This window comes from Megalobrama amblycephala, linkage group LG4 (genome assembly GCF_018812025.1).
Source record: "Megalobrama amblycephala isolate DHTTF-2021 linkage group LG4, ASM1881202v1, whole genome shotgun sequence".
Classification (NCBI taxonomy): domain Eukaryota; kingdom Metazoa; phylum Chordata; class Actinopteri; order Cypriniformes; family Xenocyprididae; genus Megalobrama; species Megalobrama amblycephala.
This window is the reverse complement of record NC_063047.1, coordinates 49487150-49631328: the sequence shown is the minus strand read 5'-3', so window position 1 is coordinate 49631328 and position 144179 is coordinate 49487150. Positions and strand designations below refer to the sequence as shown.

Here is a 144179-nt window from a genome sequence, read left to right as displayed (position 1 = left end):
TGCCGTATTTACGGTGTACATTTCAGGACATCTTCAGACCTCAGTCATACGAAAAGGCATCATGCCTCAGACTAAAAGTCTTCAGTCACTGGACAAAACGGCATTGTGCATCAGACCGAAAGGCTTCAGGTCTCAGGAAAAACAATGTCAGGTGTCAGGTCTCATTCAGTTAGGCATCAGATGAAACAGCCTCAGACTAAAAGGCTTCAGGTCTCAAAAAACAAAAAAAACAAAAAAAAAACACGACATCAGGTGCCAGGTCTCGTACAATTAGGTATCCGACAAAACAGCCTATATTGTATGACTGAGGTCTGAGGATGTCCTAAAATGTACACCGTACGTATTGCAAAATGACTACATCAGAAATGATTCAGTCATGCAACTTTGCCTTGAGAAAAACTTATTACATAAGTATTACATAAGTATATTATTATAACTAGTACAATAGATTTAAAGAGATTCATTATTAGGCAACAAATGTTAAAAAGAGGCGCTCTACCAACAACAAAAGAGGAGGTGCATGTGAATTGTGAAAAAGGTGCAACGCTCACTTTTAAAGAATTCCAACTGTATTGGTTAAAAAAAAGTGACGAACGGTCGAAACATTATGTTTTTTTAACAAATAAAGTTGGAGTTTTTGGGACATATGCTATGGCAGTGCACAGTTTTGATAAAATAAACTTTTTTTAATGCGCTAGAACTTTTTCGTACTTTGTCCATCCCATGTGATGATATCACTCAAAAAATAATTTAAGGTTTATGTATTTAAATTGCATATAAAATGGCGAATGGTGGTGGCCGCACAGATGAAGCAGCTCTGAGGAAAAAAAAATATTAAAAAATGTAATTCATATTTGCCAGTCATACTATATATAAATAAAACTGGGAAACAGGTAAAATTTCTGTAATGTGTTTTAAATGCACAATAACCAGGTTTATATTTATCATCAATAAATCCAATTTGTTTTAATCTCATACATTTGAACTAAGTGAATATAGTTTGTTCCAGCTAGACAAATTTCTGTTATGCACCATGTACCATGATGTCCAAAAAGGAAAAACTTTGTAGCACCATGTTTTTGTTTGGTTTTGTATTTTCATCAGTAACAAAGTGTAAAACAAAGAATGCAAATACAAGTACTGTACCATGGTACCATGTCCAAAAACAAGCTCTAACATCATTGCACTGAACTGTGTGTTCAGTGTCTGACCGGGTGCTTTCCTGCAGTCAAAACTCCTCTGAGTAATGACAAACACAGTCATCCTGTCAGGAGCTATAGCGGTGTGTGTGTGTGTGTGGAAAATATTACATCAGCAACCACAAACCTGACCCTGCCAGACAATTAAGGTCACCCCGAATGCCAGTCACCAAAATGGGAGGAAGAGGCAGCCTTTCAGTCTGTTCTCTTGTGTTTTATTCCTCTGAGTGAAGGCCTTCCTGACCTCTGCATGCAGGAACAAGTGGTAAGGAAGTAGCTACTGTATGAGCACTGTGCTGGTCTGCAGTGAAACACACACACATTCAACGTAGAACTGATGGCATATAGCTTCCTGACTACTTGTACATTTGCATACAGTAGATTCAGAAGGTTTTGGACACTTCAGTCACACTAAAACACGTATGAATGTCATTGTATTAGACAGAAAAATATCAAACCAAGAGGCATCAAATGAAGCCAGATCTTTCTCAGAAATAACTGCTGAGTCATTTTTGCAATGACTTTCCAAGGTCAAAGGTGATATTTAGTGCACAGTTCACACAGTAAACACATTACAAACAGTAAACACACAACGTAAGGCCTTAATGTTTATTGTGATGTCTTTTTAAAATATGCATCATATTTTCTGTTATGTACCGAAATAAATGAATAAATAACAAAACCCACAATCATTTCTGCAGTCAGTAAATCTATCCAGTATGTGTTCTGCACATCAACACTCTGGTGTCGAGTAAAATTAATATTTAAACAAAACTGTTTTTTTTTTTTTCTATAGTGAGTATTTGCTTTTAGACACACTGAACACAGCAGGTTTAAATTGGAAACCATTATTTTAGATTATACCAATAGAAAAATGCATATGCCTATAAATGCATATAAATAAATGACAGTCATTTCACTTTTTTACAGTGTGGATGAAGTCAGTTCCTGTCTAATTCACACACGTCCTCCACCAGAAAGTATCCAAAACCTTTTTTTCTCTCTTTAAAATTAATGCTACATGGTTTGACATTTTGTTTTCTAATTTTCTAATTTTGTTTATTAACTGTCCAAAGTCTTTTTAGGGCCCCTGTACCTACATCTGATTTGTTTGGATGTATTTTGGTTGGTCCAAAGAGTTTCCAGGTCACGGGCACACAATGTAATCTCAATGATTAATGAACAATAGTCAGAAAATACGTATGACTGCGCACATTCAATTTTTTATCAGGTCAGGGAGGTTATCTGAGCAATGATGGGAAAAAGTTAAAGGGCAAATCACACAGAACCAGACTGAGACTTAAAGAAGATCGAACAGAATGGCATACATAATGGCATCTATCTATCTATCTATGTATCTATCTATGTATCTATCTATCTATCTATCTATCTATCTACAGCTTAGCAGACTCAGGATTGTTTTGTTTGTTTTTTATTTGGTCATTTGGGTTTGTCAACTATTTATGCTATAGACGCTGCAAGTTTTCCTGTGTTGAAGTTACAAGTGTTACAAATCCCTGATTTTATGTGTTTATTTGCAGTGTAAGAAATAATAACTTATGAGAAAACATTAATGCACTTGCAAACCACTTCCTAAAGGCACAATATGTAAGTTTCGCCACTAGAGGGCGCTTATTCAAAACAAAGGTGTAGCTTGATGATGCCGTGAATAAGCGCAGAATCATGGGAATTGTCATCTTCATATCCACAGCCGATGGAAAGGAATCTGACAGGACTCGGACAAATCATATTCATGGATGATGTTATGGTGGTATGAAGCAGGATGAGTTGAGGCAGCTGGAGCGAATGCTAATGATAGACACCTGCAATGCACATGATCCAATATCTGCACCATGGACCACTTTGCAGCCATACAACTTTTATACCTTGAGCAGAAGGACTGCTCCCTTGAGGAACATTTGGAGGAATTCCTTAGCCTTGTGCCAGCTACATCTTTCCCGGACAACTGCCTCTACAGCTCTGTAGCTTCGCCATATACATAGAGTGGGTGCACCAGCCCCACTAGCTACCCAGTGCCTAGCCAATAACACCCAGACTGCAGGGATCGGCAGCCCAAGCCCACCGCAGGTAACGAGAGTGACTCCGCCACAACCTACAAGCCAGCGCATACAAGAGCGACTGAGCTAAATGTTGCCAGGCAGCCTGATCAACGCGCGCCTGACCAGGTGTGTGAGCCATCGCTATTGACACTGCTTTATTTTTTATTGGATTTTGTACTGCCCTCCAAGCTCCTCTCCAATCCCCAGCTAATCCTGCCACCCTATCATCACTACCTCGCATCAGTCCCTCAGCGCCTCCTCTCAGTGGCGAGACAACACCTTGGTCCCGCTGGAAGCAATCTCTTCCTGGTTGTGGGAAGCCTGTGGTTCCGCCTTCTGCCTCTTCACTCCTCCTCGACCAGTCTCCCTGGCTCCTGTGCCTGTGCTCCTTCCACCCTCCATGTCGGCAGTGACCATCTGCCGTTCAGCCTCGCCGGACTCCCTCAGTATGTCGGCTCCACCTGGGTCGGACATCATTACACTTACACTGTGGACTTGCGGGCCGGTCATTGCTCTCCGGCTCTCCACCCTTTCAGCTTCGGCCAGCTCCTCTCTCCCTCAGGCTCCACCCTCGGTCGCTCCAGCTCGACATCAGCCCTCTGGATCCCTACCACCATCTCAGGGTGTCGTCACTGCAGCTATGTCAGGGCCGCCTAGATTCCCATCGCTACATTGGCTCTTTTCAGCTGTGCGATGGGTTCCTTCCATCCATGTTATCGCCCCCATGGTGGCGTCAGTGACAACATTGCCATGGCTCCTCCCTCCTGCGATGCCGCCATGGAGCACAGTCTCAGCTGTGGCCTGGGTCAGCAACCATCTTCCTCTGCTCAAGGCTCCTCCATGGCTGTCACCACCATCTGCACCACCCTTGTGGTCCGCCTTCTCCCGGTCGGTCGTCTACCTCCAGAACTGCCTGCTGTATCATCTGCCTGTTTCGCCATCTCTTCATCATCCTCACCTCCTCTCTACTGCGCGAGGACGCACCTTCCAGGAGGGGGCTTTCTGTCACAGTCATGTTCGGTTTACCTTAGTTATCATGGACTTTCAGTTTGTTTTCTTCAAGCACGTGTTCCTTTGTTCTATTTTCCCGCAACAATCCATCATTGTGGTCACTGCACTAATCATCACAGGTGTTTGTCATTTGAGTTAATCATCTGTGTATTTAAGTTCAGTTCTGTTGGTGTGTCTTTGTCTGGTCTCATTTCGATTATGGTTGTGTTGGATTGCTTGCTTCTCTGTTGGATTGAATCTGTGTGGATTATTAAAGACAATCTGTTTATTCTCATCTTCATCTTTGTCTGTGTGTTTACAAAGTCAGTGTGTTACAATAACATTGTTCTAGTGGTTTTTGTATATTTTAATCTAAAAATATTACATATTGTGCCTTTAAATGCTAATAATTATTAGTTATCGGTAGTTTTTCCAAATAAAGGTGCAATAAATAGAAATAATAACTCAAGTTGTGACATTAGAAGAAAACAGAAGATGGGAAGTTTATAAAGTCTGATTTATTGAGATTGAGGGGAGATACTCATGGAAGATATCAATGATGTGTGTAGAGTCTTTATGTAAACATGCAAACTCTTAAATAGTGTAGTATGAAGGGTTATTATAGTTATTTTAGTATTTATTATAGTGTAGCCAATCATTTATTACTGCATGTTCATCAAAATGAAGGGGAAGTACCATGGTACCATGCAATATATCAGATGTAGTAACACATAATACCTTGGCATTGTGGTATATATTATGGTACTGAATTATTGTCATATTCATATAACATGATATTTACATTCCAAAAAACACCGAACTACCATGATACCATGCTCAAACATAGTAATACCATGGTAATTATTTTGTATACATTAGTACCATTAGTATCAACTTGCCAGTGTTTCAACTGTCCACTAGGTGTCACCCATTCACCATATAAAAAGCACTTGGCAGGGCGTTCAGTGTTATTTGAGAATGAAACTATAAAATTCTCACATACAGAACTAAAACTAGAATGAAAAGGTTTCTGTCAGTTAAACATGATGTACATGTGTGTGTGTGTCATATGCTGAAGAGGCCCATGAAGGTAGCGTGAGCTGTGAGGATGAGCTCTGCAGATTTGCGGGGAACAGAGAGCTGAAGGGAGGATCCAGACTCCAGGAAGTAAATTCCTATGACAGAAACACATACTTCATAATCAGACACAGAGTAAATATTCTGCAAACAGTAAACAGTACAAAATTTGTATTATTGTTTTTTTTGTTATTTTTGTTTTTTCAACTGCTTACATTTTCAAAACTTTCTCTTTTTTTCAAAACTTTACACACAAATTCAAGCATTGCACACACAAAATGCCTCAAATGAAGCACTGCATTCAAAATATCACAAACACATCTCAAAAGCAAACATTTGTCTGATGTTGCAAACACTTTTGCCATACTATTCTATTTTTGGATACATCATATACACACAGTTATTCAAAACCCAAAGCTCTTCTTTCATGTGCTCCTGTGTATATTTCTGTACAAGATTAAAAGTAATTGGCAGAGAGATGTTGAAAAATTCACAGTAAACACAAAAGCAAGATTGAAACATTTTTTTTACTGTAAGCTTCATTGGTTGTGAATACAGTATTACACAGTACGAAAGTAAAGAAATACATCAACCATGTGTAGTCGGGCCAAAAAAAAAAAAAAAAGGCAAGCAAAAAACTAGCATAATTTTGAAAAAGGTGACTATTCCAAAGGAATGGTGTGCATGTTGACTTTGTGGGGACATTTTTATAGTAAGTCCCTATGAGGAAACAAGCTTATACGTAGATCATAAAGAATGATGTTTTCTGAAAATCTAAAAGCATAATGTTTTCTGTCATGGGTAGGTCCAGTGGTAAGGTTAATGTAGAGGGATAGAATATACAGTTTGTAGTGTACAATATAAAAACCATTACGCTTATGGAATGCCCCCATAAAACATGGAAACCCAACATGTGTGTGTTGTGTTTGTTGGTGGGTGAGATGGTTGGGTGTATCTAGGCTCCATCTGTCCTCCTGGCTGGGTCCGGCAACAATACTTTATCCATGTCACATACTATGTTCTCTCGCTTATCCAACCTTGGATGGAGTGTCAGTGTCTCCACATGCCTCCCCCATCGCCTGGAGAAGTGTTACGTTGACAACAATCATGCACTTTCCAGCACCATGTGGAGAAAAATTCCTCAATAGTGTTTAGAAAAGATGAAAGCAAGCATGGAAGCAAGTAGACAACCGAAAAGTTGTTCAAAACCTAAAACTTGACCTTTGTAATATTTATAGGCCTATTCTAAATACATGATTGGTTGGTGTTAATTTAAAGCAATGAGTGTTTGCACATGTGAAGAGTTAGTGTAGGCGCTGATGAATTAGTGTGGCATTTTGATTGGTTGCATTTGAAAAAGGAAATCGAGATATACTTCCTGTTAGATTTTTGTGTGTTACAGATAATTGTACGGAGCCCCCAATCAAGTGAAATGATATCCTCGCTCCCTTTAGCGTCACTTCAAAGCGTCATCAGCTGCCCATATGTTGTTAAAAGTTTGGTTATTTAAAAAAAAATGCATGCGTCAGGTTTCTCGACGAGAAAGACTTCCGCAAAGGATACACCTGTGCATCCTCGCTCATGACTCCTCAGGAAGCCTCCTCACTCCTCATTCCTCACTTCCTCGCGGTGCAGTTAGAGAATTGAGATGTCCTTCAAGATGGCTGAGCTCGATCGTTTTCCGGGTCATAGGATGGAGGACTCTATGGCTGCGTCCGAAAACTGGAATATGCTGCCTTCTGAGGACACATTTCAAGGTAGGAAGGCATCAAGGCATGTCCGAATCCAATGTTAGCTTCACTTCCTGTCTCATGAGATACCTTCCTCAGATCGATTTTTGAAGGAAGCATGGATGTATCCTTCGCTGCCTTTGTTATCCCACAATCCTGTGCTCTCCATTCTGTGACTATAGAGTGCCACAGGGATGACGCATTTTTGTAGGCAAAACCCGGAAGCGAGTTAGCATTTTAGGACTTCCGGTTCCAACGCCGTAAAGTCTATGGGTTTTTTGAATGGGTTTTTGCTAAATCGCTTGAAATAAGGTCTGTGGTTAACAAAGCCTCTAAATACTTTCACGTTTTGATCTATGACAAAAAACCCACTTGTGATTTTTTTAAACTTTTAAAATCGGCGGTTGCTAACAAGTTGCTAAAAGGGAATACTTCCTTTGGCGGGGACTTTAGACGTCATCACTAAAAACGGGACATTTGGACAGCATTTCTCATGAAAAAATGGAAAAGTATTCATAACAGCACAGATCATAATCAGCAAGCATGTTTTTAAATAAAGTTGTTTTTTAAATACAGTTTGAGGAAGCTTGGTGGTGACGACGCTGATCCGCAACCATGGTGTGCTGTAGTCCGTTTATTGCCTGCTGTTAGCCTTTTATATCTGACGACTTTATTTAGGCTTCAAAATGTATAAATGTTGTGATAACTTGTAAAGATTATCTTGACAGACAAAACGTGTAAGTGTCATAACCCTTTGTTAAACACAGAGCTTATTTTCTGCGATTTTCCAAAAGTCTATGGGAAAAATGCATAGGCTTTCAACCGAGGGAACCCGTGTGCCGCTAACTTCCGGGTTGGCCTACAAAACACGTCATCCCTGGGGCACTCTGTTGAGCTAGAAAAATAAAGATGACCTCCAAAAGTTGTGTTTGCTGCTCAGTTTGTGTATAAATGTACGATTTTGAACAACATATTTCAATTTTGATATCATTTCTATCAAGAAATTACTACTGTAATAATTAAATATTTGTTTAGTTCTCAACAAAGCTCGCGCTATATTGCTGTAGATCATTAAGATGTTACGCTGCCTCAGAAGTCTGTCCGAAATCAATTTCGTGAGGTACCTTCATGCACAAATGCTGCCATACAAGTCATTCTCTTAGAAGACAGCGAGGCAGCAAGACAGCTACCTAGGTTTTTGGACGCAGCCTATGGCTCTGGGTCAGACTAACAGCCTGAGTCCCCCTGGTCCTCCTCCGGTAACAGTCTCACACCTGATGTGGGCGGAGTTAGCGACAAACTGTCATGATCATGAGTTGGAGTGCCCCATTTAGCCACCAGAGGGCACTCCAACATGGACTCTTGTTTTACTGTTTTGGACTTCATTACCCATACTCACCTCCTGGACTCATTATCCCATTCATTGCACCCAGCTGTTTTGTGTTTCCTCGTTAGTGTCTGTCTATTTATACTCAGTTGTTTCTGTCCTTTGTTGTGGTTTGTTATTTTGTTACGTGCACTTTTGTTTCTCTGGCTTTCTGTTATTGGACTGTTTGGTGGAGTTTAACCTTTGCCTGTGTTCTGGATTACGTGCTTGGAGTTTCCTGTAATAAACATCGCTGCAATTGGATCTTACCATCTTGTTTGTGTGCATACCGTGACAGAACAAACCACCATGTCTAGATCCAGCAGCGGAAGGATCCGGCCATCTGCTGGAGCTGAGGAGGGTCAGTCTTGTCTGACCAAGCTTTGTCAGAGGGGAATGGAGGTGAGGGCTTTCACCCAAAGGTTTTGGTCACGGGCTGAGAGGTTAAATCTCCCTGATGTGGTCCTCAAGGACATATTCAGTGGGTGTCTGGATAAACCTCTGCCGCAGTGGGAGATGGAACTGGTAAGGGGGTTAAACTTTTGGAATTTCTCCAATTACCTGCATCTGCGTGGGAATGGGCTGATTCGACTACCTCCAGTACCCGCTCCAGCCCGTGAGCCCACTCCAGCCCGTGTGTCCACTCCAGAGCCCGCTCCAGCCCGTGAGTCCGCTCCAGCCCGTGAGTCCGCTCCAGAGGCCACAGAGGAGGTGGGCACTGAGTCTCCTCTTCACATACGTAAAAGGAGGAAGAGGAGGAGGAAGGCTTCCATCCCTCAAGACCTGGAGGCCTCCCCAGAGTCCGCTCCAGCCAGTGAGTCCGCTCCAGCCAGTGAGTCCGCTCCAGCCAGTGAGTCCACTTCAGAGCCCGCTCCAGCCAGTGAGTCCACTTCAGAGCCCGCTCCAGCCAGTGAGTCCACTTCAGAGTCTGCTCCAGCCAGTGAGTCCGCTCCAGCCAGTGAGTCCGCTCCAGAGCAGCCTGCTTTCCTGGTCAGTCCTGTCTTGGCCCAGAGGGCTGTGCTCACTTTTTATGTTTTGGCTGTCCTGCGTGCGCTGAGGATGAACTCGAGCTCTATAGACTTTGGAGCAGTCTGCCAGCCCGAGGCCGCTGTCATCCCAGAGCAGCCCGAACAGCCTGCTGTCGTCCCAGAGCAGCCCGAGCAGCCTGCTGTCGTCCCAGAGCAGCCCGAGCAGCCTGCTGTCGTCCCAGAGCAGCCCGAGCAGCCTGCTGTCGTCCCAGAGCAGCCCGAGCAGCCTGCTGTCGTCCCAGAGCAGCCCGAGCAGCCTGCTGTCGTCCCAGAGCAGCCCGAGCAGCCTGCTGTCGTCCCAGAGCAGCCCGAGCAGCCTGCTGTCGTCCCAGAGCAGCCCGAGCAGCCTGCTGTCGTCCCAGAGCAGCCCGAGCAGCCCTGCTCTCCCTGATACGACCACGGAGCACCCTTGGCCAGCCCTGCCGCCAGCCCTGCCGCCGCCGCCGCCCAGGTCGCCTGCCCTGCTGACACTGTCCCGGCCGTCTGAACCGCTGGAACCCGCCTGGTCAGTTCCTCCAGCACCGCCCTGGCAATCAGCCAGGACTCCAGACCCTAGGGAACCCGCCTGGTCAGTTCCTCCAGTGCTGCCCTGGCATTCAGCCAGGACCCCGACCTTCTTAGAGCCCCCATGGTCTGTTCCTCCGGCTCCCCCCTGGTCTTCGGTTGGGGGCTTTTTGTTTTTTTTCATGGAGCGTCTGGTAGCCGCTCCGTAAGGGCATGAGTTGGAGTGCCCCATTTAGCCACCAGAGGGCACTCCAACATGGACTCTTGTTTTACTGTTTTGGACTTCATTACCCATACTCACCTCCTGGACTCATTATCCCATTCATTGCACCCAGCTGTTTTGTGTTTCCTCGTTAGTGTCTGTCTATTTATACTCAGTTGTTTCTGTCTTTTGTTGTGATTTGTTATTTTGTTACGTGCACTTTTGTTTCTCTGGCTTTCTGTTATTGGACTGTTTGGTGGAGTTTAACCTTTGCCTGTGTTCTGGATTACGTGCTTGGAGTTTCCAGTAATAAACATCGCTGCACTTGGATCTTACCATCTTGTTTGTGTGCATACCGTGACACAAACAAACAAACAATCATGGCGGAAGAAGAGAACACGGTAGTTTCCTGTTTATAGTTTCATGAGTATAACAATGAAAGCAGCCATATTTATATAAAAACAAAAACAAAACAAAAAAACACAAAGACAGGGTAAGTGTGGCATGTGTGGGATGGCTGGGGATGGGTATGGATTTTGTGACCCTGGGCCCCATAGCACCTCACCTTGATAGACCGTTGCAACATGACATTGGTGGGGGTCTATCCTATTGTCACGATCCGGCCGTCTAGGGCTCGGTCGGACCGGAGACAAAAATAAAAAAAACCACCTTAAAAAGCCTCAAGCGGGCAACGGTTCCTGGTCTCCTGTCCCAGCTCACAATAACCACAAATTTATCAAATCACAGTTCTTTTTATTATGATTATTTTGTATGAAACGATAATGTTTTCAGGGTTTCATCGGAAGGGGTTACAGGCCAAAACAACAAACAAAAAGAGAGCTAACTAAGGGTTTAGGAAATACTAACTTACCTGACCAAAGAAAACAACAAATAAAATACAAAGAATTTACCCTGGCTCCCTAACTAAACGTAAACAGGAGAAAACTAGATTGCACAAAGTAAAAGTGGCACTCCCCGACCGAAAGGTAACCAAATAATGAATAACAAAACTGCTTTTTCAGAACGGATTAAACAAAGGAAAAACAGCAGAAGGTCTCAACTCTTAAGTGATAAATTAAGTAAGTGATCTCCGTCACACAATAATTTAAGGAGATAATGCTTACGAAACTGACAATAACAACGCTGGTCACACAGCAGCACAATAACTCTTTTAGTTGTCTGGGGCAGGAAACAGGATATAAAACACGCGTGGAGCTTCACGACGCGGCAATGCGGCTCACTCCACCGTCCTTGTTTGCTGCCTTTAAGCGCTCCCGCTCTTCCACCTGACTCGCAACACCTGGTCCCAATCAAGCGGCGCTACCAGAGAGCGAGAGAGAGAGGGGAGAGAGAGAGAAAGAGAGAAAGACAAAGCAACAGCGTGCACAGTTACAAGATCACATTCTACATTACAATAGGCTAATGTATACACTTATACAGACGTAACACCCCCACCCTTAGTTACAAAAACTTATTTGTAACAACTTTAGTTAAGATACAACAACAGTTTAGTCATCACCAACATACGCCCTGGATAACGCATCGGCTACAATGTTTTCTGCACCCTTTTTGTACCGTATGTCTACGTTAAATTCTTGCAAGGTCAGCGCCCACCTCATTAATCGCTGATTGGAGTTTGACATACGAGACAGAAAGATAAGGGGATTATGATCGGTGTACACCATTACTCGATCACCAGAGTTTAGGTAGACTTCAAAGTGTTGAAGAGCTAATAGTAGTGCCAATGCTTCTTTTTCGATGGTACTATATTTCTGCTGACATCTGGTGAACTTCTTCGAGAAGTAACTGACGGGATGTTCAATACCAGCATCATCAGTTTGCAGCAGGACCGCACCGGCACCACGAGCACTTGCGTCAACCTGTACACTGAATGGCAAATCAAAGTTTGGGGCAGACAGGATTGGAGCGTTACACAGCAGATCTTTTGCAGAACAAAAAGCGGATTCACATTCATCACTCCATGTAAATTTTCGTTCCGTTCTTAAAAGATCAGTAAGCGGGGCGACCACCATGGCAAAGTTCTTACAGAACCCTCTGTAATATCCGGCCATTCCCAAAAAACGTCGTAATTCACGTTTATTGGTAGGCGCAGGAAATTCGACAATGGCTTCGATTTTTGCATTTATCGGCTTAACTTGCCCCCGCCCAACCAGTTTTCCAAGGTAAGTAACAACAGCCTTGGCGAATTCACATTTACTTAGGTTCAGCGTTAAAGACGCGTTAGCCAAACGTTGAAGGACAAGCTCAAGGGTATGTAAGTGGTCCTCCCACGACATGGAGTACACCATCACGTCATCAAGATACACTTCACAATTCTGTACTCCAGACAATACTGTTCGCATCAATCTTTGGAATGTGGCAGGTGCGTTGCGCATCCCGAAGGCCATTACCGAATATTGCATAAATGCATCAGGTGTCACAAAGGCAGAGATCTCAGATGCGCGCGGTGTCAACGGCACCTGCCAATATCCTTTCAGAAGATCTAGTTTGGTAACATAACGTGAAGAACCCACTCGGTCAACGCAATCTTCTATCCTAGGAAGCGGAAAGGAGTCAGGTTTAGTCAAACTATTTACCTTGCGAAAATCAGTACAGAATCGGAGCGAGCCGTCAGACTTGGGCACAAGTATACAGGGCGAACTCCATGGGCTCTGACTGTCTACAGCAAAACCGTTACGCACCAGATATTCAACTTCATCTTTCATAACTTGGCGTTTGTATGGGTTAACTCGATAAGCGTGCTGTTTAACGGGCGTGCTTTGACCTACATCGATGTCGTGTACCAGCACATTAGTTTGTGAGGGAACATCGTTGAATAATGCTGGGTATTTTCTGATCAGAGCAGTGATATCATCGCGTTGCTCCTCAGACAAGTATGAGAGATGAGACGACAGGGTGGACAGAATGGCAGAATTTAAAAGCCTTCCGCAAGATATTTGAACATCTTTGTCGATCACATCATCTTCAGACACATCACTAGAGGGCAGATTGACAGAAGTTACAACAGACACATCTTTGATCACAGAATTTCTGTTACACTCATCTCTGGCAAAGTATGCTTTGAGCATATTCACATGGCAAACTCTGCTTTTGCGCCGCCGATCAGGAGTTAAAACTGTGTAATTGGTCTCACTAAGTTTCTTTTCTATTTTATATGGACCAGAGAAGCGAGCTTGCAGAGGAGAGTTTGATACAGGCAGTAACAAGAGTACAGAGTCCCCAGGTTGAAAACTGCGAACGACACTCTTTTTATCATACCTAGTTTTCATTTTAGACTGGGAATCGGACAGATGCTGTTTAGCGATCTCCCAAGCTTTATGGAGATGCTCACGCAACGTACTCACATACTCAAATACTGGCATGCGGAGAGGATCTTTAGAAAGGAACTGTTCACTTAGTAGCTTCAAAGGACCTCGGACGGTATGCCCAAACACAAGTTCAGCAGGGCTGAACCCCAACGACTCCTGTACCGTACTCCTTATGGCCAACATTAATAGGGGTAAGCCATCTACCCAGTCTTTACCAGTTTCGACGCAGTAAGTGCGCAACATTGACTTCAGCGTCTGATGAAAACGCTCGAGTGCTCCCTGGGACTCGGGATGTGAGGCGCTTGATAACTGATGTTCAACTCGTAGTTCTTTCACAAGCTGTTCGAACAGATGCGATGTGAAATTTGTACCCCGATCCGTTTGAATCGTTTTTGGCAGACCGAACATGGAACAGAACTTTACTAGTTCTTTAACGATCACCTTCGTCGTGATAGAACGCAAGGGCACGGCTTCTGGGTAGCGTGTAGCTGCACACATTATAGTGAGAATATAATGATGACCCGATTTTGCCTTAGGCAAGGGACCTACACAATCGAGTATGAGTCTTTCAAAAGGCTCTCCCATCACTGGAATGGGTTGCAGTGGCGCTTGGGGAATCACCTGATTAGGTTTACCAGCAAGTTGGCAGATGTGACAAGATCGAATAAATGCAGACACGGAGGACTTCATGTTGGGCCAGAAAAAGTGTCTAGCGATACGGTCATAAGTTTTCGTAACACCAAGATGTCCCGAACAAATATGCTCGTGGGCCAGCTTCATTATTTGGGTTCTATAACCGGAGGGAAGAACGATCTGATAAACCCCATCAAGTTCAGAATCTAACGGTTTCCACCAGCGCATCAGCACACCCTCGTCCCAAAAATAACCTACCGTCACTTTTAAAACCTGTGCCTTGTCAACTGCAGCATTAATACACTTATTCAATGTTACGTCAAGTTTTTGCGCAGCAATTAATTGTTCTCGGCCTACTTTCAAGGAAGTTTCATTTTCAGCGTCATTTGAGTGTAGTTGCGGCTGAACAAGCAATTTACATTCGGTGTTCTCCGGTGACGACACCAGGAATGAACTAGAAAGATCAACAACATCTCTGAATTTCTTCTCTTGCGCGTGCGTCACAACGCATGACGGAAAAACAGAGGATAGATTTACAAGGGGGTCATTTTGGTCGTCAGCAGCAGGCTCTGCTGAGACAATCGGATACGGGAAAACTTTGGTTCCAGCCAGATCATTCCCTAAGATCAGACTCACACCTTCCACTGGCAATTGTGAATAAACACCAACGCTGACAGGACCAGAAATCAGTTCAGACTCCAGATAAATCGTGTGCAACGGCACTGAAGTACAGCCCATTCCCACACCACGGATGAGCACGTTAGTACCCGTATAAGACTTTGACGAGAACGGCAGCGTACCATCTAGAATCAATGATTGAGCAGACCCCGTGTCTCGTAACATTACGACCGGCTTAGGATTAGCATCATCAACAAGTGCTATTGTTCCCATTTGCAGGAACGATTTAAAAGGTGAATCATCGGATTTTAAATTCACACACTCAGAAACCGACGTAAGCGCTACTCCTTTTGACTTCGCTTTCTGCTGCCACGCTTTGCAATTTGAAATTAAGTGGCCAGGGTCAAGACAATAGAAACATACTCTCTTTTGATCGGACCGTTTTGGAGCGTTTCTAGACGCATTAGAAGACCGGGGAGAATGGTTATCTTTTTCCTTCCCTAAATCCGCGGCAGAGAATAATCTAGGCGCGCGTATGGGAGAAAATACGGTTTTGTGCGTGAGCACAAATTCGTCTGCTAGGATTGCAGCATCTGATAATTTGGAAACTTTTTGCTCATTCAAATGCACCACAATACCTTCCGGTAGCGAGTTCTTAAAATCTTCGAGCAAAATTAGTTCTTGCAATTCCTCAGACGTAGTAATTTTGGTAGAAAGACACCATTTTTCAAACAGCGCTCTCTTTTCACGCGCAAACTCCACGAACGTTTGCTTGGCTGTCTTTGAACAAGTCCTAAACCTTTGCCTATACGCCTCCGGTACTAATTCGTAAGCTCGCAAAACAGCCAATTTAACAATGTCATAATTCAATGAATCTTCCACTGGCAAAGCCGCACACACCTCCTGGGCTTTGCCAACGAGATTACATTGCAACAGTAATGCCCACATGTCTCTAGGCCATTTTAATTTAGCAGCGACGCGTTCAAAGGCTACGAAGTATGAGTCTACTTCGGTTTCACGAAAAGGAGGTACCAACTTAATGTACTTACCTACATCGAAGTCAGGTTGCCCAACCTCAGAAGTACTGGAAGGGGGTCTGACGCGCGGTGATGGAACTGGCTGGTTACGCAGCCTTTGGACCTCCAACTCCAGTTTACGTAATTTAACATCCCGATCAGTTTTTAATTCTAGCTCTTTCAGTCGGAGTATTTGCGTTTCGTGCTCCTGTTTTTTTAACGCAAGATCTAATTCCTTTAGACGAACAGTCACCACCGGATCGACAAACTGAGAAGACTTTCTATCACTTACCGAATCTGCACCATCAGACGCGACTTCACCCTCAGTTTCCGCCTCGGAACCTCCTGCTACACGTTCAGGCAAAATACCCATTTCGACTAACTTGGCATACAACTCGTCTTTTATGACATGCTTCCTTTGCTCTTTAGAAACCAAGATATTAAAAAACTCAGCTATCACGACCAAGTCTTTTTTTCTGCAGCGGTCGAATTCCTCTAGCGTGGGCGAAAGAGTAAAGTTTGAAGTCCCGGGTTCAAATCCCGGACGAGCCCCCAATTGTCACGATCCGGCCGTCTAGGGCTCGGTCGGACCGGAGACAAAAATAAAAAAAACCACCTTAAAAAGCCTCAAGCGGGCAACGGTTCCTTTTCTCCTGTCCCAGCTCACAATAACCACAAATTTATCAAATCACAGTTCTTTTTATTATGATTATTTTGTATGAAACGATAATGTTTTCAGGGTTTCATCGGAAGGGGTTACAGGCCAAAACAACAAACAAAAAGAGAGCTAACTAAGGGTTTAGGAAATACTAACTTACCTGACCAAAGAAAACAACAAATAAAATACAAAGAATTTACCCTGGCTCCCTAACTAAACGTAAACAGGAGAAAACTAGATTGCACAAAGTAAAAGTGGCACTCCCCGACCGAAACGTAACCAAATAATGAATAACAAAACTGCTTTTTCAGAACGGATTAAACAAAGGAAAAACAGCAGAAGGTCTCAACTCTTAAGTGATAAATTAAGTAAGTGATCTCCGTCACACAATAATTTAAGGAGATAATGCTTACGAAACTGACAATAACAACGCTGGTCACACAGCAGCACAATAACTCTTTTAGTTGTCTGGGGCAGGAAACATGATATAAAACACGCGTGGAGCTTCACGACGCGGCAATGCGGCTCACTCCACCGTCCTTGTTTGCTGCCTTTAAGCACTCCCGCTCTTCCACCTGACTCGCAACACCTGGTCCCAATCAAGCGGCGCTACCAGAGAGCGAGAGAGAGAGGGGAGAGAGAAAGAAAGAGAGAAAGACAAAGCAACAGCGTGCACAGTTACAAGATCACATTCTACATTACAATAGGCTAATGTATACACTTATACAGACGTAACATGAGGGGCCATGAGGGGTGTCAGAGGCAGCTTTATAATACCTTATTATTAATAGCTGTATCAATATTACCATTATTAATATTATTACTATTATTATTATTATTATTATTATTGTTATTATTATTATCATTGCTATTACAACTACTACTATTTCATTACTATCAATAGCTGTATCAATATTTTTATTATTATTATTATTATTGCTATTACTACTACTATTATTTTTATTTGTCCTCTTCCTGATCCTTTAACCTCCCCCTCATTCCAGATGAAATGAGTATATTTGTTAATATGTTTATCATTACTACTACTGCTAATACTATTATTACTATTTGTCATTTCTTATTAATTGGATTTATTATTATTATTATTAACATTGCTATTACTATTGCTATTGTCATCGATCTTCCTCACCTCCCATTCTCCAGTTTTTTTTTTTTTTTTTTTTTGTATGATACTATTATCTTCTTCATCATTATTATTGTCACTAAAATTCTTATTTATTTATTTTTTTCTCCTCTTTGAGATATAAATATATATATATATATATATATATATATATATATATATATATATATATTATTTTTATTTTTATTTATTTTATTTTTTTTACTCTGATTAAGTCTGTTGTACTTCCCTACATGCTCCTTTATTCATATTTTTACTCTCACACCCAGTTGCACACACACACACACACACACACACACACACACACACACACACACACACACACACACACACACACACACACCCAAATTGTACTGTTATGTATGTTTTGTTGGTCTTTGTATTTGTATTTGTATTTTGCATTTAATTTGTCTTCTGTAAATATGGTAATTGTCTGTTTGCATAATAATAATAATAATAAAAAAGTTTCCTGTTTATTTGTTGTGTATTTAATCAATTGTTAACACTTAATATGACTCAAATATTTTGTAAATGGGCTTCAAAGTCACTTTATCACGTCTTTTGATATTTTACAAATTGTCTCACGTTGCTTGCCTATGTGAAAAAATACTATAGTAATTTATAGTAAATACTATAGTGTTTTTGAACCATACTATAGTAAAGTACTTAAATTAATTTATTGTGGTAATTCTGTATTTGCTGTGGTAATATAACAACTATAGTAATATAAACAAATTACTTCACCCAATATTGTACTAAGTTTTCTACAACTTTAGTAGGGTATATTATACTACAGTTTACTGTAGTAAAAACTAAAGTATACTACAGTATTTATAACAGTTTATCAGTTCACTAAAGTTAATACTACAGTATTCTGTAGCATTCATTAACAAAGTGTTGTAAATATGATAATATATGCAGTATACTACAATTTACTATAGTATGGTTCAAAAATACTATAGTATTTATTTTTTCACCTAGGTTACATTTTCATGGTTTGTGATTTTACTTTGTTGTTGGTGCTGTATTTTATTTCATTGGTTACATTTTCCGATACTGACCAATGTTTTTGTGGATTTTTAGAGGCATATTAGTATTGGGCATTGCTCGGCTTTACTTCATTTACTGCAATGTAAAACATGCTGCAACAATTTCACTGCCCAGTGTTCTTAAACACTTAGGTAAAGTTGGTTCTATATTCGCACATTCGGACCTCTGCGTTTAAGAACGTTCTAATAATGTGCAATAAAATTAATGTTTGCAAATTCTAAACAGCAACATGACATTTACAACCAACCATTGTAACCCTACAACATTTTTCACAATCAAAATGGGCAAGTATTATTTTAATGGCATACTTACTTGCGAACGTCCACTGAATGTCCAATGTAGTGTACAAAGTTACTGTAGCCTATGCGGAAGTCTGAATGTGCGAATATAACCAAATTTACCCAAGTTTCTTAAACCGACCAGATTGCACAAGTTGAATGCAAACCTTCAAAATCAGAGGAGGTATGAACATTTCTTTTGTATTCTGAGTTTATAATGTTGTGTTTGCAATGCAGTCAGTGGTAATTTTGACTTTAGAACAACGAAACTTGTCTCTTTTATGCAGTTTTTATGGTTAAATATTTAAATTTTTCTGTTTTGATTTTTGCAATGCAGTAAATTGACAAGCAGAATCACCCCAGGACAATGGAAACTGATCAAAAACAAGGTTAGTTTCATAAGACTTTCATAAACACTTAAGCTACTGTACTTATATCTGTCAAATTTTTTCATGAATAACTTAATAATATTGTTTTGTTTTACAATGTTCTGTTGACCAGCTCTATTGACTGTGGGATCTTCATGTTAATGGTAAGAAAAAGAAGGGAAGTTTTTAAAAATGTATGAACTTCTCTTTTCATTAGAATGAAAAAACAAATATGAGGGCTTTTCATACTTGAAATAGTTAGCCCTGGGTGATTGTAAACCTCAGGTAAACAGAACCCTGGGTCATCTTGATTCACGTTTCACACTGATCATCATTTACCTGGGGCTAACAATTAATTCTGAGTATTCATACGCAGCGTTTCACACTGTACATTACTAAGCCCTGGTTAACATCCTTATTTGCAGTGTCAGTGTCACAGATTGGATTAACAAAGCACACAATAATTTTACATAAATGCTCAGGCATTGCACATCCTCATTACATATAGCCAACTTCACTATCAAGTTTATCCTGAATGGACATTTCAGACAATAAAAGAATTAAACAGTATTTTCTGCAATGCAATTCTTGCATTTTCTGTCAGCATTTGTTGTTTTTTTCTTTCCAATGATGAATTTTCTATTTATATACAATGTACAGTGTTTTTGTGACTGTCAAAAGCATGCAAATATACAAGCAATATGTGGAGCAGTGTGAAAAGCCATGTGAATTGCTTGCCTTTTTTTTTTTTAATTAAAACTGTACATGATTGATTAATTTCATTAGTGACAGGGTATGATTTATGTCTCCAATATATAACCATGAGAAAAACAGTATGTCAAAACTTTATTATACATGCTGTGCTGCATCCTGACTACAACACAAAGTATTGTTAAATACACTAATAACATTTCATCCCATTTGTTTGTACCCTTCTCTCATAAAGGAGCCACAGATCACAGGAGACCTCTGTGCTGCACAACAACCAAAAGTCTTCAGAGGTTTAGTGGAAGAGCCGCGCTTTCTGATATTGAAAGAGGAAGACCAGGAAAAAGCCCTTCTTCAACTTCCACAGGCTGAAAGGGATGATGACAGACAACTGGCCAAGAGCCTTTAATGTTTTGCTTCCAAATTAAGGATGATATGGACATTTTTCTTAATGAGTGTCTGGACAAAAAGAATCTTGGAATTAATTGCATGTTTATGCAGATTTGATTATTATTATTATTATTATTTTAAGATTTAATTTGTCATCATGTACCTGCTGTTTAATTTACAGTCTTTGGTTTTATTTTGTAATTTTTTAGAGCAAAGCACAACTAGTATATGATGCTTTTGCTACTTAGGGGAATTTTTATTAAAATTAAATAAATAACTTTTGTGTTTTGTTTTTGGGTTTGATGGATTTGCTTAATTCATGCAATCTAGTGTACAACCGTGTAATGTGTATTATATATTTCAGTGAGCTTATAATGCCGCATTTTATTGTCAGTACTGGTATTGTCAGTACTTGTAAAAAAATAAAAAAAGGCAAAAGTGGAAAAATTAGGTCTATTATTTCATAGAATCGCAATTTAAATATATTATTTCTATAGGTTATACAAACAAGACAAAATAAAAGGGCCGAATAAGCTGATCTACAGTAGCATGTTAAATGGTTGTGTGATAACTTGTCCCTCGAACAAGGAATAGCCTGGAGACATTATGCTGATTCAAACAACGCAGCAGGAAGGATTATTTCTCTCCCACATCACTGTAGTGCATATGTGTCACGCAGGACTTCTTTTTTTCAATTCACCTAAATGCATAGGAACATTAACTACTAAATAAACATTTCGTTTAAATGAAAACCAAAAATAATAATTCTATTGGAATATCATATTTTCAAATTACTACATTCTTTCCCCCCTTTAAAGATAACAACATCATCCATATTTCATATATATGATTATATATGTGAGATATATATGTGAGATATATATATATATATATATATATATATATATATATATATATATATATATATATATATATATATATATATATATATAACCTTTCCCCGTTACAACTTTTTTTTTCTTTTTTTTTTCTTTTTTTTTTACAACACAAAGTCTTCCAAGTGTTTGGGCCTTTTAACAGTCCTTTGGGACCTACGGACCTCTGCGACTGAACTTTGCCTTTCAACAGTCTCTGGTTGGTTCTGAGAGCCCAAATCATGGGCTCTGTCACAGTGTCTTCACAAACAGTGTCAGTCCCACTACATACTGATGTGTCCAAGGAAACATCCCCACACACATTCTCTCTTGACTCTGAACTTTCCACATCCTGAGAGAGAATTTGATCTACATGTCTACGCACTGTTTTACCATCTCCAAACATTACCTGGTACGAGAGAGGGCCCGTCACTTTGGTAATGAACCCCGGAATCCACTTGGAACATAACTGAAGTTCTGTGTCAAAACTGTATCACCAACTTGAAAACGTCTTCCTTGCCATTTGTTGCCATGATACTGCTTTTGTTTGATTTGTTTTTCTTGTACCTTCTGTTGCAAATCTGGATGCAATAGACCAAGAGTGGAATGCAGTTTACACCCCAACAGCATTTCTGCAAGACTCAACCCTGTAGTGGACTGTGCGGTGATCCTGTAGCTGAACAGTACACGTGCCACTTTGGTTGCCACACTCTCCTGCCTTTTTCATCATAGTTTTGAATGTCTGAACGGCTCGTTCAGCCAAGCCGTTTGATGAGGCGTGAAAAGGGGCAGAAGTGACATGTTTGATGCCATTTTTGTTCATGAAGTCCTTGAATTCAGTACTCACAAAGTAGGCAGCATTGTCAGAAACGTCTCAGGTTACGCATGTAACCATGGTTCACTGAGAACAGGGAACAAGACTCTGTGCTGAATTGCGCTATGGGGAACATCACTCGTGACCTGTGTTCGAAATGCCAAAAATCACAACACTCCAATCCTATTGGCCGGCGACAGCCTATCACGTCAAACGGCGCAAACCGTGACGTATAAAGGGAGCGCCTGGGGAAACAGCCAACATCTTTTCGTCTTTGAGTGACTGTTAAGCAGGCATCCCGAAGCATGGCAGGAAAGCGCAGAGTCTCGTTCCCTGTTCTCAGGGAACTATGGTTACATGCGTAACCTGAGACATTCCCTTTCGAAAGGGAACTTCAACTCTGTGCTGAATTGCGCTATGGGGAACGATATACCCACGCCACCATGCTAGAGGAGAATGCATGCCCAAAAATGTCTGGACAAACATCCGGCAACCGCTGTCAGGCTGTCAGTGACAGCATTCCCTACGGCCAACAGCCCAAGCTGAGCCTAAAAGAGACCTTCCGTAAAAGGTCTGCCAAGGCTGCTCAAGCATCTGGGACCAACAAACCAAAGAAAGTGATCCCTCTAAGGGAATGTGGCCAAGAGTCCAAAGGAACCTCGGCCAGTCACTAGGGGGAAAAAAGAATCACCCCCAACACCACCAAGGAGGCCTAGCTAAACTTAGCGAACGCCAAACCTAGCCTGGCCAACCTTGTCTGATATACAGAAACTCCAAGCGCAAACTCCAAAAAGGAGAGCAGGAAAGAGCGACTGCAAAAGGCAGTAAGCAACTCAAACCCACACACAGAGATGGGCATCCAGGAGAGCGGAACTCAGCTGAACGCTATTAACCCTCGTATGAGGGGAGTACAACCACTCATCCTAGGATCTACTCAGCTACTGACAAAGTGCTGAGGAGGCTGTGCGCTAAAGAAACCCTGATACAGGGGAGCACAAACCAGCCTGGGGCCAGTCTGAACGGGAGACTTCACAGAATGAAATATTTTAGAAACTTCGACATGTCATTTACATCATATTTGGATTAATGTCTGGAATTTCACACACAAGATTACTCGCATTGCTTCAACACTCTGGGATCCGCTCCGTCTCTCTCTCTTCTCTGTCTCCGTCGACATCACTTCAGGCTGACGCGTCGACTTCAAAAGCTCCACTTTCAGTGCACTCATTCACATTTCCAGTTAGATCAATGGATTTTCTGGAGAAACTGTCTGTTCTGTGCTGATCTGTTCTGAACTTCTGACTCTCTCTCATCTGCTCACTCTGAAAGCAGCGCCGGCGCGCCCAGTGGGTGGGACTTACGAATGCTACTATTGGCTCTTAGGGGTGTCTCTCACTGCAGCATGACCAGTGATTGGATGAATCTCTTTTTCTTCTAGAATTTTTTTTTCCCCTTTCTTACATGTTTTTCTCTTTACTGGTAGCCTGGGTTACCTGGGTTACATCAATTAATCTGGGCCAGAATCAGATCTGATTTCAACCTCTTTTTTGAGTCTTTTGGCTCAGTGTTACCATAATTGTTACAGCCACACCAGTTCATTTGTGTACGTGTGTAAACTTCTTACTTGCTGTTTTTTTTTCCTCGTAGCGGCTGAATTCTTGATTTTCTTGATATTTCACATTTGCAAAAACTTGCTCTGTTTTATTATTTACTAGTGTGGGGTGGATGTGTCTGTTTTGCACTCTTGATATTTTAGAGCATGACCCCTTCATTGCTGTGCACTTTTTTCTGCACAGTGGTTGATTTGTAGTTTGTACCACCAAAAGATTCTCAGAGTTTTTGTATGTTTTCCTATTTCCCATTAATTTCCTATGGCGTCCATTTTTAACCGCAAAGGAGCCAATTGTGACTTTTTTTTCCTGACCCTTTAACATATCTGAATCATGTCCATGATTTTTTTGTTCACATAGCTAATGCGACTAAAGTGTCATCCCACGTTAAAATGTTAATCTAATGAATTAGTTTTGTAATTAAAATGTTAATTTTGTAATTAATATATGTGCTTGAGTGTAGTTTATGTTTCATCTAAGATTGAAAGTCTATGATTATACATTATATGACTGTGATTGACAGGCGTAGGGCTCCACTTAGGACAAGATAAGAGCGAGTGATTAGTGAGGTACAGCCTTATACTGATTCACTATGTTTTATACACATCTTAAGAGATTTGGTCTATACATTCATAGGCCTATTAAATTTGCATTATTTTCCTGTATTTACATCATGAAAATCTGTAAGACTTTAGTTATATGTGGGACATATATGACATATAGGATTGAAAATACATAAATATTATGCAATTTGTATATGCGGTTTTTGCAGCATATATGTCCCTTATAATATTCTATTGGAACATATAAGAATCACATAAGTTTTTAACAAAACTTTTCCATATGGGTAACCGTACTGTGTGTAAACGTAACGTATTTTGTGAGCCAAGTTGCTAAATTCGGAAAATAAACTGCGTTGTTACGGTTTGTAAAAACGAAACTGAAAGTGTTAAACTGCCAATAGCCTACACAATCTACTGTCGAGGTATTTGCTTTCGAGTTTTGGCAACTTGAGTTCAGCTGCAGTGGTCAGTGGATAGCCTACTTGTATAGGTCTATTATGGAAAAATAAACGCCAGACGACGCTGTTAATAGTTACCAAAGTTCACAAACATAAGTAGTTTATGACGAGGAGTTTTTTGTTTGTTTGTTTGTTTTTTGTTTGATCGAACCATGTGACAAGCGACAAGCTAAAGGAGTAAAATAGAAAGTTTTGCAAATAGCCTGCATCTATCTTCGCTTCCTATTACACGACTGCAAGTAAGTTTTTGAAACTTCCTCGCTCATTTGGTAGAATAATAGGGATATCATTCATATAATCGTGATTTAACACTCTATGGTATGCTACCGTGTTGGCTCCAGGCAACATGGTCTATTTTAGTTGGTTTTTAATAAAATAAGACACAAATTTATTGATCAAACGTATCTCAGGACAGAATAACTCAAATAGCTACTAATCAATGATGGTGCAATAAAGACCAAAACATGACCCACATTTTGTGTCGTTTCAGCACGTGCACATGTTCACAGCTCTTCTCCAATGAAGAGTGCATTTTTCACTTATTTATATCCTTTTAATCACCCACAAAAATACGAGTCACATTCAGTGGCAAGTAAAGTATTTTCAAGAACTTTACATTATATATCATCAAATATTTTAGAGAAAATAATAAAAAACTGTGTATTGCCTCAAGGCAACATTGTACATAATGTAATCACATAAGGCCATACAGGCATAATAGGTTTGAATACAAAGTATCATATTTGTAAGGAAATGAGTTAGAATTATCTAAATATATTTGCATTTTCGGTAACACTTTAGAATACTGTATCGTACTTACTGCATAACTAATAAGGAATTACTGCAGAATTAATCGGTAGTTCTTCATTAACACTCAAGTAACTACTATTAACTACTAAGGAATATGTGTTAACTAATCAGTATGTCATAGCGTTTTTTAATTGTGTTAAGTAACTATTAGTTAATCAGTAACTAATCAATTCAGTCATGCCTCCTGAAGAACTACGATTAAGTAACTACTAATTCAGCTTCAGGAGGAATAACTATTAAGTAACTATTAATGAACTGTGAAACTCAGTATCAGGTTATGGCCTTTCTTCTTTACTACTAATGTTAGTTGATTTACTAATATATATATATCAGTATATATATATGCTCTGCAAATATTGTTAAACATTCGTTCATTTGCGCCACTGTATGTTTCTGTCGGTGGGTGCTATAATGTTGCACGTCTTGCATCACATGCAGGTCAAAGTTTGAGCGCACACATGTAATATCTGTGAGTTTTGTAATATCTCCCGTTTTGCAAGAGAAAAGGGACTGGGATTCCAACTGTCAGCGGAGAGGTACATCGCTCTCGCATTATAACAATGCGCTGGCGACACTTAAACTAAACACTGTAGATACCACATTAATGAACTGTAGAATTAGAAGAAAGTTGTTTATTCATTTATGTTTTTTAAACGAATGGTGAATTCTTCGTGTTTTTCCTCGTGCTCGACCATTTCCGTGGATGGCGCTTGAGAGTGTTAATTTTTTTATTCAAGTGTTGTCTGCAACCAGAAAATCAGGATGGATCCATGACCTGCCAATATGTTTATGGCCTTATATATATTTTGTGTCTGTTTTTACTCAAGATATTTCACATTACTATTATAAAGTGATGCCAAATGAGTTCTGTATTTAAGGCAATGATCATTACCACATCATGCTCAAAGAATTACTTCAAACCCACTGATAATTAATAAAGAATTACCACATCATTCTCAAGGAATTACTAAGAACCTGGAACAGTATTCTAAAGTGAAAACAATGGGAACCCATTGATAATTAATGAAGAATTACCACATCATTCTCAAGGAATTACTAAGAACCTGGAACAGTATTCTAAAGTGAAAACAATGGGAACCCATTGATAATTAATGAAGAATTACCACATCATTCTCAAGGAACTACTAAGAACCTGGAACAGTATTCTAAAGTGAAAACAATGGGAACCCATTGATAATTAATGAAGAATTACCACATCATTCTCAAGGAATTACTAAGAACCTGGAACAGTATTCTAAAGTGAAAACAATGGGAACCCATTGATAATTAATAAATAATTACCACAACATTCTCAAGGAATTATTAAGAACCTGGAACAGTATTCTAAAGTGAAAACAATGGGAACCCATTGATAATTAATAAATAATTACCACAACATTCTCAAGGAATTACTAAGAACCTGGAACAGTATTCTAAAGTGAAAACAATGGGAACCCATTGATAATTAATAAATAATTACCACAACATTCTCAAGGAATTACTAAGAACCTGGAACAGTATTCTAAAGTGAAAATATCCTTGTGCATAAGTAATAAAGCCTAAAGTAGTACTAACATAAAAAATGTAATTTTACTTTAAAAGATGACACATTTTAAGAACATTTACATTTATTGCAGTGTTAATAACATTTTCAAAAAAAAAAAAAAAAAATATTTCCATACTACAAAACAATGAAAAAAGTGAACACTAAAACAAGAAAACAATACCAAAATTTTACATCAGATTACTAGGAACTTACCAAATATAACAACAGAAGACAGCAAATATGTGTATGCCTAAACTTCAGCTTTCAGCCAATGGTTCTCTAATACATCTAATTCATGTTATTTTTTTCTGGCAAAGGTCAATCAGCATGCCATTCTTCTTTTTTTCCTCGATGATGCTTCGAAGTGGCTCCCTTGTGCACATTTCTTTGCACTGTTTGGCAAACTCTGACAGTTTCTGGCCTCTGTGGAACTTTTCACGCAATGTCTTGTAGGCTTCAGCATCACAATACTCCAGCTCTGCTATCGCTGCCGTATCCACAACCGTTTTTCGATCCACCCCACACTTGTATTACGACACATTGATGTCCTAAGACACGAAACGATCGGTTTTTGTGAGAAACCGAACGGTATTTATATCAATTTTTAACTCTAATACACCACTATGTCCAACTGCCTTCATCCTCCATGTTAATAAGGTCAAATTGCATTCTGGACGGAAGTGATGTCGCGCGCGTAGACTTCAACGTGTGCTAGAGATCACTTCCGTCATGGAATAAATGTAAATGTTCTTAAAATGTGTCATCTTTTAAAGTAAAATTACATTTTTTATGTTAGTACTACTTTAGGCTTTATTACTTATGCACAAGGATATTTTCACTTTAGAATACTGTTCCAGGTTCTTAGTAATTCCTTGAGAATGATGTGGTAATTCTTCATTAATTATCAATGGGTTCCCATTGTTTTCACTTTAGAATACTGTTCCAGGTTCTTAGTAATTCCTTGAGAATGATGTGGTAATTCTTCATTAATTATCAATGGGTTCCCATTGTTTTCACTTTAGAATACTGTTCCAGGTTCTTAGTAATTCCTTGAGAATGATGTGGTAATTCTTTATTAATTATCAGTGGGTTTGAAGTAATTCTTTGAGCATGATGTGGTAATGATCATTGCCTTAAATACAGAACTCATTTGGCATCACTTTATAATAGTAATGTGAAATATCTTGAGTAAAAACAGACACAAAATATATATAAGGCCATAAACATACCTGAGGTATTGGCAGGTCACGGATCCATCCTGATTTTCTGGTTGCAGACAACACTTGAATAAAAAAATTAACACTCTCAAGCGCCATCCACGGAAATGGTCGAGCACGAGGAAAAACACGAAGAATTCACCATTCGTTTAAAAAACATAAATGAATAAACAACTTTCTTCTAATTCTACAGTTCATTAATGTGGTATCTACAGTGTTTAGTTTAAGTGTCGCCAGCGCATTGTTATAATGCGAGAGCGATGTACCTCTCCGCTGACAGTTGGAATCCCAGTCCCTTTTCTCTTGCAAAACGGGAGATATTACAAAACTCACAGATATTACATGTGTGCGCTCAAACTTTGACCTGCATGTGATGCAAGACGTGCAACATTATAGCACCCACCGACAGAAACATACAGTGGCGCAAATGAACGAATGTTTAACAATATTTGCAGAGCATATATATATACTGATATATATATATATATATATATATATATATATATATATATATATCAGTACAGTAGGCATATATCTAAGTAAATCAACTAACATTAGTAGTAAAGAAGAAAGGGCCATAACCTGATACTGAGTTTCACAGTTCATTAATAGTTACTTAATAGTTATTCCTCCTGAAGCTGAATTAGTAGTTACTTAATCGTAGTTCTTCAGGAGGCATGACTGAATTGATTAGTTACTGATTAACTAATAGTTACTTAACACAATTAAAAAACGCTATGACATACTGATTAGTTAACACATATTCCTTAGTAGTTAATAGTAGTTACTTGAGTGTTAATGACGAACTACCGATTAATTCTGCAGTAATTCCTTATTAGTTATGCAGTAAGTACGATACAGTATTCTAAAGTGTTACCGCATTTTCACATGATTTTGATGATTTTGGAATAATACACATACTATATCTGCATATATTATGATCTGCACATTTTCACTTCAAAAAGGTAAAAAATACCGGTAGCACTGGCAGTTGATGAGGGTGAGGAAGAGGGGTCTTACTGTGATGAGGAAGATGAAGTCATAGTGACAATCTGTCAGGGAGAAAGTGAGGGTGAGAGAGAAGATGGAGAGGAGGATGAAGATGGATATGATAACTTGATATAATAATATGATGGTTTTGGTAATACTTGTGTTCCACATGTGGTACAGTGTTGCTATAAAATGTTACTTGGTATTAAATACTAAACTTTGAATACATTAAAAACTGGATACAATTGTTTGTTCAAGTGTCTAGTTAAAGAAATGTATCTTTTCAATATATATATATATATATATATATATATATATATATATATATATATATATATATATATTTTTTTTTTTTTTTACAAGAAAATGCCAAATGTTTCAATTTGTACATTGTGGTACAATGTAGTATGTCAGTCCGGCCACTAGGAACGTACTACAACCAAAGCCACTGCAAAGAGCGTAGAACCCAAGAGGCGACACTTTGATACTTTTTGGGCAATAGCCACTATAGATGGCGCTCTGGTAGCGCAGCTGCCATAGAACCTTCACATCTTACGCACCCAAAATTGGCGAATTTCACTGCCAAATCAGAAGCACAAAAGAATAGTTTTTTAAATTAAGTCACCAGTAAACTGTATGGCTCCTACAGCAAATGTTTTATTGTCTTATATATGTTTTATTTTACCAGTTGTGGAATCATTCAACCATTCAACCTTCTGAGGTAACGTAGTTGGCCGACTTTATTAGTATTAGTATTTCCATTTTATGCAACTTTACACATTTATTAATAGTAAATTAATAATGAATAAATTTAAGATCATCATGGTTGCAGCGAACAATATATTTTAGACCTAGTGGAGTAATAGTAATAATGTCTAGGTCTGAACTCAGGTCCGTAGCCAGCCTATTGAAGGGGGGGGGGGGTCTTTTTTTCAAAAAGTGGACCTTTTTGCAGTTTTTCTCCTCCTTTTGTATTTAATTACGAGGTTCAAATACTTCATTTTGGTGACCTTTTATGCACTAATTTGTGCTGGATTAGCTTGTTAACAAATTAACAAATTAATAAAAATATATAATCATAAGCTGACCAATAAATAAATAAGTAAACTAGGTGAGTATATAATTCAGCAGCAAAAAGTATTCTAGCCTAATTCTTTGGAAAGAAAAAAAAAAGAAAAAAAAAACTTTGCACAGTAATTTTATAAATCCAAATGTTAATAAAACGTTTAAAATGACTATTTGTATTCTTATGAAATGGAAAAAAACGATTTATATTAGATTTATATTTAAATAATTATTTGTATATTATTGTAAGATTAAAAGACGCTTATTTTAAATGTATTGTGCAGCTTTTTAATGGGGCAACAAGATATGATAGATACAACAGAACAAAATAGGCTATTAATAATATTTCAGTGTTCAAAACAATGATAATATGAAACGCTTCAAAACAGCAGAAAAAAAACAAACAAACAAACAAAAAAACGCTAATGCGCATCCCGGGAGCAGAATGATGTGCTTGAAGCAGTATCGAGTCAGAGCGTGCAGTTGCGCTGCACATTGAAAAGTTCACGGCACAAAGAGAATCCCTGTGTATATCTGACTGTATCTAACAGTTTATTAATCATATGTTTCTTCTCACTTTTTTAAATTCCAGTTATTGTGCATGTGACGCCAATTCATAGTCCTCGTGTTGTGCGATCTAACAGACATCCTGTAGCCAATATGATGACATCGTTCAGAAACAACTAGGCATGTGACCAGGCACGTGCACAGGTAGGGCTCAACCTGTGCAGATCACATGCCCTTTTTGTCCTTACACTCCGAAGTGCCCTTTTTTTGGAGGCGTTTTATTTTATTTATTCATTTTCTTCAATAAATCAATGCTATTGGTCACCCTTTAAGCATGTCTGACTGATTTACAAATATATTTAGCCTAATAAAAGGTATTAAAAAGAGCTTGTGACAAAATCGTTTTGGTTCCGCTCAAACTGTCAGCCAAACCTCTTAACTCCGCCCCCTGAGTGCCGCGAACTGAAGTTCCACAGCAGAGCAGCTGAACGTCTTGCAACGGTAAATAAATATCTTGTTGTTTGAATAATTAGGCTACAAGTCGTTGTCTTTACGAAAGAAACACTAGTATGTCTATAAAGTTTCATATTTTATGCATTTGAAGCCTGAGACCGGCGGCGGAGAGAGAGAAAGAGGGGGTTAGCATTTGCCATCTAAGATAGTCATAGCCAATAGCATACAAATAGCCTTAAATAGCCTGTGCATACAGTAGTATTACATCTTTTATAAATTGAGATTTTGGCCAAACGTATTTTACAACAGGAAAAACTGAGCGCTCATAACCTATTGATGATGACGTAGCCTAATGTGATGATGTTTTTGCACATTGCACATTTCCACACATATAACTGCATTTGACTTTGACACAAAGCGAGTGATCCTCGTCAACTAGGTAAAATATATTTCTAAGAAATTTCTTATTTGATTTATGATGGCTATCTGCTGATACACTTAATTCATTAACATTTAATCATATTATATATGGTCACACAGTATGGTTAATGTTTACGATGTTAAGTATTTGCTCGCTAGATATTTTTTTTAATCTTGTATTGTATACTACTCCCCGCTTGTCTTCACATGTATAAACATAGAAAAACATGGTTTTACTACAGTAATGTTGTAGTAACTAAAAAATATTACAGAATCATCAGGTCACTGTGCTTCTTTATATTTTATCATGCAGAATGTAGTCTGTGTATTAATGTGTGTTGAGAGGGACATCCCAGTGGATCACATTGAAGTCATAAACGTCTTCAAGCACATGGCTCACAGAAGATTGCTGTTGTAATTAGTTTTAAAGAAGCCCTGCAACCCTGTGTGTGTGTGTATATATATATATATATATATATATATATATATATATATATATATATATAAATAACTGTCATTAATAGTGAATAAATATAAAGCTTTTGATACTATTATTTTGTGTTATTTATTGGGGTTGGGGGGGGGGGGTGCCCTTTTTTAGTTTCGGCACATGCCCCTCAAAAGGTCTGTGCACGGCCCTGCATGTGACGGTATCAAATTTTCATGTTGCGATTAATTGATGAAGCTTTTATCACGGTATACGGTATTATCACGATGTTAACATTTTTGTCATAGTTTAACAGGTTTAAGAACTCTTTTTGGAATAAAACAAAAACAACTCTGACTGAAATTTTCAAACAGATTAAAATGCAAAAGAATTAGGCAATAAAGAACAGATAACACTTTACTCTATTTAATGCATTAACTAAGATTGAGCAATAGCTACATTTGTTACATAAAGTGTTATTTTTTGTTAATGTTAGTTTAGAAACACAACTGATCATTGTTAGTTTTATCTCAGGTCCATTAAATAAGTTATTTTGATTTTAGTAATGTTATTAAACAGTAACTAAGAAATTAACATTAATTAATAATAATTAATACTTTATAAGTATTTTTATTGTCAGTTTAGTGATAATGAATTAACATGTTAACTAATAAAGCCATATGTTGTCAAAGTTTTACTGAACAATAACAAATAATCAGAACATTTCTAATCATTAGGGCATGTTGTAGTCCTGATTAAAATATAAAAATGTTTAGGTTTGAAAATAAATATCCTTTTAAGTCTTTTTTAAGTATTCAGTATTTGGTGCTGTGATGAACAACACTGAGATTACAAAAAAATGAATGGCTGTTTGAAGCATTTTAAAAACGTCACTAGCGCAGTTACTTTGTTTGCACGGTTTCCGTGGTAACCGCTGCATGCTGCTGTTCCATCAGCGCCCTCTGCTGTCAGAGAGTAACGCGCACTTTCATTCAGCTCGACTCCTTCACTCGTTCCGCCATGTGCTTCTCGTGCACGTTGGGATTGTTTACATCTGAGCGCGTATCCTTTTGACGCAGAATACAGCGGTGTTGTGCATTTTATACGATTGATGGGTAAAGTATTCTTAATTGCCTTATAAAAAAATAATAATTGGTAATAAATTATTATTTACGGTATTCTGAAGTGCCCACGATTACAATATCGTTCATATTCATTATTGCGATTTATCGCTTTACCGAATATCGGCACAAGTCTAGAAACAACAATAAACTCCAGCAAGATAAAGTCATTTTATGCAAATCCACAGCCCTTTATCTACATATCAAGTATTATAATGGAAATATATCATATTGGAGAGTTTTACCGTGCTGACTGCCATTACCGAACGAGACGCGCTGTTTGAGTGCTGAATGATTGACAGCTGTAGCAGAGGGAGACGAGTTTCTGACCGTGAACTTAAAGGGTTACTTCAGGATTTAGCATTAAGCTTTGTATTAGTAGAATACCACCAGTATTTTCGAATTACCGTGCTTTCCCCCTTCATATCAGCCCGAGATGAGAGATTTATGCATTTTTATTCTGTAAAAAAGCCTCCGATGACGCAAAAATCGTCATTTTGCGTCATCGGAGGCATTTTTGGCCAGAGGCTTAAAACTACAGCCAGTAATAGCAAGTAGTTCGGCATTTTTTCGCCACGCCCATAACATATGCGCGTTTGAGGCATAGGTTTGAGGTTACTCACGGACATAGATCAAAGATTTTATCAAAAGTGGGTGTCACAGTTATATTTTTAAGCTTACAGTAACATTATTTTGTTATAGTCTGTACTACATCAGTGGTTCATCTCGCAAATTTATCGGTCTCTGCAGTCATCTCAACCAATACAGCAACAGACTTTTGTGGTAAGTTAGCATACATAGATAAATAGACTAACTCAGTTTTACAGAACAGTGGCTTTACTTTGATAACAGTCAACTTATATGCAACTTATATGTAATTGTCTAGCTAACGTTACTTTGCTAAGTTTGCAGTTTCACTGCTACCTACAACACTACATATAGGCTACTGTGTTATCAGTCTAGTATCAGCGAGTCTTACCTCTAGGCGAATACGCTTAGTACCAGATGCCCAGGCTGTTCGTCCTCTGGGAAAGTGAATATCGATGGTATCGCAATGTCCTTCAGAATGGTTCTCTTCATTGCAAGGATATTTGGTTCGTAGTCCTCGTGCTTGAAATGGAGACTACATATTCTGCGTTTTTTTAGGTTTTCTATAACGGTGTCATCTCCAAACTCCGGGTGTTTGATGGCCCGCAGCCACTGTTTACATCGCTCCAGATCTTTAACTTAATCGGAAAATGATGGAAACTTACTTGTCCTTTCCTGGTTTTGGGTGTACATCCAGGTACAAAGCAATTTAGCACCATTTCGCTGTAAATGTATGAACTAACTCACGATTTATAGAATTAATATGTAAAAAAGCAAGCCTAGTTGTTTGAATTTTCCTGGTAATTCCGCCTGTAACCGATAGGCGTGGTTTGGGCATGGCCTCGCAAGGGCAGCAAAACAAGTGCATTCTGGGAGTTGTTGTCTTTCATCCACATTAGTCAAAAATACATTTTCTGCCTTTTCTCAGTCTAGAAAGCTCCAAATTCAAAAATAATTTCACATTTCTACTACATAAATGACCAATTTTAAATACACATTCATCTTTCCAGGGGTGAAGTACCCCTTTAACGATGTTATTTACATATCCTTCTGTCCCTCACATGAAGCTATGGAATGGCTTCAGATGACTTTGAATATAGTGCATGAAAACTTAATTGCTTCTAGTCTACTTATTTTGCTCTATTCCCACTTTTGCCATATAAAAGAGCGCAATCAGACGGTAATTTAAATATTGCGACCTAATTTCCGTTTCATTTTGAGACTGTGGCGGGACAAATTAGGATGTGGCGGGCGGCCACATGATAGTCAATGTATGGGAAACACTGTATATATATATATATATATATATATATATATATATATATATATATATGTATATATATATATATATATATATATATATATATATATATATAACTCATCCCCCCATCATTCAGAGGCGATGCTTTTTCACCATTGCTTTGAAAAGTGTATTGCGAGAACATTCTGAACTGCACGCGCGGCACACACACACACACGTCCAGCTACAAATGTAGGCTATCATATTAATTTGAAACAGCAACCCAGAATATTTGTCACAAGCATTGATTAAAAAATATGATGACAAAAAAAAAAAAAACTACCTTTGGCAGTGAGAGGGGGGGTTCATTCGATCCACCCGAACCCCCCCCATGCCTACAGGCATGGAACTGAAATAGGCTATATTGTACGTTTAATGGATTACGCTACAAACATAATGATCTTTATAATACATGATGCATTGCTGTGTCCGTTATCGCATAATTCCCACTTTTGGACACTTGCTTTAACGGATTAGACAACACTGCAAAATCAAGTTGTTCGTATATTTATTGTCCAACATTCCCAATTTTTCTGATGCATGACCTTAATTTAATTTCATATGTTGGTAATAATTCAGTGTTTATAAGCCTTTTAAAGAATTTTAACCCAAACTGAGCAAAGGCTTTGTGAAAAAAGTGGAAGGCTTAAACACAAAGTGTGTAAAATAAACTGTAAAAAGGATTTGATGATCACTAGTGATAGTATTTTATTCTGTGATGTCATCATTCAGGTTGGATTTCAGCTTTAATGTACTTTTTTTTTTTTTTTTTTTTTTTTTTTAACAAAGCAGATATTGCCTTTGGTTTAAGAGGTTCTTTTCAGTAAGAACTCCATTGATAGATCAGCTCCTGTTGGAGCTGGAGGTACGTCTCTCATTAGGGACCCTATGTAGAGTACTCAGCCTCCAGAGTGCTTATTTAAAGGATTAGTTCACTTTCAAATCAAAATTTGCTGATATTTTACTCACCCCAATGTCATCCAAGGTGTCCATGTCCTTTTTTCTTCGGTCGAAAAGAAATTAAGGTTTTTGATGAAAACATTCCAGGATTATTCTCCATATAGTGGACTTTAGTGGCCTCCAAACGGTTGAAGGTTGTCAGTTTCAGTGCAGCTTCAAAACGTTCTACACAATCCCAGACAAGGAATAAGGGTCTTATCTAGAGAATTGATCGCTCATTTTCTAAAAAAAAAAAAACATTATACGTTTTAACCATAAATGCTCATCTTGAACTAGCTCTCTTCTTCTCTATTAGAATTCCAGCATTGTCGACACTGCTAAGTGTATTACTGCCCTCCACAGGTCAAAGTTTGAACTAACTGTTATATACTTGCACCAGCATATTGTATATGACAATTTAGTTAAAACTTTGACCTGTGGAGGGCAGTATTACACTTAGCAGTGTCTACACTGCTGGAATTCTAATAGAGAAGAAGAAGAGAGCTTGTTCAAGATGAGCATTTATGGTTAAAACGTATAACATTTTCATTTTTTTTAGAAAATGAGTGATGGTTTCTCCAGATAAGACACTTATTTCTCATCTGGGATCATGTAGAATGCTTTGAAGCGGCACTGAAACTGTAATTTTGACCTTCAACTGTTTGGTGTCCATTGAAGTCCACTATATGGAGAAAAATCCTGAAATGTTTTAATCAAATAATTGACTTAATTTCTTCTCGACTGAAGAAAGAAGGACATGGACATCTTGATGACATGGGGGTGAGTAAATTATCATGAAATTTTAATTTGAAAGTGAATTAATCCTTAAAGAAGCGTTTTGTAGATGCTAGGTTGAGCAGAGTAACTCCCCTTGATTGCAAATGTTCAAAGCGCTATGCTGAGTCCTGCTCCCCAGGATGCCCGTCTCTACATTCCGGTCTGAGTTGGTTACTGAGAGACAGGTTGCTGGCCAGACTAGGTTACTACTAAAGTAGGACCAGGTCGGCCTCCCTGGTGGCAGTCAGGGTAGACTATGCTCCCCTGAGAAGTGACTGGCAGTCAGGGTCCTTTCGGCTCCCTGGCCACATTCCCTTAAAGGGACTTTTCTGTTAGAAGTTGTTGGTTCCAAGCCTTTGAGCGGCCTTGGTAGGCCTCTAGATGTTTCTGGAGGCCTCTTTGAGGCTTATAGCTTGGGTGGTGGCCGCAGGGAATGCTGTCACTGACAGCCTTTGCAACCCTTAGGAGGAGTGTTTTTTTGGCATTTCAGTTGAATTTTTTTTCTGATATTTGTCACCATTCTTTGGCATGCACTCCCCTCAACATGGCGGTGTGGGTATTTAGTTGCCCAAAAGCATTAAGATGCAGTGCGAGTTCCCTTTTGAAAGGGAATGTCTCAGGTTACGCATGAAACCATGGTTCCCTGAGAACAGGGAACGCGACACTGCATCTCCCTGCCATGCCTCGGGGCCGCCTGCTAAACAGTCCCTTCAGACGATAAGTGGATGACTTGTTCTCTAGGCACTCATTATGTGTGTTCGGGTTGCACTAGTAGTGACATCATAGACTGTTGCCGGCCAATACGATTGCCATGATTTGATAGCGTTTCAGACATCATTTTGTGTCAAAATGTTGGATTTTGAGGCAAAATCATACCCTCTATATTGTATTGTTATATGTTGTGTTGACAACTCATCAAATAAATATTTACCATCTTATATTCTGCATAATTGGGTGTTTTTAATTAAACACTGACAAAAACTATACAAGTTTTAGGCTAAAACATTGATATAAGTGATCACTCGGATTTAGACCTACCTATATTGTAGTTATATAAAATATTCACAGGCAGATTTGCCTTATGTAACGTTATTTCCCCGGCGTCAAAATCAGGCACATATAAATGTCAGGAAACATGATATCTGGCTGCATGTCAGTATCCATGGATTAGGTTTCTTTGACATGTTATAAGAAACATTTTCGAGCCCAACCTTTAGTGTAATCGTTTGTTTTACTCGTGTTTTCGCAGTTTCACCTTTTAAATCCAGTCATGCAGCAAGTCAAGTCAAGTCAAGTCAAGTCACCTTTATTTATATAGCGCTTTTTACAATGCAGATTGTGTCAAAGCAGCTTTACATTGATAACTGGTACATAATTTGGCTGCACAGCAGCTCTTAAATAATAGTGTCAATGCAGGCAGATCAGAAGCACTGTTGAATAAATGTCAAGAATACTATTGAATATCAAATGTCAAGTGTCCCCAACTAAGCAAGCCAAAGGCGACAACGGCAAGGAACCCAAACTCCATCAGGTGACATCAGGTGGCAAACAAGTGGCAAATAGGTGTTAAAATGGAGAAAAAAAAACCTTGTGAGAAACCAGGCTTAGTCAGGGGGCCAGTTCTCCTCTGGCGAACAGTGCTTTGTTACAATCAGGTTGCTATCATAAGTCTGATAGGATCGCAACAATCAAAGTATTTATTTCAGTTTCATCCAGTTGAGGATCGTATTCATCACGCCGGTATGGACGGTCTGTTGAGGAACTGTGCTACTGGCTGTCGTGTCGATGAGGCCTTCTCAGTGGATGATCCAGTTGACTCGATCTCTGCTGATACTTCAGGGCTGCGTTGTGGTCGTGTCCAGTTGAGGATCGTATTCATCACGCCGGTATGGACGGTCTGTTGAGGAACTGTGGCACTGGCTGTCATGTTGATGATGTCTTCACAATGGATGATCTAGTTGACTCGATCTCTGCTGATACTTCAGGGCTGCGTTGTGGTCGTGTCAAGGCGCAGGTCCTTGGTCTCAGCTGGATACGGCCCGGATCCGGTTGACTATGGTAAACCTCGGGATAAACAGAAAGACTAATATTAGCGTAGATGCCATTCTTTTTCTGATGTAACGAGTACATCTGGTGTTATAGGAAGTGTTCCCGGTTCCGGCTGACCTAATTTATGCAGCCTAATAATCCTTTAACGGATTTAAAAATATAAATTGATAATGTGTTATGTGTATGCCAGGTTAAAGAGATGCGTTTTTAGTCTAGATTTAAACTGACAGAGTGTGTCTGCTTCCCGAACAATGCTAGGAAGATTGTTCCAGAGTTTAGGTGCCAAATAGGAGAAGGATCTACCGCCTGCAGTTGATTTTGATATTCTAGGTATTATCAGCTGGCCTGAATTCTGAGATCGCAATAAACGTGAAGGACTATAATGTATTAAGAGCTCACTTTTGCCGGCTCTTTTGCCACTCAGTCCAGTTGAGGGAGCATGTTCAGGGCGGGAAAGTGACGTCACTGCATAACCTGTTCGACAGGTAACAGATAAATGTTAGTGCAAGTTACTTTCAGTTAAAACAGCTCAAACATGCATTTTAGTCTAGGACTAGCTTAAGCCTTGTCTGTGAAACTGAGGGTTATTTCTTAAAGCAGAACTAAGTAACTTTTTTTTACCTTCATAAATAGTTTTCTAAGTCCTTACGATGGTTAATTGACTTGTAGTGGTGTGTTTGAGGCGTGCACTAACCCCCCCTGGCACGTCTACACCAGAATACAGCACTTGCAAGATGAGCTGCATTGACCCAACACAATCTCGCCTCATGTTCACGTTCACGCAAGAGTGACAAAATGCTTTACGGTAATTCAAAAACAATGTATATATTACGACTTTATAAGACAATTTCGAAAATTACCCACCTCCATCGAGTGTACTGTATTTGCAAATTACCCACCTCCTCTTTCTTGTACTGTATTTGCAAAACTACTGCACTGGTGAGTGTTGTAGTCGTTGTAGGCCAGAGCTGCGCTTGGAGATTCACTGAAGGAACCTGTAGGGGGAGCTTCGCAAATCTTACTGTATTCCGTTTTAACTCTGTCATTGTTTCCTTACTCTCAAGTTTTTCTAAAAATGCATGATATTCTTTATTCTGATGAACATAAAGAAAGATATTTTGAAGAATGTAGGTAAACAAACAGTTGCTTGTTCCCATGGACTTCCATAGTACAGAAAAGAAAATATTATGGGAGTCAAAGGGGGCCAGAAACTGTCATATAGGATATATATATGAATATGCCATGTGCAGAATTATCAGGCAAGTTGTTTTTCTGATCATATTTTTTTCCAAGCACATTTTACCAATTCCAAACCACATCAATCTTAATAACTACTATTATTTTGTATTTAATCATTTAAAATATATTATTGTTCATGAAGGCTGGAAATGAAAAATATTGAGGTGTGCATAATTATTAGGCAGGTTTTCTTTTACAGGCAAAATTAGCCAAAAAAGAGATTAAACTCAGACTGAAAAGTCAAAAAAAATAAAAAATAAAATAAAAAATAAATAAATACCCATGAGAGGGATGCAGTACTATAGCAATACTAGAAATTGCAGTTAAGGCATGACCAGTGGACAGTGAAATGCTCATTGGGTCTGCAGGGTCAAACAAAAACAGGTGGAGAAGAAAAGACATGTTAACTGCAAAAGAATTAAGTGTGAAACCATCAGGAACACTTTAGTCTCCAGCGGACAACAATTAGGGTTGTAAAAGGGTATTAAACTGCAATACAGAAAGTAGCAAACTGGGTTCTGTTTTCCCACTTAAAGTTTTAAGTACATTGTAAATGACTATTCTTTAATGAACTTATATTTTGAGCCATGTATCAGTCCAATTTGTTATTCTTCATGGCAATACAGCTGTTTATAAACCACTTTAATTTATATAGGTTTTTTCATAATTATTTTCTTGAATAACTGCCATGTTATTAATCTCAGTTATATATTCCAGGTCATACTGGATGACTGATTGTTTTCACAAACCAGTGCTGATCTGTTTTCAGTGGCAGTTTAGCTGCAGTAATGTCAGAGGAGTGAGGAAAGGACTCTCTCTCTAAGATGAGTCTCTCAGTGAAACAGAGGTAAGACTGCTGAAGTTTCAGATATTTCCTGTGAAGAACACAACTTGAATTAAATCTCAGCTGCTGTGTTGCTTTCATAGCAGCAATTATTTTCAATTATAATAAATTATTATTATTCATATTTTCTCAGGGTAATATAACAGTAGTATAGCATTAAAATGTGTGAATTAAAATTAGTGTTATAAATGTATAAAACAGTGGCTGAATTAATGATAACTATTGTGTAAATGCCACAGTAACAATCAGTGTTTTTTTTCCCCTTCCTCTACTGTGTCATTAGTGTAAGATCAGGCTCACACGTGTCCAGCTCTGTGTCTGTGAAGAGTGACTGGTCAAAAGATGATGGACCAAACTTCAGTGAGAAAACACCACCATCTGTCAAAAGGTACTTCATGGGTTGTACATTATAGCATTATTTATCCACAGTGGTATGTGAAAGAACTTAAATGAATAAAACAAAAAGCAAATCCTTGAACACAATGTCTGGTAACTTTTATTGAACTCATCCTGGAGCTTTTTTTGCCATAACAGATTCAAGCGTTTACACCGCACACGGATGGGTCTGGTGATGCGATCCAGAAGCGTTGTGTCTGCAGCAGTGCTTAGAAGCATATTGATGTATTCTGCGGTGTTGGCGTTGATTTATAAATTAGTTAACTTACAAATCTCTGCATGTAAATAATTAAAGAGCATTTATATAAACGCGTAACATATCATTTTTAATTGAATCACAGCCTTTGTGAATTCGCATTAGCACTATGCTTAATTATGATAATTATGAATTATGACTATGCTTAATTATGATAATTACATACGTAACCGAGACGTTCCCTTTCTGTCCGAGCCGAAGGGGGAGGCGGAGGAACTCGACAGGGTTCGCCAAGTGGGGAACACGACTGGAGTCAATAGATGCACGTATCCGGCCCAGGGGGCGGGAATGGCATTGCAAGCCGACACTTAGAGCGGGTTCAACGCGTCTACCGGCTAGTGGAAGCGAGTACACAGGAAGATACTGGCTCTACACATAGGCTATAGAATCTAGCGAATGTGTTAGGTGTCGCCCAGCCCGCAGCTCTACAGATATCTGTCAGCGAGGCGCCATGAGCCAACGCCCAGGAAGAGGCCACTCCTCTGGTGGAGTGGGCTCTCAACCCAAGCGGACAAGGCACGCCTTGGGATTCGCACGCCAAGGCGATGGCATCCACTATCCAGTGGGCCATCCTCTGCTTGGAGACAGCCTTTCCCTTCTGCTGGCCTCCGTAACAGACGAAGAGCTGATCTGAGGTCCTGAAGCTTCGCGTTCTGTCCACGTACACATGCAGAGCCCAGACGGGACAGAGCAAAGCTAGGGCTCGGTCTGCCTCCTCCGAGGGCAGCGCTTGCAGGTTCACTACCTGATCTCTGAAGGGAGTGGTAGGAACCTTGGGCACATATCCGGGTCTCATAGCCAGGGTCTCAGGATGACGTGAGAGTCACCGGGCCCGAATTCTAGGCACGATTTGTCGACCGAAAATGCGTGCAGATCCCCTACCCTCTGAAGAGAAGCCAATGCAACCAGGAGGACGGTCTTGAGAGACAGTGCTTTTAACTCGACTGATTGCAGAGGTTCGAAGGGATGACCCCAGAGAGATGTAAGAACCAGGGTCAGATCCCAAGAGGGTTTGGAGGAAGGGCGAGAAGGATTCAGTCTCCTCGCCCCCCTCAGGAACCTGACGATCAGATCGTGTTTCCCCAGGGACTTACCCTCAACTGCATGGTGATGCGATAGCGATAGCGGCAACATACACCTTGAGGGTGGAGGGAGACAGCCTTCGCTCCAAGCACTCTTGCAGGAAGGAAAGCACAGATCTGACCGAGCATGATCGGGGGTCCTCTCGGCGAGAGGAGCACCATTCAACGAATAGGTTCCACTTCAGTGCGTAGAGGCTCCTCGTGGAAGGAGCTCTAGCGGAAGTGATGGTGTCTACGACCGCTTGCGGGAGATCACTCAGAACCTCCGCATCCCGACCAGGGACCACACGTGGAGGTTCCACAGGTTGGGACGCGGGTGCCATAGGGTGCCCCGTCTCTGAGTCAGGAGGTCCTTCCTCAGAGGAATCGGCCAAGGAGGGGCTGTCGTGAGGAGCATCAGGTCCGAAAACCAGGTCCGAGTGGGCCAGTATGGAGCCACTAACAAGACCTGCTCCTCGTCCTCCCTGACCTTGTACAGGAGCTGTGCGAGAAGGCTCACTGGGGGCATAATTGCATAATTGCACAGACCCCGGGGCCAGCTGTGTGCCAGGGCATCCGTGCCGAGCGTGCCGCCGGTCAGGGAATAGAACCACTGGCAGTGGGCAGTTTCTGGGGAGGCAAACAGGTCTACCTGGGCCTCGCCGAAGTGCTGCCAGATCAGCTGGACCACCTGGGGATGGAGCCGCCACTCGCCCGCAAGTGGAGGCTGCCGTGAGAGCTCGTCGGCTGCACGGTTGAGCACACCTGGGACATGAATGGCACGAAGCGACCTCAGATGCTTCTGACTCCATAGCAAGAGATGGCGGGCGAGTTGCGACATGCGACGGGAGCGTAGACCACCTTGATGGTTGATGTACGCAATGGCCACAGTGCTGTCCGAGCGGACCAGTACGTGCTTGTCTGACAGCAGCTCCTTGAAGCAGCCCAGTGCAAGATGTACTGCTAGCAACTCCAGGCCATCGATATGCCAATGCAGTTGAGGCCCCGTCCAAAGACCCGACACTGCATGCCCGTTGTACGTGGCCCCCCATCCGGTGGCGGAGGCATCTGTGGAGACCACAGTGTGCCTGGACACCTGTTCCAGGGGCACTCCTGCCCGCAGGAACAAGGGGTCCAACCACCGGATGAGGGTGCGATGGCAGCTCGGTGTCACGGGAACACGGAGCGTACCACGCTGCCACGCCCATCTCGGGACCCGGACACGGAGCCAGTATTGAAGCAGCCTCATATGGAGCAATCCGAGCGGCGTGACCGCAGCTGCAGATGCCATATGCCCCAGGAGCCTCTGAAAGAGTTTCAGTGGGGCCGCTGTCCTGCGCTTGAGCGTACTCAGGCAGGTCAACACTGACTGGACGCGCTCCTCGGTGAGGCGCGCAGTCCGGGCGACCGAGTCTAGCTCGAGACCGAGATAAGAGATCCTCTGCCCGGGGGCGGGTTTGCTCTTGTCCCAGTTGACCCAAAGACCCAACCGGCTGAGGTGAGCTAGAACCATGTCCCTGTGTTCACACAACTGCTCTTGCGAGCTGGCCAGGATCAACCAGTCGTCAAGATAGTTGAGAATACGAACGCGGGGTGACAGGGCCAGCCCGAAGGCAGCCAAAGGCACCACAGATGCACCGGGGGTGGGGCAGCGAGGCAGAGTACGGGGACCCGACTCGGACGGCATGGGAGGGGCCTGGAGTGTGGTCAGACTCTGCGAGGCAGCAGTGCGTATGGGAGACGGCGCACGGGGTGCGGCTTGCACCATCACACTACCACCAGCTGGCGATGTGAGGGGGGCTGTGCGTGGCAAGGCAGGGCCTCGCACGCTGACAGCCGCAAGCAGAGTACGGGGACCCGACTCGGACGGCATGGTTGCGACCCAGAGTGTGGTCAGACTCTGCGAGGTAGCAGTGTGAATGGGAGACGGCACATGGGGTGCGGCCTGAACTATCACACTGGAACCTTCTGGAGAAGTGAGAGAGGGCTGAGAGTGGCAAGGCGGGGCCTTGCACACTACCAGCCACACCCTCTTGGGACCTGGAGGATCAGATAACAGTTCTATTTCATGGGTACCGCTGGACTCCAGAGAGCCAGCGGTGGAACAGACCAGAATTCTCCACCCGGCCCTCCTCCGGGGAAAGAACTGTTTACTTCAGCTTCAGGTCGCCAAATCCCCAGGACCGCCTCCCGCTAACCAACTGGGTTGGCTGCGGACGAAGCGGGCTGGGTTTTAGGCCAGCTTGTGAGATGAGTGCATCGAGAAAGTGTACTTTGACGATGACACATCCCAGCAAGACTAGCCAGGGGTGTTTCCGGACCACCACGGTGGACATTGTCTGGCCAGGGGCCTGCGCTATGCCTTGCATCATGCGTAGCTCAACCCTGACTCAGAACTACCCACATGCAATGAGTGCTTTGGCCTACCACGGACTTGCCGGGGGCCAAGACCCATGCAGGGCAGAGGTGGTGTACCCGTAGCACTGCCACCCCACCCTAAAGGGTAGTGAGAGAGAAAAAAACTTGTAATGCAGATTATGGCCCCTTTGGCGTTCCATATTTGACACCAAAAGAGGCTACATGCACGTCCGGGCTAAAGACAGGGAGCGGGGCAAGGCGCTTTTTTTTTTCTTTTCTTTTTTTTCTCTTTTTTCTACGCGTCACACGACGCCCCCAGGGGCCCGGGAAAGCATGGTTGTCAAGTCTGAATCTGATTCAGCATGAGCAACTGTGGGACGCTCAGCATCATCTTCATGTTGAGAGCCCAACAATACTTTCTCCAATGTAGCAGTCGACATATGATCCTCTGCTGGAACCCTGACTAAGACGCTAGGTCCCTCATGAGAAGGACCAGCAATCCATGCAGAAGCTACCAGCCATGTTGGACAGTGAATGTGGCCGTCCAACTGGACGACACACGGCGCACTGGGCGCCGACGTAGCCATGTTTTACTAAACATGAACCACCGACAGACATAGTCACAACATGTTTGCGATGCACTAGAGGAGTGGGTGGCCCACGGAGAATGGCTCGGCGGGTATTGCCCCACTGTGATCCTCTGGTGACCCAGGCTTATTAACCAAAGTAGTATTTATCTGATTCAGAAAAATAAACTAGATCGGGGAATAAGTGAGGGGACTCCACCTTATTAAAGGCGCTCGAGTCTCGACCATGCATCTAGAGCGCCAGACAACGCGCCAGGTTGCCATGGCAACGCGCGCTGTCAGCCGGCAGCTCGACGGCACACGGTGCGCTGAACGCTCAAGCCCTTACGAGAAAGGCGAGACAAACAACGCGCCGACGTGGGCATATTCTCATAAGAGAATATGAACCACCCACAAACACAGTCTCAGCACGCTAAGCAGACATGAGAGAAAGTGATTGTGGCCGTCAGTGAGGATAGGAAACGACCGCCTCCAGAAACGCACAGACAGAATGACGTCTTGAAAAAGACGCAGTGTCTGTCTGTGAAGCTCTTTTAGAAGGGGAAGAGTCAGCTCTCTCGTGCTGAAGCACACAGGGAGTGACGCAATGTGTTCGGGTACACCACTCCCCGAACACACCGGGAAGGCTGTTTAATTTCACTCTTGTGAAGTCTGAAAGCTGGACACCAACTGTTGGCTCCGAAGCGAAAGACAGAGTGCGATTGCATCTGCTTCCTATTTATATACACCTGTTGGAGGCGGTGCGCATTATGCAAATATCGCACGCCAATTCCATTGGCTTGTTTTAGTTCACTCGAAGCTGATAGGGCTCTCTAGCGATATCCCAATTCGTCGGTCACTACTGACGTACGTAGAACGTGACCGACTGAAAGGGAACTGAAGGAACACATGAATAAAATCAAAGAGCTTAGAACCCAAGAGGCAACACTTTGATACTTTTTGGGTAACAGCCACTAGATGACGCTCTGGTAGCGCGGCCGTCATTATCGGGTGAAAATACTAACTGGACCATAGAATCCTTCATATCTTATGCACCCAAAATTGGTGAATTTCACTGCCAAATCAGAAGCGCAATAGAACAGTTTTGTTTTTAAATTAAGTCATCAGTAAATTGTATGGCTCCTACAGTAAATGTTGTATTGTCTTTTTTATGTTTTGTTTTACCAGTTGTGAAATCCAACCATTCATCCATTATTAAGTATTTCCATTTTATGCAACTTTACACATTCATATAGTAAATTAATAATTAATAAATTTAAGATCATCATGTATAGTGGAGTAATAGTAATAATAGTATCTAGGTCTGAATTTAAATATATTGTACATTTTAATGGATCACGCTACAAACATAATGATCTTATAATACATGATGCATTGCTGTGTCTGTTATTCCATAATTCACACTTTTGGACACTTTTGCTTTAACGGACATTACAACACTGCAAAATCAAGCTGTTATATTCATATATTTATTGTCCAACATTCCCAATTTTTCTGATGCATGTCCTTAATTTAATTTCATATGTTGGTATTAATTCAGTATTGACCCAACCCAAACTGACTGGGTTTCTAGAGAGCAAAGACTTTGTGAAAAAAGTGGAAGACTTAACCCCCTGGAGTCTGAGGCTGATTTGGGGCCTGGAGAAGTTTTGACATGCCCTGACATTTGTGCTTTTTTCAGTTGTTTATAAACATATTAATGACAAAAGTGTCATTACACTGTATTCAGCACAAACTAGGCTACCATAATATGTGAGGAACATGTATGTACATGTTTGTGTTTTTGAAGGAATAACGTTTATGCGTGGTTATTGAAAAAACAAAAAACTTAAGTCACTGAAATAAGGCCAAAAAAATAATATTAAATCTGTGTTCACAAGACTTCTGGGTATTGGAGGTTGTAGACTAGAGTTTTTGCTTCAAAATTATGTAAAAATTATGCTGACTACTCTTTCATATAAAACAATAGAGAGATTTAAATTTTCGAAAACATCTTTGATCAAGAAACACAGTATGCGTGTAGGCGTGAATCATCATGAATAATGGGTGATTCTCACCTGAGAAGACAAAAGAATCAAATAATAATGACCTGAAATGACTTGCATAATAATGAGCTCTTTCAGTCAGGTAGGCTGTGAAAAAAACCCTCTGTGATCATGTGGTGTATATCAAACATACAGAAAAAACAGCAATACTGTGAAATATTATTACAATTTAAAATAATGGTATTCTATTATGTACTTTAAAATATAATGTGTTTGTGTGATGCAAAGTGTCTGAACAATTATGTTACCTCTATGGCATTTCATATAGGCTTTTAGCTTAAAAGCATGCACATTTGGAGAAATATTAATGGATTTTCATATGTTTGTCAATTTTCTATACAGAGGAGTAATATTTATTCAGGATTTATTGTCATTACTATGAACGCTGGATACTGTGTTTTCAATTCATACTTGCAGCCGGAGGGCGCTCTGTACACCTTTAGTCCACAAATCCCTGCTAAAGAAGGATAGGCCATGGACAATCCAGGAACTAACTGAACTAACAGAGGCCAGAGATCGCTAACTATGGTTATTCAAAACACTTTTCAAGACAATAAATACACAATTGAGATGATGTATGCATGTATTGACTGAATTTGCGTCTGAATAGCGCTGGCTCCGTGGGCGTGGCCACATTAGCAGATAATGAGCTGAATCATGGACTTCTGACATGGCTCTCTTTTCATACAGATTACATAAACAGAGAATATTTGTTTTCGATTTGACTTACACGATTTAAAACCTGACATTTCAACGTTTTTTTAGACATAAGTCTAATTTTTTTGTGATTAGTATTAAAGACTATAGAATAACACAAGATGTGTCACTCGTATTGTTTTGAATGGGAGAAAGTGTAACGCGCAATATGGCGGAATAAGTCCCGCCTTCTAAATAAGAGCCAATCGCCGACTGGTAAAATCATTGCGTCACTGCAGCAGCTGTTAGAAGCACTGGTTTCTATAGAAACAGTCAGACGCGCGCCTCTGAAACATGGCAGAAGAGACGCGCATTTAGGTCTGCGCATGTGCATTAGCTTGATCCAGCCTAAAAAATACAGTTTTTTGTCATGATTCAAGCGTTTGGATAAAATATTTATAAGACAGTTGTTGTCAGATTTCATTGGTGATTTCAAATATGAAATTTAATCGTAAGGTTGGTGAACAGTTTTGGAGAATTTGATGTTTCCCCATTCAAAGAGATAGGGCATGATGCCCAGGATGCCCGAGAGGTGTTTCAAAGATGGCCGCCGAGTGAAATGACTTGTCTTAAAGGGACTTTAGTATTCACTAAGTTACAGTTCATTTTCTGAGAACTATCAGATTGGACTTCGTTCAGAGGGAGACGAGAGATCACACATCATGTTAGTTTTCTTTATTTTGCAAAAAGCACAACATTTTGTTGTTACTCTGGGTGTACAAAAATAAAAGAAGATATTCTTAGATATAACTCTTCATTGTATGTGCAACATTGACGGAGTATTTTGAGTCTCTTTCACACTGGTAAGAAAAAAACCGCGGTGGTATCGCCGCCGATACCTCAGACCTCAGAGTGTTAAACACAAAGTGTGTAAAAACTGTAAAAAGGATTTGATGATCACAAGTGATAGTATTTTATTCTGTGTTGTCATCATTCAAGTTGGTTTTCAGCTTTAATGTATGTTTTTTTTGTTGTTGTTGTTGTTTTTTTACAAAGCAGCTGATATTGCCATAGAAACTAGTGGACTGCTGGCTCACTTTCACCAGAAATGGCGGAAACGCAGGGCTGCTGCTGTGCGCCGGTGTTGCAATGGAATTTTCTATTGAGTGTTGCTTCTTGTTAGTGTATATTCTTTGATAGAATGACAATGAACTGACCACAACTGTGACACCCTTCCTGATCCTGTCCTCCTCCTTCCCCCTCACTTTGCTTCCTGTGAACCCTCATAATAAAGGCATAAATGACAAAAATATATACTTTAAAAAATGCACAGCTGTACTGGATATAATTCAGATTTGCATCATATAACCTTTTTTTTAAATGATACTCAAGTATCTCCTAAAATAGTGTTTTCCTCTCTGTTCTTTGTGTCATTAGTGTAAGATCAGACTCACACGTGTCCAGCTCTGTGTCTGTGAAGAGTGACTGGTCAAAAGATGATGGACCAAACTTCAATGAGAAAATACTAACATCTGCCAATAGGTATTTCATGTGTTTCTTCATTTTTGTCACACAAAGACTGTGTAAGAAAGTTTATCATTGTATGCTTATTATGGAACTTTTTTTTTTTAGTTCAAATATTTATATATACTCTGAAATATTTATCAGGTCATTTACAGATAATGCTTTCTTTTTCTCTTTGCTAAAAATGTTTACAAGAGTTTTCTGTTATATTTTGCCTGGAAAATCCAGTACTTTATTCTATTTATTTGCTAACAGGCTTCAATGGGAGACACCAGATTCAGACATCCACACTCAAAAGAACCACAACAATTTCAAGGACAGTCTCCTAGGGGTCTTCCAGGTACGAAAACATATTTTCACAAGTGTTTTGTATTTATAAATTGATTGTTATTGATTATATTGATTACAATTTTTTTTGTCAAAAATCACATCTTTTTAATGTTTTTTCTTTTACCTGGATTTTTATTCAAAATTGTTAATTGCAATAAATAGTTTCGCTCAAATGTGAATGTACAATTTTGTTTAAATTGTGCTCCTTTTTTCTTGTGTTGTTTGTAGGATCTTGAGAGCAAAATAATCAAATTCCTGAAGGATGAGCTGGAAAAGTTTAAGAAAATATTACAAAAAGAGAACACACAATACTTAGTGAAGGACTTTAATGAGAATAGATGCAGTATCAAAGAAGCAGCTCTTGATCTCACACTACACTACCTGAAAGATATGAAGCAAGATGAAGCAGCGGATACTCTAGAAGGTAAGAGACTCACAACCATCTGTTAGATTGTATTAATGTAAGACAAAAAATGACCTCTGTTTTTTTTTTTTTTTCGGTTCCTGTGTTTAGATGAACTGGCCTTCATTCATCATCTAAAATGTGACCTAAAGAAGAAGTATCAATGTGTGTTTGAAGGAATTGCAAAGCAAGGTGACTCCACACTTCTGAATAACATCTACACAGATCTCTATATCACTCAGGGTGGCAGTGAACAGGTCAATACTGAACATGAAGTAAGACAGATTGAAGTTGCTTCCAGACGTCATCAATCACAAGAGATACCGATTGAATGTACCAAGATGTTTGAAGCACCTGAACAAGACAAAGAGATCAGAACTGTACTGACAAAAGGAGTTGCTGGCATCGGAAAAACCATCTCTGTACAAAAGTTTGTTCTGGATTGGGCAGAAGGAAAAGAAAATCAAGATATCAGTTTCATATTTCCTCTTCCATTCAGAGAGATTAACTTAAAGGAGAAAGAAAAACTAAGTTTGATGGATCTTATAACTCAGTTTTTCCCAGAGACAAAAGGACTGAACCTTACAAGAAGGAAAAATGTCAAAGTCCTGTTCATCCTTGATGGATTGGATGAATGTCGTCTTCCTCTGAAGTTTGTTGGTAATGAGACGTGGAGTGATGTATCATCACCAGCATCTCTGGATGTTCTCCTAACGAACCTCATCAAGGGAAATCTGCTTCCTTCTGCTCTCATCTGGATCACCACCAGACCAGCAGCTGCGATTAAGATTCCTCCTGACTGTATTGACCGGCTGACAGAGATACGAGGTTTTAATAATGCACAAAAAGAGGAATACTTTAGAAAAAGATTCACAGATGAGAAAATGACTAACATAATCATTGATCATGTGAAAAAATCCAAGAGTCTCTTTATCATGTGCCACATCCCAGTCTTCTGCTGGATTTCAGCCACTGTCCTCCAGAACATTTTGGAGGAGAAAAGAAATAGTGAGCTGAAGAATAATCAGGCTGATGAAGCCTCGAAAAAACCGCAGGAATTTAAAACTGAAGACACTATTAAGACTCTGACACAAATGTACACACACTTTCTCCGCTTTCAGATCCAGCAGAGATGCAGAAAGTATGATGGAGAATACAGACCAGATGTTTCCTGGGATAAAGATGCCATCTTTTCACTGGGGAAACTAGCATTTCAGCAGCTTGAAAGAAACAATGTGATCTTCTATGACACAGACCTGGAAGCCTGTGGTATTGACGTCTATGATGCATCAGTGTATTCAGGCATATGTACCCAGATCTTTAAGAAGGAAACAGGGATCACACTTGGTACCATGTACTGCTTTGTTCACTTGAGCATTCAAGAGTTTATTGCTGCCATTTATGCACATCTGTTTCTTGACATCAACAAGAAAAGTGTGTTTGTTCAGGAGTCTACAGAACAGGAAAACAAAAATGAAACCATGATTGATATGCTCAAGACTGCAGTGGACAAGGCTCTCAAAAGTGGCAATGGACATCTGGATCTTTTCCTTCGTTTTCTCCTCGGTCTGTCACTCCAGTCCAATCGGCAACTCATACGAGGTCTGTTGACACAGCAATACCGCAATGACCAGAGCAACAAGGAAATAGTTCAGTACATCAAACAGAAATTAGAAGGTAATCTGTCTCCAGAGAGATCCATCAATCTGTTCTACTGTCTGAATGAACTGAATGATCAAACTCTGGTGAAAGAGATTCAGACTCAACTTAGAGAAGGAAGTCTCTCAGCTGCTGACCTTTCACCATCCCAGTGGTCTGCTTTGGCCTTTGTGTTGTTGACATCAGAGGAAGAGCTAGAGGAGTTTGAGCTTCAGAAATTCAAGAAATCAGATGAGTGTCTCATTAGATTACTGGCAGTCATCAAAACCTCCAAAAGAGCTCTGTAAGTCAATTAGTACATTTATTGTTCATGTAAAAAATAATGAAAAAAACAAACAAACTAAATTTAATATTTGTATACTGAAAAATATATTGAATGTGTTCCATCTAATTCTGTGATTTGATTATTTCCCTTTTAGGCTAAATGATTGTAACCTAACAGACAGAAGTTGTTCAGCTCTGGCTACAATTCTTGGATCAGATACAGATCTGAAAGAGCTGAACATGAACAATAATAATCTGCAGGATTCAGGACTGAAGCTGCTCTGCTCTGCACTGGACTGGAGAATATAAAGTGTAAATTGGAAAGTCTGAAGTAAGTTATGTAACAATTTTTAAATGTTTTTGCTCTTCAACTAACTTTGAATTAAGTTATACAATGAGCAAAAATAGTTTACTATAGAAATTTACATTGTTCAAGTGGTTGTTAGAATAGCTGATTAATCAGTGGATTGTTACACTTTCATTCCTGTTGTAGACTTTCAGACTGCAGTATCACAGAAGAAGGATATAAAGCTCTAGCTTCAGCTTTGAGATTAAACCCTTCACACCTGATAGAGCTGGATCTCACAGGAAATGATCCTGGACAATCAGGAGTGAAGGAGCTCACTGATTTATTACAGGATGGACGCTGTCCTTACATCAGGTGATATAAGTCTTCAACATTTTCAGAATAAGCCACATGTGAAATCAGCTGCATGAAACTAATGACCCTTCATTAGTTTCATGCAGCTGATTTCACATGTGGCTCAGTGGATCAGTGCACAATTGGAATAAAAGTTAAATCTACCATCTAAATAAATCTACCAAAATTTTTAAAAAAAATTCACACTGACACTCAACTTGTTTATTTGGTTCAACAAAAGTTTGGGGACAAAACACATCACGTTACAATATTGAGCAACTATTCTCTGATATTTGGAATACCTTAATTCTCAAATGTTTAAATGTATTTTTCCTACTTAAGTAAAAGCAATTAACACTTCAATTTGGATATGGACATTTAAAATTTTAATTCAGTTATAATTTTTCAAGCATTTTTCAACCAATTTCAGCTCCAGCTTCCACAGCGCTTGGACAGGGCATGCATAATTATTATGCAAGTCAATATTTTGATCATAATTTATTTCCAAGCATATTTTATAATTCCAAACCATAACAAACTTATTAACTACTATTATTTTATAGTCTATAGTCATTTATAAGTAATACATAATTGTTAATGATGGCTGAAAGTGAAACTTTAGATGTGCATAATTATTCAGCATGTTTATTTTTACAGGTAAAATGAGCCAAAAAAGACATTTACTGTACACCAAACATTTGACCATAAGACAAAATTGATTAAATGCCATTGAGAAGAATGCAACACTATAGAAATTGTAGTAGATATAGTTGTAGATGGCTGCAGGGAAGCACTTTCCACTCCCTAACATAGTTTTTTTTTTTTTTTTTTTCACACATTTTGCTTTTGAATGATCGGATTACTGTTATAACATTACAAAAAAACTATTTTTGTCATTATTTTCTATTTTTGTATTGAAGTGAAAGTATATATTTTGTAGGAAATATCACAAAGTCTCATGAAAAACAAAACAATTTTCTTCAAATTTTTCCCAATTGCTGCCCTTGCTCCAGAAGTACAACGTGTCAGGTTCTCAGAGACATTGCTAAGGGTAAAGAATGCATTTTTAAAGGCTTTATATATAATCAATTATATATAATATAATTCCATCTGGTCTTATGCTTTTGCAAAATGAATTTGACAGTGTCTTCTCAACTTGTTGACAAAGCAAGCCAAATTCTTTCAGGTCTCAGCTACAGCAAAAGTGTTTGAGGGCAGGGCAAAGTAGATGTTGTTTGAGGGCAGCCAATGAAGACCATAGGCTAGCATTATGCAGATTTGTAACAGGAACTAAAATTGATGATGACCTGTTTTGGAAGATCAGTTCAGAATAGAATCTTTCTTTTAGGAGACAATACTTTTATTTGTCCTGTACTTTGAATCTTTAAAATCTTTGCAGACATTTTACATTCAAGCAGCTATATTACACAGTGCATGAAAGATCTTAAATAAAAAAAAAAATAAAATAAAAAAAAAAGCATATTAAGGGCACTTTAACCAGATACTACATAAGGATGGTGGAAGCACCTGCAAATGGCACAAAATTAAAAGAGGATTATCTGTTTTTTCTAATTCCTGTAGGTTTCTGAAAAGTCCTGCTGCAGAGGAAGCGTGTGAGTATCTCACTAAAGTTCTGGGTAAAAGTCCATTATTACTGACAGAACTTGGTCTGAGTGAAGATAAATTAGGAGATCTGGATGGAGAGAATCTCTCTGCGCTTTTGATGGACTCTCATTGCAAATTGGAGACAATCAAGTGAGTGAACATTATTTTATTCATGATAACTTATAATTATGAAAGACTTTCAGTCACATGTGTGAGCATATATGAAGAGCTGTTGATGTGATGTGTGCTGAATATGTGGTGAATAATAAATTATGCTGTTTTTGTGTTTAGGCTGAATAATTTTGAGCTGACAGAGAAAAGCTGTTCAGTTCTAGCTACTGTTCTCTCTTCCAAAACCATCCTAAAAGAGCTGAACCTGAACAACAGCTGTCTGCTGAACTCAGGAGTCAAACAGATCTGTGAGGGACTGAAGAATCCTGTGTGTGAACTGAAGATACTCAAGTGAGTACATAAAAAACTATAATAATACTGTGTTCTACATTTAGGAAGAATGTAATTTTGAGACAAGAATTCTAACCACATATATGCAAAAATCACAGATTCCTGGTGACCATTAACTAATTATAATTAATTACTCAACTTGGAAAAGAATGAGCCTATAATTGTTTATCTCCATATCTGAAAATGTATTCAGATTTAGTAATTCAGTCTACTGTGCAGTAATTAATTTGAATCACAATGTTAAATTAAATTCAAGTTTTAATTTTCTGTAGACTTTCAGACTGCAGTATCACTGAAGAAGGTTATAAAGCTCTGGCTTCAGCTCTGAGATCAAACCCTTCACACCTGCTAGAGCTGGATCTCACAGGAAATGATCCTGGACAATCAGGAGTGAAGGAGCTCACTGATTTACTACAGGATCAGAACTGTCAACTGAAGACCATCAGGTGATTAAAACCTTCAAATACTTAACCCTCCAGAGTCTGAGGCTGATTTGGGGCCTGGAGAAGTTTTGACATGCCCTGACATTTGTGCTTTTTTCAGTTGTTCATAAACATATAAATGACAAAAGTGTCATTACACTGTATTCAGCACAAACTAGGCTACAATAATATGTGAGGAACATGTATGTACATGTTTGTGTTTTTGAAGGAATAATGTTTATGCATGGTTATTGAAAAAACAAAAAACTTAAGTCACTGAAATAAGGCCAAAAAAAGTATAGTAAATCTGTGTTTACAATACTTTAGGGTATTGGAGGTTGTAAACTAGAGTTTTTGCTTCAAAATTATGTAAAAATTATGCTTCCTACTCCTTCATATAAAACAATATATTGATTTAGTTTTTGTAAGACACTTTTTGCCAAGAAACACAGTATGCATGGAGGCGTGAATCACCACTGAAAAATGGGCCATTCTCACCTGAGAAGACAAAAGAATTGGATAGTAATGAGCTGAAATGACTTGCATATTAATGAGGCATTTCAGTCAGGTAGGCTGTGAAAAAAACCTTCTGTGATGGCTCAAGCTCATCATGATATATGAAACATACAGAAAAATATTATTACAATATAAAGTAATGGTTTTATATTATACTTTAAAATATAATGTATTTCTGTGATGCAAAGAGTCTGAATATAGGCTTTTAGTTTAAAAGCATGGACATTTGGAGAAATATTGGATTCTCATATGCTTATGTCAATTTTCTATACAGAGGAGTTATATTTATTTAATATTCATTGTCATTACTATGAGCGCTGGTGTTTTCAATTCATCCTTGAAGTCGGAGGGCGCTCTCTGTGCATTTTTAGTCCACAAATTCATCTAAAAGAAGAAGAGGCTATTCCATGAATGGAGTTTCCAATTCATACTGCAGCCGGAGGGCACTAAAGAAACAAAAACTCATCTAAAATTCATCTATAGACTTTTACATCCAGATAACACTTTTCAAGACAATAAATACACGATTGAGACGATGAATGCATGTATTGCCTCTGAATTTGCGTCTGAATAGCGCAAATTCTCTCTATTTCTTAGAGACAAGCTGCATAAACTAGCTACATTTCAGGCATTTATGTAACATCTAATTTGTGCATTAATGGCTGTTATGTTAAATAAAGTTTACTAATTTCAGCAAAGTAGGTAAGTATACTTTACCTGTGGACGCTGCTGTCTCCCCTACCCTCAGATGCGCTGTAATGCTGATCCTGTGCGCAATTCTCAAAACACTGACAATGAAAAAGTGAAAAACGTTATATTAAAGTCTTCTATGCACAGTGAAATTAACTAGTTAACTATTTAAATTAAAGTTTAATTTAATTTCATTTGCATTGATAAACGGCGTTTATCGGTAAATCCAATATTACGAAACCGATATCCGATTATGGTAAAATGCTTAAATATCGACGAAAATATTGGTAAATCGATATATAGGTTGATTTCTGATATTAATACGTTTCTGCTCAAAACTCACTCTCTTGTGACAAAATGCAGATATTATCTGATGTATAAAAGCATTATGATACAGAACGCAGAAGTTTACCGTCACCGTAAGGTTGGAATTATGATCACGCGATATTGACTGATGGATCGGCAGTGAATTGTCTTTCTTGTGAGTCATTAAGAAGTTACGGTTCTATTCTATCTAAAGAAATATGAGGTAAATGTATGAGTACATATTTCTTCAGATGTGCGCACATTTGGACTAAAATTTTGTATGTTGTGTAGCAAATCATTGTGATAAATAAAAGGTGTTATCAGCTCTGGCTTAAGGCTTCTAGACTTCAGCTTGGGGTTTCTTGTCCTCAGCTCTGGGCTTCTAGGCATCGGGGGTACTGACGTATCTGTCTCCAAAGAGGCAATCAGCTCATCAGACTTTTATACCCCTGTTGATTACCATGGACATTAGGTCATTCTTGATTGACATAAGTGTAAAATTTCCCCTAATTTCCAAGATCCCAGTCTGTCTTTTCATGTCCTTAAACTCCAGTAAACTCAACCAAGATGGCTGATGTCCTTATAGGAGTAGAACCACAGTAGAACTGTGTGCTGACAGTCCAGTTTTGCTACTCCTTCTCATGGACACACACACACACACAAACATATATATATATATATATAGAGAGAGAGAGAGAGAGAGAAATATGTAGTCTATATATTGAATTATTACTTATACAGCAGTTACATGAAACTCTTTGAATTTCATTTTGTTTTAATTCTACTTCCTCTAACTCAAATTCAAATTACAATTCTCTTTTCTCTTTATTGCCCTCAAATTCAACAATTGATTCAGCTCAAGTTTACAGCACATACTAAATTTTTCTAAAGTTCTCATTTATTCCCTGTAGGTTTCTGAAAAGTCCTGCTGCAGAGGAGGCATGTGAGTATCTCACTGGAGTTCTGGGTAAAAGTCCATTATTACTGACAGAACTGGATCTGAGTGAAGATAAATTAGGAGCTCTGGATGGAGAGAAGCTCTCTGCTCTTTTGATGGACTCTCATTGCAAAGTGGAGAAAATGAAGTGAGTCAACATGGTTTTATACATCATGAAATAAAACTACTGTTTATTCATTATAAAATACTCAGTCACATGTGTGAGCAGATATGAAGAGCTGTTGATGTGATTTGTGCTGAATATGTGCTGAATAATAAATTATGCTGTTTTTGTGTTTAGGCTGAATAATTGTGAGCTGACAAAGAAAAGCTGTTCAGTTCTAGCTACTGTTCTCTCCTCCAAATCCATTCTGAAAGAGCTGAACCTGAACAACAGCCGTCTGCTCGATTCAGGAGTCACACAGATCTGTGAGGGACTGAAGAATCCTGTGTGTGAGCTGAAGATACTCAGGTGAGTACATTAACAACTATAATAATACTGCATTCTACATCTAGGAAGAATGTAATTTTGAGAAAAGAATTCTAACCACCAGGGGCGGTTTCTTCATTAGGGCAATAGGGCGACGCACCACCAAAGTGAGAAAAGGACGGATTTTTCAATCACATTCAACCACACAGTTACGCTAGCTGTCACTGCTAGGCTGTTTGTTCTGCCTCTGGATATAGTCCAATCAGCGTAGAGTCACACTCTGTGGAGTACCACCTCTTTTGGGGCGATTTCACTCTGGCTGAGAATTGCCCTGAGTTCTCCCATAGACTTCCATTCAAATAACTTTTTTTTCGAACTGCAGGCACTGCAATGCAATCTCTATGGGTTCCGGGAGGGCTAGCACTAACGTGCCTTCGTCATCATATGTAACCTTAACTTGTGCAGCGATTGGTGGAAACAAACATACTTCTATTAATATATTTTTTTCAAGCTGAAGTGACATCCAATAATTTTTGCATTATTTACATTTCACAGACATATTCTCCGTCTGCAAATGTTAGAAAGTCAAGAACATTTTGCAGTCCGGCGTATATATTTATATATATATATATATATATACTACTTACAATATCCCAAATGTTTCCAACTATTTGTAAATCGTGAGAAAATTGCAATTTTAACCAAGGCTCCGGGACGTGTAAGGAGTCGCCTGTCAATTGCGTCATACCTGCGTTACCATCGGTTTCCGGTTTTATTTTATAGAAACCATGGAAACACCAAAGACGCTTTAATATATTACACATTTTAATAGACAAGGGAACAACTGTTTTGATATATTTATAGACAGTGAACTAATTGTTGTTATATAGCTCAACACATTTAGTCTTATTGTTTAAGTCTAATTTTCTTGATTTTTTTTTTTTTTTTGCGAGTACCATGCTTTACCATGCTTCAGAGAAACACACTATTTTGTGAAGTAGCTAACATAGCATAATCAGATGCAGATGTATTTTTAGTAACAATAATATAGCATTTTCTCCATCATACGATAAGTTTTCAAATTAATTACATGCCATTTATCAACACAAGCCATCCAGCATTTAATATGATAGTCTAAAATCGATCTATCTTACTGCAGTGTGCAACAGTGTCTCACAGCAGCTGCCGAGCGGACGCACAGAGTAACGTTATAACATAATTTTGAACACACTCAAATGTATCAAATGTGATAAACAGAGCTGCGTTACCTCATACTCATGACCGGAATAGCGGAAACGGCGCCGGCGACTGTGTTATAATAAAAGTCCCGCTGCTCATGAGGCGTGTATTGAGCAATCGCTCCAGCGGCCTCGTTCAGCTTCCACAACACTCGATCCTGCTCTGCTTCATACTACAATAATGTTAATAATCGCATCCATGATTTCTTTCCGAGTCCTATCCTTATTCTTTTGCACTGTCCGTTGAGATGGAGACCACATGTCCCAAGATTCAGCGCTCAAACTTGGCGTCATCAAGCTACTCCTTTGTTTTGAATAGGTCTCTAGCGGACAGAAATCCTACATACTACACCTTTAAGCTAGCTGGTGAGAGAAAATGGCACTTTCAAAGACTCTAAAGAGGAAAGTTGACAGCAAAAATAGGGCATACAAAGAAGAATGGAAAGACAACAATGCGTTCATCCTCTTTCATCTATTTCAGCCGCTATCAAAATAATCTGGCTGCGGGCGCAGGCTAGATATTATTACTGTCGGGCCAATTAATAAGAGAAAAAATATAAGAAATATGGCAAAAATCTGAATGGCTCCTACACAACCTGAATATCTTTTAGCAAACCTCACCACTTAAACTCTGTTGCAGAAAGCATCAATTAGAAAACAATAGATTGTAAAAGTATATTAAATCAGATGAACTCTATAGTGACCAAAAACACAATAATTCTCAATGATCACTGAATCAGGTACTTTGTAAAATCTCCCTCTCGTGTTCATCATTAGGCTGCGTGATTGTGGTCTAACAGAGGAAAGCTGTTCAGCTCTCGCTACAGTCCTGAGATCAAACTCCAGACTGGAAGAGCTTGACATCAGCAACAATAATCTGCAGGATTCAGGAGTGAAGAAACTCCAGAAAGCATTAGAAAATACAAACTGCACTCTGAAGAAACTCAGGTAAGTTGAGTGAACCATTGTCTGATTTTAATGAAAACATTGTCTTTTGTTCAAAGTAAAAATTACCATAGTAAACTAAAGAGTAACCAGAAGACAAAGATAAAATGCACTTGATTTTATTTATTTTAACACTAAGACTCAATCAACTGATCATATAATAAATTATTATTGTATATTTTATACTATTAATGATTATTTTCAAACCTATTTTCTGTAGACTTTCAGACTGCAGTATCACAGAAGAAGGATATAAAGCTCTGGCTTCAGCTCTGAAATCAAACCCTTCACACCTGGTAGAGCTGGATCTCACAGGAAATGATCCTGGACAATCAGGAGTGAAGGAGCTCACTGATTTACTACAGGATCAGAACTGTCAACTAAAACTGAGGCGAGTGTTATTAAATTAATAAAGTCCAGTTGTCTTAAACTTCAGCTGGAAAAAATGACTAGAATATTTGGCAAGGACACAATGAATTCAAGTTCACCAATCTACGACTATGATGACAATTTTTAGTCTTATTCTTTTATATCTGTCTGCATGTTGCCCTAATTTGATTTTTTTAATGTAACATTTTGACTTTCAAAATTATTTGTTTAATTCATGTTTAAAGTAAAGGTGTAAAGTTGAAAATCATTTTTAAAATAGTGTTAAAAGTAACTACAGCTTGTCACAAACAATAATTGTATGTTTTTCTTATTAATATGACATTTAGGACAGAACTGAACTGAACCCTGCTTCATCTTCTTTTTTGCAGGTTTTTGAGTCCTGCTGCAGATGAAGCTTTTCAGTATGTGAAAGGAATTGTGGGTAAAAACCCATTACTCCTGAGAGAGCTGAATCTGAGAGGATGTGAACTAGGAGACACACGAGTAAATCAGATCGCTGCTCTACTGCAGGATAAACACTGTCAACTCACCACACTGATGTGGGTATTAAATGTTATATGACTGCTAGTTAGGGATGGTATCATTAAGGTTTTAACAGTATTACTACTCTTATCGAAACTGCTTATTGATCCGATACTTTAACTGTATTCTTAACAGTACTTTTTGTTTTTTGCGATCCGTTTTGGCACGCACACACAATTCAACCTGAGGAACAGCATCTCTTATGTGGATTATTGTGCTTTTAATGTTTTAAATCTTTGATAATAATTATCAAACATTTACCGCAATTTTGCAACAGTAAAGAATGCATTTTACAATAAACACCGATTGTGCTGATTCTGACGTTAAGTTGGGTTTAGGGAGGAACGAATGCGCACAGCTGTGAAGAGAATGAAGGATTGCTAGACGAAACGCGGCTAGTTTTTAATAGTTTTACTTCAAATATCTTCTTTCTGATGGTCCTTGGAAGCCAAAATTGAAATAAAAAATAAAATAGCATAATATCACAGGCCTAAAGTGTAAGCAGACGTTTAGTTGTTTAGTTCTCTCATCCATCGTCACAATTAAACAGGGCTTTTACGTGAGCGGCTACACACGCTGTAGCTCCTCTGCATGATCTTGTCTGGATTGCCCTAATATTATTGCATACAGAAACAGCTGGTGACCCTGGCAAGACAGAATTGGCAAGATAATGTCTATATAGCAATAATAAATGTATGTGTATTTTCTTCATAATTTCTCCAGTACCGATAGCAGAACTGTTAACGTCAGATCTTATCGATACACCAGTTTTTCATAATTTAGCCCCGGGGCCAATTTTATACCGGGTTTTGGTACCCATCCCTGCTACTAGTAATACTACAGTAGTTGATATTCCTCATTTGAGTCAGAGCTGTTTATTTCTCAGCGTCACACAGAGCCACAGTAAAATGATGTATTAAAATGTAACAGGCATGTAACGGAGCTTTAAACAGTTCACCTGATCAGTTTGATCATGGGTCAATAATTATTTCAATGACTGTTTTCTTCCAGAGCTTAGAAAACTCTTTAAATATGTAATAGAGTATAAAACAGTTGGGCTATAAACACAAATGTGTGCTAAACCACTAAAGCAAATGAACAACCTTTTCCAAAACTTGTTTGAATGTCTCCTGCTTAACACCTTTCCCTTATGTGAATACATTTCCAGTGCAAAGCCAAATATTTTTTGACAATCACATGGAGTCTTTCTAAAATTAAACTGACTATATCTGATTTGTAATTGTTTAGTCTACATTATGTATACGTTATACTCAGTGAGACTAAATTGAGTTATGACAATATTGATAAGATGTTAACTCTGTACAGTAAGGTTTCATTCATTAACATTAGCTTGTGCAAACCAAACATGAGCTACTTTTTTAATAGCTTTTATTACTCTGTTAATGTAGTTAACAAATACAGTTGTTAAAGTTAGTCAATGTTGGGTTTAACATTGAGATTATTAAATGCTGTATTTATAATACTTAGTGGTATTTTGAGTTGTCAAAGAATTACACATCTGACTTTTAAATGACAAATTACAGTCAGATGTGACACTTAAATCCTGCAAAACCTAAATTGGCCATAGAGCTGAGACATTTTCTCCTTCTGTCTACAGTCTGTGTAGATGCAGTATTACACAGAAAATGTGTCTCCTCCTGACTTCAGCTCTGAAATCAAACCCATCACACCTGAGAGAGCTGAACCTCAGTGGGAATAAACTAGGAGACTCTGGAGTGAAGCACTTACGTGACATACTGAAGGATTCACACTGTAAACTGGAGAGATTGAGGTCAGTAACAATCACATATAAGAATTAAAATCACTTTAACAGTTTGAACTAAAACAAATTATTTTCAATATGTCACTGAGTCTGAGTTCAGATTATATTTGTGTAAAAAAATTTGACTGTAGTATTTTGTGATGTGGTGAAATAAAGATGATCTCTCTTCCTCTGCTTTTTTATGAAGATGATGTGACTTTACAAAATATAGTTTTAATCTGTCTTCATTTATTCTCCTTTCTTTCAACACAGGTTAACATGCTGTGAAATGACAAATGAAGGTTGTTCTGCTGTGACTTCAGCTCTGAAATCAAACCCATCACACCTGAGAGAGCTGGACCTCAGTGGGAATAAACTAGGAGACTCTGGAGTGAAGCACTTATGTGACATACTGAAGGATTCACACTGTAAACTGGAGATATTGAGGTCAGTAACATTCAAATATAAGAAAAATCACTTCATGTAATGCTGAGACAGCTGAGTTAGGATCCGTGTGCAGCTTTATTAAAAGAAATACTCATAAGACACACAGGCAGGGGTCAATCACTGATGACAGATACATACAGGGCAAAGCTGAGATGTAATCGTAAACCAGGCAGTAGATCAGGGCAGGCAGCAAACAGTATAAACAATCGTAGCAAGATACACAGTCCAGGGTCATACACAGAGAACCCATAAACAGGGATAAACACTCAAGAGTTGTCAGCCACGGCAAAACAAAACTTCACAAGGAGTGAGTGTGAGAGTGCTGTCACGGTTGCACACAGAAACAAGATGGTAAGATCCAAGTGCAGCAGTTTAATAAAAGGGAAATCCAAAATCATACATCCAGCACAGGCATGGGTCAAAATCCAGAGTGACAGTCCACAGAAAACAAAAGCCAGCGGTACAAAATGTGCACATAACAGAATATAACAAACCACAACCAAGGACAGAAACAACTGAGACTAAATAGACAGACACTGATAATGAAACACAAAACAGCTGAGTGCAATGATGAATGGTGATTAGTCCAGGGAGTGTGTATGGGAAATGTAGTCCATGAAATGGGTGAACAGAGAGTCCGGGATGGAGTGCCCTCTAGTGGCTGAAAGGGCACTCTCACTGGTGATCATGACATTACCCCCCCTCAAAGGAGCGGCTACCAGACGCTCCACCAGACAAAACACAAACACACAAAAACTCAGGAGGGAGGTGGACAGGAGGAGGATCAGGGGGAGGGATGGTGGGCCAGATCCAGGGTGCCCAACTGATAGCCAGGGCGGTGCTGGAGGAACTGACCAGGCTGGTTCCAGCGGTTCTGGAGTCCTGGCTGAGTGCCAGGGCGGCGCTGGAGGAACTGACCAGGCGGGCACTGGCAGGTCTGGATTCCTGGCTGAGTGCCAGGGCGGTGCTGGAGGAACTGACCAGGCTGGTTCCAGCTGTTCTGGAGTCCTGGCTGAGTGCCAGGGCGGCGCTGGAGGAACTGACCAGGCGGGCACTGGCAGGTCTGGATTCCTGGCTGAGTGCCAGGGAGGTGCTGGAGGAACAGACCAGGCGGGTCTCAACGGTTCTGGCAGCCTGGGCAGAGGCGGCAGGGCAGAAGGCTTGGACGGCGGCGGCCAGCTCGGTGACGGCCTCCATGGCCGTATCAGGGAGCTCGGGCTGCTCTGGGACGGCAGCGGGCTCGGGCTGCTCTGGGACGGCAGCGGGCTCGGGCTGCTCTGGGACGGCAGCGGGCTCGGGCTGCTCTGGGACGGCAGCGGGCTCGGGCTGCCCTGAGTCCATCACAGGACTGACAGGGAGAGCATGCGGAGCTGGAGCGGACTCACTGGCTGGAATGGACTCACTGGCTGGAGCGGGCTCTGGAGTGGACTCACTGAGTGGAGCGGGCTCTGGAGCGGACTCACTGGCTGGAGCGGGCTCTGGAACGGACTCACTGGCTGGAGCGGGTTCTGGAGCGGACTCACTGGCTGGAGCGGGCTCGGGCTGTTCTGAGTGCATCCTCCAGGCACGCAAGACAGCCAAAATATAAAAAGTGAAGACAGCCCTCCTAGCCATCACGGGACTGACAGGGAGAGCATGCAGTACTGGAGTGGACTCACTGGCTAGAGCGGGCTCTGGAGTGGACTCACTGGCTGGAGCGAGCACTGGAGTAGACTCACTGGCTGGAGCGGACTCACTGGCTGGAGCGGACTCACTGGCTGGAGCGGGCTCTGGAGTGGGCTCACTGGCTGGAGCGGGCTCTGTAGTGGGCTCACTGGCTGGAGCGGACTCACTGACTGGAGCGGGCTCTGTAGTAGACTCACTGGCTGGAGCGGGCTCTGTAGTAGACTCACTGACTGGAGCGGGCTCTGTAGTAGACTCACTGACTGGAGCGGACTCACTGACTGGAGCGGACTCACTGACTGGAGCGGACTCACTGACTGGAGCGGGCTCTGGAGTGGACTCACTGGCTGGAACGGGCTCACTGGCTGGAGCGGGCTCTGTAGTGGGCTCACTGGCTGGAGCGGGCTCTGTAGTGGACTCACTGGCTGGAGCAGACTCACTGGCTGGAGCGGACTCACTGGCTGGAGCGGACTCACTGGCTGGAGCGGGCTCTGGAGTGGACTCACTGACTGGAGCGGACTCACTGACTGGAGCGGGCTCTGTAGTAGACTCACTGGCTGGAGCGGGCTCTGTAGTAGACTCACTGGCTGGAGCGGGCTCTGTAGTAGACTCACTGGCTGGAGCGGGCTCTGGAGTGGACTCACTGGCTGGAGCGGGCTCTGGAGTGGACTCACTGGCTGGAGCGGGCTCTGGAGTGGGCTCACTGGCTGGAGCGGACTCACTGACTGGAGCGGGCTCTGTAGTAGACTCACTGGCTGGAGCGGGCTCTGTAGTAGACTCACTGGCTGGAGCGGGCTCTGTAGTAGACTCACTGACTGGAGCGGACTCACTGACTGGAGCGGACTCACTGACTGGAGCGGACTCACTGACTGGAGCGGACTCACTGACTGGAGCGGACTCACTGACTGGAGTGGGCTCTAGAGTGGACTCACTGGCTGGAACGGGCTCTGTAGTGGACTCACTGGCTGGAGCGGGCTCTGTAGTGGGCTCACTGGCTGGAGCGGGCTCTGTAGTGGACTCACTGGCTGGAGCCTTCCTCCTCCGCTTCCTTTTCTTCCGTGTGGGAAGCGAAGATTCAGCGCCCACCTCCTCAGTGATCTCAGGAACGGACTCACAAGCTGGAACGGACTTACTGACTGGAACGGGCTCTGAAGCGGATTCACTGGCTGGTTGTCTAGGTGAGGCCCACTCTATCCGATGGCAGAGATATGCGGCAAACTTCCAAAAGTTTAAGCTCTCTAGCCCTTCCATCTCACAATGAGACAACGGCTCGTCAAGGCAACCATTAAACAGGTCTTTCAAAGCCGCGTCATTGTAATCCAGCCCCACCGCCATCGCCCAAAAGACCTTTGCAAAGCACCCTACCTCCCATCCTTCTTGCCGTAGGGCTCTCAATGTCCGAACTTGAGCCATCCGTTCTGTAATGCGGGCCGGGAAAGGGATCCGGAAATCCATGCTGCTGGATCAATATAGTGGTGGTTTGTTCTGTCACGGTTGCACACAGAAACAAGATGGTAAGATCCAAGTGCAGCAGTTTAATAAAAGGGAAATCCAAAATCATACATCCAGCACAGGCATGGGTCAAAATCCAGAGTGACAGTCCACAGAAAACAAAAGCCAGCGGTACAAAATGTGCACATAACAGAATATAACTAACCACAACCAAGGACAGAAACAACTGAGACTAAATAGACAGACACTGATAATGAAACACAAAACAGCTGAGTGCAATGATGAATGGTGATTAGTCCAGGGAGTGTGTATGGGAAATGTAGTCCATGAAATGGGTGAACAGAGAGTCCGGGATGGAGTGCCCTCTAGTGGCTGAAAGGGCACTCTCACTGGTGATCATGACAAGTGCTGGCTAAATAGTCCATGGGAATGGATTCAGGTGTGAGTGTAATCAGCGCCAGGTACGGGATGATGGGAAATGAAGTCCATTGGAGGGATCAGTACTCAGGTGATGGCGCCTCTGGTGACAACTGATTTGTGATACTTCAACAGTTTGAACTAAAACAATTTATTGTCAATATGTCACTATGAGTCTGAGTTCACATTATATTTGTATAAAATATTTTCTCCGTAGTATTTCGTGATGTGGTGAAATAAAGATCTCTTTTTCTCTGCTTTTTATGAAGATGATTGGTGACTTTACAAAATATAAGGTGACTTTACAAAATATAGGTTTTAAGACAGGATGTTATGGTGCTGTGCTGTATAGACGAGGCGAATACGGAAATCCACAATAGTACGGGCTTTATTTACAATCAAGGAGCAGATAGACAGCTTCACACACATAAGCTAAACAATAGAACTGACAAGGAGTGCAGGGAGTGAGTCCAAACTTAAAGGGAGTGCTGACGAGGACAACAGGTGCTGGGAATCCGGTGAGATGGCGGGAAGACTGATGAGGGAAGTGCAGACAGGTGTGCACAACAGGAGGATGCTGGGAACTGGAGTCCGGGAAGGCGTGTTTGTAACACAGGAACAGGGAGGGCTCACGCTCTTCAGAGACAATGACAGAATATGACAGAGTTTGTGTTTTAAATTCTCTCTGCCATCTCTGATATAATGAGAGTGGAATTTTAATATCTAACTGCATGACGTAAATTACGTTATGACGCAATTTCACATGCTTCCATAATTTTATTGTGTTAAATGCGTCAAATTATTTTAACGTGTTAAGGATTTTGAATTAATCGCATGTGTTAACGTTGACAGCCCTAGTATAGTTTTTTAACTATAACTGAATTATAGCAGAAACTGCTGAACTAACTACTTGAGAAGAATATTTCATTTCAAGTTTTTATTTTCTGTAGACTTTCAGACTGCATTATCACAGAAGAAGGATATAAAGCTCTGGCTTCAGCTCTGAGAAAGCCTTCACACCTGCTAGAGCTGGATCTCACAGGAAATGAACCTGGACAATTAGGAGTGAAGGAGCTCACTGATTTACTACAGGATCTGAACTGTCAACTGAAGACCATCAGGTGATTAAAACCTTCAAATACTTAAACATATTTATCCATAGATGTTTTTACATTTTCAAATGTAAATGAATTATAAGCTTGTTTCTGCCTGAGGACCAGAAAATGTCCCCAAAAGGACAAGAATTTTAGATATTAGCATCTTGGTGGGGATGTTTTGTCCTCATAAAGTAGGAAATACCATAACCACACACACACACACACAGGTTTGTTTTTCTATCTTAGTGAGGACATTCCATAGGCGTAATGTTTTTTATTCTGTACAAACTGTGCATTCTATCCCCCTACACTACCCCTACTCCTAAACCTACCCATCACAGAAAACATTCTGCATTTTTACATTTTTAATAAAACATTGTTTAGTATGTTTTTTTAAAAATCTATTTTAAATATGAGGACTCATGAAATGCCTTGATAAAACACGTTTACGTCGTAATACCAGTGTAATACCCTTGCCATGTCATTATACAAATTTGTGTCCTCATAAATCACGAAAATGTATACACACACACACACACTACAGCAGCAGCAATGTATTTAAGCCCTGTGTTTCAGTTTGTTCTTGGTCAGTTCTCTGTTGTGTATACCCGGTTGTTCTGTTTGTTTTTTCCCTAGCCAAGAGTGTTTTGTTTCAAGGTGTTTTTGTTTAAGTTATTGTAAATAAACCTGACTGCTTGCAATTAGATCTTACACCTCATCCTTTGCTGTGTAGCGAATTAACTCAAAGGGGAAATATTAATAATTATTCATAACTCAATATGATTTATTAATTATGATTAATTATGAATATGTAAATCTGTTAATCAGATTTACTGGATATAGCTACATTAATCTTAATATTACAATCAATTAACCTGTTGTCCAGGGAACACTTAGTGTGGATTGTTTAATAATTCTAAGAAATGTTCATTTCCAGGTTATGGAAAAATAACATTCTTATCGCACCATGCTACTTAGAGCATAGGTTCGGGATCTAAATCACTTCAGAGGCAATTTATCAGCAGACGGAGTCAGAACCAAACATGTATTGTGCACAATCTTTATTAACTAACTCACAAACACATAACTAAACTAACAAACACATAACATACAACAAAGGTCACACACACATACGTATTGTAGGTAAGAATGAGTAATGATATAGTTGAACCGGAGGAGGTACTGTTACTAGAGCTATAGGAAAAAGTCAAAGACAATCTGGAAAGGAATCATCAGTTTCTTCCGCAATAGCAAAGGTAAGTCTTACAAATTAATACTAAATCGCTGTTTAGTGTTAAAATGTATGATACTTGCAAGATGCCCTTAGGCTGAGGAGCATCGGTTCTGCCATCTGAGGAGAGATCTTGAGGATTCAGTCCGAAGTTGTTGCCAGTCTTTTCATGTTGGATGATGAGCACATGGCTAGGCCAAGGCCTACAGGCCTTGCAGGCCGGGCCTAGAGAGGCCGGCCGCAAGGAGACCCGTTCGGTCATCCAGAAGCAAGGAAGAAGAGAGGGAGTGGCATTGTTCTCTAGCTTTTAACCTCTGGTCAAAGCCCAACCTCTTAAGGTTGATGCAGCCGATGAAGGTGTTGTATGTAGCGATTAATCAGTTATTAATCAATTTATGGGTGGAATATGAATATAATAATTCATAAAGCTTTATGAATAATTATTATGCATATACCGACCCAAGGGGGAATTAAACATATATGGTGAATTAATTACAACGAGTTATAATCAATCACATATATGATTAGTTCTGGTTTAATAATTATGTAGAAGACTATCGGTCCGTCCAGCAAACCGGTAAGTTATCCACAGACTATTACGACAGAAATGTTATCCTCCGGCCACGAGGATAAATTCCTATGATAGCATCCAAACGTAAAGCAAGGATATAGGATCGAAACGTTAAAGTGACCTGGCTTTGTTGAAATGAGCAAAAAGAACAATCGAGCATGAATAATGTGTTTAATATATGCAAACCTCGACTACAGAGGTTATACATCTAAAATACAGAATATACAAATATATACAAAAGGGAACGTAGAGACAGGAAAGGAAGGAAAGAGAGAAGGCAAAATTGCAACAGTTACCCCTGTGAAAGCTAGCACAGAAATCAGTTTAAACAAATTTCAGAGAAATTATAATACTTGCTTATGGTTCAAGTCGGTGTGTAGCAGTTTCAATGCGCCTGGCTTGGTTGGTCCTTTCCGAGAGGGTTTCTCCGGCGGGGTTTTCAAACGAGGTTTAACTGATGCGTAAGATGCCAGAGGAGAAAGAAGAGAGAGAGAGAGTCCAAGGAGATGGTCGTCCCGGAAGGAGAGCGTGTGATGGCAGCGCTGTCGCCTGAGGCAGTTCAGGGCAGTCGAGAGACAATCGGGAGACAAAGGAGAAGGTGTGTGTCATTGTTTTTATGGAAACCCAAGCTAACACACCTCCTGAATTGTAGCGACCAATAGATGCGCAGCATTATTTGGCGGGCAAAGTTCCTTTGTTTGGTCTCCTAGCTGAATTTGCATACTTAATGACTATCAGATCGGATTTCGAGATGGAGTACTTTCTTCACAATATCATTAAACACATAGAAAAATGCATTTGTCAGCTATGTGACATACCTCAGTGAATAGCTCGAGTCCGGAGCTTTACGGAGAGATCAAACTCGATAGAACAGAAAGGCATATAAAAGAAGTTATGGTTTACAGACAAAATTCCATCATTAAAATGCACACTAGCACAAATACACTCATTTAAACACTAGGAAACATGCATACGCTCGAAATACATGATGGATATATTTTGGCATAGTTGTATTTTACATATACAGTCAAAAATGTATGTTTGTGTGTTTCTGTATGTGTCTGTGTGTGTGTGGTGTGTGTTGGAATGTGATCTGGTCTGTAGTCCACATGAGTGACCCTTTGATGTCCCAAGAGCTGGAAGTGGACATCTCTGTTTAGTGTCGCCCAGGCCACAAAGTTGTCAAGTGGGCTCATCTTTTGCAGACCGGTCGGAGCCGAGATGAGCTTTTACAACCCAGTCCAGCATGCTAAAAGCATTCTGAACATTCCAAAGTGTATTGATTATCCTGATACGTGTGCATATGCTACATGTATTTCCAGGTGACAACACACCTCCTGTCAGGGCTTTTATGACCAAGAAAGATTAACAAGCTGAGTTCCTGAATAAGAACTATTAAGGATTCTTGTAATACTGATGTGTTGCACAGGTATGGACATAACATAAATTACCAAATAGGAATCAAAAGTTGGAGTCCGTAGATACCAAACATGCTACCCATGTGATTCCAGTTAACTATACATTGCAGCTCTGGAATATTAATACCAAACTAGTTCAAAAGAGAAAATGAATACATAGAATAAAGCCCATGAAAGAAAAGTCATGAGATGGGAAAGTTGGATACATGTTTATACATTTCCCAAGTGGTTATATAGAGAATACATAGAATTAAGAGAGTTTATTTGTCCTTCTCAGAAAGAATGAGTCACTAGTCTCTATAGCATTCGTTCTGATCATAAAAGTACCATATATCTGTAACAGGACACCTAGTTGTGCCTGTGTGCTAGCTACATTTGGGATGCTGGCTGCAGTTTTAGGGGGATGAGTTTACAGAGCTTTGATAGAGTAAGTTTATGGGTAATTCCTTAAATATAATGAGTAATTTTGTGTGCCTGATTGGTCCAGACGCTACAGCTGCAACCAACTGTTACAGAAGAACTGACCTATTAAATGGATCTAGCAGCAGTGGAAATTCTCCTCCTCTCCCAGGGGGATCTGTCCCTCGAGGCCCACACACAGAGGTATTTGGATTTGGTTCCTTTTGTTCATTATGATGACACCAGCCTCTGTGTGTTTTTCCGGGCAGGTCTCAATGCTGAGACCAGAGAACGCCTGCCCGGAGATGGGCCTCGGGGGAACTTTCAGGATTTTGTTGAGTGGGTACTTGTACACAACGGTTCCCCCTTGACCATCGTGGAGAGTGAGGAGGAAACCAGAGTGGGCTCCAGTCTCCGCCCCGATCCCAGAGGGGGCTTCTGTCTCTGCTACGAGCCCAGAGGGGGCTCCTGTCTCCGTCCTAGTCTCCGCCCTGATCCCAGAGGGGGCTCCAGTCTCTGCCCCAAGTCCAGAGGGGGCTTCTGTCTCTGCCCCGAGCCCAGACCAGCCCTACACCTACACCTAAACCTACCCATCACATAACTTTCTCACAAAAACTATTTCTGTATGATTTATAAGCCTTTTGAAAAATGGGAACATGGGGTAATGTCCTCATAAGTCACCTTCTCCTTGTAATACCTATGTCATACCCATGTTATTATACACATTTGTGTCCTGATATGTCACAAAAACATGCACACATACACCTCTCCTCTTTGGTAGTCCATCGTCGTCATAATTTGTGGGTTCTTTGATGACTGTATAATCCGATGCGTGAAGCACACTGTCTTTCACTGACAGTGCATATAAAAAATTCTCCTGATTGTCTTTGGGGGGCAGGAACAAGCATGGCCTGCTTTCTCTGATGTCTTTTAGACAGGCGATGTTCAGTTCTCCTTTCTTCGTAGCTTTGTACTCCACTCTGACAAAGTTGCTGCCGGAGTGTGCGATTCATTGCACTAGTATCCTGAGATGTGGGCTTTATCCCACTTTTCATAAGAAAGCCTTTTAGTTGGTCTTTTAGCCTCTTTTTTTTTTGCCTCCTGCAGAACAGGAGGCAAGATGTAATTGGCCATACAGTACCTTACATGGGAGATGACTTGTTGGCATTCTCACAACATGCCCAAGCCATCTAAGTTGGTGGAGCATTAAGGTTGCACTAAGGTTATACTCCAACAGTTAGTTTTTTGCAGGATTTCAGTATGTGGCACTCGATCTTGCCATGTCACTTTGAGGATGCGCTGCATGCATCTAATGTGAAAATATTCTAACATTTTCAGATGTTGAGCATAGATAGTCTATGTTTCACAACCATACAGGAGGGTGGTGAGGCAGATTGCCCAATAAACAGCAATCTTTGTGTGTAATTAATTTCATAGGGCCTTAGGCCTTGGGTGGTTCAGCAAACACGTGGACATCAAAAACATTGAATCACAGTTTGATTGATTTCACACACACACACACACACACATGCACACACACATATATATACAAGTTGAGCAACACTCCCCATTAAAGATCAGGGCATTTAAGGAGCTCATCATCCAGGAGTTAAACAGGACAGATGTGCCAATTTATCATGAACATGTACACTCCATGCCTAGAAGAGTATATTCAGAATTATGGTGGGCATACTAAGTGCTAGAATATTATACATTTGTTGAATTAAATCTAAGGTGTACTCTTTTCTGCAATTCTTAGTTTAAACAAAATTGGCTAATTTACTTATTTTATGGCTTGTAATGACATATATTTCTCAGTTTTTATTATGTATATGTTTAATACAAAGTATTTATGTTGTGCACTATATATATATATATATATATATATATATATATATATATATATATATATATATATATATATATATATATGTATATGTGTGTGTACACACACACACACACACACACACACATATATATATATATATATATATATATATTCTACTTCCTCTAACTCAAATTCAAATTACAATTCACTCTTCTCTTAATTGCCTTCAAATTCAACAGTTGATTCAGCTCAAGTTTACAGCACATACTGAATTTTTCTAAAGTTCTCATTTATTCCTGTAGGTTTCTGAAAAGTCCTGCTGCAGAGGAGGCATGTGAGTATCTCACTGAAGTTCTGGGTAAAAGTCCATTATTACTGACAGAACTGGATCTGAGTGAAGATAAATTAGGAGCTCTGGATGGAGATAAGTTCTATGCGCTTTTGATGGACTCTCATTGCAAAGTGGAGAAAATGAAGTGAGTCAACATGGTTTTATACATTATAAAATAAATCTACTGTTTATTCATCATAAAATACTCAATCACATGTGTGAGCAGATATGAAGAGCTGTTGATGTGATGTGTGCTGAATATGTGCTGAATAATAAATTATGCTGTTTTTGTGTTTAGGCTGAATAATTGTGAGCTGACAGAGAAAAGCTGTTCAGTTCTAGCTAATGTTCTCTCCTCCAAAACCATCCTAAAAGAGCTGAACCTGAACAACAGCCATCTGCTGAACTCAGGAGTCAAACAGATCTGTGAGGGACTGAAGAATCCTGTGTGCGAACTGAAGACACTCAAGTGAGTACATAAAAAACTATAATAATACTGTGTTCTACATCTAGGAAGAATGTAATTTTGAGACAAGAATTCTAACCACATATATGCAAAAATCACAGATTCCTGGTGACCATTAAATAATTATAATTAATTACTCAACTAGGAAAAGAATGAGCCTATAATTGTTTATCTCCATATCTAAAAATTTATTCAGATTTAGTAATTCAGTCTACTGTGCAGTAATTAATTTGAATCACAATGTTAAATTAAATTCAAGTTTTAATTTTCTGTAGACTTTCAGACTGCAATATCACTGAAGAAGGTTATAAAGCTCTGGCTTCAGCTCTGACATCAAACCCTTCACACCTGGTAGAGCTGGATCTCACAGGAAATGATCCTGGACAATCAGGAGTGAAGGAGCTCACTGATTTACTACAGGATCAGAACTGTCAACTAAAATTGAGGTTGAGTTTAATAGTTCATTTAGGTTATAATTGTGGTAAAATATAATTGTGCATTTATATAACGACAACAGAAAGGCAGATTTCTACAAAAGTGTTTTTTAATTGCCTCACTACATGTGTACTGCAAATATTGTTGCTCGTATGATAAAATGACTTATAACATCTGCTCAATGAGTAAATGTAACCAAGTAAACCATGTTTCAACATTTTAATCATTATAAGGCTGGAAATATTAGTTTACCTCTACTGTCTACAGGTTTTTGAGTCCTGCTGCAGATGAAGCCTTTCAGTATGTGAGAGGAATTGTGGGTGGAAACCCGTTACTAATCAAAAACCTGGATCTGAGTAAACATAAAATAGGAGACACACGAATGAATCAGATCGCTGCTCTACTGCAGGATAAACACTGTCAACTCAACAAACTCCAGTGAGTATTGTTTTCATTTGTTGTCATTCTTTTTTAATTACTAAAGCATACTAGTAAAATGACAGACAAACACATAAAGACGGCGAAAAGCATAAAACAGACGAAAGCATAAAAATTAGTGATTCACTGCAAAATATACAAATGACTATACATACATACCAAAACAAACATCTGGGGAAATGAGAACATGTATATTCCCATATACACCTTCACTGAACACACAAAAGGGAGAAACACATACTGGTGATATAAATGATTCCACAAACACAACTACAAACGTATAGTGTAATGACATTTACAAGCTTCAAAATGTCCTTTAGTCACTTCTTGGGAACTCCACTCTGGAAGTTTTAGACAATTCTTTCTTGATTCTTTTGTTGTCCATAAAAATCCAGGAAAATGAAGTTGATTACAGTATGTTTATTAATCTCGAATGATGCAATAATCCAAAATAAACTGATTTAAACAAAATTTAAACTGTAAATTATAAGAGCACCAAATACTGTACATTGAAAAGGAGAAAGAAAAAATTAAACACCTGTGGCTTTATTTATCCAATGCTTCATTCTTTAGAATATGCACACAGACTCCAGAAAACACCCAATAATAAGAGAAAAAATATAAGAAATATGGCAAAAACCTGAATGGCTCCTACACAACCTGAATAACTTAGCAACCCTCACCACTTGTTGTGGAAAGAATCAATTAGAAAACAACAGATTGTAAAAGTATCTTAAATCAGATGAACTCTACAGTGGCCAAAACACTATAATTCTCAATGATCACTGAATTTTGGCATCAGGTACTTTGTAAATTCTCCCTCTCCTGGTCATCATTAGGCTGCGTGATTGTGGTCTAACAGAGGAAAGCTGTTCAGCTCTCGCTACAGTCCTGAGATCAAACTCCAGACTGGAAGAGCTTGACATCAGCAACAATAATCTGCAGGATTCAGGAGTGAAGAAACTCCAGAAAGCATTAGAAAATACAAACTGCACACTGAAGAAACTCGGGTAAGTTCAGTGAACTATTGTCTGATTTTATTAAAAATATTGTATTGTATTGTATTGTATGGTATATTACTTTTGTTCAAAGTAAATATTACCATAGTAAACTGAAGAGTAGCCAGAAGACAAAGATAAAATGCACTTGATTTTATTTATTTAAACACTAAGACACATTCAGTTGATCATATAATAAATTATTGTATATTTTGTACTATTAATGATTATTTTCAAACCTATTTTCTGTAGACTTTCAGATTGCAGTATCACAGAAGAAGGATATAAAGCTCTGGCTTCAGCTCTGAGATCAAACCCTTCACACCTTGTAGAGCTGGATCTCACAGGAAATGATCCTGGACAATCAGGAGTGAAGGAGCTCACTGATTTACTACAGGATCCAAACTGTCAACTAAAACTGAGGTGAGTGTTATTAAAGTAATAAAGTCCAGTTGTCTTAAACTTCAGCTGGAAAAATGACTAGAATATTTGGCAAGGACACAATGAATTCAAGTTCACCAATCTTAAGACTATGATGACAATTTTTAGTCTTATTCTTATATGTCTGTCTGCATGTTGCCCTAATTTGATTTTTTTAATGTAACCTTTTGACTTTCAAAATTATTTGTTTAATTTGTGTTTAAAGTAAAGGTGTAAAGTTGAAAATAACTTTTTACACTGTAAAAAGTAGTGTTAAAAGTAACTACAGCTTGTCACAAACAATAATTGTCTATTTTTATTATCAACATGTTTCATAATGCAGTGGATATTTAGGACAGAACTGAACTGAGCCCTGCTTGATCTTCTTTTTTGCAGGTTTTTGAGTCCTGCTGCAGATGAAGCCTGCCAGTATGTGAAAGAAATTGTGGGTAAAAACCCATTACTCTTGAGAGAGCTGAATCTGAGTGAACGGGAGCTAGGAGACACACGAGTGAATCAGATAGCTGCTCTACTGCAGGATAAACACTGTCAACTCAACACACTGATGTGGGTATATAATGTTATATGACTACTAGTAATGTTACAGCAGTTGATATTCCTCATTTGAGTCAGAGTCGTTTATTTCTCAGCATCACACAGAGCCACAGTAAAGTGACGTATTAAAATGTAACAGGCAATTAAAAAGAAAAACCTTAAAACTGTTCACCTGATCAGTTTGGTTATGGGTCAATAATTATTTCAATGACTGTTTTCTTCCAGAGCTTAGAAAACTCTTTAAATATGTAATAGAGTATAAAACAGTTGGGCTATAAACACAAATGTGTGCTAAACCACTAAAGCAAATGAACAACCTTTTCCAAAACTTGTTTGAATGTCTCCTGCTTAACACCTTTCCCTTATGTGAATACATTTCCAGTGCAAAGCCAAATATTTTTTGACAATCACATGGAGTCTTTCTAAAATTAAACTGACTATATCTTTGATTTGTAATTGTTAAGTCTACATTATGTATAAATTTTAGTCAGTGAGACTAAATTGAGTTATGACAATATTGATAAGATGTTAACACTGTACAGTAAGGTTTCATTTGTTAAAATTAGTTTGTGCAAACCAAACATGAGCAATTTATTTTTATAGCTTTTATTACTCTGTTAATGTAGTTAATAAATACAGTTGTTAAAGTTAGTTCACAATTATTTAATGTTAACAGATACAACTTATAAAAATGTATTAGTCAATGTTGAGTTTAACATTGAAATTATTAAATGCTGTATTTATAAAACCCCATAAAGAATTACAAATGTGACTTTTAAATGACAAATTACAGTCAGATGTGACACTTAAATCCTGCAAAACCTAAACTGGCCATAGATCTGAGACATTTTCTCTTTCTGTCTACAGTCTGTGTAGATGCAGTATAACAGAGAACCAGTGTCTCATCCTGACTTCGGCTCTGAAATCAAACCCATCACACCTGAGAGAGCTGAACCTCCGTGGGAATAAACTAGGAGACTCTGGAGTGAAGCACTTATGTGACATACTGAAGGATTCACACTGTAAACTGGAGAGGTTGAGGTCAGTAACATTCACATATAAGAATCAAAATCACTTCAAAAGTTTGAACTAAAACAATTTATTCTCAATATGTCAGTCTGAGTTCAGTCTGAGTTCATATTATATTTGTCTAAAAAAATGTACTGTAGTATTTTCATGTGGTGAATTAAAGATTTCTCTTCCTATGTTTTTAATGAAGATGATGTGACAAAATATAGTTTAATCTGTCTTCATTTATTCAATTTCTTTCAACACAGGTTAACATACTGCAAAATGTCAAATGAAGGTTGTTCTGCTGTGACTTCAGCTCTGAAATCAAACCCATCACACCTGAGAGAGCTGGACCTCAGTGGAAATAAACTAGGAGACTCTGGAGTGAAGCACTTATGTGACGCACTGAAAGATTCACACTGTAAACTGGAGAGATTGAGGTCAGTAACATTCAAATATAAGAAAAATCACTTAATGCAACGCTGAGTCAACTGAGTTAAGATCCATGTGCAGTTTTATTAACAGAAATACATAAGACAAACAGGCAGGGGTCAATCACCGACAATAGGTACATGCAGGGCAAAGCTGAGATGAAATTGTAAACCAGGCTTCCGGTTATGGCCGCCATAGAGTAAGACGCGGAAAGCATCGCTCCCACAGAAAATCCTGTTTATATTGCGTTAATTTGAGTAAAACGCGGCTACACTTGTATTTTCTTTAATTTAAACTGGATAGACTTCTTTTGGCAACTTCTGAGGATGCCCCCTAAAAAACCCATTGAGAACAAGAAAGAAACAACTAACGCTACCGAAGACAGCCCTTTAGCTTTAACGGCTAGCTTGGCATCGCCTCCTGAATGGTTCCAGTCAGAACTGGAGAAAGGTTTCGTGAAAATTCAAGTCATGCTAGACGGGCGTTTGTGCGAAATACGGGACTCGGTCGACAAGGTACACAACGACCTTCAGGAAACGAGGCAAAAGCTGTGCGATCTTGAATCACGCCAAGACGGATTTGAAGAAGCCATTGTGAATCTGCGTGAAGACATTGCGGACGGTAAAAAACACGCGGAGTATGAAATACTTACTTTGAAAGATAAGGTCGATGATCTTGAAAATCGCTCCAGGCATAATTTACGCCTCGTTGGCTTTCCTGAAGGGGTAGAAGGGAGAGACGCAGTGTCGTTTGTGGAGGAATGGCTCCCTAAAATCATCGGTGTCGATCAGGAGCGGCCCTTTGAAATTGAACGAGCTCACCGTACTCTTCAGCGCTGGCCAGCAGAATACGAAAGACCATGAGCCATCGTGATTAAATTACTTCGCTTCAGAGATACAGTCAAAATACTGGATGCTGCACGGGAGAAAAAAGAGCTTTCATATGGCAATTCCAAAATCATGATTTTCCGGGATATGTCAACGACCCTCTACAAGAAGAAACAGGCGTTCGCCCCTCTTAGAAGACGGCTCCGGGACCACAGTATTTCATACAGCATGCAGTACCCAGCCACTTTGAGAGTGGATCTGCCAGGGGGCGCGCGATCTTTCAGCTCGAAAGACGCTGCTGAGGCTTATTTGAAAACTCATCACCCAACACTTTTGTCGTCAGCGAGTTTGGAGTGAGATTGTAGGTACGTTGTAAATAGTTACTGGATCTGTGGACGTGTGAGCTCAGAATAGCTGCAAGAATGGACAATATTGATGTATGTTCAATTTTCCACCTTGCCATTCTATCTATAAGTTGTTCTCTGAAATTGTTCTGGCCAGTTTGTACTTACTAACTTTGCCTGCCCAGCAGATGGTGTAGTCAGCGTTAATTACTCTGTTGATATATGTGGGAAGCTTTAGCTTGAAGTTGTGCATGTTCAGTATGCAACGTTACGCGTGTTTTTTTTCTGGGGAGGGTGGGGGTGCCACTTTATTGCTTTCTTTTTTTCTCTTGATTTTTTTGTGCTTTTATTTTATTTTGACTTATAACTGAAAGAGATACATATAACTATTTGTCCTGGAATGTTAATGGGATTAATAACAATTTAAAGAGAAAGAAAATACTGTTGTTTTTAAAGAAAAATAAGATAGACATTGCTCTCTTACAAGAGACCCATATGACTAAGGAGGATCATTGTAAGCTATCACGTCAGTGGCCTGTACAAATTTTTTTTTGCTTCATATAGTTCTCACTCAAGAGGGGTTGCTATTCTGATAAACCGCAGGGTGCCTTTTGTTTTGGAACGTGTGGTCAAAGACAATTATGGAAGATATATTGTTCTTAAAGGATATATTGCATCTGAAAGTATCACAATAGCAAACGTTTATGCCCCCAATCAAGATGAACCTCAATTTTTCCATAATTTACATTTCAAACTTTTTTTGCCTTGTACAATCATTGGAGGTGACTTTAACTTGGTCCTAGATCCAACAGACAGATCACCTGTTAAATGTTCTGCTTTGACACCATCAGCAAGAGCTGTGAAACACATGATGGCTGAATTAGAGCTGATAGACATTTGGAAGGCTTTACATAAGACCCAACAAGATTTCTCTTTTTATTCCCGGCCACATAAAAGTTTTTCCAGAATTGACTTTTTTCTTTTGCACAAAACACAGGAATACTCAGTTGACTCGTGTGAATACCTTCCACGGATCTTATCTGATCACTCCCCATTAGTCCTTAAGGTTAATGCTCCTACTACCAGAACATATATTAGAAGATGGCAATTTAGTAATTATCTCCTCAACTACCTTGATTTTATAGCTTTTTTAAATGACAATATAGAAAGTTATTTGAACTTTAATGTGGGCTCTGCTTCTCCAGGGGTGGTTTGGGAGTCATTAAAGGCCTATCTAAGGGGAATAATTATATCATACTCATCTGGTAAAAAGAAAAAATATCAGAGTCAACTGAATTTACTTTCTAAAGACATTAAAAAATTGGAACAGGACTGTTCTGTTTGTGGAGATGAAAATATGTTTCAGAAACTAAGCTCATTGCGGCTTGAGTATGATATGCTATCCACTAAAGAAGCAGAGTGTGTCCTCCTTAGATCTAAACAACGATATTATGAGCATGGGGATAAAATTGGCAAATTGTTGGCCTGGCAAATACGAAAAGAAGATGCAGTGAGGTCTATTAATGCAATACGTCGAGTTGACAATACTGTTATCAGAGATCCCACTCTTATTAATCAGGAATTTATGCGATTCTATAAATTGTTATATACCTCCCAAGGTACTGATATGGTGAAAACACATACTTTCCTGGATAATTTGGACATACCATCTCTTACTAAAGTTTCCAGGGACTGTTTGGAGGGGGATATCACTGAGGTTGAAATACAAGAGGCCATATCATGCCTAGCTGCTGGCAAGTTGCCTGGCTTGGATGGTTTTTCTATAGATTTTTTTTAAAGCATTTATACCTAAATTAATTAAGCCATTGAAGGATATGTATATGCAGGCTATAGAGTCTCAGCAACTACCAGACTCTCTCGAACAGGCTATGATAACTCTTCTGCTTAAGCCTGGTAAAGACCCCTGTCTGTGTGGCTCATATAGGCCAATTTCATTACTCAACTCAGATTACAAGGTGTTTGCCAAAATTATTGCCTTAAGATTGGAAAAAGTAATTTCACAGTTAGTACATATGGATCAGACAGGATTTATTCAAAACCGATGCCTTTTTGACAACGTTCGCAGGCTTCTAAATGTAATTTTTTCCGCCTCTCAGGTGGACTATCCTGTTATTGCCGTTTCTTTAGACGCCGAAAAGGCCTTTGACCGAGTTGAGTGGCTATATCTGTTCTCAGTCCTCCAAAAGATGAATTTTGGCCCTAAATTTATTAATATGCTTAAGATGCTTTACAACTACCCAACAGCAGTCATTCAGACCAATAGTGAAATCTCGACTTTATTTCCCTTGGAGCGGGGCACGAGACAGGGTTGCCCACTATCTCCCCTTTTATTCGCTCTAGCAATAGAGCCTTTAGCTATTGCAATTCGCTCGCATGACGTCATTAGTGGTTTTATAACCCTTCAATCTCGGCATGTAATCTCACTATACGCAGACGATATCATGTTGTATTTGATTAATGTAAGCTCTACTATACCAGCATTGACGACTTTACTACAAGATTATGGAATCATATCTGGTTATAAAATTAATGTAAACAAGAGTGTTTCTATGCCTCTTAATATAGCTGCTACTCGGTTACCTCTTAGAAATTTTCCCTTCACCTGGAATATGGATAAATTTACATATCTAGGACTACAAATATCCAGAGATCTGTCTCAGTTATATAACTTAAACTATGCTCCCTTGCTTAAAAGTGTAGAAGTGGATTTAGATAGGTGGAAATCTCTCCCTATTTCATTAATTGGCCGGGTAAATTCTATCAAAATGACTATACTACCAAAGTTTTTTTATTTGTTTCAGGCACTCCCTCCTGTATTGCCAAAGTCTTTTTTTAAGGAACTTAATAGAATTATTTCGAGGTTCTTATGGAAAGGAAAAGTGCCACGGGTCAAGCTAAGTTCACTATTTTTGACATTCCGGAACGGTGGACTAAAGTTGCCCAATTTTTATTTGTATTACTGTGCAGCTCAGCTGCGCTCAATTTGGATTTGGCGATCAAACTGCACCTCTCCTCCGGCTTGGCGACAACTAGAGGAAGTACAAGTACAGGGCATAACTCTTGCTGCAACACCTTTTGTTCCTCTGAATTGCTTAAAGAAATTGACTTCCAACCCTCTGATTGTTGGTACTTGTAAAATCTGTACAGACCTCAGGAAAAAGATGAAATGCAAACAAACTTTGTTCAGATCCACTGCATTTTATTATAATCTTTTCCTACCCCCAGCTCTTAAAGATGGCATAACCAAACAATGGTATGACTGTGGTATTCAAACTTTCGAAGAACTTTACGAGGGAGATACACTCATGTCTTTCGAGCAGTTACAACAGAAATTTTATCTCCCCTCTAAATTCTTCTTCAAATATCTACAAGTTAGACACTACATTCAGACTCAGCAAGGTGGTCGCTTATCCAACCTCTCCCTCTCCCCCCTGGAGGACATCTTATCTGATAAAAAAGACCCTAAGGGTCTTATATCGTTTATCTATGGCAAGCTGTCCCAGTTGATGGCTGGTAATCTCTGCAATGTTAAATCTAAATGGGAAAAAGATCTGGAGTGCTCAATCAGTGACGATGAATGGGAAATCATATGTGAGAAAGCTCAGACTTTGTCTGTCAATAGCCGTCATAAACTTATTCAGTTTAATGTAATACACAGAGTCTATTATACTCCAGTAAGACTACACACCTTTAAAAGTACCTATTCAGAGCTATGTCCCAGATGTAAAGTGCAGAGAGGGACACTTTTACACATGTTGTGGTCTTGCCCTGACCTAGAGGTATACTGGGAAGGGGTCTTAGAGATCATTGGCACAGTTGTTGGTACTAATATGCCCAGGGAGCCCGAAGTGGGGATTAATCTGAGGTTTGTTAGATTGGCTCTTTTAGCAGCAATAAAATGCATAACATTGAGGTGGAAGGACCCTAAACCACCTACTACTTTTATGTGGACTACAGAAGTATCATCCTATGTACCTCTTGAAAAAATAGCATTTTGTTTGAAGAAACGTCAAGATCTGTTTGTAAAACACTGGGGCAGTTTCCTTTCATATATGGGTATAACAACAACAGGACAAAATACCTAAATCTCATATGACTTTAAATGCCTTTTTCTTGTTTAATCTGTTTATGGTTTATTAGTGGCACCATGGGAGGGAGGTTTGGGGTGTGATATAGGGTTGTGATATGGTAATAATTATTCAATTTGTATTTTGTATTTTGTATTATTTTATTTGTTAAAGGAAAAACCCAATAAATATAATGTTCAAAAAAAAAAAAGAAATTGTAAACCAGGCAGTAGATCAGTGGCCTGTTGCAAAAAGCCGGTTTCAGTTGCTAGCTACCCAGGTAAGTTCAAGATTAGTTTGAGCAAACTCTGTTTTTTCTGGCTTATGAAGGTGGATTGGTTTTTAGCAGGGTTCATTGCTATGGTAACTTAACCCAAACTCGAACAATCAGCTGTGATTGAAAAATGAAATGAAAATGAAATCAAATGAAAATAAAATGGAAGTAATCGTCTTTGGCCCCCCTAAGTTGAGAAGTGGTCTTATAAATGAGCTTGGCAAGCATTTCCCCTCAGTCTCCTCCCAAGTCAGGAATCTTGGTGTCATTCTGGACTCTGAACTTTGCTTAACTAAGCAAATTAATACAGTTGTCAAGAACAGTTTTTATCAGTTACGGATCATCTCGAGACTGCAATCATTTTTAACTTTTAAAGACCTGGAGAAAGTCATTCATGCTTTTATTACCTCCCGCCTTGACTACTGTAATTCATCATATCTGGGTCTTCCCCAGTCATCCATTGCACGCTTACAGATGGTACATAATGCTGCTTGCTGCAAGACTGTTGACTGGGGCAAAGAAAACAGATCACATTACACCAATTTTAGCCTCTCTTCATTGGCTTCCTGTCTATTTTAGAATTCAATATAAAATTTTGTTGTTTGTTTTTAAAGCTCTTAATGGTCAAGCCCCATCTTATCTCTCAGATCATCTTATTCCTTTTTCATCCTCCAGATCTCTAAGATCTTCTAATAGAGGTCTCTTAGTTGTCCCTCGTTCGCGCTTAAAAACGAAGGGTGATAGGGCTTTTTCTATTGCGGCCCCCTGTCTCTGGAACCAACTTCCACTGGACATTCGCCTTGCTCCTTCTGTTACAACTTTTAAAATGAAGTTGAAAACATATCTTTATTCCCAGGCATTTTAAATTGGATTTTATCTATGTTCCATTGTTTTATTTCTATCATCTGTTTTGTTTGTTTTATTTTATGTTTATCTTTGATTTGTTCAGCACTTTGGTCAGCTTTGCTGTGATAAATGTGCTATATAAATAAACTTTACCTACTAATTATTTGGTCTATTTGTTTGATTCACATGCATTGATATACTCAGATATTTTCTTTCAGCTGCCTTCTCAAACTTTCACTGTAGCAGTGTTTATTCCTGCTTTGTAAATGCATTTAATTTCATATTTTTCATAACGATATCTTAATCTTCGGAAGAGACATTCTCTTGCGAGAAGTGAATCAAATTGACGTTCTCCTTGTTCCTTGGTATTGGCTGTTTGCCGCACGTCACGCTTTCAGGTGCACGCGCTTTGCAAACTCTGGATTAAACCTGAGTTGACAGAGAAAGTTTATACAGAACATTGTGCAACAGTTGATCCTGATCTAAACCAGGTTGGATTTATCTAGATTTGTCAAGACAAAACCTACTCTGAAACTCAGAGTTTGTTCAACTAGCTTCATGCAACAGGCCACAGGGCAAGCAGCAAACAGTATAAACATAATCCAGGCAGACAAGGCACAGGTATGAAGGCAGGCAGCAGAGAATAGTAGCAAGATACACAGTCGAGGGTCATACACAGAGAAACCATAAACAGGTATAGTTGATAGTTGAGGGATAGAGCGTTGTCAGCCACGGCAAAACAAAACTTTGAAAAGAGTGAGTGTGAGAGTGCTGGCTAAATAGTCCACGGGATTGGATTCAGGTGTGAGTCTAATCAGCACCAGGTATGGGATGATGGGAAATAAAGTCTGTTGAAGGGATCAGTACTCGGGTGATGGCATCTCTGGTGGCGATTGGAGGGAGCCACAGAGGCTTCAACAGTTTTAACTAAAACAATTTATTCTCAATGTCACTATTAGTCAGTCTGAGTTCACATTATATTTGTGTAAAATCTTTTAACACAATTATTTGGTGAAATAAAGATGATCTCTCTTCCTCTGTTTTTGATGAAGATGATGTAACTTTACAAAATATAGGTTTAATCTGTCTTCATTTATTCTCTTTCTTTCTTTCAACACAGGTTTACATGCTGTGAAATAACAAATGAAGGTTGTTCTGCTGTGACTTCAGCTCTGAAATCAAACCCATCACACCTGAGAGAGCTGGACCTCAGTGGAAATAAATTAGTAGACTCTGGAGTGATGCACTTATGTGACATACTGAAGGATTCACAGTTTAAACTGGAGAGATTGAGGTCAATAGCATTCACATATAAGAATCAAAATCACTTCAACAGTTTGAACTAAAACAATTTATTCTCAATATGTCACTATAAGTCTGGGTTCACATTATATTGGTGTAAAAAATCAGTAGTATTTTGGTGGGGGGTTTTTGGAAGATGATGTGACTATAAAATATAGGTTTAATCTGTCTTCATTTATTCGATTTCTTTCGTTCAACACAGGTTAACATGCTGTAAAATGACAAATGAAGTATGTTCTGCTGTGGCTTCAGCTCTGAAATCAAACCCATCACACCTGAGAGAGCTGGACCTCAGTGGAAATAAACTAGGAGACTCTGGAGTGAAGCACTTATATGACATACTGAAAGATTCACACTGTAAACTGGAGATATTGAGGTCAGTAACATTCAAATATAAGAAACATCACTTCATGTAATGCTGAGTCAACTGAGTTAAGATCCGTATGCAGCTTTATTAACAGAAATACTCATAAGACAAACAGGCAGGGGTCAATAACTGACGACAGGTACATACAGGGCAAAGCTGAGATGTAATCGTAAACCAGGCAGTAGATCAGGGCAGGCAGCAAACAATATAAACAATCGTAGCAAGATACACAGTCCAGGGTCATATACAGAGAAACCATAAAAAGGGATAAACACTCAAGAGTTGTCAGCCACGGCAAAACAAAACTTCACAAGGAGTGAGTGTGAGAGTGCTGGCTAAATAGTCCATGGGAATGGATTCAGGTGTGAGTGTAATCAGCGCCAGGTACGGGATGATGGGAAATGAAGTCCGTTGGAGGGATCGTTACTCAGGTGATGGCGCCTCTGGTGACGATCGGAGGGAACCACAGAGGCTTCAACAGTTTGAACTAAAACAATTTATTCTTAGTGTCACTATTAGTCAGTCTGAGTTCACATTATATTTGTGTAAATAAATATGTGGTGAAATAAAGATGATCTCTCGTCCTCTGTTTTTTTTTTTTTATGAAGATGATGTGACTTTACAAAATATGTAAAGTCACATCATCTTCAAAATATATGATATTTGAATCTGTCTTCGTTTATTCTCTTTCTTTCAACACAGGTTTACATGCTGTGAAATGACAGATGAAGGTTGTTCTGCTGTGACTTCAGCTCTGAAATCAAACCCATCGCACCTGAGAGAGCTGGACCTGATTGGAAATAAACTAGGAGATTCTGGAGTGGAAAACCTCAGTGATCTACTGACCAACACACAATGCAAGCTGGAAAAACTACAGTTAGTATCATCATACTGTACAGCAGTTGCAGTGTGATTAAAGTTTATTTTAAGACAACAGTGCTCAAGTTATTATTTAATTATTATCAAGTTATTCTATAGTTATAAAAGTGTACTTTGAGTTTTCCTATTAGGCATACTTTGTGGGTTGTTTTTTTTTTGGACTAACAAAGTAAAGTTTTCTTTGGTCTTGGGTTCTTGTTTGTTCCCTGGACTTCTCTGTTTGCCCCTGCTCTGGATATCTGTGTTTGGACAGCCTACTGTTTTCCATTTGCCTGTTTTTTACTCTGTTTGTGAATTACCACTTAATTAAACACTGCGTTTGGAACATCTTTGTGTCCCTGAGCAGTGTATAACAATTAGTGACTATATAGTGTTTAATCATGATATATGTAACTCACACATGAGCTTAACATAGGTTTGAACTATTGTCTTTTCTTTGTGTCTTCAGCCTGTCTGAATGCAGTATTACAGAGAAACAGTGTATCAGCCTGACTTCAGCTCTGAAATCAAACCCATCATACCTGATAGAGCTGGACCTCGGTGGGAATAAAATAGAAAACACAGGAGTGAATCAATTATTTTACATACTGAATGAATCACTCTGTAAACTGGAGAGATTGAGGTGATTAACACAATATTTAAAAATGAGTTTGTATTATATTTTTTTTATCAATAATTTATTACAATTGTTTTTGTGATTTTTTTTTTTTCTCTCTAGTCTAAATAACTGTGGCATCACAGATGTGTCTTCTTTAACTCAGTCTTTGACAAACACAAAAGCACTGCAGTTTTTAAAAGAGCTTGATCTGAGAAACAATAATATAGGAGACTCAAAGGAGCAGCTCAGAGCCATGCTACGACACTCAAACTGTGAACTGAAGTGAGTAAACACATTTAATCTTTCAAATTTGTGAAAAAGAATTGTCATCAAATTATTTAAAATCTAAATAGTTTTAGAAATGTGTGTTCACACACACAAAAAAGGTAACTAATGTAATTACAGCAAACACTGATAATTTTCTCTGATCCCTCCTTACAGACTAGACAGTGAATTGAATGTGTTTGCTGTGTTGGGAGCTGCTGCTGCTGGAGGAGCTGCTGCTGGAGGTGCTGCTGGAGGTGTTGTTGGAGGTGCTGTTGGAGGTGTTGCTGCTGCTGCTTTAGCTGCTTTCCGCATATTCAGATGAGGATACACAGAACAGCCTCACTATGGTACCTTATCTATGAGGACAAATGAGTGTGTGTGATGAGTGTGTAACCAGAATCAAAAATGTTTATTAAATGTTTCATTAAATATGAACTCTGTTCTTAACTGAAAATATCATCACAAAAATTTGTTTGTAGCAGTTTAAAGCTTTAAGAACAACGCTATGCCAGAATGGGGATTTTTGTTTTTTTTAAATATATTTTTCCTTATATGGCTTATACTAAATTTAGTGGATTTATTCACATTCACTTATTTTATAGTAACTATAAATTAACTAAACATTGAGGTTAGAAGATGTTCAGACTTTAAATAATGCAACATTATCTGAAACATCCATGTGCGTGAGTGATTTTGAACAGTTATTGTTGGTTTAGTGTTGATATAAATGATGACTGTTTTATTCACAGGTGGAGCAGTGAAGGGATTGGAGTCAGCGGTCAGAGCATGATTAATTATGATTCTTATTGTCAAATGTAGCACCAGCTTTTGATAATGCACCAATATATTGTCTTAGTTCTGTAAAGAAACATCAAAGTAAGAGTTTCTCTGATACATTGAACACTGAACACTATACTTCATCAGTCCGTACTAACTAATCTTAGTTCTATCATTCGGCAGCATTTGTATACTCAGCTTCCTCCTCATGAAGATCTTGCTTTCAATATCACCAATCCAGATTGCAGATGCATTTTGTTTAGAGATTTTAATGTTCACTTTTGTCATTGTACTTTATTGTAATATTTGCTGGCATATTGTAAATATACAAATAAGAATATATTTATAATTTAACTTAGTTTGAAAGGTTCATTATTTCACTAGACAACAGATACAGAAAGATTATCTTGTATAAAGCTGTACTTGAAACTTAAAAAGTCAGAACCATAAGAGTGGCTTGATACACTATATTGCCAAAAGTATTGGGACACCCCTCCAAATCATTGAATTCAGGTGTTCCAATCACTTTCATGGCCACAGGTGTATAAAATCAAGCACCTAGGCATGCAGACCACTTCTACAAACATTTGTGAAAGAATAGGTCGCTCTCAGTGTAGGAAAAATACACTCTAACCAGAATAATGTTTTTAGTTTATGTATTTCAATTAAAGCTGTTTAAGTTATCAAGCTGTCTCATGTGAATTACTTCTAGTTTCATTGAATGACCACTAGGTGGAGCTCTAAGCATATATTATTCTGGTTCCTTACTGAAGAAGAATTACATGTCATGTTGTTGAACACGCAATAAAGTGTGACGCACTTTTGTTCTGTGTGTTTTGCTGAGAAACGGCTGCTCCAAGTCTTTATTAAAACCAACACTCAGGAACTCAGTGAATTAAAGCATGGTACCAGTTTCCACCTGTGCAATAAGACCATTCATGAAATTTCCTCACTACTAAATATTCCACAGTCAACTGTTAGTGGTATCATAATAAAGTGGAAGCAATTGGGAACAACAGCAATTCAGCCACGAAATGGTAGGTCACATAAAATCACTGAGCAGGTTCAGAACAGTGGCGTAGCCACGGGTGTGCCAGGGTGTGCCGGTGCCACCCAAAGTGGCAGCTGGCACACCTAAAATAGGTCCAGGTGAAATTGCAAGCACAACAAACCTCACAAGTATCGAAAATGGGATACTTTCCCATAGACTGGAGTGAGACCATAGACGTCTCGCGAGCTGTCGCGATCATTCGTGGCTCTCTGTGGCTTGTAGCGCTAAGGTAAGGTAACATCCAAAGGTATGTTGAAAGATATAGTAGAACTTACCAAAATCCGTATCATGTCATCTTTCATGTTCATGTTTCAACTGTGGAAAGGTGTCATTAAAACATATTGTAATAATGTCAAATTTACCGTCACATTTACCTCAGCCCTTCAATGTCCAAAAACGCATCAGTCAGCTACAAAAATGAACTTCGAGAGGAGCATTTTGCTAAATATATGCACTATTGCATATTCATTGTATTTGTGCTTAACATGTACTTCAATATTGAATGTATAAATCTGTTTTATGACAGCCACCATTTAAATTTTTAGGTCTATATAAAAATGAGTAGAAATAGCCTATAATTGTCATAATTTTTTTTTATTATAACGTTATTATAAAAACTGTGTAATTTATATGTAAGTAGCTTACAAATAAATTAATTTTTAATATTATAGTGATGTAGGCTACCAGCTGTGGTTCCCTGTATAGTTTACAGTGTTGAGAGAGATTTTTTTCTTTGAGGAAATTTGCTGTACCTGACGGGCACTTCGGTAAAGTTGGTTTTATATTCGCACATTCGGACTTCTGGTAAATTCAGACTTTCCAATAAATGTGCAATAAATTAATGTTTGCGAATTTTAAGCAGCGACATGATATTGACAACCAACGATTGTCAACTTACAACATTTTTCACATTCGATCAAAATAGGCAAGTATTGTTTTAATGGCATATTTACTTGTGAATGTCCACTGAATGTCCAATGTAGTTTGATTAACAAGGCTATTGAATACGGATGTCCGAATGTGCGAATATAAAACCAACTTTACCCTGACGGGCCCCAAATTAGTCAATAATTAATCAAGGAAATCAAATCGAAATCAAACCACAAGCTTCAGAATCAAAATCAAATCCAATGGTGAAATTTGTGTCAATGCCCAGCCGTCAATCATTTTTTTGTTTGTTTTGTTTTTATGTAAAGCAAATGTTGTTTTTTCCAATTATTTTCTTGTCAGAGTGCACCAGAATGCGTCGTTAAAATCCCGAAAATGGGGGAGGATGCTCCCAGACCCCCCTACAACAATTTCAATTACAATATTTTGTCCGGTTGCACATTAATCGGACAATAAATATGGCACACCCAGTTTTTCTGATGCACACCCAGAGTCACTTTTCTGGCTACGCTGCTGGTTCAGAACATGCTGAGGCTCACAGTGCACAGAGTTGCCAACTTACTGCAGAGTCAATAGCTACAGACCTCCAAACTTCATGTGGCCTTCAGATTAGCTCAAGAACAGTACGTAGAGAGCTTCATGGAATGGGTTTCCATAGCCGAGCAGCTGCATCCAAGCCTTACATCAAGTGGAATGCAAACCGTGGGATGCAGTGGTGTAAAGCACGCCACCACTGGACTCTAGAGCAGTGGAGACGTGTTCTCTGGAGTGACCAATCACGCTTCTCTGTCTGGCAATCCGATGGACGAGTCTGGGTTTTGCGGTGGCCAGGAGAACGGTAGGCTACTTGCCTGACTGCATTGTGCTAAGCATGGGCGACATTTGACTCTCGAGTTAGGGGGGGGCAAGATTTTTTTTTTTGTGCAGGTAAACGTCTTTTTGTACCTGCATCAACAAATTATTCGCAGAAATTTTAAGCAAACAAGTAAGCAAACAAGTAAAGATAGTTTGCGGTTTGATATTCAGATTTCTTTTGGCTATAAATACGCAGAGCGCTGTCATAGACATGCAAACAATACCGAATATCATTCTCCATGATTTGTGAATTAAGGTGACGTTGTCCTTTGGGCCGAAATCAGGGTTTTTTTTCGTAGCGACTCTTAATTTTATAATGGCTATAGCTCCAAAAGTTGGACACTTAGAGGAATGAAACCAGTGTCATCTTAACCAGCTTGATCTGTGATTTTTTTCACAGCAAAGCTCTTGTCCATAAACCCCTTGGTAAGTCCGCCAGTAAGGAATGTGAAAGAAAGGCATTCTTCATGTTTAACGTCTATTACCAATGAACACGCAGACTGCTGGAATAAAAGAACATTGTTTTAGGTCGTGCTCGATTTGTGAAAACCTTCACAATAGCATTTTATCTCGTGGCCGTGTTTCTCTTTGCTCTGCCCCCCATTTTTTTGTATAATATGGTCTTCAATGAATAACCGTTTCCAATCCATTAGGTAAATGACCTATATATATATATATATATATATATATATATATATATATATATATATAAAGCTCACTAACATCACTATTCTGATCTGTGAAAACTTTCACAGTTGAGTTTTGGTCAGCTGACCTTTCACTAGGTCACTAATGTACATGACCCAGGGAAGGGTCAGCTGACCCATAGTGACGTGTGAAAGTTTTCACAGATAAGAATAGTGATGTTAGTGACCCTGGATCCAGACTCCAGGAAGTGAATTCTTATGACAGAAACACATACTTCATAATCAGGCGCAGAGTAAATATTTTGCAAATATTTCAAGATTTTTGTATGAACAAGAACTTCTACAACAGATAGTAAGAGATCTCTGATCTTCAATTATCAAACAATTGGGACTAAAAGTCCATAGAAGAACTGGGGCAACTTCTCCAGTCAACACAACATCAACTCATCATCTGTTGCTCATTCAGAAAATGCTTTTATTTAAACATGCTAATAGATACAGTTGATTAATCCCAGCACATTACAGTTTTTTACAATTGCTAGGACACATTTCTCAATACTTTGGTCACTTTTTCAAAACTCTTCGCACAGTTCTCCAAACTAACTTTCATCTTGGCACAGCTGTTCATTTCACATTCAGAATGCTCTAAATCTACCAAAACATTTCATTCATGTCTCAAATCAACTAATTCAGAACACTAGCAAAGGTTTTCACCCAGCAAACACACTTTGTCAATCATAAAACACAGATCTAAAAAAACACTAACACCAGGAGCATTATACAATGATTTCTTTTGGAAAATTGTTTTGAACTTAAGTTTAACAGTTTTGAAAACAGTATGTAATCATGTGCAAATTTGCCTGTAGGTACTGTACACTGAGTTTTGGTGTTTATTGTGTCAAAGTGAGAAACAAATTCATGTAATTTAAAAGATGTAGTCATTTTGTGCCAAAGCAATGATAAATGATCCACAGTTTAGCCCACATAGATTCCTGTTGTACTCACTGTGTGAAGAGTTTTGAAAAAAAAAAAAAAAAAAACTGTAATAAAGTGAGAAACACAGTACTTTTTTAAGCATTGCTTTAAAGGCCTTAAAACACTTGAACCCTGTTTGCAGGCAGCTATATTTAATTATTTATTAATGTATGACTGTTATGATATAGACACGGAGGCAGAGGTAAAAGCAATCCAGGTGAGTTTTATTGAACAATATGAAGAGCACAGAGTGAAAGCAGTGGATATCAGGTTCTTGAGAGATGAATAGAAAGTGATACTGTCCTTGTTTAACTTGCAGATCCGTGAGCTGAGATGATATGGAGGGAGACGTTGGAGACACTCACACACACAGGTAGGTAAGCACACAAAGGGACCAGGAGACGAAGGAGATGAAGGAGATCGCTGGAGCAGGTAAGTAAGTCGATAGGGAGTCCTTGAGGTAAGCATACAAGTGCTGTAGTGCAAACGAGACCGGACAGTGAGTGTGTGTGAGTGTGGTGGCTTTGTAGTGCTGGTGATTGCAGAGTGAATGAGATGCAGGTGGCGGTGATTAGTACGCTGGTGATTGGGTGCGTGGGTACTGTGGTGAGGTGGAGCCTGGCGTGTCTGTGACAGTACCCCCCCTCCCACGGCCCGCTCCTGAGGGCCGCGGACCCCGACGTCGTGGTGGTCTTCCCCTGGGTCGCGGGGCAGGTCTGTCTGGATGGTTGGTATGGAAGTTCTGTAACAGAAGAGGATCAAGGATATCATTCCTGGGAACCCATGAGCGTTCTTCGGGACCATAGTCCTCCCAGTCCACGAGGTACTCGAGTTTACCACCACGGCGCCGGGAATCCAGGATCTCGTGGACCACGTAGGCTGTGCCGTCCTCTAGAAGAAGTGGAAGGGGGGGCTCGGCGGCTGCCACGTCAGGCTCTGTGGAGGGAACAACAGAAGGGTGGTGAGGTTTGAGTAGGGACACGTGAAATGTAGGATGGATTCTACTATACTGTGCTGGGAGTTGGAGACGATAGGTGACGGGGTTGATCTGCCGAAGGATGGTGAACGGGCCAATGAAGCGGGGACTCAGCTTCTTGCAGGGCAGACGCATCCTGATGTCCCGGGTGGACAGCCAGACCTTCTGCCCCGGCTGGTAGACAGGAGCCTCGGAGCGTCGAAGGTCGGCTGCCATCTTGCGTCTGCGCAGGGCCCTCTGCAGCTGGTGGTGAGCTGAGTCCCACACCCTCTCGCTCTCCCGGAACCAGTAGTCGACTGCCGGAACGTTGGAGGGTTCCCCGTCCCAGGGGAACATCGGGGGTTGGTAGCCGAGTACGCACTGGAAGGGTGTTAGTCCAGTTGAGGCTTGGCGGAGGGAGTTCTGTGCGTACTCGGCCCAACCCAGGTACTGGTTCCAGGAGTTCTGGTGGCCGTGACAGAAGGTACGCAGGAAGCGGCCGATCTCCTGGATCTTCCGTTCCGTCTGCCCGTTCGACTGAGGATGGTATCCAGACGATAGGCTGACGGTCACACCCAGGAGGGAGAAGAAGGCTTTCCAGACGTGGGAGACAAATTGGGGTCCTCTGTCGGAGACGATGTCTTCAGGTAATCCATAATAGCGAAAAAACATGATTGAACATTAGTTCTGCAGTAGCCATGGCAGTAGGCAGACCCTCCAGGGGTATCAAACGGCAGGCCTTTGAGAAGCGGTCCACCACCACCAGGATGCATGTGTGACCGTCAGACTCGGGGAGATCGGTGACGAAGTCCACTCCCAGGTGTGACCAGGGTCTCTCAGGAACGGGCAGAGGAAAGAGCTTGCCGGTTGGAAGATGGCGTGGGCTCTTGGAGATGGCGCACTCCCTGCAGCCCTGCACGTACCTCCTGACGTCGTTGGCCATGTTGGGCCACCAGAAGCGTTGTTTGAGCAACGAGAGGGTCTCATTGACCCCCGGGTGACCAGTGCCAAGTGATGAGTGGATGCTGTGCAGGAGTGGAGTGCGACGTGCCCGTGTGATGTATTGCAAGCCTTGAGGGCAACCCGGCGGAGTGCGTGTGGAGGCATTGGAGGAGGGAATGGTTTCTTCGGACCACTGGATGGGGCTCACGAAGATGGACTCCGGCAGAATTGTATCAGGCTCTTCGGGCTTCTCCTCAGGAGCATAGAGGCGAGACAGAGCGTCAGCTTTAGTATTTTTAGAACCAGGGCGGTAGGAGATGGAGAAGTTGAATCTAGAGAAGAACATGGCCCAGCGAGCTTGGCGGGGGTTGAGTCTCTTAGCGGCCTTTAGATATTCAAGGTTCTTGTGATCGGTGAGAACTTGAAAAGGGTGAGTTGCTCCCTCCAACCAATGCCTCCACTCCTCGAGGGCAAGCTTGACGGCCAGGAGTTCGCGGTCACCGATGTCGTAGTTGACCTCCGCCGGGTTGAGCTTGCGGGAGAAGAAGGCGCATGGATGGAGTCTACTTGGTACCCCCTGCTGCTGGGATAGGACCGCTCCCACTCCGGTGGTAGATGCGTCCACTTCCACGATAAACGGGAGATCCGGGTTAGGGTGGACGAGGAGGGGAGCGGTGGTGAAGGCTCTTTTCAGGGTCTCAAAGGCGTTGGTGGCTTGTGAAGACCAGGACAGAGACTTGGGCTGGTGACGGAGTAGGTTGGTGAGTGGACAGACGATAGTACTGTAATTTTTGATGAACCGGCGGTAGAAGTTGGAGAAACCTAGGAATCGTTGGAGTTCTTTGATGGTAGTAGGAATGGGCCAGGACTGTATAGCGGAGACCTTCCCCTCGTCCATCCGGATGCCACTGTGATCAATTACGTATCCCAGGAACTGGACGGAGGGTTGGTGAAATGAGCATTTTTCAGCCTTGAGGAAGAGATGGAACTGCCGTAAGCGCTGGAGGACCTCCGCAACGTGGTGGCGATGTTCGGCCAAGCTCCGGGAGTAGATGAGGATGTCATCGATATATACCAGAACGAACTTATGGAGAAACTCCCGGAGCACCTCGTGGATGAAATCCTGGAATACGGAGGGGGCGTTGACCAGGCCATACGGCATGACGAGATACTCGTAGTGTCCTGTGGGCGTGACAAAGGCGGTCTTCCACTCGTCCCCCTCACGTATCCGGATGAGGTTGTACGCGCTGCGGAGGTCCAACTTGGTGAACACAGTGGCACCGCGGAGATGTTCCAGGGCCGCTGGGACGAGGGGAAGTGGGTAGCGGAATTTTACGGTGATCTTGTTGAGGGCACGGTAGTCGATGCAGGGCCTCAAGCCTCCGTCCTTCTTAGCCACAAAAAAGAAGCTTGAAGCAGCAGGGGAAGTAGACGGACGGATGTAACCCTGTTCGAGTGCTTCCTGGATGTAGTCCTCCATGGCCTTCTCCTCCGGTATTGACAGGGGGTATATGCGTCCCCTGGGCACTGGTTCACCCGGTAGCAGATCGATGGCGCAGTCCCATGGCCGGTGTGGAGGAAGCTTGGAGGCGCGTTGCGGGCAGAACACGTCACTGAAGGGGGCGTAGTCCGGGGGAACATCCACGGAGCGCTTCTCGACCGGGCTCTCGATGGACGTGGCGTTGACGAGTAGAGACTGGGGTAGTGGAGATTTCGGAACAGGAAGCGCTGGGAAGCAGTCTGGGAAGCAGTGATCGCCCCACTTCAGGACTTCGCCCGTGCGCCAGGAGATGTTGGGGTTATGTTGTTCCAGCCACGGGCGCCCTAGAACCACGTCAGCGGTGGATTCCTCCAGAACCAGCAGATGGATGTGTTCCGAGTGGAGGACGCCGACTCCAAGTTGAAGTGGTCCCACGCAGTGACGGATGTGTTTACGGCTCAGGGGTTTGCCCGTGATGGAGTGGATTTGATAGCTCGTCGGTGAAGGAGAGACCTTGAGTTGGAGTTGTCTACAGAGGGCGCCTGAGATGAAGTTTCCGGCTGACCCTGAATCAAGGAGCGCCACCACTGGAACCGAGATATTTACAGCAGTAAGGGTTACAATGGTAGTGAGCGGTTTCATTTTCTGAATGGAGGGAAATATTGCACTCACCACGGGTCGAGGAGGACGTGTTGGGCATGTGGAGAGATTATGCCCCATAGCTCCGCAATAAAGACAAAGATTCAGGGTCAGCCTTCTCTGTCTTTCGTTAGGGGTGAGACGAGAATGATCAATTTGCATGGGTTCTGGAGCTGGTTCTGGGGAGCTGACGGGTTCGGACCGACGGAGGAGGTTGGTGATGGATGACTGGCCCTGGTGCTCCTGGATACACGACTGCATACGGGACCCCACGCGGATGGCGAGTTGGATGAAGCGTTCTAATCCCATGGAGTCCTCGTATGCAGCGAGATGCAGCCGCACGGTAGGTTCCAGCCCCTGACGGAACGTGGTGATGAGGGCTTGCTCGTTCCAACCGCTGGTGGCGGCTAGCGTTCGAAACTGCAAGGCATATTCGTTAACAGAGAGATTTCTTTGTTTTAGATTATAGAGTTTCTCACCAGTCGAGGAATCTGTCAGAGGTTTCCCAAATACTTCCCGGAAGTGGGAGACGAACGCCGAATAGGATTTGACGACTGGGCCTTTTTGGGTCCATAGCGAATCTGCCCATTGAAGAGCCTTCCCTTGCAGTTGTGAAATAATGAACGCTATTTTAGCTGTATCAGTGGTGTAGAGGTGCGGCTGCATCTCCAGGACCAGTTCACATTGGAGAAGGAATCCGCTGCATTCCTCCGCCGATCCAGAGTAGGGCGCCGGTTTGGCCATGGGACTGGCGGTGAATGCAGGTGAAGGAGTAGTGCTGGCGGGTGCGGAGGCAGCCGTGTTGGAGGGTGACGATGTAGAGGGTTGTGGTGTGAGTGCTCGACGCAGCGCGTCCACGAGCTCCTGGAAAGGATCGTTGGTGCTCATGCCGTGAAGTTGTTATGGTCCGGTCTTCTGTTATGATATAGACACGGAGGCAGAGGTAAAAGCAATCCAGGTGAGTTTTATTGAACAATATGAAGAGCACAGAGTGAAAGCAGTGGATATCAGGTTCTTGAGAGATGAATAGAAAGTGATACTGTCCTTGTTTAACTTGCAGATCCGTGAGCTGAGATGATATGGAGGGAGACGTTGGAGACACTCACACACACAGGTAGGTAAGCACACAAAGGGACCAGGAGACGAAGGAGATGAAGGAGATCGCTGGAGCAGGTAAGTAAGTCGATAGGGAGTCCTTGAGGTAAGCATACAAGTGCTGTAGTGCAAACGAGACCGGACAGTGAGTGTGTGTGAGTGTGGTGGCTTTGTAGTGCTGGTGATTGCAGAGTGAATGAGATGCAGGTGGCGGTGATTAGTACGCTGGTGATTGGGTGCGTGGGTACTGTGGTGAGGTGGAGCCTGGCGTGTCTGTGACAATGACATTAATTATTTTAGGTTTGCGTAACACATTTACCAGACACTTTATTTGCCTTAATTCTTTGTGGCATTGATTCAACAAGGTGCATTTTACAGTTTTCTACAGACGCTAGGACACATTTCTCAATACTTAGGTCACTTTTGCAAAACTCTTCACACAGTGAGCACAACAGAAGTCTATGTGGGCTAAACTGAGGATCAATTATCATTTTTTTTTTGCACAAAATGCATTCAATGACTACATCTCTCAAATTTCATGAATTCTTTTCTCACTCAGACACAACAACTGCCAAAACTCTTTTTACGTACAGGCCAATTTGCACATGATTACATACTGTTTTCAAAACTGTTGAACTTAAGTTCAAAACAACAACATAATACAAAACTGAATGAGACAGAAATTTGCTACATTTCTACAGTAATATAGTTATGAAATATATTCTGAATCTAAAAAATAAAATACTATCGAAACAATTAGATGAAACTGAACACCTACACAAGCATTAGTCTTTCAATTTCATTACCATCAATTCAAAAGGGGAAACTCAGGAATAATTTTGTTCTGTAATGTAAACATGGACCATGTAACATAAACTGCAGTGAATTATATGCAGTAGAGAGTGTCATTATTGTTTTGTAAAGAAATTTAAAAAAAGAAAACATTATATATAATGCTACCTGATGTTAGTGTTTTTAGGTCGATTTTATGAGTGACAAAGTGTGTTTGCTCAGTGAAAGCCTTTGCTAGTGTTCTGGAAGAATGAGTTGATTTGAGACATGTATGAAGTGTTTTGGTAGATGTAGTGCATTTTGAATGTGAAATTAACTGCTGTGCCAAGTTGAAAGTTGGTTAGAACTGTGTAAAGAGTTTTGAAAAAGTGACCTAAGTATTGAGAAATGTGTCCTAGCGATTGTAAAAAAAAACTGTAATATATTAGCATCATAGTTGCTGTAGATTTGTCGTCTGCACATCCATGATGTGAATGTCCTGTTCCATCACATCCCAAAGTTGGACTGAGATCAGGTGACTGTGGAGGCAGCTGAGTATAGTGAACTCACTGTCATGTTCAAGAAACCAGTTTGCGATTATTTGAGCTTTTTTAACATTTTATAACCACAAATGCTTACGATAGGCTATTACATTTATGTTACCTACAAACTCTACAGAAATTATAGGCTATTCATTTAATGGCAAATAAAATATTTTCATATGTAAATAGCAGGGAAGTTGCTGTTGTGTCAAACATCTTTTTCAAACCCAAAATACACGATTGAAGGTTCTGGGCGTTATGACGAAGCCTACTTGAGGTCTGTGTAGCCTAATCAAAATTAGCCTACATAAACATTCAATGACAGAGATCGTATTTTGTGAGCGAAGTTGGTAAATTCGGAAAATAAAACGCGTACCTTGTAACGGTTTGTAAAAACGAAACTGAAAACGTTAAACTGACATTATCACAATCCACCGCGCGGGGGTGTAAATGTTTTCCAGTTCTGGCGACGAGTTCAGCTGCAGTGGATAGCCTCCTTTTGGTTACAGCCCTATTATGGAAAAGATGGACTTTTATGGAAGGCCGGTTCAGCATAAAAACGTTCCAGCGTTACTCGTCGTAATTATATTTTTACTAGTAACAATTAAATTAAAGAGCTCTATAATTTAATTTGTACTAGTAACAATTACAATTACAGAGCTCTATAATTCAATTTTTACTAGTAACAATTATAATTGTAGAGCTCTCTAATTCGGTTTTTACTAGTAACAATAACAATTATAGAGCTCTACAATTAAATTTTTACTAGTAACAATTACAATTACAGAGCTCTATAATTCAATTTTTACTAGTAACAATTATGATTATAGAGCTCTCTAATTCAATTGTTACTAGTAACAATTCCAATTAGAGAGCTCTACAATTCATTTATTACTAGTCATATGTCTCCATTGACTTCCATTCATTTTTAATTATAGAGCTCTGTAATTCAATTGTTACTAGTAACAACTGGGATTATAGAGCTCTCTAATTGAATTCTTACTAGTAACAATTACAATTATAGAGCTCTCTAATTCAATTTTTACTAGTAACAATTACAATTATAGAGCTCTGTAATTCAATTGTTACTAGTAACAATTACAATTATAGAGCTCTCTAATTGAATTCTTACTAGTAACAATTACAATTATAGAGCTCTCTAATTGAATTCTTACTAGTAACAATTACAATTATAGAGCTCTCTAATTGAATTCTTACTAGTAACAATTGAATTACAGAGCTCTTCAATTGATTTATTACTAGTAAAAATACACATTAATATGGAAGGCCGTTTCAGCATAAAAACGTTCCAGCGTTACTCGTCGTAATTATATTTTTACTAGTAACAATTAAATTAAAGAGCTCTATAATTTAATTTGTACTAGTAACAATTACAATTACAGAGCTCTATAATTAAATTTTTACTAGTAACAATTATAATTGTAGAGCTCTCTAATTCGGTTTTTACTAGTAACAATAACAATTATAGAGCTCTACAATTAAATTTTTACTAGTAACAATTACAATTACAGAGCTCTATAATTCAATTTTTACTAGTAACAATTATGATTATAGAGCTCTCTAATTCAATTGTTACTAGTAACAATTCCAATTAGAGAGCTCTACAATTCATTTATTACTAGTCATATGTCTCCATTGACTTCCATTCATTTTTAATTATAGAGCTCTGTAATTCAATTGTTACTAGTAACAACTGGGATTATAGAGCTCTCTAATTGAATTCTTACTAGTAACAATTACAATTATAGAGCTCTCTAATTCAATTTTTACTAGTAACAATTACAATTATAGAGCTCTGTAATTCAATTGTTACTAGTAACAATTACAATTATAGAGCTCTCTAATTGAATTCTTACTAGTAACAATTACAATTATAGAGCTCTCTAATTGAATTCTTACTAGTAACAATTACAATTATAGAGCTCTCTAATTGAATTCTTACTAGTAACAATTGAATTACAGAGCTCTTCAATTGATTTATTACTAGTAAAAATACACATTAAAGATATGTGTAATTGCAGAGCTCTATAATTGAATTACAGAGCTCTCTAATTCAATTGTTACTAGTAACAATTAAATTAGAGAGCTCTCTAATCGTAATTGTTACTAGTAACAATTGAATTACAGAGCTCTCTAATCATAATTGTTACTAGTAACAATTCAATTAGAGAGCTCTGTAATTCAATTATAGAGCTCTATAATCAAATTGTTACTAGTAAGAATTCAATTGTAGAGCTCTCTAATTGCAATTCTTACTAGTAATAATTAAATTATAGAGCTCTCTAATTCAATTGTTACTAGTAACAATTTGATTATAGAGCTCTATAATTGAATTACAGAGCTCTCTAATTGAATTGTTACCAGTAAGAATTAAGTTACAGAGCTCCATAATTCAGTTCTTACTAGTAACAATTAGAATTAGAGAGCTCTGTAATTGCAATCTTACTAGTACAAATTGAATTACAGAGCTCTACAATAGCAATTCTTACTAGTAACAATAGGCTATATGCACACGGGGAGGATTCCATACTTCCGCTAAAATCTCAGCCAGCTCAGTCACTTCCGCTATCATACCGCTGAGGTGATATTTTTTTTACCAAGCGATAACGATATGTCTTGTAAGAAAACGTTTAAATTTCAGCGAACCGACAGCACTACAGCTGAACATTGTTGTGTGCCTCTGTGTCAAGCCTCGAGTAAGTACAACAAAGTACTTAGTTTTCACACATTTCCATCTGACGCGGAAATCAGGCGAAAATGGCTTGTCGCTATCCGGAGGGACAACTTCACAGTAAGTCCCCATACACGAGTATGTAGCCGGCATTTTAAAAAGGAGGATGTTCGTGAGCCAGTGTCCGAGACAGGGAGACGACTATTAATCAAGGGAGCTGTTCCAACTTTGTTTGCGTGGAACGATTTCACCATTCCCACTTCAAGACCGGGGGTATGGGAGAGAAGAGAGCGGCCGCCGCCGGACGATGACACCGCGGGCGAGGAGGCTGATATGCTCGTGGACCACGACTACGCTTCGGCTCCAGATCCCGCAGTTGTCGATTTAGCCTTTGATGACAACATGTCTCTCAGAGAGGAGATTCTCAAGCTGAAGGAACAAGTCGAGAAGCTGACAATGAATCAGCGCTTTGGGATTCATCGTTTTGTTGCCTCAGACAAGGACATACGTTTTTTCACAAGGTAAGATGTCCAGCAGGCTCAGATTAGAGATTGTAGGGGTAAATGGACTAAAGTTTACAGACATTAATGAAAAAAAGTTTAATGATTAAACTTCGACTAAAGTGACTTGGATGACGTAAATGCACAATTTGTGTGTGTGTGTGTGTGTGTGTGTGTGTGTGTGTAAGAAAGAGAGAAATAGAGAGAGGCTGATAGATATATTTGAAATATATATATATATATATATATATATATATATATATATATATATATAAATGTGTGTATATATATCTATATCTATGTATGCAATGCATCAAAGTAATTTTATAGTATACACCAATTCAAGATTTAAATGCTAATATCTGAATTGTATTACTATAGATTTGCATCCTATGACCTTCTGATGAGATTCTGGGCCTTAATAGAGCCCTCGCTGCCATCTATGATCAGTGTGACACAAGCACAGAGAGGCACCTTTACAGAGCCAAGTTCCACTGTAGTAAGTAGTTATTTATTTACATGGACCATACAATACAACTTAACAAAGATCAAGGAAGTTGAGAGAAACAATGTAATTTCTATTTCTTTTGAACAGACTCGTTCCCTGCAGCCCATTGATGAGATGTTCATGTTTCTCAACTACCTTGCTCTGGGTTCAAAACAGCGTGACCTTGCTGACCGGTATGGAGTCCACCAGTCAACAGTCAGTCGGATCATCACATCGTGGAGCAACTTTCTGTACACTGTGCTAGGGTCTGTGAGGATCTGGATACCAGAGGAGAAAATCAGGGAACATCTGCCAGCTGAGTTTAAGGACTATGCAGACACCACTGTCATCCTGGACTGCACGGAGTTGAGGTGCCAGTGCCCTTCATCACCTCTTCTCCAAAGTGAAATGTTCTCAACATACAAGTCCCACTGTACTCTCAAAGGGCTGCTTGGAGTGGCTCCTCATGGGGCGGTCACATTTATCTCTTCACTGTACGCTGGTTCCATCAGTGATAAACAGATCACCAGAGAGTCCGGAATTCTCTCTCTTTTGATACCTGGGATGGCCATCATGGTTGACCGTGGTTTCCTTGTTGATGACCTTGTGCCTTGCAAGATTTATAGGCCAGCATTTCTCTCTGGAAGATCCCAGATGTCTGCCTGTGAGGTCAGGGAGACTCAAGCAATTGCACGCCTCAGGGTACACGTTGAGCGCCTCATACGCCGTGTTAAGGAACACAAGTTCTTTGACACAGAGATTCCACTTCGGCTTTTTGGCAACATTAATCAGCTGTATGCTGTTGCATGTCTCCTGACAAACTATGAAAACGGACCTCTTGTAAAGGCTTGGGCAAAGAAGCCAGAGTAGCACTTGTGTTCTGTGAGAAACACGTATTGTGTCTGTAAATAGTATATATATATATATATATATATATATATATATATATATATATATATATATATATATATATATATATATATATATATATATATATATATATATATATATATATATATATATATATATATATATATAATATATATAAATTCACAATTTGTTTGCCAAAATGTGAATTATATATATATATATATATATATATATATATATATATATATAAAAACTATTTAGAGAAACACGTATTGTGTCTGTAAATAGTATATATATATATATATATATATATATATATATATATATATATATATATATATATATAATATATATAAATTCACAATTTGTTTGCCAAAATGTTACAATAGTTTTTTTTTCAGCCACTTTGTTAAAATTGTTTGTTTTTAGAAAATCTATACAAATGACCTGAGAATTGTTGTTCACTTTTAGCAATGTATCTATCTATTGTTTGTTTACCTATACAAATGTTAATATATTTTACATTTTTGTAACTACTTTGTTTAAATGTACCTTTGTATATTACTTTTTATAAATTGCATTTTATAGTACCTCATGTTATTTATGCACTGCTGTACATTGCATATTCTTTGAACATATAACTATTGAATTATTTGCATTTTATATGTACTTTATTTTATTTCAAGTGCTTTTAAGTCATCTGTAATAAAAGAATACTACTCTCATGCACAGTAAATATTTACATAATAAATAGTTATAATGATTTGACATGTCTAATCCCTTTCTTTATGTTGTTAGCAATTGTTTGTGTATTTCATTCTGATCATTTCAAACAATAGTTATAAAATACTATTTTCAGGTACTAATGAATTATTACCTTAAAAAAACAATAACATTCATATGAACAAGTAATTTAATAAATAATAGATTACATATGTACATCTCATTACATCATTTCCATTACTATGACATTATAATGTAAAAGACTGTATTTCATGCATGTGACAAAAAATAATTTCCCATATATACACAGTTGAATCATTTCCATATATACAATGAATATATATACACACACACTAAGTACTAATGAAGTATAAATTTAGAACACACAAATAATAATAACATGTATAGGAAAATCTATCATTTAATAAGTTGACAACAGATCCTGTAGTACCTGTACCTTTATGGAAACAGTTCAAAATAAAACATGGGCCAAAAGATATGTACAAATTGAGGGAAATTGATTGATTGAATGGACTGAAATAACTGAATAGCTGAACATTTCAAGCCATAAGTGTTGGAAGATAAAAGTAAAAGTAAAAGTAATCAACCCTTTGCTTGATTGTTTCAATGACTCCCTCATCTCTGTATATTCTTTGTATGAACATGTCGTCTTCAGTGTATACAACAAAATCACACCACTTTAATCCGGAAATGAGTAGTTGGCCCTGCACCTGCCAGTAATAAGTATGAGACTGTTTGAGCTGTAGCACTCCACCAGAGACCCTAAGGTAGGAACAGTCCACATAACTTCTCAAATTTGGGCACTTAACTTCCACCAGTCCAAACACAGGATTCGCTTTAGGGTCATACACCAACCCATCTGGTGATGAGCCAAGCCAAGGTGCATCGGGGTGGATGATAAAACCACAAGGGTAGTGATTTACCTCCTGAATGCAGCAGTACTCTTCAATAGCTTTGGGCTCCATCTGAAGGCCCCTCTTCATTTCTGCAGACTGAAAGCCAGACCGCAAAATTCTTACTGCTAGACTCTCCGCTGAGGACTGCCCTCTCACATGGCAAACTTCTCTATAAATAAATTGATACACATAAAAACAACTTAGGTATTTAAATGAGATGACAATAAGTGAGTATTTAAATGAGAAAACAAAATGTGCTGAATGCCACATAGTTTACAGTTACCTGAATCTAGAAGAAGTCACACGTGGCTTTCTCAATAAATGCCATTCTTTCATTGAGCTTTGTTGTCTTGTGCCCATCTCAATTTGGTGTGCCATGACCTCTGTTGTTGCTAGAGAAGTCATGTGTAGCTGCTGATGGTGAGTCAACACAAAACAGCACTCTGAGGGACCCAGACAGTAGCCATCAAGGGGTAAAGATGGTCGTGGTGGTGCGGTGGTATGTGGACAGGTCTTTGGAGGGCTCCATGCTGGAAGTTGATAAGAGAGTAAACTCCCTTCTTGGACTTTTCCAAAAACACTGTCCACCAAAGGCACATCCCCTGAAATCCCCATGGTGGTTATTAAAGGAGCAGTTTCTCTTGACATGCCTTCGTAAATATCATTCACCCGCAGAACTGACATGTCTGGGAGGCCACAGGTCAGGTTACAGGCTGCTTTATACAGGTTGCTCCTGAAAACATACATATAACACATGTACACAGTGTTAATTAAAGGTTCATGTAATGTTCAGTCCAGATAACAAAGATCATAAACCAGTCTGGGGAAAAAAATACTATTTTACATTTTAATACATATTTTCAATAAATGTAGTAAATGTGGTAAAACTACTTTCCATTCCTACACCTTACCTGATGCCTTCTGCTAATCTTCTCTCCTTGGGCCTAGCTGACAATATCACCATTTCATTGGTTGGGCCAGGCTTAAAGCCCTGTAAATGAATGTTGTATAAGAACTTATTTACTTTGTGCTATATGTAGTTTAGTGTAGATCAATGATTACTATTCTCAAAATATGCTGCACTCTCTGTGCTATTGGAAGTTGTTGCGAGTTGAAATGAGAGCAAGAACAAAACTTACACCATAAAGAAGATGTAGCAAAATATTATATAATGTTAAATTAATAATGTATTAATTGTGATAGTGTTGACCAACATCACCTGAGTCCTGGGTTTATGCCATTGCTGCTCAGACCCTGTGCAGCTGTGAGTAGGGGGGACAGCTGTCGCTCCCTGTTGGCTGTAATGTGCTGTTTGGAAGAGCAATGCTGCAATATGATTACATAGAGCAAGCCCTGCCACACATGAGCACTGATAGGCCAACAGCTCAACAGGCTTGGAGTGTTTGAGAACAACCTGTAAACAAAATAGATATATCAATTAAAAATATATCCTAGGTGTTTTAGGATCTAGACAATCATAGTCATTGTGGTATTACGGAATAAATGATAAATTTAATAGTTAATTATCCTAGTTTACACTGTAGCTAGTGTTTAAACCTTCCTTGGGCTACAGTGTCAAATGTTGGCAAGCCAAACAACTCTGCTCTATGGGAATCATATTAGACCTATATAGTAGGCATTACATTACTATGTAAATACTTGTTAGAAAACACTGAGTGTCCAGCGGTCCAGTAAGCCTGTCTATTACAATCACTATCTGTATTAAAACAAAACAAACAAAAACAAATAATATTTAATTCCCAGAGAGCAGACACTGTAAACCTTATTACATTGAACCTGATCTCATTCCCCTACACTCAAGTTGTGTGATCTCTCATTTTTCCTCATCGACCTGAAGCATTTTGCCCTCACGGAAACCTGTCCTGCCTCGTTCTTGTCAGAAACTGAGAAACAAAATAATAACACATAGAATATCAAAGCACATGCACTCACTTGGATTGTTCCTCAGCAGAGGAATCTTAATGGCCTATAGTTCTTTATGGTCATACAGATAAGCGTACATCATTTATTTATTTTTTTATTTGTGTACATTAAAGCGGCAGTCCTTGCGAAAGAACATTGGAGAACATACTTCTCTTCTGTTTATGTCTATGGCGAGTCACGCAGGTACTGTGCTACTCCGCAGTACGACCCAACCGGCCTAAAATAGTCTGAATATAAACACCTATTATAGGTATACCGCTGTGATTCAGGATAAGACAAAAACACGGTTTGAAAAATGGATTCATGATGTACTCGTTTATTATATACATTTTATAAACTTTGAAAACAAAACAAAAGTTAAGGACTGCAGCTTTAAGTAAGCAACAATAGCAGTATTAACATACCATTTCATGTTATTTAACAACATATAATTTTAAATGTAGAGCCTGGTAATCCCAGGAGAGTACACAGACACATAATTGTACATTTAAATGCTCACAACTACACACTATCGTAACTGTTTAAGCGATGCTATCTAGTAAACAACATAATGGCATTCTTGATAATCGATAACTTACCTTCATAGTCATAAATATAACTGGATATGTACAACTTAAATCCTTTTTCCCGCTTACTGGAAGAAGCCTTGGAGTTGTCTTGAATAAGGCGGTATACATTATTTATGTTTAACGTTACGTGAGGTAAATCCCGAAGAGAGCGAGTATAGAAAGTCATCTTCACGCACAGCTGATTTTTGGCAGTTGACCGGAAGTAACTGAGCTGGCTTACTTAAAACCAGGAAGTAGCCGTGCATATAGTCCATTGCATTACAGAGCTCTGTATTCGGCGACATATCATTATGCTAATCGTGCCTTATGCATATTCAACTGGGGTGGCGTAACTTTGTTTTACAATGTGGGTGGGACAAGAATGTGTATGGGGGGGGGGGGTATGTTGTATTATTATTACAATAATAATAATAATATGATATTAAAATTATAAATGTGTTCAAATATGATAGTTTTCCTACATCTGCTATAATACAATGTCGTTAGTCTCGAGAGTATGTACATTAGTTAATAAATACGACGATCCGCCTTTGATAATTGGATGTCCTGATGGATTAGTGGCAGTTTCTCCGTTTAGGATGCAAAAGGTTCCCGGTTCTAATCCAACCATGTGTAGTTTTTTTTCTCATTAAAACCAAAGATTTTCATCAGTGATTGTATATCAAGAGCAGGGACACGTTTATATGTATTTTGTTTTTTTGTGATTTCAACGTATCGAATAGAGAGTCTCCGCAACAGCGATAGAATGAAGTGCTAATCCGTGTGCACGAGCGCTGTGAACCCTGTTGCACGCGCCTCTGATAACAGTGACAACGAGCACTCAACAACATAATTTCAAAAACAACACATCCCAGCGCCAAATCGCCTATTATTAACACAAATTGATAATCAACTAGAGGTGTTTATTTTGTATTAGATATCCGCGATAATCATTCTATTATTGCATAACAATACTAAACACTGTAAATATTTAAAATGAATTTATACTCCTTAATATCAAGTTTGTCAAAACACTTTGGGTGGCTTAGGGCATTTCACCCTATATTATGTCCAGTGGCATGGAGTGTTCTTGGCTCTTAGCTTTACCAATATACAAAGGTGAATGAATATAACGACTAAATATAGGCTTTCATCTCAGGCATCATCTTAATTTTGCTTTAATGTGAACATGATTAATATGTTACCTAAGTCTGTAAAATATTGCAGGATACTTTAGAACCACGCTACAGGGCTTTTATTTTGAAACTCGCTTTTGTAGGCGGGAAATCTGCAATCTGTTTTGCATCTCATGAATAGGAGTTTTTACTAGTAATAATACAATTATAGAGCTCTGTAATTAGAATTGTTACTAGTAAGAACTGAATTAAAGAGCTCTCTAATTCAGTTTTTACTAGTAACAATTACAATTAGAGAGCTCTCTAATTCAGTTTTTACTAGTAACAATTGGATTAGAGAGCTCTCTAGTGGAATTGTAGAGCTCTGCAATTGGATTATTACTAGTAACAATTGAATTACAGAGCTCTGCAATTGAATTCTTACTAGTAATAAATGAATTGTAGAGCTCTCTAATTGGAATTGTTACTAGTAAAAACTGAATTATAGAGCTCTACAATTCAGTTGTTACTAGTAAGAATATAATTGCAGAGCTCTATAATTCAATTAGAGAGCTCTACAATCATAATTGTTACTAGTAAAAATTGAATTATAGAGCTCTATAATTGCAATTGTTACTAGTAAAAATTAAATTATAGAGCTCTTTAATTTAATTGTTACAAGTAAAAATATAATTACGACGAGTAACGCTGGAACGTTTTTATGCTGAAACGGCCTTCCATAGACTTTGGAATCGTATGTGACTAGCGATACGTACAGAAAATAGAAAGGTTTGCAAATCTAATTTCTTTTCCTATTACACGACTGCAAGTAAGTTTTTAATAATTCCTCGCTTATTTGGTAGAATAATACAGATGTAATTTATATAATCGTGATTTAAATTCGATGTTAGATTCAAAGAAGACTTATTTTCACTGCGGAAGTTTTTTTTTTTTTACTAGGCCTACTTAGAACTGATTAAAACAAAGTCAACTAGAAAGCGATATTTTAAACGAATTTGTCATTGTTTCTGTTGTTTTCTACGTGGCTGCTGTTTTGTGACAAGGCGAAATGTAAAGTATTTTTAAATACTACTTTTAGAATTCGACAGGCAGATAAACACCGACATACAGATGTTCAGTGGTGAGTTTAGCTTTTTGACAAAGTAATAACGAAAATCTGATTAAATGACTAAATAGTAAAACATTAGCCTATATATTCAATGTATATCTATAATTGCTCAATTCATCAATTATTTTAGGAGCATTGTGAAATAACACAATAGTGAACATAAATAATGATCACATGAAAGATAACTGTATTTATCAAGGTACAGGTGCAGTGATGGTAAGGAAATACTCTTAGTTCTTAACTCTGTCGTTTACTTACTCTCAAGTCTTTCTAAACATGCATGAAATTCTTGATTCTGATGGACATAAAGAAAGATATTTTGAAGAATGTGGGTAAACAAACAGCTTGCTTGTTCCCATGGACTTCAATAGTACAGAAAAGAAAATACTATGGGGGTCAAAGGGTCATATAGGCTATATGAATGCAACGTGTGCAGAATTAGGCAAGTTGATTTTCTGATCAAATTTCTTTCCAATCACATTTTACCAATACCAAATCAATCATAATATCTTCTATTAATTTTGCATTTAATCATTTACAAGTGATATATAATTGTTCTTGAAGGTGTGCACAATTATTAGGCAGGTTTACTTGTATAGGGAAAATAAGCCAAAAAAGAGATTTAATTATTATTAAATGCCCATGAGAAGGATGCAATATTAATGCAGTACTAGAAATTGCAAAGTTAAGGCATGACTACTGGACAGTGAAACACTCATTGGGTCAGCAGTGTCAGACAAAAACATGTGGAGAAAAAAAGACATGTTTACTGCAAGAGAATTAAGATTAAGATTAAGATGAAGAATTAAGTGTGAAACCATCAGGAACCCTTTAGTCTTCCAGCACCATCATTTTCCAGAACTGCATCCTACCTGGAGTCTCCAGAAGTGCAAGGTGTCAGGATCTCAGAGACTTAGGTTAGGTAAAGAAACCTAAAAAATGACCCCCACTTAAGAATCACATGCTGAAGTGTTGTAAAATACATGAATGCTGTTTTTTTTAAAGGCTTTAGACAGACAGATTGAGAGTGACTCTTGAAGGACCAGCACCACATCCTCTTGTGTTTGAAGAATTAATCTTCCAGAATCTGGCAGTAAGGTTTGGGAGTTCATTTTTAGTCCATCTCTGCAAGACAGACTTTTCAGGATAGGAGATGGACTAAAAATGAACTCCCAAACCTTATACGGCAAGATCGTGAAAATGGTGGTTCTGGAGACTAAAGGGTTCCTGATGGTTTCACACTTACTTCTTCACCTTAATTCCTAATTCTTTTGCAGTTAACATGTGTCTTTTCTTCTCTACCTGTTTTTGTCTGACCCTGTTGACCCAATGAGTGTTTCACTGTCCAGTGGTCATGCCTTGCAATTTGTAGTATTGCATTAGTATTGCATCCATCTCATGAGAATTTAATAAATGTTAACTTTTCAGTCTGAGTTAAATCTCTTTTTTGGCTTGATTTGCCTGTACAAGTAAACCTGCCTAATAATTATGCACACCTGAATATAAGGCTTTTTTCATTTCCAGCCTTCATGAACAATTATATATCACTTTATAAATGATTAAATAAAAAAATAATAGTAGAAAAAAAAATATGATCAGAAAATCAACTTGCCTAATAATTCTGCACACTGCACACGGTGTGTATGTAGGCTAAGAGTGATTTAAATTTGAAGTTAGGCTACAGAATACTTTTTCTTAGTCCAGAGGTTCTTAAGGCTCCTCCGAAAAGATTTAGGCGGAGAAGTTGCCAGAAATTACTTAAATATTTAGAACTGTATGGATGTTAACATGAAGTTTGAGAAACATTTGAAAACAAATTAATTTCTGTTGGTTTTCCCCATTTTCTCTTCTATTGTAGGCAGTTGATTTTGTAATGTGAAATCAAGTAGTTACTTTTCTTTTTTTTTTTTTTTTAAAGAATGTAATAAAACTCTGCTTTAATTAAAAGTTCAAATAGCAATAATATTTATATATATTATACTCATTCAGTTATTTTAGGCACATTTGAAAATAGTGATGAAGTAAAGATAAACGACCAATTTGACAATTCATAAAACAATTAGGGTTGTAAAAACTGCAATACAGAAAGTAGCAAACTGGGTTCTGTTTTCCCACTAAAAGTTTTAAGTACAGTGTAAATGACTGTTCTTTAATGAACTTATATTTTGAGCCATTCGTCAGTCCCATTTGTTATTCTTGATGGCAATACATTTGTTTGTAAACCACTTTAATTTATATAGGTTTTTTCATAATTATTTTCTAGAAGAACCGGCATGTTATTAATTATTAATTCAGTTATATATTGTCATCTCCAGGTCAGACTGGACAACTAATTGTTTTCACAAACCAGTGCTGATCTGTTTTCAGTGGCAGTTTAGCTGCAGTAATGTCAGAGGAGTGAGGAAATGACTCTCCCTCTAAGATGAGTTTCTCAGAGAAACAGAGGTAAGACTGCTGAAGTTTCATATATTTACTGTGAAGAACACAACTTGAATTAAATCTCAGCTGCTGTATTGCTTTCACAGCAGCAGTTATTATTATAATAAATAACATGATCAATTATAATAAATTATTAATATTTTTCTAACAGTAGTGTAGCATTAAAAGTTTTAAGTAGTGTTATAAATTAACACAAATTTTAAACATTAAAATATATAAAAGAAGTGTCTATATTATCATAACTATTGTGCAAATGCCACAGTCACAGTCAGTGTTTTTTTCCCCTTCCTCTACTGTGTCATTAGTGTAAGATCAGGCTTACATGTGTCCAGCTCTGTGTCTGTGAAGAGTGACCAGTCAAAAGACGACGGACCAAACTTCAGTGAGAAAACAGCACCATCTGTCAAAAGGTACTTCGTGGGTTGTACATTATAGCATTATTTATCCACAGTGGTATGTGAAAGAACTTTATTGAATAAAACAAGAAATAAATCACTGAACACTATGTCTGGTAACTGTAATTGAACTCATTCTCGAGCTTTTTTCGTCATGTTAACAGGTTTAGGCGTTTACACTGCAGTGTTTACACCGCTCACTTTACCTCACAAATCTGGTGAAATGGCACATACTGCATTTCTAGATGAACGTTATAATTAATCCAAACTCACAAAACATGCACAAAATATTAAGTTTGAGACGCTCCATGCATGTAAATGATAACAGTTCATGTGTAACAGAATTTTGATACGCACGTAACCAGCACGCATGTAAATAATTAAAGAGCATTTATATAACCACGTAACATATATAATTTTGAATTGAATCACAGCCTTTGTGAATTCGCAATAGCACTATGCTTAATTGTGATAGATAAATGTTTTAATGTGTCGTTTAGCCTCACAAAATGATCTAATAATGCAAGGCCATAACCACCATAACCCCCCAATAATTAGAAATGCCCAATTTGCTAATTTGGAATTTCGCCATTTGTAATTGAAAATATGCCATTACATACTTGTCATTCATAACTGAATGTGACGAGACAAGAAACTTTTTGCCTTTCATTTCTTGTGTTTCTTGTCTCTTGCATTTCTTGAAATGTTGAACATACAATTATGTGCATATTTTAATGAAAATATTATAAATATTGCAAATAGTTTAAACTGATTACTTCACATCTAGGCTACAATTAAACCTAGAACTTCTTTTTATAATTTTTTTTAATTTATGTATTTATTTATTCACTTGGGGGAACATTGGGATCGACATGGGCAGATTGCAGTCTAGAGTTTTTTAAAAATCAAGTACTCAAATTGAATTGAGGAATTGTGACAGCCCTTCTCCACTGCAAATGGAATATGTGTGAACCTGATGTATGTACATCTATGTTAGCATCATATGATAGCATCGTGGGCACTGCTCCGATATATAGCGCGGTTGCTTTACAGGCGTCCCGAGTTCAAGTCCCACCTCAGACCCTTCCTGATCCTGTCCTCCTCCTTTCTCCCCCTCACTTTGCATGATATAACTTTTTTTTAATAATAAAAAAAGTACAGTGGGGATCGAAAGTTTGGGAACCCCTTTCAGAATCTGTGAAAATGTTTAAAAAAACAAGAGAGATCATACAAAATGCATGTTATTTTTTGTTTAGTACTGTCCTGAGTAAGATATTTTACATAAAAGATGTTTACATATAGTCCACAAGACAAAAAAAAAGCTGAATTTATTAAAATAACACCGTTCAAAAGTTTGGGAACCCTTGGATCTTAATACTGTGTGTGGTTACCTGATGATCCATGACTGTTTTTATGTTTTGTGATGGTTGTTCATGAGTCTCTTGTTTATTCTGAGCAGTAAAACTGAGCTCTGTTCTTCAGAAAAATCCTCCAGGTCCTGCAAAAATGTGAACATTTTCACAGATTCTGAAAGGGGTTCCCAAACTTTCGATCCCCACTGTATCTCCTAAAATTGTTTTTTTTCCTCTCTGTTCTTTGTGTCATTAGTGTAAGATCAGGCTCACACGTGTCCACCTCTGTGTCTGTGAGGAGTGACCAGTCAAAAGATGATGGACCAAACTTCAGTGAGAAAACACCAGCATCTGCCAATAGGTATTTCATGTGTTTCTTCATTTTGGTCACAAACAGAAAGTTTATCATTGAATTATTATGGAACTTTTTTTTTTTTAGTTCAAATATTTATATAAACTGAACTGAATACTGAATATAAACTTTTATATAAAATGTATAGAAACTGACATATTTATCAGGACATTAACAGATATATGCTTTCTCTTTGCTAAAAATGGTTACAATAATTTTCTGAAATATTTTTTTTATTCAATATTTTTATGTGTAATAAATAGTTTTGGCCAAATAGTAATGTACAATTTGGTTTAAATTGTGCTCTTTTTTTCTTGTGTTGTTTGTAGGATCTTGAGAGTAAAATAATCAAATTCCTCAAGGATGAGCTGGAAAAGTTTAAGAAAATATTACAAAAAGAGAACACACAATACTTTGTGAAGGAGTTTAATGAGAATAGATGCACTACTAACACTACACTACCTGAGAGATATGAAGCAAGATGAAGCAGCTGATACTCTAGAAGGCAAGAGACTCATAACCATCTGTCAGATTGTATTAAATGTAAGAGAAAAAATTACCTGTTTTTTTTCCTTCTTTTTTTTTCTGTGTTTAGATGAACTGGTCTTCATTCATCATCTAAAATGTGGCCTAAAGAAGAAGTATCAATGTGTGTTTGAAGGAATTGCAAACCAAGGTGACTCCACACTTCTGAAAAACATCTACACAGATCTCTATATCACTCAGGGTGGCAGTGAACAGGTCAATACTGAACATGAGGTAAGACAGATTGAAGTTGCTTCCAGACGTCATCAATCACAAGAGATACCGATTGAATGTACCAAGATGTTTGAAGCACCTGAACAAGACAAGGAGATCAGAACTGTACTGACAAAAGGAGTTGCTGGCATTGGAAAAACAATCTCTGTACAAAAGTTTGTTCTGGATTGGGCAGAAGGAAAAGAAAATCAAGATATCAATTTCATATTTCCTCTTCCATTCAGAGAGATGAACTTAAAGAAGACAGAAAAACAAAGTTTGATTAGCCTTATAAATCAGTTTTTCCCAGAGACAAATAAAAGACTGAACCTTACAAGAAGGGAAAATTTCAAAGTCTTGTTCATCCTTGATGGATTGGATGAATGTCGTCTTCCTCTGAAGTTTGTTGGTAATGAGACATGGAGTGATGTATCATCACCAGCGTCTCTGGATGTTCTCCTAACGAACCTCATGAAGGGAAATCTGCTTCCTTCTGCTCTCATCTGGATCACCACCAGACCAGCAGCTGCCAGTATGATTCCTGCTGACTGTATCGACCGGCTGACAGAGATACGAGGATTTAATAATACACAAAAAGAGGAATACTTCAGAAAACGATTCACAGATGAGAAAATGTCCAACATAATCATTGATCATGTGAAAAAATCCAAGAGCCTCTTTATCATGTGCCACATCCCAGTCTTCTGCTGGATTTCAGCCACTGTTCTCCAGAACATTTTGGAAGAGAAAAGAAATAATGAGCTGAAAAATAATCAGGCTGATGAAGCCTCGAAAACACTGCAGGGATTAAAAACTGAAGACACTCCCAAGACTTTGACACAAATGTACACACACTTTCTCCGCTTTCAGATCCAGCAGAGCCGCCGAAAGTATGATGGAGAATACAGACCAGATGTTTCCTGGGATAAAGATGCCATCTTTTCACTGGGGAAACTGGCATTTCAGCAGCTTGAAAAAAACAATGTGATCTTCTATGAATCAGACCTGGAAGCCTGTGGTATTGACGTCTATAAGGCATCAGTGTACTCAGGCATGTGTACCCAGATCTTTAAGGAGGAAACAGGGATTACACTTGGTACCATGTACTGCTTTGTTCACTTGAGCATTCAAGAGTTTATTGCAGCCCTTTATGCACATCTGTTTCTAGACATCAACAAGAAAAGTGTGTTTGTTCAGGAGTCTACAGAGCAGGAAAACAAAAATGAAACCATGATTTATTTGCTCAAGACTGCAGTGGACAAGGCTCTCAAAAGTGACAATGGACATCTGGATCTTTTCCTTCGCTTCTTCCTTGGTCTGTCACTCCAGTCCAACCAGCGACTCTTACAAGGTCTGTTGACACAGCAAGACAGTAATGACCAGAGCAAAAAGGAAATAGTTCAGTACATCAAACAGAAATTAGAAGGTAATCTGTCTCCAGAGAGATCGATCAATCTGTTCTACTGTCTGAATGAACTGAATGATCAAACTCTGGTGAAGGAGATTCAGACTCAACTTAGAGAAGGAAGTCTCTCATCTGCTGACCTTTCACTTGCCCAGTGGTCTGCTTTGGTCTTTGTGTTGTTGACATCAGAAGAAGAGCTGGAGGAGTTTGAGCTTCAGAAATTCAAGAAATCAGACGAGTGTCTCATTAGATTATTGGCAGTCATCAAAACCTCCAAAAGAGCTCTGTAAGTCATTTAGTACATTTACTGTTCATGTAAAAATATTGTAAAATAAATTTAATATTTGTATACAGAAAAATGTATTGAATGTGTTCCATCTAATTCTGTGATTTGATTTATTTCCCTTGTAGGTTAAATGATTGTAACCTTACAGACAGAAGTTGTTCAGCTCTGGCTACAATTCTTGGATCAGACACGGATCTGAAAGAGCTGAACATGAACAATAATAATCTACGAGATTCAGGACTGAAGCTGCTCTGCACTGGACTGGAGAATATAAAGTGTAAATTGGAGAGACTGAAGTAAGTTGTGTAAAAACAGACAAAATATTTTTGTCTTATTTTGCTTTTCAACTAACTTTGAATTAAGTTATACAATGAGCAAAATATAATTTACTTTAGAAATTTACATTGTTCAAGTGGTTGTTAGAAAAGCTGATTAATCAGTGGAATGTTACACTTTCATTCCTGTTGTAGACTTTCAGACTGCAGCATCACTGAAGAAGGTTATAAAGCTCTGGCTTCAGCTCTGAGATCAAACCCTTCACACCTGATAGAGCTGGATCTCACAGGAAATGATCCTGGACAATCAGGAGTGAAGGAGCTCACTGATTTACTATAGGATCCAAACTGTCAACTAAAGCTGAGGTGAGTGTTATTAAAATAATAAAGTGCAGTTGTCAAATTCAGCTGGAAAAAATGACTAGCCTCTTCAGAATATTTGGCAAGGACACATTGACTTCAAGTTAACCAATCCACAGCTGTGATAACAATTTTAGCCTTTTTTTTATCTCTGTCTGCATGTTGCATTTTTTTATCTCTGTCTGCAATGTAACATTTTGACTTTCAAAATTATTTGTGTAATCAATGTTTAAAGTAAAGGTGTTAAGTTAAAAATAACTTTTTACACTGTAAAAAAGTAGTGTTAAAAGTAACTCCAGCTTGTCACAAACAATAATTGTCTATTTTTCTTATTAGTATGTTCTATGACATTTAGTACAGAACTGAACCCTGTTTCATCTTTTTTGCAGGTTTTTGAGTCCTGCTGCAGATGAAGCCTGTCAGTATGTAAGAGGAATTGTGGGTAAAAACCCATTACTCCTGAGAGAGCTGAATCTGAGAGGACGTGAACTAGGAGACATACGAGTGAATCAGATCGCTGCTCTACTGAAGGATAAACACTGTCAACTCAGCGCACTGATGTGGGTAGAAAATGTTATATGACTACTAGTAATGTTACAGTAGTTGATATTCCTCATTTGAGTCAGAGCTGTTTATTTCTCAGCATCACACAGAGCCACAGTAAAGTGGTGTTTTAAAATGTAACAGGCAATTAAAATGAAAGAGCTTTAAACAGTTCAGTGCCTATTAACGCCATGATATTCTTTCTTTAAAGAAGAAATTTAAGATTTTTTTTCCAAACATACTTTGCAGAGTTTCTTTACAACTTAAAAGTACTTACTCTGCCCAGTTACACAGTAACAGTGATAATTTTGACAGCAAATTTTGATTTAGTTTTAGTCATATTTTAGTCATCGGAAATTGTTTTAGTTTTAGTCTAGTTTTAGTCGACTAAATATCATAAGATTATAGTCGACTAAATCTACAGTTGATTTAAACTGACACTTATCATTGAGGTACTATTATAGTTTTCGTGTAAAAATTTTTACTAGATTTGATTTTTAGTTTTTCTGCTTTCATTGTAATTTTAGTTAAAAGTTTTAGTAATTTTTTGTGTTTTTCTTTTAGTTTTTGCTTTTAAATGTCTATAATTATTATTTCTGTTTATTTTAATACCTCAGGTTAAGCTAAAGCTTGGAAGCTAGATGAAATAAAATAAGTTTACATTTTTATATATATATATTTTTTTTTTTATTACAGTTAATGTTTATTTCAAGTAATGAAGATTTATTTGGTTTTAGATTTAGTTAACTATAATAACCCTTATACTTGTAAAATATATTGAATAATGTGTCAAATAATGTTCTTAGTCTTTCCTTCCTGTGACAGAAGATACAGTAGTTTACTATGAATTAAACAGAAATCAAATTAAATACAGTTTATTGTGTAAACAAAACAATAATGACCAGGAAAAAATAATAATTATAAACCATCCCAAAATACACTGTGACTCTTATACTGAAATGTCTGCAGTCTGCACTGTAGCAGGCTGCTCATGAGGGAGATAAAATATGCATTCTTACAACCATCTAAAACATACTACCATATAAATATCATGTATTAAACATTGTCATAATTCATCAACATTAGCTTATAAGCAATCGCTTGGCATAAATGTGCGCTATTCATTAATTGTGAAGCAGTCTGCTGGATGAGCCTGTAGAGGGCACAACAGTGGCGCTTTTCCTGCGGTTAGAACAGCATGTTACACTTTAAATGTGCGCATCTTCCACACAGGACAGCAGTCCTGACTGGATATCTTCCCAAATCGTCCCTCTCTTTCATTTTCGTCTTGTTTTTATTCGTTGACGAAAATTAGTAGATTTTAGTCATAGTTTTAGTCATTCAAAAGGCATTTTTATTTAGTCATCATCTCGTTTTCGTCAATGAAAAAATGTCGTTGATGAAAATTATGACGAAAATTATTCGTAAACGAAATTAACACTGTACACTAACTTAAATAAGCACAAGTCAACCTGCCATACCAAACAAGACACAGATACTATATGGTTCCATTCTAAATTGTTAAACATACCAAAATACAAATGAAAAATATAACCATTCTAAATGCGTGGAAACTCAGCGATCTGAAGGTGGGTTGATGTAATTAGTGAACAGTTCCTCTGACAGAACAAGCAATCGTGGAGCGTCTGATGTTCATGTGTACATAAACTCCACTGATCCTCACAAACGTTTCCAAAACACGCTTGTTCGGTGAGAACCGCTATAAAAAAATTCACGACGTGACACGAATATATTGAACTGTGTTTTTGCAGAAATACGACGCGACATGAATATATTGAACTGTGTTCATGCAGAAATACGATGTTATAGTGATCAGTGAACTGAGAGCACACATGCACGTTTTGTTTGTGCATCAATAATAATGGACTCTTGCATACCTAATGTACGACTTCTGTTTGAATGTGCACTGCGTTCCAAATTATTATGCAAGTAACATATCAGTAAGATTTTAGTACAATAAACATTCAGATTTTAGTTTTTCTAAGAAAATGTTTGTTTGTTTATTTATCCTTGTCTTTTTAGATAACTGGTATCAATCTCAGACAAAATAATTTGCCAGGTCTATGGAAACCCTACTAAGAGATTATTCCACATTATTAAGCAAGTCACAGTTCTCATGCAGTATGCGGAGGAAGAAAGATCTTTCTGAAGATGAAAAGCATGAAATGGTGCAATGTTGTGCAAAAGGCATGAAAACAACTAATATTGTGTGAAAACTGAATGGAGGTTATCAAATTATCATAAGATTTGTGAGTGATTTAGAGCACAGCAGAATGAAAATGCATCTTTACGCACAACTGCCAGCCTGCATGGAGAGCTTCTTGAGACTCCAGAGACACCAGCAGCTTCAAATACCTGTTTGCTGCTCAACAAATACCTGTTTGTGGCTTTTTTATTGCTGCCCTTTTAATGTAATCAAGTTTGCTAAAAAGGTTTTGATGGATGATGATTGTAATGAAGGTAAAGACGAATACACTGCATTCCATTATTAAGCAAGTGACATGATAGACAACAATCTTACATTTGGGAGAAATTTAGCGAGAAAGTGCACTGATTAAGTTGTTTCAAGGCAAGTAGAAAGAACTATTGCAATCTTTTTTAATACATGGGGAAACACGCTTTTGTTTCATGTAGTTACAGGGTAAGTATGACATTGTGGGCCGTAAATTAAAGTGGTGCTTGTTACACTCTTATTTCATTTAGTTACAGGGTAAATATGACATTATGGGCCATAAATTAAAATGGTGCTTGTTACATTCTTGTTTCATGAAGTTACAGGGTAAGTAATTAATAAAATGCAAACAATCTGATATCACTGACTCCGAAATCTTTATTTGAAAAACAACTTTATTAAAAATAGGTCTACAACACTTATTATTCATTTTTATAAATCAACTTTTCATTTCAAATTCTAAAGAGATACTTTCCTGACAGAAAGTAACAAGTTTTGTCCATTTTTGGTTGTTGTTGTTTCTCGCTTGGCTTCCTCCTGCTCTTGTTTCTCAACTGATAAATATTAAGAAGGAATCCCATTGCTATTCTGTATTATAAGAAAATACAGTACACCCCGAAATTTTCTCATGGTTTAGGCTATTCTTCCGACCACCTGTCACCAGCGCCTGCATGATAGTCGACTTTGCATTCGATGAAGCACATTGAAATTAGCAACGTGAAGCTTTCATGACGTTCTCGCGGGAGATTCATGTGAAACTCGCGCGAGAACTGCCGTCTCTGTTATTCTGTCTTGTTTGTTTCTTATTCTCATTATCTGTTATTCTGTGTATTTTGTTGTGAGCATTAATAAAAAAAACTTGTCAGGAAATGAACACAGAGAGAGGATCCAAGTGCAAGTAAAACAGGATTTATTGACAGAATACGCTGTACAATAACTTCACTCCAAACAGGACAGTCGTTGCAGTCACAAAGACGAGCAGACGCCGTGATGTGTTGAAACAGATGAATCGGGTGGCGCAGGGCTACAATGGGTATCAGAAGCCAAGGAATAATCCAACCCAGACGCGGGCACAAGACGGAGATCCAGAACCCCAGGATAACAGGAGGTGAAACACAGAAACACGACAGCGGGACAGCCTGCAACAAACTGACAAAGACACCATGTAGACACACACATTAAATAGCAAACACTGAACAAGACACGGCTGGCAGCACATCACAATCAGACAGGTGGGTGACGCCCACACAATCACTCACTCAGTGCAACACACACACCACAACCACACGAGGGCGAGTAAGTGAACCCATGAACCGTGACAGTACCCCCTCTCCTACGAGCGCCTCCTGGCGCTCCCAGGAGAGCCTACCTGTTGACGATATTCATCAATAAGAGAGTGATCCAGGATGTCCCTGGCAGGAACCCAACTCCTCTCCTCCGGACCGTAACCTTCCCAGTCCACCAAGTACTGGAATCCGCGTCCCCTTCGCCTAGCGTCCAAAATACGACGGACCGAATAAGCAGGTTCCCCATCTACGAGTCGCGGCAGGGGAGGAACCGGGGCTGGCGGATTAATGTTAGAATGAAAAACGGGTTTAATTTTGGAAACGTGAAAGACGGAATGAATTCTGCTGTACGCTGGTGGTAATTTGAGGCGGACAGTCACCGGGCTAAGAATCTTGGTGACCGTGAACGGGCCAATGAATTTGGGTGCTAATTTGTTACTCAGCGGAGCGGAATGTTCTTGGAAGAAAGCCACACTTTTTGACCAACGATGTATACGGGAGGCTTCAGCCGGTGGCGATCGGCCTGGGCCTTGGTGCGCACCCCCACCTGAAGGAGAGTCTCTCGGGCTCTTCTCCACGTGTGACGACACCTCTGGACGAAGGCGTGAGCGGAGGGGACCGCGACTTCGGATTCCAGACTGGGAAATGCAGGTGGCTGGTAACCTAGACTACACTGAAAAGGCGACAGGCCCGTAGCCGACACTGGTAACGAATTGTGCGCGTACTCCACCCAAGGAAGCTGCTGACTCCAGGAGGAAGGATTCTGAGCAACCCGACATCGCAACATTCTCTCCAAATCCTGGTTGGCTCTCTCAGCTTGCCCGTTCGTCTGGGGATGGAACCCAGATGACAAACTAACCGTCGCCCCCAGTAAACGACAAAACTCCTTCCAGAATTTGGAGGTAAATTGGGATCCCCTGTCAGAAACCACGTCTACCGGGAGGCCATGGATACGGAAGACGTGATTAATGACAGTAACCGCTATCTCCTTGGCAGTGGGTAATTGGGCAAGGGGATGAAATGCGCCGCCTTTGAGAACCGGTCCACTACGGTCAAAATCACCGTATTGCCCTGTGAAGGAGGGAGGCCTGTGACGAAATCTAGCGCTATGTGGGACCAGGGTCTCGAAGGGACAGACAGTGGCTGAAGGAGTCCCTCAGGGGGACGATTAGAAGTCTTACCACGAGCGCAGACAGAGCAAGCCAAAACAAAATTGTGAACATCGCGAGCCATGCAGGGCCACCAAAATCGTTGACCAAAAAGTTGGTGCGACTAACCCCTGGATGACAAGCCAGATTGGAATCGTGGCCCCATCGGATAACGTCTGAACGCAACCCCTCTGGCACAAATAACCGACTCGGTGGGCACCCGGGCGGAGGCGTTACCCCTTCTAAGGCCGTGCGGACCTTCGACTCGACCTCCCATGTGAGTGAAGAGACAATGAGTCTCTCAGGAAGAATACACTCGGGAGTGGACGGGCGCTCGGAGCGATCAAAAACGCGAGAAAGTGCATCGGGCTTGATGTTTTTGGACCCGGGACGGTAAGATAGGGAAAAATCAAAACGACCGAAAAAAAGAGCCCACCGAGACTGCCTAGAGTTAAGTCGTTTAGCGGATCTAATATACTCAAGGTTCTTATGATCAGTCCAGACGATGAAAGGTACCCCCGAACCCTCCAACCAGTGACGCCACTCTTCCAAAGCTAATTTGACCGCCAGCAGCTCCCTGTTACCGATGTCGTAATTACGTTCGGCAGCAGTTAAACGATGTGAAAAAAACACGCAAGGATGCATCTTATCGTCCGCTGCGGAGCGCTGGGATAGAACTGCACCTACCCCCACCTCTGACGCATCAACCTCCACCACAAACTGACGTGAAGGATCAGGGGCGACAAGAATGGGAGCCGAAACGAAGCGGCTTTTGAGGTTGGAGAATGCAGCCTCAGCTGCATCCGACCACCTGAACGCCGTTGCGGGGGAGGTTAAGGCAGTCAGAGGAGCGGCTAGTTGGCTGAAATTGCGAATAAAACGCCGGTAAAAATTGGCAAAGCCCAGAAACCTCTGCAGGGCCTTGCGGGAATCTGAAATTGGCCAATCAACCACAGCCTTAACCTTGTCAGGATCCATGCGCACCCCCTCGGACGACACGATGTACCCCAAAAATGGAACAGACTGTGCATGAAAAACGCACTTCTCCGCCTTGACAAAAAGCCCATTCTCTAACAGCCTTTGGAGCACTCGCCTGACGTGTTGCACATGTTCCTGGAGAGAAGAAGAAAAAAATCAATATGTCGTCCAGGTAGACATATATGAACTGATCGACCATATCTCTCAACACGTCATTGACGAGTGCTTGGAAGACGGCGGGCGAGTTGGAAAGCCCGAACGGCATAACCAAGTATTCAAAGTGCCCTCTAGGGGTGTTAAAAGCCGTCTTCCATTCATCCCCCTCCCTGATGCGGACCAAATGATAAGCGTTGCGCAGGTCCAATTTCGCGAACAGAGACGCGCCCTGCAGCCGCTCAAAGGCAGAAGACATCAACGGCAAAGGATAAGTATTCTTTACCGTGTTGTTGTTCAGTCCTCTGTAATCAATGCACGGCCGCAGAGAGCCATCCTTCTTACCCACGAAAAAAAAAAACTGCCCCCGCGGGAGATGAAGAAGGGCGGATGATCCCAGCTGCCAGAGAATCAGAAATATATTTCTCCATGACCTCCCTTTCCAGATTAGAAAGTGAATATAACTTGCCTTTGGGCGGAGAAGACCCTGGAACTAAATCTATAGCACAGTCATAGGGACGATGCGGAGGAAGAGAAGCAGCCCGGGACTTACTGAACACTTCCTTCAGGTCATGGTACTCCTGGGGCACGTTTGACAGGTTCACCGACTCCTCCTGCAACACAGAACGAGACACAGACGAACAAGCAGACAACAAACAAGACGCATGACAGTGTTGGCTCCACTCCACCACGGATCCCTGGCCCCACTCAATCCTGGTCTTGTGCTTCACCAGCCACGGATGTCCCAGGACGATAGGATGGTGAACGGATCTGGAGAGGTAAAATGACAATAGTTCAGTGTGGTTACCGGAAATTATGGCAGTGACGGGTTCCGTGGCGTGTGTGATGGTGGGTAGTTTCTGTCCGTTGAGGGCAACAACAGATATGGCGTGATCCAACGGGCGAATGGGAATGTGCAACCGAGTGGCCAGCTCAGAGTCCATTATGCTTCTCTCCGCCCAGTCGACCAGGGCGTGGCAAGTGTGATGTCCGGATACCCATTGCAGTCTCACCGGGAGGAGCATCGCAGACGAGGATTTATCCAAGGCTAGACCTCGGTCCTACTGCCGGACTTTTGCCTTTTACCGGGCAGTCCTTAAGAAAGTGTCCAGCTCCACCACAGTACAGACAGAGTCCTTTCTCCTTCCGGTGTGTCCTCTCCTCCCGGGAGAGCCAAGCTCTCCCCACCTGCATGGGCTCGTGATCGAAGGGGGGACCGACCGTGTGCTCACCGCTGACCACCGCAGCATCCAGTTCTTCGAGACGCGCCACAGGCTTCCTGCGTTCAGCGCGTTCGTGCAAACGGCCATCCACTCGCAGTGCGAGCTCAATCAGTCCATTAAGAGTGGGAGGTAAATCCATTGAATAGATCTCCTGCTGCACACGGTCGGCCAGCCCATGCAGGAACACATCCCACTGCGCCTCCTCGTTCCACTTACACTCCGCTGCCAGGGTGTGGAACTCAATGGCGTAGTCGGAAACAGGTCGAACTCCCTGCCGCAGGTCCGCGAGCTTGCGAGCAGCCTCCCGTCCCACCACTGAACGGTCGAACACTCGCCTCATCTCCTGCGACAGGGACTGGAACGAGGAGCAGCAAGGATGATCGTTCTCCCACACCGCCGTTCCCCATAACGCCGCTTGTCCCGTCAATAACGTCATCACTAACGCGACTTTAGACTCCTCAGAAGAGAACGTGTTAGGTTGCAGAGAGAAATAAATAGAGCATTTAGACAGAAAAGCTCTACAAGCATCAGGTTCTCCACCATACCTCTCTGGTGCAGGAATACGAGGCTCTTGTGGCGTGCTGGTCGATGAGTGGGGAACGGGCGGTGGAGCTGGCGCAGTGGGAGATGAAAGATGTTGTACCTGGGTCGAGAGCTCGGCCACCTGCGCCACCAACGTTTGCACGGCGCGAGCAGTGGCAATCACCTGCTCGTCCTGCTGATCCATTCGTTGAGCGCTCTTGCTCAAATACTCCTGAAGATCCGACGACCTTGCTGGATCCATCTTGGTCAGTTCGTTCTGTCAGGAAATGAACACAGAGAGAGGATCCAAGTGCAAGTAAAACAGGATTTATTGACAGAATACGCTGTACAATAACTTCACTCCAAACAGGACAGTCGTTGCAGTCACAAAGACGAGCAGACGCCGTGATGTGTTGAAACAGATGAATCGGGTGGCGCAGGGCTACAATGGGTATCAGAAGCCAAGGAATAATCCAACCCAGACGCGGGCACAAGACGGAGATCCAGAACCCCAGGATAACAGGAGGTGAAACACAGAAACACGACAGCGGGACAGCCTGCAACGAACTGACAAAGACACCATGTAGACACACACATTAAATAGCAAACACTGAACAAGACACGGCTGGCAGCACATCACAATCAGACAGGTGGGTGACGCCCACACAATCACTCACTCAGTGCAACACACACACCACAACCACACGAGGGCGAGTAAGTGAACCCATGAACCGTGACAGTACTAAAAAAAAAACTGACGGCATCCAACATCTGCATGAGTTTCTCGGCACGCTTATGTCACGCTTCAAGTTACGTCAAGCATGAACTCTCAACCCTTGCATGCACGCGCAGAAGACAGTTGGTCGAAAGTTTTAAAAATATTAAAATATTTGTATTTTTCTTACAAATACGTATTGTTTCACTTCAGAAGACATCGATTCATCCATTAGGGTTGTATGGATTACTGTAGTTATTACTGTTTGTGCTGTTTGATGTTTCGACTTTTAGGATCACATGAGCTTGCAATATAAAGCATTCCCAGATTATATATTTTTTCCTAAAAACCTTTTTGTGTTCATCTTAAGAAGGAAAGTCGTATACATCTCAGATGGCATGAGGGTAAAAGATGAGTAAACGGTGAGCACATTTCCGGGTGTACTGTATTTTCTTTTAATACAGAATAGCAAATGGATTCCCTTTTAAGATTCATCGGTGGAAAGAAAGAAGAAGAGGAACAAGAGGAGGAGGAAGACAAGCAAGAAAAACGAATGAGAAGTGATGTAACTTTAAATCTGTTTTAAAGTTGTTTTTCAAATAAAGTTTTCCAAGTGATAAGACTGTTTGCGTTTTTTTTTTTTAATTACTTACCCTGTAACTACATGAAACAAGAGTGTAACAAGCACCACTTTAATTTACGGCCCGTAATGTCATACTTACCCTGTAACTACATGAAACAAAAGCATATTTCCCCATGTATTTAAAAAGATTGCAATAGTTCTTTCTACTTGCCTTGAAACAACTTAATCAGTGCACTTTCTCGTTAAATTGCTCCCAAATGTAAGATTGTTGTCTATCATAACAGTGTAAGTACCCCTTAGCTCTAAAATACTTACAGTATAAATAATTTGTTATTTTCCTGGTTGTTACCCCTTTATTCCCAATACTTTACATATTGTTCCCCTATACTTACACATACTTACTGTATAGTTACACTATAATTATCGAAAGTTACACTGTAAATTCTTTGTAATCACGCAGTACTTTCTGGGCTATGTTATTTGAGTACATTTCCAGTGCAAAGTCGAAAATTGTTTGACAATCACATGGAGTCTTTCTAAAAGTAAACTGACTATATGACTTGTAATTGTTTAGCAGTAGTTGGCAATAGGCAGCCTATTAACGGCCCCTAATATTCTTTGCAAACAGCGACAACTTTTGTCATGATCATGAGTTGGAGTGCCCCGTTTAGCCACCAGAGGGGACATGAACTTTTGTCAGACAGAACAACAATTCCCATACTCACTCCTGGACTCATCCCATTCATTGCACTCAGCTGTTTTGTGTTTCATCATTAGTGTCTGTCTATTTATACTCAGTTGTTTCTGTCCTTGGTTGTGGTTTGTTGTATTGTCTTGCACACTTTGTATCGCTGGTTTTTTGGTTTTGTGGACTGTTTATCTGGATTTTGACCCCTGCCTGTTTCTTGGATGTACGACTGTGGATTGCCCAATAAAGGCTGCGATTGGATCTTAACATCTTGTTCTTGTGCACCCGTAACAGAACAAACCACCATTAACAGATCCAGCAGCATGAGCTTCCGGATTCCTCCGCCAGCCACCACAAGGGAGCGGATGGCTCGAGTTCAGGCATTGACGGCCCAACGTCAGGACGGCTGGGAGGTAGGGTGCTTTGCCCAGTCCTTCTGGACGAGGACGGTGGGGCTGGGCTACAATGATGAGGCGCTTAAGGAGATTTTTAATGCAGGTCTGGATGACCCGTTGCCCCAATGGGAGATGAAGGGGCTTCAAATCTTGGACTTCTGGGGTTTTGTTAGTTATCTCTCTCATAGAGCCCAGTGGGCAACATATGCTCAGCCAGAATGCACTCCAGCCCGTGAATCCGTTCCTGAGGCCACTAAAGAGGTGGACGCTGAATCCCCGCTTCCCACACGGAGGAAAGGGAAGAGGAGGAGGAAGGCTCCAGCCAGTGAGTCCACTCCAGAGCCCGCTCCAGCCAGTGAGTCCACTCCAGAGCCCATTCCAGCCAGTGAGTCCACTCCAGAGCCCGCTCTAGCCCGTGAATCCACTCCAGAGTCCGCTCCAGTCAGTGAGTCCGCTCCAGTCAGTGAGTCCGCTCCAGTCAGTGAGTCCGCTCCAGTCAGTGAGTCCGCTCCAGTCAGTGAGTCCACTCCAGAGCCCGCTCCAGCTAGTGAGTCCGCTCCAGCCAGTGAGTTCACTCCAGAGCCCGCTCCAGCCAGTGAGCCCGCTCCAGAGCCCGCTCCAGCTAGTGAGTCCGCTCCAGCCAGTGAGTTCACTCCAGAGCCCGCTCCAGCCAGTGAGCCCGCCCCAGCCAGTGAGCCCGTTCCAGAGCCCGCTCCAGCCAGTGAGTCCGCTCCAGAGCCCGCTCCAGCTAGCGAGTCCACTCCAGAGCCCACTCCAGCCAGTGAGTTCATTTTGGGTGAGCCACCGCCTCACCCTCGTAAGCGGAGGAGAAGGAGGAAGAGGGCTTCCTCCATCCTACAAGGCCTGGAGACCACTCTAGGGGTTGTTTGTGGGTTCTCCAAGCGCCTTGCCCTGCCGGCGCCAACGAAGCGCCTTGCTCTGCCGGCGCCAACGAAGCACCTTGCCCTGCCACCGCCGCCCAGGTCGTCTGCCCTGCCACCGTCAACCAAGCCTTCTGTCCTGCCGCCGTCGTCCAGGCTTTCTGCCCTGCTGCCACTGCCCCAGCCGTTTGAACCGCTGGAACCCGCCTGGTCAGTTCCTCCAGCGCCGCCCTGGCAATCAGCCAGGACTCCAGACCCCAGGGAACCTGCCTGGTCAGTTCCTCCAGTGCCGCCCTGGCATTCAGCCAGGACCCCGACCTTTTTAGAGCCCCCGTGGTCTGTTCCTCCGGCTCCCCCCTGGCCTTCGGTTGGGGGCTCTGGTCCTGGCCCGCCGTCCCTCCCCCTGGTCCTCCTCCAGTCCACCTCCCTCCTGAGAGTTGTGTTTTTGTTTTTGTTTTTTTTCATGGAGCGTCTGGTAGCCGCTCCGTAAGGAGGGGGTACTGTCATGATCATGAGTTGGAGTGCCCCGTTTAGCCACCAGAGGGCACTCCAACATGAACTTTTGTCACTTGTCTGAACTACAATTCCCATACTCACTCCTGGACTCATTATCCCATTCATTGCACTCAGCTGTTTTGTGTTTCATCATTAGTGTCTGTCTATTTATACTCAGTTGTTTCTGTCCTTGGTTGTGGTTTGTTGTATTGTCTTGCACACTTTGTATCGCTGGTTTTTTGGTTTTGTGGACTGTTTATCTGGATTTTGACCCCTGCCTGTTTCTTGGATGAACGACTGTGGATTGCCCAATAAAGGCTGCGATTGGATCTTAACATCTTGTTCTTGTGCACCCGTGACAACTTTGTTGCAGATAAGACACTTTGCATTCACAAAACTAGGTACTGTAGGATGAATGCATAGTTTTCTTTCCATTCTTCTTCGTATGCTCTATTTTCCCTGTCAATTTTCCTCTTTAGACTCTCTCACTAACTAGCTTAAATGTTAACATCACTCTGCATACGACGTAATAGCGTACCTCCAGAACACAAACAATTTAAATAAATGCAGTTTAGTATGTGAGGATGCCAAGGAATAATTCTAAGTGTAAAAGTAGTTATAATTATATAATTATTACAATTAGGCTCAATTGTGTAACAAGCAAATTATGATAAACATGATACACATTTATTATTCACACTATGGAAAGAGGAAATAAAACATAGTTCATTAAGAGCATGACTCAAACATGCAATTAATGAGCTTAGACAAGTCCTCTTTTATTTTTTGAGTTATTTTTATACATTCCATATATCCCACATATGTGTGTTTTAGCAAGGCGGTCTGTGTTGCAAGTTGGTGAATGAAGATACTTCCCAGGTTACGTGTCACTACTCTGTTTTATTAATTTATCCAGTGTAAAACCCCGACAACACCACACAAATGTGGCCTTTTGTTAATGACTGTCCTACTACAGGATTAAACACAGAATAACAGCTCATACCAGTTACAAAAGCCACTCTAACAGGCTGTCACAGGCAATTCTGGTTGAATGTATTTTTTCATCAATTATCCTTTACTATGCTCTGGCCCGCCAACTAGTGGCGGAAAAAAATTTTTGGTCCGATGCCAAACTTTCTTGTAATACTGTATACATTCATACATTATTTCAGTGAGACTAAATTGATTTATGACAATATTGATAAGATGTTAACACTGTACAGTAAGGTGTCATTCGTTTACATTAGTTTGTGCAAACCAAACATGAGCAAATTATTTTTAGCCCTTTTTACCCTGTAAATGTAGCTTATAAATACAGTTGTTCATTTTAGTTCACAATTATTTAATGTTAACAAATACAACTTTTAATTAAAGCAGTGATGAATTGGCCTTCGTACCTGGGACCACCACCACCTGGTGGCTTCAGGAAAACAGTGAACAGTCAAAGTGCCACAATTCCTGCTGCCAATAGGTGGCGCTTTGACTGTAACTGAATATTGCCATGTAGATGTCTTCAGGCCAGGACTATTATCAAACATTTGAAGTTTGAAGCAGATCAGACATTGTATGTCTGAGTTACAACAACTTCCTGTTTTGTGGCGTTAATCTCATACATTAGCACTTCGCCAAGTGTTGCATGATTTAACGTGTTTTTAGTATGTTTGGTACCTAGTGGCATATTTCTGGGAGTGAATTACAGTGAAAAGCATGCCATTTCTTGTTGCCAGCAGGTGGCACTATGACTAATTGAATTTTGGCATATAGATGTCTTTAGGCCAGGACTCTTATCACACATGTGAAGTTTGGGGAACATCGGACATTGTATGCCTGAGTTACAACAGCTTCCTCTTTCATTGCGAAACATCAGGCTTTGGCAGTCCACCACAGACACACCCTTCAAAAAAAACTCTAGATCTTCGCAATTTTACATCACTAAGGCCTTAACATTAGACTGACAACATATGGTGTTTATCTGGCTTAATCTCTATGAGGAGTTAATCACAGTGTAAAACAACACATTTCCTGTTACCCACAGGTGGCGCTATGACTGTAACTGAATATTGGTATGTAGACGTCTTCAGGCCAGGACTCTAATAAAACATGTGAAGTTTGGGGCAGATCTGACATTGTATACCCGAGTTACAACAACTTCCTGTTTCATGGCGAAACATCGAATTTTGTCAGGCTGTCACGGACACGCCCATCAGCAAAAACTCTAGGGGCCCTATAATACACCCGGCGCAATGCAATGCAAGGCGCAGCGCAAGTGTGTTTGCTAGTTTGCGTCCAGCGCCGTTCGCGTTTTCCCGTTCAGCGGCACGTCCTTAAATTAGTAAATGCATTTGCGCCAGTTAGTGCGCCCATGGGCGTGCTGGTCTAAAAAAGAGGTGTGTTCAGGCGCATTGCCGGCGCATTGCTATTTTAAGGAGCTTAAAATAGACTGCGCCATAGACCAACTCAAACCTGGTCTAAAGTCTAAAGTCAATGGCGCAATATTTTTTTGTTAGAGCGCGTTGGTAGAAACTGCGCCTCTGGGCGCGTCCACAGTGCGCATTGACTTTGCTTATTACACACAGGGATACGCATCACACAAACATGCCAAATATTAAAAACAAAAGGATTACAGTGTAAAAGAATATTATTGTGTAGGCTACATAAATATAAAAATGTAATGATGAATAGTCATTGCGTGTATTAGAATTAGGCTACCTATTTTCAATTCAGCCTATTACTACTTATAATGATGAACGAAATTGGCTAATTAATTGAACAATCGTGCCAATACACACACATATATATTAACTGACTCATCGCGCGGAGCTATTTGAAAGCCTGCATCCAACGCAGACGACTGAAAGATTGACTGGCCACTTAACAGGTAATTTCAGCAAAACATCTGATGCCAGAAGATGAGGACACAATCACTGCTAATTCATCCCACGCCGCCTTCACCTCGGGAAGCTTTGGTGGATTCCTGCTTGTCCTGTAGATGATCTGCTTGTGCGCTTTAACTTCGCGCACGAGCAGATCGGTTTCTTCGCTTGAAAAGCGTTCAGCTTTTCCGCCAACAAATTCCGCCATGTAAATAGCAATCCGCCATGGCGCGAGCGCATCTCACTCTTAAAGGGAATGGGAGATGACACTCTGATTGGTTTATTGAACGTTACGGCCATTACTCATTAAGAGAATAGGGACAACCCATTTCAAAAATGCGCCCCGGCGCACGGACCGTTTTTCCGTCGTTAAAATAGCAAAAGTGGATTTGGACACGCCCTGAGTGCACCTGCGCTGTGCGCTTTACACATTCTTTACACATTTTGCCACATCTAATTCTGAAACCCATATCATATGTAAATTTTTACCCCTTCTGATGCATGTGCAAAGTTTCATGAGTTTTCAACCACGATTCATTTCGGAGAAGAAGAATTGGGCCACCCAGGCCTGGGCCCGGGTAAATTTTGAGGTCTGGTACAAATATGATAAAAATACATAGGCAACAGGTCCATATGCATGCATGATTAATAATTTAAATATTGCATTCTTGATTCAAACACACCCGCGATCTTATTCCTAAAATAATTAACAATTCTGCAGCCTATTACAGTTTTTTCCAACTCCTTACACACGTTTTCAAAACATTGTCTCTTTTTTTTTTAAACTTTACACACAAATCCAAGAATTGCACACACAAAATGCAAAATGCCTCACATCTCTAGCAAAATGAAACACTGCATTCAAAATATCACAAACACATATCAAAAGCAAACATTTGTCTTACTTTGCAAACACATTTGCCATAATATTCTATTTTTGGATATATCATATACACACAGTTATTCAAAACCTAAAGCTCTTCTTTCATAAGCTGCTATGTACATTTCTGTACAAGATTAAAAGTAATTGGCAGAGAGATGTTGAAATTCGTGGTAAGTTTGAAAGCAAGATTTAAACTTAATTTTTTTTTTTATATACTGCAAGCATTTGTGGTTGTGAATACAGTATTGCACAGTATGAAAGAAAAGAAATACATAAACCATGTGTACAGTAGTTGGACAGAAACAATGGTTGTGTCTGAAAAAGGAAATCAAGATACTTCCTGTTAGATTTTTGTGTGTTACATAGAGAATTGTGTATTGTGTTTTGCAAAAAGTATTTTATGAAATTGAAAAATGAGTCAAAGGCCAAGAATTAGTGTGTGGTTTTGCAGATTTGGTGTGTGGTTCTGCTGTTTGAGTGTCAGGTTACAAAAATTGTGTGATATCTGTAAACCTTTAAAGTTACAATCATGCTGTAATATTAATTTAAACCTGCTTTCGCGTTGCCGCTGATCCAGAGAGCGCAGCTCATGTCTGAAACAGCTTCACAGTATTTTCAGATGACAGTAGGCTATTGCTTTTGCAAACATATGAAATATTGTGCTAAAAGTTTATAGTCCACATATAAACACCAATATTGTGGCATTACAAACTAAATCCAGGAGAACTGTGGCCGTGTCTAAAGATGCTTGAAGAAACCTGCCTGCAAAGATACAGTACTGTGAAGAGTTTTAGGCACTGTGAAGAGTTTAGGCACTCTTTCATTTGAGGCAGCTGGCCAAAATTAAGCCATTTCTGTCAAGACAACATTTTGAAACTGTAATCCACGCCTTTGTAACCACACGGCTGGACTACTGTAATTCACTATATGTGGGAGTTAGTGGGTCCTCCATCACCCGTCTCCAGATGATAAAAAATGCAGCTGCACGTCTTTTAACGGGCACGCGTAAACATGAGCACATTTCCCCTATTTTAGTTTCATTACACTGGCTGCCTGTTCACTTTAGGATCCATTTTAAAATTCTGTTATTTGTTTTTAAATCACTAAATGGTCTTGCCCCGCCATACCTCTCTGAGCTTCTACATTCTTATAAACCTGTCCGCTCTCTCAGATCAGATGATCAGCTGTTTCTGTCTGTGCCTAAAACTAAGCGTAAGCTCAGAGGGGACCGTGCTTTTGCTGTGATTGGTCCTAAACTTTGGAATGATTTGCCTTTACATGTAAAGCAGGCCTCTTCTTTATCTGTTTTTAAAACTCTTCTTAAAACCCATCACTTCTCCATGGCTTATGACACCTAGTAAGATGATGACTTTATGTATTTGGTTTAATCTGCTATTTGAATGTTTTTATTGTGTGGTTATTAATTGTACATATGTTTATTTTTCTGTACAGCACTTTGGGCAACCTTGGTTGTTGTAAAGTGCTTAACAAATAAAGTTGGTATGGTATGGTATGGTATGTAAAAATGCTGTAAAGTGAGGATGTTTTTAAAAAATACTGTTATAAATAGATTTTATTTATCAATTAACTTATATTAACTAAATAAAAACAATATTTTGTGTGACCACCCTTTGCATTTAAAACAGCTCTTGTCCAGGTACACTTAGGCATCATTTTTCAGGTAGCTTTGTAGGCAGGTTTCTTAAAATCTCTTGGAGACATGGCCACAGTTCTTCTGGATTTGGTTTGTCTCAGTTTCATATGTTTCTTCATGTAATCACAGACGGATTTGATGATGGTGAGCTCTGATCTACATGTGGAGCACCGGCTGTTATCAGTCTTGTGTATTCAAAAATCTCACTGGATTATTACAGTTAATGGCAAAATTAATGTTTGGAAATGTGAACGGATATTTCCTATTGACACTAAAGCAAAAGATATAAATAACTGGCTTAAAACCTTTTTTGGGGAGTGAAAATACTGACGTGCCTAAGACTTTTGCACAGTACTGTATTTTTCCTTTGGAAAAGTCATATTCATTTGAATTAAATATGTTTCCCTCTGTTACAATAGCTGGTGTATTAAGCACACGATGAAGAGATCAAGGCAAAACAAGTCTTTTACTAGATAATCCACAGGAGAGTACAGGGACAGGCAAGAAAATACAACAACACAAACGATACCGGACAACACTGGACTGAAAACACAAGGTATATATACATGGGATAACAAGGTGGGTGATTAGACACAGCTGGATGTGATGATGACGTGATCAGTTACCATGGTGAATGACTAGTGGCGGGAAATAGAACAACAACAAGTCCAAAATGAGTCCAAAACAGAGTGCACATGTAACATATCGGCCCCTTCCGGAAAGGTGCGTCCTCGCACAGTGGAGAGGTGAAGATGAAGATGAGATGCAGAAAATGGTGTAGGAGGTGGCTCAGGAGGCGGACAGCTAACTGGGAGGAGGCGAAGTGCAGGAGTCCAGAGAGGTGCAGGTGATGAAGAATTCCAGGGAGGTGCAGATGGTGGTGAAGACCAGGGAGGTGCCTTGAACAGAGGAAGTAGTAAACACATCCAGGCCACAGCCAAGACTGCGCCCCATGGCGAAGTCGCTGACGGGAGGAGCCATGGTGATGTAGTCCTAGACGCCACTATGGGGACGATCGGAAGCGACGATGACATCAGAGTAGCAGCCGGAGCGCCAAAGACTCGACGGGACCCCGATGTCCGACCCAGGCGGAGCCGCCGTGCCGAGGGAACCCATCGAGGCCGAATGTCCGATGGTACATGCTGATGATGAGGGTGGAAGGAGCGTAGGTGTAGGAGCCAGGTCGACGGGTCGAGGGGGAGTGGAGAGCTCTGAGGCTGGAGGCGGAACCCCAGGCTCCTCACACCCAGGAGGAGGTGGCTCCCAGCAGTCCCAAGGTGGATCCCCACCACTGAGAGGAGATGGAGAAACTGAGGGGCTGATGGGAGACAGTGATGACAGGATGACAGGCGTGGCTGGGGACAGAGGAGGGGTTTGGAGAGTGCTACAATGTCCTTCAGAAGATGAAAGAGTCTCGACATAATTTTGGAGAGGTGGTGGGAGAGGGAGGTTGGGAGGGGCCAGAGAATTGGACATGTACCAGGTAGCTTCAGACGGTAGTAAAACGGGTAGAATATTCACCTCTCCTAAATCAAAATAAATGTCACCAGTGTTGGCCAACAACTCACTCTCAGTGGCAGGGGTTTGGGTGGGGCTCACTTCCATACCCTCGTATTCCACTAGAATTCCCTCGGCGACGGATGGTACAGCCGGCTCGCACACCTGGTCAGTCCCGCGTTGCTCAGGCTCCGTGGTGATGTTCTTCTCGGTCGCTCCCGTTGGCACTGGCTTGAACATTGCGGCGAAGACCTTCTTATCACGGTCTGCGGTGGGCTCATGCTGCCGATCCTCGCAGTCAGGGTGTTGATGGCTGGGCACTGGAGTGGGAGTGGAACTGGCGTCGTTGTCGCAGGAATCCACAGTCATTGATCCACATGACGCCAGCACCCACTCCACGTATTCAGAGAAGCTACCTTGAGGCCCTTCCCCGGACAGCTGCGCTTTGGTGGTGGTGTTCAGGCCAGCAAACAGAAAGTTGCAAAGGCTGCTGTCTGGGAAATGTGTAGATGGCGCTAGGAACAAAAAATCATTCAAATGCGTCTCGAGGGAGCGGTCCTTCTGCTCAAGGCAAATTAACAGAAATGCGGGTGTGTACATCGTGATGGGAATGAAAAGTGAATCACGAAAAACTCTGACACGGAAAATAACAAACAATAAACACGCCGCAATCTGTCTAACTGTTTAGGTCCGGTATTCTGTTACAATAGCTGGTGTATTACAGTATTTCACAGTTGCTAAAACACATTTCTTGAAACCATCACTCATTTTCACAAAACACAAATCCAATCTTCAAACCAATTTCACAAAACCTCTGACTCTTATGGCAAAATCAAACAAAGCTTTCAGATCATACACACATTAAACAATATATATACACTACAGATCATTCATTAGACACTACATTAAAAAATGGAAAACACAACATCCAGAACATGAGGTTACAGAAAAAAAAGTATATTGTAACACAGTAAACACATTTTGCCATTACATAAAATGTATAGAAATCACAAGTAATGTGAATTTAAAGTATACTGTATGTACTGCAAGTACAGTATTATATTCAATATTATATAGTATTGAATGTCTGTATATACAGTACTTACATACTGCAAACATACAGCAGTCTAAATGCAAATGACTAAAAGGTAAAAGAAAACTCTAAATGAAAAGCTTGATACAGTACACACACACAAAAAATAAAAGTTCAGAGTCAGTCAGAGATTCATTCTGCTTCAGCATCACGTCTTCATGTTGGGTCCGGCCTAAATCAAGTCAAGTCACCTTTATTTCAATTGCAATTTATACTACACAGATACTAGTATAGTATAGTATAGTATAGTATAGTATAGTATAGTCAAAGCAGCTTTACAGTGATAACAGGTACATGATGATCAGTAATGCAAAGAGGGTTCATTTTGGCTGTACAGCTCTAAAAGAAAATAGTGTCATTGTTCAGCTGCCAAGTCAGTTCAGTGTTGATTCATTTACATTGTAAAGACCATCGATTATTATGTAAATTACTGTAATTATTTTCCTCTATAAAGCAGTTCTGCAGAAAACAGTGATGTCATCATCTAGGCTAGCTTAGTTCAGTTCTCATCCTATAATGTCAGTACTGTCAGATCAATAATATTGTTGAATATTATTGAATATTGTTGAGGACATTTTCCACATCACAGGCAATGTTGTCTCTTGCCAGGCAAAGGGAAAAACCTGTGCCGGATCCAGCCTTGACAGCCTTGTCTCCACACCCCTTGCTCTTTCTCCTCATCATCCTCTTACACATACTCTTCCCCCTCTACTTTTCAGAATGTTTCCCTCTATTGTTGGTATCATCATTCAGCACCTGTGTCACCTGTGCACTCTGAACTGACCTATATTTTATACAGTTGATTTGAACACATCATTAGAAATAAGTGTGAATAATTTTGAGTCATTGTGTTTAAAGGATGACAACTGTGTTGTAGTTGTGTTTAATTTTTGCCACATGTATTTACCATTTTGCAACAGTGCAAAATGCGTTTTAGTGAGTAAGAATGTGTTTAGAGTTTTGCAAAAAGAGTGGATGAGATTTGCAAACAGTGTCTTAACTACCTGAACTTGTTTAAGGTTTGCCTACAAAGTGACTGATTCGACAAATGGGTTTAGGCCACTGAGCATTGGGTTCAGAGAATGGGGTTTAGTGTTTTAGCAATTTTGAAATACTGTAAGCACACGACAAAGAGATCAAGGCAAAGCAAGTCTTTTACTAGATAATCCACAGGAGACTAATAGAACAGGCAGGAACATACACAAACACAAACAATACCGGACAACACTGGACTGAAAACACAGGGTATATATACATGGGATAACAAGGTGGGTGATTAGACACAGCTGGATGTTATGATGACGTGATCAGTTACCATGGTGAATGACTAGTGGCGGGAAATAGAACAACAACAAGTCCAAAATAGAGTGCACATGTAACACCCTCATTTGAGTGGGAACATTTTTGGGTCTTCATTCATTAATTTCAAAGCATTTTACATAACTAATTCATTTAAATTAAATATTTTAATAGACTCATTCATTTATTGACATTTATAAATCGACTAATTTATAACATTAAAAGAACATTTTGTCAGAACCCATTATTTTGTTTGGTTGTCTGTTTTGTTTTCAGAATCATGGGAGAACCATGATCTCAATCTATCACAAAAAAAATACAGATTATCCAGTCATACATTAAGCTTAAAAGAAAATATAATATATCTGGCATCCAATTTATAGTAGGTCACTATTAGCACTAATATTGAAAAGTAGTACAGTCTTGCAGACTAGGATGTAAAATGTACAATACAGACTAAGATTAAGTTTTTATGTAGCCTACATTAACAATGATTTGGGGCAATTAAAATGCATTATAATAGAGGATTATGAAAAGTTTTTTCGTATTTAAAATGCCGCTTCTCATCCACTGTGCGAAGTTCTGCAAACCACGCCCTTCTATCAACACCCAGTGTGTGAGTGGCACAACTGCAAATAGTTGCATCAAGTCAGTAACTGTTTGGCATGTCTGTTCTACCTATGTGGAGTAGCGTACCAAATTAATGAGAGTACAAACCCTTAAATTTAAATGTGCTCATGTGAATAGCTTTTATAGTAGTTCTGTTGTTTATGTTTGTTCTGAAAATAGACATGACTTTTTTCCTCACTCGAATTCCGACATAACTATTCTAAAACAATATTCGGAAGCAATAAATACTACTAAGATTCTAAGATTCTGTGTCTTGTGTAGCTACTAAAGTCTGTCAATCATCATTAGAGCGCCACCCTCAGGCTGAAGGACATTCGAATTCTGCCAAAGTGTGTCTGATGAGTTCAGCGATTAGAATATAAAGCTAAATGGTTATCATAAACTAGCGCTAATCTGCCCTACCTATATTAATGGCCAGAAGCCGCTACTGTTGTGTAGTCAGGTTTCTTCACCCACATAACTCTCACGCAAGGTTTGCACATTGCTTGTGTGATATCAACTGGCTCGCCTTCATGGTTTAAAATGGAAATATTTTCAATATTGCGACATGGCATTTTCTTTATTACCAGTTGCTCGCAAAATGATGGACACTGATTCATATCGTCTGCGTCATTTCCCGTGATAATAAAATGAAGTGAATTATTAAATAAATGAGTAAATAAACAACATGCAAACTTAAACTCATTTGCTTAAAACTTCTGCGAATAATTTGCTGATTTGCACAAAAAATAATAATAATAAAAAAAAATCTTGCCCCCCTAACTCGAGAGTCAAATGTCGCCCATGACAATAAAACGTGTATATTTGTTAGTGTATTTGTACATTCACAGCTGAAAATGTTCTAAAATCAATAGACAATACACCTGTAGTTTTATAGACAATACACCTGTAGTTTTGATGTTAGTATTTACTTTTAATAAATGCATTACTAGAACAAAATACAGTGCTTTATTTTGCAGTAAATTTGAACTGTTTGGCTAAGGTAAGAGTGTGTTTATATCACTGTGTTAACTGTTTTGAGAGCAGTTACATTACTTTGGAGAAATGTGTCAAATCGATTGAGGAAAAACTGTAAATGCTGTATTTATAAAGCCCTTAGTGGTATTTTGAGTTGTTATAAAGAATTAAAAATGCGACTTTCAAATGACAAATTATAGTCAGATGTGATGCTTAGATCCTACAAAACCTAAACTGACCATAGATCTGAGACATTTTCTCTTTCTGTCTACAGTCTGTGTAGATGCAGTATTACAGAGAACCAGTGTCTCATCCTGACTTCAGCTCTGAAATCAAACCCATCATGCCTGAGAGAGCTGGACCTCAGTGAGAATAAACTAGGAGACTCTGGAGTGAAGCACTTATGTGACGTACTGAAGGATTCACACTGTAAACTGGAGAGATTGAGGTGAGCAATATTAACCTAAATGAAAGATAAAAGTGTTTTTGTATTTGAATGAAACAGAATGTCTTTGTCTCATTTCTCCCAATGCAGGTTAAGATGCTGTGAAATGACAAATAAAGGTTGTTCTGCTGTGACTTCAGCTCTGAAATCAAACCCATCACACCTGAGAGAGCTGGACCTCAGTGGGAATAAACTAGGAGACTCTGGAGTGATGCACTTATGTGACATACTGAAGGATTCACACTGTAAACTGGAGAGATTGAGGTCAGTAACATTCACTTATAAGAATCAAAATCACTTCAACAGTTTGAACTAAAACAATTTATTCTCAGTATGTCACTATGAGTTTTGAGTTCAGTCTGAGTTCACATATTTGTGTAAAATGTGTAAAAAAGTATTTTGTGATATGATGAAATAAAGATGATCTCTCTTCCTCTTTTTTATTCAATTCAATTCAATTCAAATTTATTTGTATAGCGCTTTTCACGATACATATCATTTCAAAGCAGCTTTACAGAAAATGGATGTCAACATTACAATTTAAAGAATGTAGTTAGCAAATAATATACTTTAGGTAATTAATTACAATCACTGTTAGCAGTTTAACTGAAGGTAGAAGCAAAGAGCTCCTGGAAAATGAATTACATTAACAATAAATTAGGATATAGAGATTGTGCAATGTGAATGTTGATCCAGATGATTGCGTCTTCTGAAGTCCTCGCAGGAGCTGGCGCCGTCTCTTCACAGGTGATGGTTGTCTGAGGTCTTCTTAAGAGGCTGGATCCAAACTGAAGCTGAAGTCCTCTCTAGTCACCTCAGGGCGGGTGTCCCGAGATAAAACAGAAAAGCAAAAGGATAATAATTAGCGTAGCTGCTGTTCATAACTTTAAGCAAAGATAGTCATGTGCAGTTGATCTGGTATGAGATGCATTATGTGAATGCTTGGCTAAAGAGATGCGTCTTTAATCTAGATTTAAACTGGGTGAGCGAGTCTGAGCTCCTAACATTATCAGGAAGGCTATTCCAGAGTTTCGGAGCCAAATGTGAAAACGCTCTCCCTCCTTTAGTGGACTTAGCTATCCTAGGTACAACCAGAAGTCCAGAGTTTTGTGACCTTAGAGAGCGTGAAGGATTGTAGGGCGATAGAAGATCGGTTAAGTACACAGGAGCTAAACCATTTAGAGCCTTATAGGTCATTAGCAATACTTTATAATCGATACGGAACTTAATAGGTAACCAGTGTAGAGATGATAAGATTGGTGTTATATGATCATATTTTCTTGACCTGGTAAGAACTCTAGCAGCTGCATTTTGTACTAATTGTAGCTTGTTTATTGATGAAGCAGGACAACCAGCTAATAATGCATTACAGTAATCTAGTCGAGATGTCATGAAAGCATGAACTAACTTTTCTGCATCAGAAATAGATAACATATTCCGTATTTTAGCAATGTTTCTGAGGTGGAAGAAGGCTGTTTTTGTAACATATGAAATATGATTTTCAAAGGACAAGTTGCTGTCTAATATAACACCCAGGTCTTTAACTGTCGAGGATGGAGTAACAGTACATCCTTCTAAATGCAGATTGTAGTCTGAGAGATTCTGTGTACAGGTTTTTGGTCCAATAAGTAATACTTCAGTCTTATCTGAATTTAATAGAAGAAAATTACTAGTCATCCAATGTTTTACTTCTTTAACACACTCTGTCAGTTTGGATAATTTAGAGATTTCATCTGGTCGTGATGAGATATATAACTGAGTATCATCGGCATAGCAGTGAAAACTAATTCCATGTTTTCTTATAATATTGCCGAGTGGCAGCATGTATATTGAAAATAGCAGAGGGCCTAACACCGATCCTTGCGGCACTCCATAGT

At 39.9% G+C, this 144179-nt stretch overlaps 4 protein-coding genes across 8 annotated transcripts in view; 2 read left to right on the top strand and 2 right to left on the bottom strand.

Annotated features, from left to right (window-relative positions):
• The first annotated feature begins 24190 nt into the window (after window positions 1-24190).
• LOC125267801 (protein NLRC5-like) lies at window positions 24191-90368 on the top strand. Of its 3 annotated transcripts, XM_048189767.1 has the most exons (33): window positions 24191-24907; window positions 30889-31007; window positions 40834-40963; window positions 41244-41348; window positions 49737-49841; window positions 50079-50163; window positions 50382-50577; window positions 50668-52498; window positions 52635-52767; window positions 55149-55186; window positions 55459-55632; window positions 58032-58205; window positions 58359-58529; window positions 60503-60673; window positions 60891-61061; window positions 61429-61599; window positions 63201-63374; window positions 63618-63791; window positions 68273-68443; window positions 74169-74342; window positions 74496-74666; window positions 74939-75109; window positions 75366-75536; window positions 76376-76546; window positions 76787-76957; window positions 77351-77521; window positions 78377-78550; window positions 78787-78960; window positions 86452-86625; window positions 86836-87009; window positions 87703-87876; window positions 88328-88501; window positions 88598-88763. In XM_048189767.1, exons 3-33 carry the CDS (start codon window positions 40941-40943, stop codon window positions 88761-88763), a joined length of 6477 nt encoding a protein of 2158 aa, XP_048045724.1. In that variant the 5' UTR covers window positions 24191-24907; window positions 30889-31007; window positions 40834-40940. The 3 variants fall into 3 exon arrangements, with proteins under 3 accessions (XP_048045724.1, XP_048045722.1, XP_048045723.1); XM_048189765.1 differs by lacking the exons at window positions 24191-24907; window positions 30889-31007; window positions 40834-40963; ... (4 more) ...; window positions 50668-52498; window positions 52635-52767 and adding exons at window positions 52979-53140; window positions 54701-54874; window positions 88919-89091; window positions 89494-90368 and having other exon boundaries at window positions 55016-55186; window positions 88598-88759; XM_048189766.1 differs by lacking the exons at window positions 24191-24907; window positions 30889-31007; window positions 40834-40963; ... (5 more) ...; window positions 52635-52767; window positions 60503-60673 and adding exons at window positions 52979-53140; window positions 54701-54874; window positions 88919-89091; window positions 89494-90368 and having other exon boundaries at window positions 55016-55186; window positions 88598-88759.
• Window positions 90369-105917: 15549 nt separating this feature from the next.
• On the bottom strand, window positions 105918-108591 carry LOC125267804. The gene is made up of 4 exons (XM_048189769.1): window positions 107770-108591; window positions 107462-107541; window positions 106834-107283; window positions 105918-106719 (listed from the first exon to the last, which is right to left on the bottom strand). The coding sequence occupies exons 2-4, from the start codon at window positions 107512-107514 to the stop codon at window positions 106194-106196; spliced, it is 1029 nt and encodes a 342-aa protein (XP_048045726.1). The 5' UTR covers window positions 107515-107541; window positions 107770-108591; the 3' UTR covers window positions 105918-106193.
• A 7618-nt stretch (window positions 108592-116209) lies between these two features.
• On the top strand, window positions 116210-119613 carry LOC125267803 (protein NLRC3-like). The gene is made up of 4 exons (XM_048189768.1): window positions 116210-118253; window positions 118379-118549; window positions 118724-118894; window positions 119278-119613. Exons 1-3 carry the CDS (start codon window positions 116254-116256, stop codon window positions 118866-118868), a joined length of 2316 nt encoding a protein of 771 aa, XP_048045725.1. The 5' UTR covers window positions 116210-116253; the 3' UTR covers window positions 118869-118894; window positions 119278-119613.
• A 23441-nt stretch (window positions 119614-143054) lies between these two features.
• LOC125267805 overlaps window positions 143055-144179 on the bottom strand; it is a 4457-nt gene continuing 3332 nt past the window's right edge. The window contains exon 3 of one of the 3 annotated variants that reach the window (XM_048189772.1): window positions 143055-143116. The gene's annotated coding sequence lies outside the window, so the exon portion shown is untranslated. The remainder of the gene's footprint in view (window positions 143117-144179) is intronic. The other 2 variants (XM_048189773.1, XM_048189774.1) reach the window with 2 other exon arrangements.

Excerpts from the sequence above, each read along its gene's own strand:
- LOC125267801 (XM_048189767.1), top strand. The coding sequence starts at position 40,941 with ATGAGTCTCTCAGTGAAACAGAG. Across the intron at positions 50,164-50,381 it reads GTCTCCTAGGGGTCTTCCAG|GATCTTGAGAGCAAAATAAT; the intron begins GTACGAAAACAT and ends TGTTGTTTGTAG. Across the intron at positions 60,674-60,890 it reads TGCACTCTGAAGAAACTCAG|ACTTTCAGACTGCAGTATCA; the intron begins GTAAGTTGAGTG and ends TATTTTCTGTAG.
- LOC125267804 (XM_048189769.1), bottom strand. The coding sequence starts at position 107,514 with ATGGTGATATTGTCAGCTAGGCCCAAGGAGAGAAGATTAGCAGAAGGC. Across the intron at positions 107,284-107,461 it reads AGATTAGCAGAAGGCATCAG|GAGCAACCTGTATAAAGCAG; the intron begins GTAAGGTGTAGG and ends GTATGTTTTCAG. Across the intron at positions 106,720-106,833 it reads GTGACTTCTTCTAGATTCAG|AGAAGTTTGCCATGTGAGAG; the intron begins GTAACTGTAAAC and ends ATTTATTTATAG.
- LOC125267803 (XM_048189768.1), top strand. The coding sequence starts at position 116,254 with ATGAGAATAGATGCACTACTAACACTACACTACCTGAGAGATATGAAG. Across the intron at positions 118,254-118,378 it reads AAAACCTCCAAAAGAGCTCT|GTTAAATGATTGTAACCTTA; the intron begins GTAAGTCATTTA and ends TTTCCCTTGTAG. Across the intron at positions 118,550-118,723 it reads TGTAAATTGGAGAGACTGAA|ACTTTCAGACTGCAGCATCA; the intron begins GTAAGTTGTGTA and ends TTCCTGTTGTAG.